This window comes from Megascapheus bottae, chromosome X (genome assembly GCF_031878675.1).
Source record: "Megascapheus bottae isolate mThoBot1 chromosome X, mThoBot2.hap1, whole genome shotgun sequence".
Lineage (NCBI taxonomy): Eukaryota > Metazoa > Chordata > Mammalia > Rodentia > Geomyidae > Megascapheus > Megascapheus bottae.
This window is the reverse complement of record NC_143547.1, coordinates 52,343,737-52,459,043: the sequence shown is the minus strand read 5'-3', so window position 1 is coordinate 52,459,043 and position 115,307 is coordinate 52,343,737. Positions and strand designations below refer to the sequence as shown.

The 115,307-nt window shown below is 35.5% G+C and overlaps 2 protein-coding genes, 1 non-coding gene and 1 pseudogene across 3 annotated transcripts; 2 read left to right on the top strand and 2 right to left on the bottom strand.

The window, feature by feature from the left end:
- Positions 1-3,551: 3,551 nt before the first annotated feature.
- On the top strand, positions 3,552-3,681 carry LOC150041096 (small nucleolar RNA SNORA33). The gene has a single exon (XR_016533948.1). It is a non-coding gene; the product is annotated as a small nucleolar RNA SNORA33 (small nucleolar RNA).
- Positions 3,682-18,900: 15,219 nt separating this feature from the next.
- On the top strand, positions 18,901-19,383 carry LOC150041095 (U1 small nuclear ribonucleoprotein C pseudogene; annotated as a pseudogene).
- Positions 19,384-20,027: 644 nt separating this feature from the next.
- On the bottom strand, positions 20,028-69,032 carry LOC150041094 (sodium/hydrogen exchanger 2-like). The gene is given in 7 exon segments (XM_090327128.1): positions 20,028-20,199; positions 37,939-38,075; positions 44,194-44,390; positions 49,011-49,228; positions 63,386-63,636; positions 64,733-65,196; positions 68,798-69,032. Coding segments are annotated over 7 exon segments (1,674 nt in total).
- A 38,370-nt stretch (positions 69,033-107,402) lies between these two features.
- Positions 107,403-108,341, bottom strand: LOC150041093 (TLR adapter interacting with SLC15A4 on the lysosome-like). The gene has a single exon (XM_090326473.1). The coding sequence runs from the start codon at positions 108,339-108,341 to the stop codon at positions 107,421-107,423; it is 921 nt and encodes a 306-aa protein (XP_090182599.1). The 3' UTR covers positions 107,403-107,420.
- Positions 108,342-115,307: the final 6,966 nt, after the last annotated feature.

Sequence of the window (115,307 nt, the reverse complement as noted above, 5' to 3'; positions counted from 1 at the left end):
TCAGGGACAGTGTGCAGGCCCAGAAAAGCTTGCTTACATTGATGCTGGCAACAGCCTCTTTTACACAAAACCAAAAGCACATGAAAAACATACATAATCAACAGTTTGAAGTATTCATATATGTTCTTTTTTCCTTCAAAAAACCAGGTACTTATATATTTGGGATACAAATCTTCTATTACATAAGAAATGTGCATATTTTTCCCATCCCATCAACTGTTTATTCCACTGTATATCTCTAGCTCCTTTGTTGAATCTAAGTTGGCTAGTTGACTATAAGTATGAGGTTTTATTTCTGGGCCGTCTATTCTGTTCCATTGATCTTCTGGTCTATTTTTGTGCCAATACCATGCTGTTTTCTATAGTAGAGTTTGAAGGATGGTATTATAATACCACCTGCATTGCTCTTTTTGCCTAGAAATTGCTTTGGCTATTCCAGGTCTTCTGTTGTTCCATATGAACCTTTATATTATACCTTCTATTTCAGTAAAGAATATCCTTGGGATTTCAATGGGGCTTACAGTGAAATTGTCTAGCAATTTTGGCAGTATGGCCATTTTCACTACGTTGGTTCTATCTACCCATGAGCTTAGGATGCCTTTCCATTTCCTGGTATGCTCTTTTACTTCTTTCTTTAGGGTTTTATAACTTTCATTAAATAATTCCTTTGTATCTTTGGTTAGGTTAATTCCTAAATATTTTATTCTTTCGGGAAGTATTGCACAGCCATTTTCTTCACTGCACAATTCACAAAGCAAAGCGATGGAAACAACACAGATGTCCCACTACAGATGAATAGATACAAAAAATGTGGCACATATATACAATGGAATTCTACATAGCCAACAGAAAAGATACATACAAACTCTCAGCTTAATTTTAATTATTCTAAAATCTAAGTATCAGTGATCGCCTATAGAGATTACCTTCTTGAATTCTTGTTTGTTAAACATGACATTTGAAATATGATGTAAAAATCAGTATTGATAAAAAAACCGTTCAAAAAACACAAAAAATTTGAAAAAAAAAAGAAAAAGAAAAAGGAGTGTGAGATATTTGGTGACCTCTGAAAGCAGCCAGATTGCTCATCCCAGGCTGAAATATTTTCTTTGGATGCTCTGTAGATGTCAAATATATTAGCATATAGATATTAAAACACATATAGGCTACAGAAAAAAACATGAAAACTGAATACTACCATATTTTACAACAGTTAACATCTGTGTATATATCAAAATAAATATTAGAAATTAGTATCTTGAAAAGAATATTCACCCTTGTGTTCATCATATTGTTAACAATAGCAAAGAAATATTCTTCTGCTTATCAATGAATAAAGAAAATGTACATATACAATGTGATAGTCTAATGATTAATTTTTATGTCAACTTGATGAAATTAATATCTATAAACTTGATTCATAAGAACATTGTTCTTGGGGCCGGGAATTTGGCCTAGTGGTTAAAGTGCTTGTCTAGCATGCACGAAGACCCGGGTTCGATTCCTCGGTACCACATATATAGAAAAAGCCGGAAGTGGTGCTGAGGCTCAAGTGGTAGAGTTCTAGCCTTGAGAAAGTCCAAGGACAGTGCTCAGGCCCTGAGCTCAAGCCCAGGACTGGCAAAAAAAAAGAACATTGTTCTTACCACAATAGAAAAATAAGCATAAGATTTTAAATGCAGAATACATATTGTTTTTAACCAGGTGCTGGTGGATCATGCCTGTGACCCTAACTTCTCAGGAGGCTGAGATCTAGAGAATTATGTTTTGAAGCCAGCTCAGTTAGAAAACTTCATAAGACTTTGTCTATAAAATAATCAGCAAAATTCAGGACTAGATGTGCATCTTAAGTGATAAAGCATCAGGTAAGCAAGCACAGCCAAATGTGAGTCCCTGAATACAAACCATGGTACAAGAAAGAAAGAAAAGAATATATATTATTTTAAAGTCAATGTGTAATATTGCCAAGTATTAACTATATGTTATACCAAAAAAGTAATTCTGAACAAGTATCAAAAGATGGAAATCACAGGACTATGCCCTTTAACTGGATTAGAAGCACAGTGGACATCAAATAAGATTAGAAAAACTTTAAAACATTTGAAAATTAAGTAGATTTTTCAAACTTCCACATCATTCACATAAAATTTCACAAAAATTGTTTTTGAATAATAATGAAGTTATCAAATGTCAAAATTTTATAAACATGGTTAGAATTGTACATAGAGAGAAAATTATAGTGATAAACACATATATTATTAAATAAATTCAAAGATTAATTATCTCAAAAATTTGGGGAAAAAGTAGGTATTAAATATGATAAGAAAAAGAGAGAAAAATAGTGTCAAAGTAGAAGCTAGTGGACAGGTGATACTGCCTCACACCTAAAATCCTAGCTCCTCAGGAGGCTGAGATCTAAGGATGACAGTTCAAAACCAGCAGGGCAGGAAAGTCTGTGAAGATCTTGGATCTGTGATTAACCATCAGAAAACCAGAAGTGAAGCTGGGACTCAAAGCGACTTAAGCAAAAAATCTTAGGGACGAGGCCTTGGTCCTGAGTTCAAGCCCCATAACCAACCAAAACAAAAACAAAAGCAAAAACCCAGTATTGGCTAGTGAAATCAAAACAATAAAAATAAAAGTACTAATACTAAAACTTCCACCAAATTCTGGAAAATACTAATAAATATTGTTGTTCCTTATTGTTTAAAGGTTCAGTATTTATGACTTTTCCTACCAATTAAAATATATTTGCAATCCCCAGACCAATAGTGCTTGATGATTCCTGGTCATTTGTAGACATGCACATTCCAAAGGTAGTGCAAATTTTGAGTTTCTCAGCACATACATTTCCAGCTGTGGGGAAAAGGCAATGCTTTGCCTTTAGCTTTATTCATCATATTGCAAGCATGTACTTTTTCATGCATAATTATTACCAAATGTTCATGCTTATTGTTGGTGAGTTTACAGTTAAAAAGTCTCACAAATGTAGAGCCAAATTGCTGCCTGATGTTCTTAAGTACAAAAAAGTTTCCAAGTGCCTTTAGAGAAAACACGTGCATTAGATAAGCTTTGCTCAGGCTTGAGTTATAATTTCATTTTCCATGGGTCCAATGTTAATGAATCAGTAAAGTATACTAAATAAGGTGCCCTTAAACAGAAACACACTTAATGCAATATTAAACACACAATTCATGATAAAACAATTGTGACAATGTTTGTAGGATACTGGCCCTCAATTTGCTATAGGAGCAATAATTCAGCATTTACTAATTTAGAATCCATAATAAATGTACATTATCACTATGAAAAATAAGAATTAATTATGGGTAAAAAGTCTGTAGGACCTAATCAAACTATATAGAGAAAAGTTAATAACATAAAAACATGACTTTTTGGTACATCACTGCACATTTCATAGATGTTAAATATGAAATATCACATTGACAAAACAGAACAAGACATTGCAACAAAACAAACTTCATAAACCATTCTCTCCTATGAATATACAAGAAATACACAAGAAGAAAATTCTCTAAAAAGTGGATTTAATGCCAGCCAGTGAGTGTGCTTGTCTTAATGTGTATATGTAGGAACTTTAAAAAGCTGGCAGTAATAGTGCCATGAGACAAGCCTTAAGGAAAATCAAAGTCATTAAGCTCCCTGAGAATGGCTACAAGAAATTCAAATATTGAGAAGTATTTTTGTAACACCTCACTGTTATAAATAATATTAAGAACTCTAATGAAACTTCCAAATGTTAATAAATTATATGTGGGAAAAATGGATATAACAAATCAAATAATATCAAAAATAATAGTGTATGAAGAACCTTTTAGATTATTCTATAATAAAATCCTAGCTACTCTGGAGCCTGAAATCTGAGGATCTTGGTTCAAAGCCAGTCCAGGCAGGAAAGTGCATGAAACTCTTATCTCTAATTAATCAGCAAAAAAGGAAGCACATATATCTCAAGTTTTACAGCACTTGCTTTGAGCATAAACACTCAGAGGCAGCATCCAGATCCTGTGGTTAAGCCCTAGGACCAGCACAGGTTTTATCTCAGTGTAATAAAACTAATTTTAAAATATAAAGATTACAGGAGAAATGACACTAATATAAAGATACCATAATTCCATGTATAGTAAATTTAAAAAATGAATTGGTGAAATTATTTACTGAATTTACTAAGTTCGTGAATAGAAATGCAGGTGGAAATGTACTTTTAGATTTTTTTTAACAGAATACCTTTTGCTATATATCCAAACCATTAAATAACTAGAAATAAACAGCTACGTATATAATACTTACGCACAAAGATTTTCAAATCTTGTTGAAATTAAATAAAATACAAGTAAACATGAATATAACACATTTAAAGATAAAATTCAGTTAAAAACAATAAAATTACTAGACTCAAGAGTTTAATTCAAATTCAAGAACTTTTCCATTTACCAATTTATTTTAAATGTTATAAGATGTATGAAAAGTCATAATAACTTTGACAAAAATGAACAAAGTTGAAAGATTGCCAATTCACTAGATTTACTATTAATGTTCAAATAAAGTGGAGAAGTTTACATTAAATAAAGGAGTATAGTTTATATCAAATCTTGGCCTTCTACCTCATGCACCCTGAAATTGGGATTCACTTACTTCCTAAACTTCTTGAATATTGTGTTTGTCCCTTTCTCCCTTCTGGGAATAGAGTAGCTTGTGATTACCCTCTAGACATATCCTGGGTAGGATGTTTAGTGGTCAATTAAGGCTGTGGACAAACAGCATACTTGGGAGGTCGGTAAGGAAGTTCCAATCGTACAACAGAAACCAAAGTGTTTAGAACAGCTTCAGCAAGCTGCTAGCATCCTTCATCCAAGTATGTAGTGTAATGTTGGCTTCAGGCACAGCATAAGTCATGGCCTGTGAAGCCTGTAGACTCCACTGCAGATCCAGGTATATTGCCATCTCCTACTCATTTCAACTCTAGATTAGAAATGAAACCCAAGTTTCCCAGACTAGAATTCTTGTTGCAATGTAATAGCCATCATACAGCTAGCATTTCTCACCCAAATTCATGGATCCGGCTATAAAGTGAGACAGACAGCTTGTATCCTCTTTGGAATTTTATTGGGGATCTCAGGGTGCAGGCCAGCTGTGACTTCTTTGGAGGTTATCAGTAGCCTCCATCCATATCTGGTACCATAGTACTTTGGTTTCAAAGTGGCATCAACATGTGGCTAGCTTTATCCAAGCACAAATACAGACAGTATCTCCAGGCAAGAGAGGACTTAGGGCAAACTGGCAGTATTTCCACTTTCTTTGTTGCACAGGTTGGAGTGAGGGATTGTTCATTCTTCAAGTCCAGGTATATACCTGGAACTGTTTATAGTTTCTAGCCAGGACTGACCAAAAGTGCTCCACTTACAAAGTGGTACTTGCCACTAGCCCTTTCTACCCATATATGTGGAACGATATCTACAAGTGTAGAGTGTATAAAAGCAGGTCCCTGCATAGTACAATGACAGGCTCCTCCCAGACCTTACTTGCCTTTTATTTCTTTTCTAGATGTAGATAGAGTCTAGAGTCTCTAATTGAGCCTTGTCTCTGTTTATTCTCTTTTTTTCCAGTCCTGGGGCTTGAACTCAGGACCTGACCACTGTCCTAGGGCTTTTTCAATGCTAGATCTCTACCACTGGAACCACAGATCCACTTCTGGCTGTTTCTATGTATGTGGTACTGAGGAATCAAACCCAGGTCTTCGTGCATGTTAGGCAAGCCCTCTACCACTAAGCCAAACTGCCAGCCCCTCTTTGTTTATTCTTAATACTAGTGTCATCCTGTACCTTTCTAAGCTGCCCACTTTTCCTTTTAGCCATAAACCTGTGGTTCTCCTTTAGATAAATGGAGATATGATGGGTGTCTCTCATCTGGCATCTTAAAAGTCCCATAAAAACTCTTGATACACATGAGGTTGCAGGCAGAGGTCTCAAAGTAACTTTGCTTATATCAAACTTTGCCTCTAAATGTCTTTTGGAAAGAAAATTTAACCCTGATTTTTTTCATAGAAGCACACACAAAACAAATGTAGGATTTCTACTTTCTATTTTTTAAGTTGTACTTTGCCAATTAGGTATTGAATATGGTGAATGAGGGAATGAATGAAAGGAATGAATGAGTACACTTACAGATGGGAGGGCTCAGCTTAACCATCAATTATATTTGACAACTAACTGTAAAGAACTGTTATTTTCTGTATTTTGCTTGATGTCACACAATCTTATTTCCCATTTATAATTTGGTTCCATTGAAGGAATGTCCCCATTTGTAGTAGACTGTTTTCAAATATACTACCCACCAACATTCCAATCCCACTTCCCAGAGTATTATTGTTACTAGACAAACAATAAACTAGATGTTGGATAGAATTTGACTTCGGATTTTTTGAGATTTTTTTTTGCATCACTCTGTGTATATCTCATGCTTATGGCCTTGGGTGATATGTCATAATTATTATGTAGTTTTAATTGGCTATTCTTATCACATGCTAACTATAGTCTCTCCACTCAGTGCCCTTCCATCTATCCTGAAGTAAGTATATGGTTCTATTTTCTCTTTGTATTCAATATTCCCAGCAGTGTCTTCCATATCTCCAACCCCGCATAGAATACATATTCATTTCTGTGGATATACACTTCCTTTCACCCCCAAAATACCCAATAGAAGCTTAGACTATGGGGCAAAATTTGTTTGATTCAAAAAACAAAAGAGAAAATGGATCGAAGAATAACAAAGATGAGCTGCAACTAAATAAATGCACTAAATACTACAAATTGAAAAAAATATTATACATACATTTGTTGCATTTACTGGATTGCTTCCTAACAATTATGACTCTGAGCTTATAATGGTTTGTAGAATGGCATTAGAAACTCCTGTTAGCTTAATCACAGTGTTTAGCTTTCTCTTAGAAAGTTCCTTATTTACTTAATGACACAATACTAAAGTCATTCCATTCTGCAATGTTCAATAAACAGAAAATAAAACCTGAAAAAAAACTCTTGATGCAGTGCACATTGTCTATTAACGTCGTGTTGAAAATACAAAATGTGGGCCGGGAGTTTGACCTAGTGGTAGAGTGCTTGCCTAGCAGGCACGAAGACCTGGGTTCGATTCCTCGGTACCACATACATAGAAAAAAGCTGGAAGTGGTGCTGCAGCTCAAGTGTAGAGCTCTAGCCTTGAGAAAGTCCAAGGACAGTGCTCAGGCCCTGAGCTCAAGCCCAGGACTACCAAAAGAAAATAAAGATGTGTATTTAGAAAACATAGATTTTCATTTTTGTTTCTTCTTTTGCCAGTCCTGGGGCTTGAACTCAGGGCCTGGCACTGTCCTTTGACATTTTTTGTTCAAGGCTAGAGCTCTGTCACTTGAGCCACAGTGCCACTTCCAGCTTTTTTTTCCTATGTATGTAGTACCAACGAATACAATTGGGTTTCTTGCATGGTAGAGAAGCATTCTACCACTAGGCCATGCTCCAGGCCTAAACACATAGATTTTCTACATAACACATCCTATCATTGGTACGTATTTCTTCTCTATATCTATTAATGATATCAAAATAAAATAATGTGTACCTTGTATCTGTTCTGCAGGTGTTTCTACCTTTCAAAATTGAGATATGTAGATCATATTGAGATATATAGTTTTTATTTTAATAACTTTTTTCTAGATGGTTATATTAGAGGAAATCCTAATTAAAGTTATACCATGCCCACATGACAAGATAATATATCTTTCTCCATGAATAAAGAACACCAAATTTTATATCATACCACTCCTTATTCCTCATTCTGATCACATGCTGTTAATATGAAGAGGCACAATATGACAGTACTCCAAGATCCTCTGGAGAAAGAACACCAGATATCAGCTCATTTATATTTGAATGCGTATAACTAAAAAGAAAATTTATAATGTGAAATAATATTTAAAATCAACTTTTATATGGATGGAATATAAATTGACTTTCTTGCAAACAAAGTGTCCTCTTACTCCATTCATATTAACCTTCCAAAGCATTACATGTGTCATGGCCATAGCCAATAAAAACATTTGTATTAAAATTTTAGATGGGCCTTATAATGCCAAGTGGCAAAATTCATAATTAGTATATGCAAACTCGGCGTTCAAATGTATCAAAATAATACATTTTTGCTTTGGCAATGGCTTCAATACATTTTCTCTAGAGTAGTTACATCCTTTTTTTGGTTTTAATTTATGCAATTTCATTTTTCTACAGTTCAGAAACATTAGATTGAAAACTTTAGAAATAATTCCTATCACAAATTACTTTTTGTTCTGAATAACTTAACTTTAGCTATTTTGTGCTGTTCCACCTGAGACATGGATCATTCATTTGACAAGCATACAGATTCTGTGTTATCTGTGCCTGTTAGTAATTTTGTGTTGCCATTATCAATCAATTGTACTGACCTTTCAGTGTATGTATGGCTTATTATAATCCACAACCTTAAATATTCACTGGAAATATTAAAACATAATCTTTTTGCCAGTCTTGGGCTTGAACTCAGGGCCTGAGCACTGTTCTTGGTCTTTCTCAAGGTTAGTGGTCTGCCACTTGAATCATGGCTTTTTCTGTGTATGTGGAACCGAGGAATCGAACCAGGTCTTTGTGTATGCTAGGCAAGCACTCTTCCACTAGGCCAAACTCCTGGCCCAGAACATAATCTTCATGGTTAAGGGAGAACTACTGTACATTCTCTTTTTCATCGCTTACTTATCGCTTTCCATTCCCCTCCTCCTCTCCTGTTTTCCTTCCCATGTACACCTGAACAACAAAAAAAACTAATGAAGCCGGACACTTTGGCTCACAAATGTAATCCTAGTTACTTTGCAGGCTGAGTTCTGAGAATCACAGTTCAAAGCCAGCCCTGGCACTAAAGACCTCGAGACTTTTATCTCCAATTAACCAATAGACAACCAGATATAGTGCTGTAGCTCCAGGAATACAGTGGTAGCCTTGAGCTGAAGATCTCAAGGACAGTGCCAAGGCCCAGAGTTCAAGTCCCACGATCAACAAAAAACAACACAAAAAACCAACCTAATGATAACGTACAGTAAAGAATTTAAAGAATCAGGACTCAAATAAAGTCATTGTAAATATTCAAAGGTAGAGAATCTTGTGTATACTTCCATCCCCACCCCTTTCCTTTTTTTTCCACTTCCTTGCCCTTGAGTTCCTATCCTGTGAAACAAATGTTATGTCCAGATGAGGTCAGTCTTTTTGCAGCCCCCAAATATACAATTTTCTCCACATCTGTTTCTGTTCCTGCCCATTTCTACTCTATTCTCCCCTAACACGAACAGCAATCTGTCTTCACCATAAATTAAACTCCTATCTTTACAAGACAAAAAGCATTGACAGCTTACAGTTAAGAAGTCTGGCAAGCTACTTTCAATTGTCTAATAAAGCTAAGGATGACATTTGATGAAGACATACAGATCAAATCAAGTACAAACGTATTTTAACAACTTACACTTAAATATTTTTGTTAAGTTAGACAATCCTACTGTCAGTTTTGTCTCAGAAGGAAAATAATGTCAATGAGTGAGATGATAAGGATTAGAAATTGAAAATTGTAGAGTAGAAGTATTTGTTTTTTGTTCCAAACAAAAAATACATAAATATACACATATATAGTTGGGTGCCTACTCAATGTTTGAAATAAAAGATTCACATGGTCATCATATTTTTCATTCTTACATATTGTGAAACAATACTGCTGGTGTTTCAATTTTAGTTATTTATCAACCTGTATTCCATTGTAATAGTAGGAAATGTGCTTTGAATGAGGTAATGAATTCAACAGACATTTCTCAAAAGATGTACTATCAGTTACTAATAAATATAAGAAGAAATATTAACATACTTAGTCATAAAAATCAAAGAAAAACTACATAGAGATTCCATCTCACTCCAGTCAAAATGAAATCAAACAACCAAAAGATGCTGGCAAGGTGGAAATGTAAATGACTTCAGCTACTATGTAAATCAGTATGGAATTACATAAAATTTTGAAAATGGAAATACCATGCCATCTTACTATACCACTTGTGAGTATATACCCAAAGGATAAAAGTCGACATACAAAAGTGAGAAGCAGGTAAAGAGAATGTGGTATATGTACACAATGAATTGTTATTCAATCATAAAGGAAAACAGAATTCTGCTATCCTCAGGAAAATGGATGGAAACATAAAATCATCATGTGAGTACCATAAGTGAAACTAATAAAAATATTGCACATTCTCTCTCATATGCAGACTCTAGACCTAAGATATTAAATAGCAAAAACATAAAACAGGGGCCTGGAGCATGGCCTAGTGGTAGAGTGCTCATCTAGCATGCTCGAAGCCCAGGGTTCAATTCTTTGGTACCAAGTATATAGAAAAAGTCAGAAGTGGTGCTGTGGCTAAAGTGGCAGAGTGCTAGCCTTAAGCGAAAAGTGTCCACGGCCCAGAAACACAACAAATTAAAGAAATTTTAAACAAATGGGACAGCATTAAACTGCAGAGCTTCTGTATGGCAAAGGACATAACTATCAAGTTAAATAGAAAGCCCACAGAGTGGGAGAACATCTTCACTAGCCATACAACAAAGTCCTCATATCTAAAATATACCTATAGCTAAAAAATTAATCTCTCCAAAACAAATCTTCCAAAAAACAAACCATCCTATTAAAAGATGGGACAAAGACTCAAAAAGAGACTTCTCTGAAGAGGAAAAAAGACACATGAAGAAATGCTGGACATCTCTGGCCATAAAAGAAATGCAAATCAAAACAATACTGAGATTTAACCTCACTTTAGTTAGAATGACCATGATCAAGAAATCTAATAACAACAGATGTTGGCTGGGATATGGCCAGGAGGGATCACTACTACGCTGTTGCTGGGAGTATAACTTTGTTCAATCAATACGGAAAGCAGTATGGTGATTCCTCAAAAGACTAAATATAGACCTCCCCTATGATGTAACAATTCCACAACTTGACATTTACCCAATCGTCTAGAAACAAGGACATAATAAAGCCACTAGCACAATGATGGTCATTGCAAAGATATGAAACCAACTCAGATTCCCCTTAATAGATTATTGAATCAAGAACCTGGGGTACTTATACACAATGGAATCCTATGCTGCCATCAGATAGAATGGCATTGCCCCATTTGTAAGGAAATGGAAAGACTTGGAAAAATCATATTAAGCCAGTCCCAAAGATCATAGGTTCCATGGTTTCCCTCATTTGTAATAATTAGTACACATCTAGGACTGTCCTAGCAGAGGGCTACAATAGTGCTAACACTAGATAAATAAGGACACATAGGATGTGGGTAAATGAAAGGATCTCGAAGATATAGAAAAAAAAAGAGCTTATCTTGTGTGATTGCTGTTCTTCATGTACTATGTTATTTCTCTTCTCTTTTTTTGCCCTTTGGTTAATCTTATATTGTTACTGTATCTGAATTTGTTACCTGGTATATTTTATATATGTTTATTTGTTTATTTGAAATAGGAAAGGGAAGGGAGGAAAGCAAGATGATTGGTAGGGTGTTGGGGGAGAGAATTGGGGACAAAGCATAAGAAGGGGTATCAATGTGTAAGAAATAATGCACCTACTATCTAGTGAATGTAACTGTAACCCCTCTATACATTACCCCGACAATAAAAAGAAAAGTCCAAGTACAGTGCTAGGCCCTAAGTTCAAGCCCCAAGACTGGCAAAAATATTACACATATAGCTATATTTATAAATATATTCATAATATTTATATATATGTAATAGGAAAAATGCTTGGGGGAGGAAATCAACCAGATGAGAAGTGTTGAAAGAAGAGGGTAGGGGAGGAATTAGTATTATTGAAGTACTTCATGTCCACACATGAAAACTAATAAAACCTGTCAAACTGTCTTTAAAAAAATCAAATATATAATACATATGTATGAAAAGATCACAATTAAACCTCTGTACTATTAATTATGCCAATTAAAGACAGAGTAAGAAATAAGTGCAACCATAGTCCACTTCATAGAAATTGAAGTGCAGCCTACATGAATCAGACACTGAACACAATTAAAAACTATCTAACTTTTCTACTCATCTCCATTTTCTACAGTCTGAAAATAGTAGATTGGTTTTTACTTATGAAAACAAAGACTTGAATTTCACATCTAATTTGTGCCACTACCATTTTCTGAAAATTCATCAGATTCACTAGTTCTCCTTTATGTCTACCTTCATTCGATATCATAGCAAACTGGTAGGTAATATTTTAAGAAATAAAAGAGTTCAAATAAAAATATCAATAAGTTGTTTACTTGGCCTAGAACCAATGACCTTGATGTATAGTTATGTTTATTTCTAATGCTTTCCATTTTCTCTGGAAACACCTGTTAACTAAAAGGTGATTTTTTGTGGCTGATGTTTTTAATGTACTATGTGAAGTTCTTTCTTTTTTTTGTTTTTCCTCCCTATGGTTTATACTTTGTTGTCACTGGGTCTGATTTTGGTTCCTGGTGTAATGTATGTATGTTTATTTGAATTAGGAAAGGGAATGAAAACAATAAAATGATGAGACAAAGGACAGAGGATGAAGCACTGTAACAGTAATAATCAATAAGACAATATTTTGGAAATGAACTTTACAATTTGAGGGGATGAGAGGAGGGAAAAGAGGAAAAATGAGGGATGGGATAACGATGCTTGACAAGAAATGTACTCACTACTTTATGTATGTAATTGTAGCCCCTCTGTACATCACCCTGACAAGAAAAATAAATTTATAAAGTTAGAAAAAACCACAAAGATCAGGCCTTTAACCAGAATTTTAGCATATGGATGTGATGCTGCCAAATTAGAGGGAATTTCAACAGAATTTGAAAAGGACATAATTTTAACTGAAAGCATATCTCATTGAGAAACTGACTGGAGCCACTTGAGAAAACATTCAGTTGTACACTCCTGTGTCTGTGAATAACAATTTGCTTTGCCTGTTCTTCTGTTCCCATTTCTCCTGGAAGAATGTACCTGCTATATGATGGAGCCTATCTAAAATTCACACCACCAAGATTTCAGCATAAAAGTGCTAGTATGTCAAATAGACCAACTGATGAAATTCTACCTATATATAAATGAATTTTATATAAACCAGTAATACATAAAAGATAAAATACTCTTCAAAGATTATAATAGTTCTCTTTGCATCATATATACATTTATATATATTGGTTACAGAGTTCAAAATATATGACAGAGAAACAAACTGAGTTTTAAATAACCACTTTCTTTATAAGCTAATCATATATTACATGTTTGGTGTGATACTTCTAAAATTATGCACACATCAAAATTTTGATGGCTGAATTTAATTACTGTTAAGTATTATCAGTTGGTTAGCTTATAATATGTAATACATATGAGATGTAAATATAAAATCAAATAGTTAAATAGAAGTGAATTATTGCAATATCTTCTGTTACTTGGAAATGTATGTACAATTTTAGGATTGTGTGAGTAGAGAATTTCCAAAATCCATTTAAAAAGCTTCTAGAAGTAATATCTAAGTAGTCACATTATGATTTGTAAATGATAATGAACACCAGAGGAACTGGAGCCTAGGAGAAATGGCATGTTCCAAGCACATCAGGGATATATCAGATGTCTCTTGGGTATCTTCTTATACCACAGCCAAGAAGATATCTAAGATTTATCAGGTCATGTTTAAAACAATAGATCAGCAGTACACCAGTGTCTCATGCCCGTAATCATAGTTATTTAAGAGGCTGAGATCTGAGGATCATGATTTGAAGCCAGACAAGGTAAGAAAAATCTAAGCGACTCCATCTCCAATTAACCAGCAAAAATAATGGAAGCATGGTTCAAGTGGTAGAGAGCCAGCCATTAATACAAAAGAATAAGTGAGAGCTCAATGCCCTGAGTTCAAGGCCTGGTTCCAAAACAAACAAAAAAATATATAAGTATCACACAAGGCCATATAGGATGATGCTAAATGAAAGGACCTCCAGGATATAGAAACAAAAGCCATATGTATAATGAATGATTGTTGTCCTTAATGCACTATGTTATCTCTCACCTCTTTTGCTGTCCCTTGGTTATCTCATATTGTTACAGTATTTCACCTTGTTATCCAATATAATATATATATATGCTTATTTGGTTATTTGAAATAGGAGAGGGAAGGGGGGAAAACAAGATGAGGGGCAGAAGTGGGGGGGGAGTGAAATGGGGACCAAGACATGAGAAAGGGAATCAATGTTTGTGAAGTAATGCATCTTCTATCTAGTGAATATAATGTGACCTTTCTACTAATTACAATAAAAATGTATGAAAAAAGAATAATAAAAAGAATTGATTTAACCATGTTCTTTAGTAAATACCATCAACTTTCAGAACTTTGGGGCATGGAATAACATACCACATTGGCAGTTAAATAGAAATTAGAAAGCATTTTCTTATGAGTAACAAGTAAGAAGTTTTAGTGTGACTTTTTCATTCAAATTCATGTTTTTTTCATTTACAATATTGCTGTGCCGTATGTAGGGGCTAAGGTTTCATTCGGAAATGTAAGAAAAGAAAATACATTTTATTCCAGTTCTTTAACAAATTAGTATGAGCTAAAGAAAATCCTACCACTCTCCTGATTTTATAAAGGTTTGTACTCAGTATGTCTTGAATATTTTCTGTAAGGGTCTGATTTGGAGGAGCTAGGGATGGGTCTGAGAAGCTTGTTTCATGACAACGGCTAAAGAAAAAAAAATAATGTGGGTTACTTATTCAATAAATACATTCCTAAAAATAAAGGATCAAAAGTAGATACTCTCGGAAGAAACTTTGAAAGGCTAATTCAGGGAAGGGTTGCAGTGTTAGAAACGGCAATATAAGGCAGAGCCATATTGTACATGGTGAGGCAGTCTCGAATCCCTGGCTAGACTTGAGTTACATAGCAAATCTCAAGCTTTAAAAAAAGATAAAACAAAAGCAAAGAGCTGCATTTTGTTTTAAAGGGAAATTTATTTGTTTGTTTTTGTGCTGTTCCTGTGGCTATCTGATCTAAACTATCTCTGAGCCCCAGCTCTGCTTCCAAGAAGGAGTTTTCAAGCGTAAAAAATTCAGATATTGTTTTCATCAAAAAGGTCCTTTACATTCTTAGTTAAGATAATTCCTAGGTACTTTATTTTCTTTGGAGCTATTGCAAAAGGATGTGGCCAGGAGGGATCACTACTACACTGTTGGTGGGAGTGCAAACTCGTTCAACCACTATGGAAAGCATTATGGCCCTTCCTCAAAAGACTAAACATAGAACTCCCTTATGACCCAGCAATACAACTACTTGGCATTTACCCAACCGTCCAGAAAAAAGGGCATACTAAATCCACTAGCACAGTGATATTCATTGCAGCACTATTTACCATAGCAAAGATATGGAACCACCCAGATGTCCCTCAGTTGATGAGTGGATCAACAAGATGTGGTATTCTATGCTACTGTCAGAAAGAATGACATTGCCCTATTTGTAAGGAAATGGAAAAATTTAAAAAAAAATCATATTAAGTGAAGTAAGCCAGACTCAAAGGAACATAGGCTCAATGGTTTCCCTCATTTGTCATAATCAGTAGAAACCTTGGGCTCTCCTAGCAGAGATTTGCAATAGAGCAAAACCTAGATACATAAGGCCATATAGTGTGACGCTAAATGAAAGGACCTCTAGGATATAAAAACAAAAGCCATATAATGAGTGATTGTTGTTCTTAATGTACTATGTTATCGCTCAGCTCTTTTGCTGCCCCTTGGTTATCTCATATTGTTACAGTATCTCACTTTGTTATCTGATATATTGGATAAATGCGTATTTGGTCATTTGAAATTTGATAGGGAAGGGGGGAAAACAAGATGAGGGGAGGGAGTGGGGAGAGGGAAATGGGAACCAAGACATGATAAAGGGTATCAATGTATATGAAGTAATGTACCTTCTATCTGGTGAATATAATGTAACCCTTCTATTAATCACAATAAAAATATATGAAAAAAAAGAAATTCAGATATTGAAAGAATGACCACTTTTCTATCTCAATATTTTATCTTATTTATTTAGTTATTTGTTTATTTGTGTCGATTGTGGAGCTTGAACTCTGGACCTGGTGTGGTCCCTGAGCTCTTTTGCTCAAGGCTAGCACTCTACCACTTTGAGCCACAGCACCACTTCCATATTTTTAATGGTTAATTGTTAATAAGAGTCTCCTGGGGACTCCCCTGCCTCAGCTGGTTTTGAACCATGATCCTCAGCCCCCTGAGTAGCTAGGATTACAATTGTGAACCACTGGTACCTGGAATATTTTAAATGTTATTAATAGGTATAGGTATAAAACTAGATATATTTGCAAATTTTTTTTCATTTCATAAATGTTAAAAGAATTTATAATTCAAACTATGGCATATTCTTTATATAAGCAAATAACTACATAGATATATGTAAATATATTGTTAATAAAACACTACCCAAAATAGCTTTCATAAAGTCAATATGAGGTACCTATTGAAATTAAATTTTAATCATTGTCCAAAGAAACTTTAAAAAGATAACTGATGACTGAGATCAGACATCAGAAAATATGCTGCTTTTACTGGTATTTCAGAGGCCTTGAGTTTTGAACACTATCCTTCCATTCAAATGACAGGTGAATTGATTTTGTATAGGCTACAATAAAACTAATATTTTATGATAAATTTGTAATCAGTGCTTCCACTAAAATTCTGGAAATTTTTCATAAAGGGCTATAAAATCTTAGGGCTTTACTATATGCCTTAATATAATCTGAATGCTACACATATTACTAAATTAAGATGTAATAAACAATTCTATAGTCAACTCAGGTAATGGCAAGATTCGATGTATGTAATTCAGATAAGAGCAAATTCACATTTAAGTATCTAAGTCACTCTTGCACATCTTCCACAGATGCATAAAATTTATATTGAGCCTTCTGTTACGTTTCAACTGTATAGTTCTGGCAAAAATAAATATAAAATATTAATAATGATATACAGGGGCTGGGAGTTTAGCCTAGCGGTAGAGTGCTTACCTAGCATGCATGAAGACCCGGGTTTGATTCCTCAGTCCCACACACATAAAAAAAACAGAACCTTGATGCATAAGGCCATATAGTAGGATGCTAAATGAAAAGACCTCTAGGATATAGAAACAAAAGCTATATAATGAATGATTGTTGTCCTTAAGGTACTATGTTACCTCTCATCTCTTTTGCTGTCCCTTGGTTATCTCATATTGTTACAGTATCTCACTTTGTTACCTGATATATCGGATATATTTATATTTGGTTATTTGAAATTGGATAGGTAAGGGGGGAAAACAAGATGAGGGGTTGGAGTGGGGGGAGGGAAATGGGGATCAAGACATGTGAAGGGGTATCAATATATGTGAATTGGTGATCCTCCTATCTGGCAAATGTCATGTGACCCTTCTATTAATTACAATAAAAAATATATGAAAAAGAAAAACAGAAATGGTGCTGTGGCTCAAGTAGTAGAGCTCTAGCCTTGAGAAAGTCCAAGGACAGTGCCCAGGCGCTGACTTCAAGGCCCAGGCCTGGCAAAAAATAATAATGATACATATTATATTATATACAAAGACAAATATATACCAGATTTATTTCAGACTGTATACAATCACTACCACATACCTTTCATTCTCTGTGACTAGCTGCTACCTATGCGGATGCCCAGAAGGCACCATTCACAGCAAAAAAGAGCTTGGAATTCATCTAATAGTGCTCACATTAACAAAAGGCAACGAAAATCCCAACAAAATATTTCCTCTATCCTAATTTAAAATCTCATAAAGAAAAAAACTATTTTGTGATATATTTTGATATTTTATTCTAGTTTTGCTCTTTCCTAAAAAGGCATCCCTGAACTTCAGTCAATTGTTTAGAATTCCCAAGATTCCCAACTTTATATTTGGTATATTCTTTACTTGTACTTAATGCCCTGCTCAGTTTCAATTCTTATAATTTTGTCTCTTGAATACTTGTACAATTCTTTCTGATTACAAAATGTATTTACACAACCAAAATTACAGGAAAATGTAAAATACTTGTATAAAACTCAGATAAGCTCACTACATAAAGGAAATAAAGCAGTACTTACTTAAGGAAGATGTGTACATTGGAAAATTTAGTTAACTGTTTTATCTTGGAGAAATATAAAAGCACAGTTTCTTCATATTAGTTTAAAATTATGCTTGAAGTATTGAAAATATTCTATAACAATTTAATCAAAAAAATTTTTTCCGAGTGCCAGTACTTCACTCCTGTATTCCTAGCAACTTGGAAAAGCTGAGATTAGGAGGGTCCCAATTCAAGGCCAGGTGGGCAGAAAAGGTGATGAGCTCAAATTTCTCTTAAAACACTGGCTATAGTGAGGGGACAAGAGTGTGGCCTAGTGGTAGAGATCTTGCGTAGCATGCACAAAGCCCGGGTTTGATTCCTTACTACCACATACATAGAAAAAAGCTAGAAGTGATGCTGAGGCTCAAGTGGTAGAGCACTAGCCTTGAGAAAGTTCAAGGATAGTGCCCAGGCCTTGAATTCAAGCCCCAAAACTGGCCAAAAAACCACTGTCTACAGTGGGATAGGAGACTATGAGAGAGGCATGCATAAAAGGGGGCAATGTCCAAAAAGAAATTTATTCATTGCCTTACTTACGTAATTTTAATGTCTCTATACATAACCTTTATAATAAAATTTGTTGCAGACAGAACAAAGGCAACGACCCTCCCAGCAACATGCCCCAATTTTATTGTGACTACTGCAACACATACCTCACCCATGACTCTCCATCTGTGAGAAAGGCACACTGCCATAGTAGGAAACACAAAGAGAATGTGAAAGACTGCTATCAGAAATGGATGCCTGATTGACAAGACAACAGCTGCATTTCAACCAGTGAAGATAACTCCCAATCCATTCTCTGCTCCTCCTCCTCCTGGGGCAGTGATCCCACCTCCTCCCAGTCTTCCGAGTCCTCTTTTCCCTCCCATGTGGGCCTACCTCCTCCTGGGATGATGCCCGTGGGACCTGCTCCTGGAATAAGGCCACCCATGAGAGGCCACAAGCCAATGATGCCTGGGCCTCCAATGATGAGGCTTCCTGCCCATCCCATTGCGGTGCCCACTCTGCCAGGAGTGACCAGACAGATAAGAATAAGAGGGGCCTCTATCACTTTTATATTATTTGTTCAACTTCATCAGGAAGTAATTGTGCCGTAACTCGAGGTATTTTCCAACTGCATGACAAGGAAGGCTTCCTTTCTTTATCAAGAGAATAGATATGGAGGAGACAAGTGGCTCAACAAGCACAGCTTTCAGTTGTATTGTGAAATGGGAAAATAAAACTGTCAGCTCTTTTAATTTAAAAAAATTGTTGCAATATACAGCCAGGTAAATTTTTATATTGTTATCTGCCTTGATTTTCTCCATCAAAAGTAAATGAAGTACATTTAACATTTAATTCCATTTTTAATCAATGAAAGCCAAAACTAATTCTTTTATTGAAAAAAACCATTAAATAAGAACACATACATGTATTTTCCTGGGAAAAACTTTTGAAACTCTGCAACATTAAACATGTCACTGAATGATTTATTTCATTAATCAGTGCTTATATCTACATAATATACAATGCAGACTGAGATGACTCAATCACCCTCCATTTTTAAAGAATTGGCAAAAGGCATAGTTTTTCATATTTTTCCATAAGAAGCATAAGGAAATAAAAACTGTGTTTTAAAAGGAAGATACTTTGAGTATTGTTGCAGCTTTTCAGTAGTTTAATTAAACAAATTGAAACCCATAGTAACACACACACACATGTATACACACACACACACACACACACACACACACACACACTCTTACAGCAGTAAGGATGTGATGATTGGTGTGTGTATTAACTGGCCTGCTTCCACCATCTCAATGGCATGTTTTCTCTCACGTTTTTCATAAAGAAGCACAATGCTTGATTTGGACTGGTCATATTCTCTGATTAAAATCTTCTGCAGGTATCTGCCATTTAAATATTCCAATCTGTTCATGAAGCAAAGAAAAATAAATCCCAGCTATTTAATGGTTTTATTTTCAAGACTTTTACACTCTACTTATAAAATTCCCAGGCCTGATGCATCCAGTGCCTATTCCAAATTGGTTTCATTTAAATGGAATGTAGTATATGCATAAGAAGAAAAAACTCATCAGAAATCGTAATTTAATTTCAAACATACGTTGATGAAAGAAGATATGCTATTGGCTTAACCCAATAGCATCAACTACACCAAAGGAAAGCAGAACTATGAGTTAAAAATACTCTTGCATTTGAAACAAAAATACTGTCCAAGTAGCTTGTACATTTCAAAGACAATCATGAAGGAGCAGAGTCTGATAGAATTTTATTTCAGAACATGGGAAAACTAATAGGGCAGATTTTTGTAATGTTTGCTTAAGAAATTAGTAGTTAAATAAGCACAGGATACTCTCAACACTAAAATTACATTAATTTGAGAATTAACACCTGAGTGAGAATGTTTACTAAAGCTTATAGTCAATAAAGTTATGGTTTTAAAACTGCATGATAATTTGGAAGAATATATTGATATCTACTTCTGTCAAATTTTTCAGTTTAAAAGTCATATGTTGGGCTGGGCATTTGGCCTATTGGTAGAGTGCTTGTCTAATATGTACAAATGCCCGAGTTCAATGCCCACAAAAAAAGTTTTGCTGTTTGACCTAGTAGAAAAGCAAAATCAATTAACATAATTACTCCTATTCACTGTTTCTATTCTTTCTCTGTGATCAAAATAAGTATCCAAAACAGAGAGATAGAAAAGATATATTTTGTTATAGTCATTACATTTATAACAGAGGCAAAGATATTTTTGTCAGAGTTTAAAGTCAAATTGTTGACAGATCTGGGTAGTATCATAATTTCTTATGGTTCTCTTACATAACTTTCCTAGGATGTGACACAAAATGATATTTACAAATCATGAGGCTTGTGCCAAGTGTCACCTGCTAGAACTAAATCTCATTTTTAACACAGTTCCTTCCTGTCAGGAATTTATAGAGAAACAACAGATAGTAAGAGGAATAGATTATAATTTTAAATAATACAAATATTTATCTAACAATTTTTATCCACATAAAAGGCCTCTATGATTCATTGTCAGCCAATTATTCACTCAGAAATATTTACTAATGACCTATGTGTGGAAGAAACTCTAAGTGTTGTAAAACAAAATTTAACAAAAAAGATAGTCTTCACTCTCACACACCTCTTATTTTAATGTCAGAGAAATATATAATAAAAATACTGATATATTTTCTAATAATTATGTCCTCAAAATAACAATAGAAAACATTTTAATAAAATGAAACATTAAAATACCAGAGAATTACAGGCTAGAGAATAAAATTTCATTCTTTGTACAGTTATACTAAAGAATGACTGAGTACTAAGGGAAGAGGACTCTGAGGAGATGAAATTTAAGCTAAGATTTAAATGGCAAGAAAATCCTCGACATCCAAGAATATGGCAGAGGATCATTTCAGGTAGAAAGAACACTATGAACCTGAATTGTAAGGGTTCAAAAAGAAAGCAGAGGAGCCTGGAGCAGTGGCTTATGCCTGTATAATTAGCTACTCAAGAGGCTGAGACCTGAGGATAGCGGTTCAAAGCCAGCCATGACACTAACCAATGTGAGATTCTTTTTTTCATATATTTTTATTGTAATTAATAGAAGAGTTGCATAATATTTGCAAGATAGAAGGTGCATTAATTCACATACATTGATACCCTTTCACATGTCTTGGTCTCCATTTCCCTCCCCCCCACCCCCACCCCTCATCTTGTTTTCCCCCGTTCCCTATCCAATTTCAAATAACCATGTACAAATATATCCGATATATCAGTTAACAAAGTGAGATACTGTAACAATATGAGATAACCAAGGAACAGCAAAAGAGATAAGAGATAACATAGTACCTTAAGAACAACAATCATTCATTATATGGATTATGTTTCTATGTCCTAGAGATCCTTTCATTTAGCCTCCTACTATATGGCCTTTTGTATCAAGGTTTTGCTCTATTGCAAATCTCTGCTAGGAGAGCCCAAGGTTTCTACTGATTATGACAAATGAGGGAAACCATTGAGCCTAAGTTCCTTTGAGTCTGGCTTACTTCACTTAATATGATCTTTTCTAAATCTTTCCATTTCCTAACAAATGGGGCAATGTCATTCTTTCTGACAGCAGCATAGAATTCCATTGTGTACAAATACCACAACTTGTTGATCCACTCATCAACTGAGGGACATCTAGGTTGGTTCCATATCTTTGCTATGGTAAATAGTGCTGCAATGAACATTGTTGTGCTGGTGGATTTAGTATGTCCTTGTTGATGGATGATTGGGTAAATGCCAAGTAGTGGAATTGCTGGGTCATAGGGGAGCTCTACGTTTAGTCTTTTGAGGAATTGCCATACTGCTTTCCATAGTGGTTGAATGAGTTTGCACTCCCACCAACAGTGTAGTAGTGATCCCTCCTGGCCACATCCCCTCCAGCATCTGTTGTTATTAGTTTTCTTGATCCTGGCCATTCTAACCTGAGAGAGGGGAATCTTAGAGTTGTTTTGATTTGCATTTCTTTTATGACCAGAGATGTTGAGCATTTCATTTGTCTATAGGCCTTTTTTGTTTCTTCTTCAGAGAAGACTTTCTTTAAGTCTTTGGCCCATTTTTAATGGGATGGTTGTTACTTTGGAGATTAGTTTGGGATTGATACAATTTTTTGAGCTGTTGATATATTTTAGATATGAGGCCTTTGTCTGTTGTTTGGTTGGTGAAGATCTTCTCCCACTCTGTAGGCTTCCTAATTAATTTACTAGCTATGTCCTTTGCCATACAAAAGCTCTGCAGTTTAATGCAGTCCCACTTATCCAGCCTTTCTCTGATTTGTTGTTCTTAGTCCTTATTAAGAAAGTTTCGACCTGTGCCGAAGAGGTCTAGTGTATCTCCTATTCCTTCTTGTACAGTTTTCAGAGTGTCAGCTTTTACCTCCAGGTCTTTGATCCATTTGGAGTTAATTCTAGTACAGGGTGACAAAGAAAGATCCAACTTTAGTTTTCTGCATGTGCTTTACCAGTTCTGCCAGCACCACTTGTTGAAGAGGCTATCTTTCGTCCATTCTATTTTTTTGGCTCCCTTGTCAAAGATTAGGTGGTCATAGGTCTGTGGTTTAATATCTGGGTCCTCAGTTCTATTCCACTGATCTTCAGGCCTGTTCTTGTGCCAGTACCATTTGGAGTTAATTCTAGTACAGGGTGACAAAGAAACATCCAACTTTAGTTTTCTGCATGTGCTTTACCAGTTCTGCCAGCACCACTTGTTGAAGAGGCTATCTTTCGTCCATTCTATTTTTTTGGCTCCCTTGTCAAAGATTAGGTGGTCATAGGTCTGTGGTTTAATATCTGGGTCCTCAGTTCTATTCCACTGATCTTCAGGCCTGTTCTTGTGCCAGTACCAAGCTGTTTTGATAATTATAGCTCTGTAGTAGAGTCTAAAGTTTGGTATTGAAATTCCTCCTGCGCTGTTCTTTCTGCTAAGAAGTGTTTTTGCTATATGGGGTCTTTTATTATTCCATATGAAATTTTGGATTGCCTCTTCTATTTCTTTAAAGAATGACATTGGGATATTGATGGGTATTGCATTGAATTTGTAGATAGCCCTTGGCAAGATTGTCATTTTCACAATATTGATTCTTCCAATCCAGGAGCATGGGAGGTTTTTCCATTGCCTCAGTTCTGCTTTAATTTCCTTTTTCAGGGTTTTAAAGTTTTCATCAAAAAGGTCCTTTACATTCTTAGTTAAGATAATTCCTAGGTACTTTATTTTCTTTGAGGCTATTGCAAAAGTAGTTGCTTTCCTGATTGTTGCCTCATTCCTCTCACTGTTGGCACAGAGGAAGGAAGTCGATTTTTGAGGGTTAAGTTTATAACCTGCTACCCTTCAAAAGTTTTGAATCAGCTCAACGAGCTTGGGAGAAGAGTCTATAGGATTCTTTAAATACAGGATCATGTCATCGGCAGAGAAAATTTTACTTCCTCTTTCCCTATTTGGATCCACTTTATCCCTGCTTCTTGCCTTCTTGCACCGGCTAGGAATTCTAATACTATGTTACAGAGGAGTGGAGAGAGTGGGCATCCTTGTCTCATTCCTGATTTTAGAGGGAATGGCTTTAGCTTTTCGCCATTAAGTATAATACTAGCTGTGGGTTTGTCATACACAGCCTTTATTATATTGAGGAATGTTCCATGGATTTCTAGTTTCTCCAGAGCTTTTAACATAAAGGGGTGTCGGATCTTGTCAAATGCCTTTTCTGCATCTATTGAGACCATCATGTGATTTTTGTCATTGCTCCTGTTGATGTGTTGAATTATATTAATTGATTTGCGTATGTTGAACCAACTTTGCCTCCCTGTGATGAATCTTGTTTGATCATAGTGTATAATTTTTTGATGAGTTGTTGTAGACTGTTGGCCAGTACTTTGTTAAGGAGTTTTGCATCGATGTTCATCAAAGAAATAGGTCTATAGTTCTCTTTATTTCAGTATGCTCCCTTCTTTTTTTGGTAAGATTTGCTAAGGGTTTGTCAATTTTGTTAATATTTTCAAAGAACCAACTCCTTGTTTTTTTATTCTTTCTATAGTTTTTTTGTTTTCCAAGTCAATTAATTCTGCTTTGATTTTTAATAATTTGCTTCCTTTTACTGGGATTAGGGTTGATTTGTTCCTCTTCTTCCAGGTGTTTAAGGTGACACATTAAATTGTTGGTTTGCAATTTTTCCAATTTGTTATTGTAGGTACTCAGAGCTATAAATTTTCCTCTGAGTACTGCCTTTGACGTGCCCCAAAGGAGCTGGTATTTTGTGAGCTCCTTTTTGTTGAATTTCACGAACTGTTGAATTTCTGTTCTGATCCCTTCGATGACCCATTGGTGATTCAACAATGTGTTGTTCAATCTCCATGAGTTACAGGGTTTTCATTGGTGGAGATGTGTGTTCAGTTCCAATTTGATGCCCTTGTGGTCTGAGAGAGTACAGGGAATAATTTCAGTGTTTCTGAATCTGTCCAGATTTGTTTTATACCCTAAAATGTGGTCTATGTTCCATGTGCTGCTGAAAAAAATGTATATTGTGTTGATGCTGGGTGGAATAATCTGCAGATGTCTGTTAGATCAAGTTGGTCTATATAGTTGTTCAATTATAAGGTTTCTCTGTTGAGTTTTTGCCTTGTTGACCTGTCCAAAGGTGAGAGTGGTGTGTTAAAGTCACCAACAATCACTGTGTTTCGATCTATGTATGGTTTCAGTGAAAGTAAAGTTTGCTTGATGAAGTTCAGAGCTCCGAGATTCGGTGTGTAGATATTTAGGATCGTTATGTCTTCCTGGAGGAAAGATCCATTTAGTAGTATGTAGTAACCTTCTTTGTCTTTTCTCACTAATTTTAGTTTGAAGTCTATTTTATCTGATATGAGGATGGCAACTCCAGCCTGTTTATGGGGGCCATCAGCTTGATAGAGTTTATTCCAACCTCTCACTTTCAAAAGGTGTTTGTTTTGGGGGGGTAGGATGTGTCTCTTGAAGACAGCAGAACGATGGATCTTGTTTTTTGATCCAACTAGATAATCTATGCTGTTTAATTGGAGACTTAAGTCCATTGATACTGAGAGTCAGGATTGAGAAATATTTATTAGTTCCTGCCAGTTTTACAAGCTTTCATTAGGGCTGTGTCTTGCTAGTTTTTGTGGTACTTAGATGTTATGAGTTTTAGGTGCCATGTCTTTCTCTGTATTACATTTGTGTTGGTTTTCCATGTTTAGAACATCTTTGAGAAGTTTTTGTATTGTTGGTTTTGTTGCTACATAATGTTGAAGCTTTTCCTTGGAATGGAATGTTTTTATTGTTCCCTCAGTTATGAATGAGAGCTTAGCTGGGTACAGTATTCTTGGTTGGTAGTTATTTGACTTCAGGGCATGGTATATATCGTTCCAATCTCTTCTTTCTTGCATGGTCTCTGCTGAGAAATCTGGGGTTATTCTGATTGGTTTGCCTTTTTAGGTGATTGTTCTCTTCTCCCTGGCTGCTTTTAGGATCCTATCTTTGTCCTCTATTGATCCAGTTCAGATTATAATGTGGCGGTGGGATGTCCTTTTCTGGTCAGTTCTGTTTGGGCTTCTAAAAGCTTCTTATATCTGGATGGGCCTGCCCTTCTGGATATTTGGGAAGTTCTCTGAGATTATTCCCTGAAGTATATTTCCAGTACCATTGACTTCTTTCTCTAGACCCTCCTCAATAACAATTAGCCTTAAATTAAGCTTCCTAATTGTATCTTGGACCTCCTGTAGTATTTTCTCATATTTCCTAGATTTGAATTGACTCATTTTCTGTTCTTTTTCTATAATAACTAAATTATCTTCAACCCCGGAAATTCTCTCCTCTGCATTGTCTAACCTGCTGTCAAAGCTATCTACTTTATTCTTCGTCTCCCTTGCTTCTAATTGCTCATTTTTGATGCCTTGCATCTCTTCTTTTAGATCATGTATGGATTTCTTTAGCTCCTTGATTACCATTTGAGTGGTTAGCTAAACAGCTTTATTCTCTTTGGACATTTGTTGGAGTTCAGTCACCTTTTTGCTTGTGAATTCTATGAATTCATCCATTTTTCTTTGAAAAACCTTTGTTATGGCCTCCTTTATGGTTTCCCCTTTTTCACATATCACCTTGTTTATGGTTTCCTCTTGTTTATCTGTGGCTTCCTCCCTTATCTCTTTCTTTATGTTTTCACATTTTTCATTAATGATGTTTTTCAATTGCATTTGTATAGCACTTGGAAGTCTCTCCTCTAGATTTTCCACTGACTTCTCCATTGCCTGTTTATGTTGGGTGGGAGATGCTACTCCTTGATTTGACATTTTTCTTGAGTTTCTTGTTCTGCCCATTTAGGGATGGGAGCAAGATTATAATTTTTCAGGTATAACCAATCTAGATCTTTTTGTTATCTGACAATAGATATTAGCTCTTTTAGATTGGTAATAACACTCTCTCTTTTTGTACACTTACATACAAATCTAATACAATCACAGATGACCAATTTATGACCAAAACAATAAGCCCCTCCAATCACTATTGTATTTAAGTCCCTCTGGACGTAGAGTATAATTGAACACCTAGATACACAGCATTGCTCAACAACCATCAAATGTAGATCCATGCATTATAAGAGTTGAAGGATGAACAGAGAACCAGAGATAGAAAAATAATATGAAGGATGACAAGGGAGGTAAGAAAAGAATAATACAGGAGTGTAAGTATATTATAGTAATGAAGAAAGGGTATCATGTAAGGATAACTGACCTAAGGTGATAGACAGGTAGAGTATTTGTGTAGAAAGTTTAGATGAATTTAGATAAAACTTATCTAAATATGAAGAGTAATAAGAAGAATATATAGAGAAAAGAGAGAGGTTGTTATAGGAGATTTCAATGATACCAATTTAAGTAAGAAAAGAAAAAAAGAAAAAAACAAAACAGCAACAAAATAAAAGAATACAGAATACACACACACACACACACACACACACACACACACAAAATGAAAACAAAAACAAAAAAAAAAGAAAAAAGGTGGGGGGAGATTCCTCACTGTTCTGAGTTCTTACCCAAGAGATACTAGGGATAAGAACCCGGAGTTTAAAAAGCAGGTGACTGTATCAATATGGATATCATTTTTATTCAAACTGTTCCCAGAGCTGTCACTGTGTTTCTAGGAATGACCACAGTAACAGCAGGATTGCCAGAAAAGAGAGGTCTGTGCATGGCCGGGTGTCGGCTCTGGGCTCGCGCAGGCTCTGTGTGGCTCTGTCTGCAGCTGGCGGGTTTGTGCTGCTGTGGAGCGCTTTCTATGCTCTGATTCAGAAGAGCCTTTGTCTCCCTGGCCCTCCACAGCGGAGCTCCACGCTCTCTTTTTGCGCTGGTATTCTTCCTTTTTGTCCTCTCTGCCTGAGTTCTCTGTGGTCCTAAAGCTTAGGATCAATTTCTGTTAGAGGACTGTCTCCTGCACTGCCAGTACATGAACCTTGGCAGGAGCTCAGTACGTCTCACCCTGAACCACCGCCATCTTCCGCCGATCTCCAACAACGTGAGATACTTTTTTTTTTTGCCGGTCCTGGGCTTGAGCTCAGGGCCTGAGCACTGTCCTTGGACTTTCTCAAGGCTAGAGCTCTACCACTTGAGCCTCAGCACCCCTTCCGGCTTTTTGCTATGTATGTGGTACCGAGGAATCGAACCCAGGTCTTCATGCATGCTAGGCAAGCACTTTAATCACTAGGCCAAACTTCCAGCCCAATGTGAGATTCTTATCTCCAATTAACCACTAGAAAAGTGGCGCTGTGGCTCAAGTGGTAGGGCGGTAGTCTTGAGCTGAAGAGCTCAGGGACAACACCCAGGCCCAGAGTTCAAGCTCCATGCGTCCACACTCCCCTCACCAAAAAAAAAGAAAAATGAAAAAAAAGAAAGAATAGGGTTAATATGGATGCTGAAGTGAACAGCAGAGGGCTCACCATGACATAATTAGGAAAGTTTTAGCAGTTGTCACTGGAAGGAGTTTTCTGTAAACAAAGGTAAGAAGCCCAGACTTTTATGGGGTAAGATTTTAATTATTAATAATGTCATCTGATGTAAAATTGTTTTCTCTGAGGCTGTACATAAAAGGAAATACCCTGAGAAATTTATGGCAAATTTGAAATATGAATTTGAAGTGAATCATGTCTCTTACCAAAAGGACAATAAAAAGATCTCTGCATACTTGTTTAGCTGCCATGCTTATTTATAACAAAAGGAAGAACAAAGATGCATAAATATTCCACATAAACTTCCAGAAGTAGTTGACTTGTTTCATTCCTTTTTTCCCCACACACAAAAAGATAAACTTTTGTAAATCCTCACTTGTCTTTCCAGTAATATTGTCCCCAGTGTCCAGATATATCTTCTATGCCAGCCAACAAGTGATCAAAGAACTGAAAAACAAAACATCTATATAAATTATACATCATATAGGAGAAACTTGCTTACAACCCAATAAAGGAACCATCAAAAATACCTTCAAAAATATTTCATCTCATTTAGTATTTATCCTACTTCTTTTTTTTTTTTGGTGGTGAGACTTGAACTCTAGGCCTGGGTGTTGTTTTGAGCTCTTCAGCTCAAGGCTACCGCCCTACCCCTTGAGCCCTAGCAACACTACCACTTTTCTTGTGGTTAATTGGAGATGAGAGTCTCATGGACTTTAGTGCCCAGGCTGACTTTGAAACATGATCCTTAGATCTCAGCCTCATGAGTAGCTGGACCGTGCACAGCTTATCCTATTTCTTTTTAGACTAACATAGCAGGAAGTATCTGTATTTGTATGTTTTGATGTTTGTAGAATCCCTAATCAAATATTATTAAACGTCCAATTTGAAGTAGAAAAAGTTCATATTAATCAGTATCATATGGCTGATTCAGTCATCCATCAAAGAACTGGTTTTGGTACTATTGAAGAAATAAATGAAATAAAAGGCATAGTTCCAGCTCTTGGAGGACTTAGAAACAAATGAACAGGCATTTAGAAAAGAAGTATGTAGTTAGAAGTAAAGTGAAACTTGACATGTGTATGGTCAATGCAACAAGAAATGGCAAACATATGGTAAGCAAGTAGTAACCACAGAAGTATGGAAGTTCCATGTATTTGCAAGTATGTACTGTGAGACTGGCCCTAATGAAATGTGGGTACCCATGAAAACAGAAAGACATTTTATTAAATGATAACAGTATATAAGCAAATTATTGGAGAAATAAGTAACATTATAGGAGAATTATAAAAAAAATCTGCATCAGACAATTACTTAATATCCAATACCTACAGAGAACTCAAGAAACTAATACCCCCCCAAACCCAACAAACCAATCACTAAATGAGCAAGGGAACTAAAGAGAGAATTATCAAAAGAAGAGGTTAAAATGGCAGAAAAGCATATGAGAAAATGCTCATCATCCATGGTCATAAAGGAAATGCAAATAAAAACAACCCTAAGATACCACCTTACCCCAACAAGAATGGCCCAGGTTTTGAACTCACAATGAGAGATGCTAGTGGGGTTGTGGAGAAAAAGGAATCCTACTGCACTGCTGTTGGGATTGTAAGCTAGTTCAGCCACTATGGAAAGCAGTGTGGAAGTTTCTTAAAGAACTAAAAATTGACCTTCCCTACGATCCCACCAAACCATTCCTGGGCATCTACCCTGAACATCATATCTCAAGATATGATAAGGACACCTGCTCAGCTATGTTTATCTCTGCACTATTCACAATAGCCAGGCGATGGAAACAACCCAGATGCCCTACTGCAGATGAATGGATATAGAAAATGTGATACACACACACACACACACACACACACACACACACACACACACAATGGAATTCTACATAGCCAACAGACTAGATAGAATAATGGCATTTGCAGGGAAGTGAATGAATCTAGAGCGAGTCATGTTGAGTGAGACAAGACCAAAGAAACAAAAGGTGCATGCTATCCTTAATATGTGGCTATTAGATACAAACAGTGCAAAAGTGAGGACTCAATATTTGTGTACCCAATGCTACGGACAAGTTATTGGAAATATAAACACAACTACGTAGACATAAAAATCTATGACTCTATAGACATAATGTTTTATTACATAGATTAATATGTATATATGAACTACAAACCCTCAGCCTAAGTTTAATTACGTTCTAAAATCTAAGTGCCAGTGATTGTATATAGAGATTCCCTTCTTGAATAATTTTTGTTAAACACGTGATTTGAAATATGATGTACAAATCAATGTTAATAAATCCTTTAATAAAAAAAGAAATCTGGATGTATATAGGCCCAGAATAGGAATGAGAGCAAATTACAAAAAGCTATGAATTGGTATAAAAACACACAAAACCATGTAACTGAATTTCTTTATAAGGCAATAATCAAAACGTCTAATTCAAAGGATAGTCTACAAATACAAATATATTTTAAAATATTGTCATGAAAGACAAAAAAGCTAAAACATAATTTTCTATAAAATGTATTTTAAAATATGATAGACGCAATTTCTGATCTGAATCGGGTAGAAAATTCTGTGAAAGATTTATAGGAAATATGACAAGAAAGAAAGAGAGGGGAGAGGGAGGGAGGGAGGGAAGAAGAAAACAACTTTTATGCAGAGGAATATTTGAAATATTTCATTAGCATATACTAATTGAATAAGGTATTTCATTGTTTTATTTGCACACGTGCACCTAATGTACCCACCAAATTCATCCCCCCTATCATTTTCCCTCTTTCCATCTCCTTCCTTCTTTTAAAAATTTTTTAACAGTTCTGGGGCTTAAACTCAGGCTCTGGGCACTGTCCTTGAGCTTTCTCAAGACTAACATTCTACCATGTGAGCTACAGCACTACTTCCAGCTTTTACTGTGTATGTGGTACCAAACTACTTTAACAGATTTCATCTTTCTACTTTCATACACACACATATATATATGCGTGTGTATATGCATGTGTTTATATACATAGAGCACATCAGCCCCTTTCAATCTCATTCACCTTCTTTTGCAAGTACCCATCCTCCAACCAAGTCAAGTTTCCTTTCTTGTCATTCATGTTTTGGTGTAAACTAACTGTTTCATAGTAAGGTGGAATATATTCTAGTTTACAGCAGCACAGTAATATAAATATAGCCAACAATAATGTGTTATATTGGAAGACCTAGAAATGAGAGGTTTGAATATATTTCAGATAAAGAAATAATTTTAAAATGTTAAGGTAATGGCTATTTAAACCTCCCTGATTCAATCACTACCCAATGTATACATGAATCAAGACATCACATTACATAACATAGAAACGTGCAATTATTATGCATCAATCACAAAAATTAAATAAAATACATATTCCAATTCTACTACTGATATGGATGAGAGAAATTCAAAAGTATTCAAGTCTTATAATTGTCACAACAATTGAATCATAAGTCTAAAGAAACCAAATATCAGCCTTTTCCCTGCCTTCTCATGCTCTTTATTTTAGGTGAAACATCAAAATCATGGATTATGAATGCAACAATTTGAATGAAAAATTAAATAGAAATGAAAGTGCTTTGAACTGTGTCATGCAAATGTGTGGTCTAGTTAGAACTGAAAATTATACTGTATAGAACACTGATTGGCCATTATTTTTTATTAAGATTTATTATTTTTTATTCTAATCTGATATGTAGTTCATACAGCCAGATGTTTCATTGAATTAGACCTGTAAGAGCTAAGAGGAGAGAAATATTCACAAATAACTCCTATCAAAAACATGATTGCATATTCTACCAAACCTGATTCTTCTCTTGGATGGAAACTCTTAACTCAGAACAATGAGAAAGACTGGGATGATAAATACTACTCAACACATCATTTTTACTAAAGACATTTGGCTGACAAATCATTTTGAAAGTTCCAATGTGAACAATTTATTCTGAGTCTTAAATACTTAATTCAGCATCTTTACTGGCTACCTACTCTATATTCACTTAATGGTGCTTTTAAGGTCTTCTCATGGTCTAAAATTGTAGGTGAAACATCAAGTTCATGGACTTTGATGTAATCTTAACAATAAAATTAAATAAATGAACAACCACTAGTTATAGCTGTCCTTGCACACTATACATAGAAACTAAGAGAGAAAAATACAAAGTATAAAATTGTCCAAAGCAGTCTAAGTTTGACTTTCTTAAATCAAATATTATTGAATTAAAAGTAAAAATAGATGACTAATGTCCTATATAACTTATCATAACTTAGTGTTATTTATTTTAGTCATTCAGTATATTTATAAGCACATTGGGGTTACCAAAATTGAGGGAAACCATACAGCCTGTGCTTCTTTGACTCTGGCTTACTTAGCTTAATATGAATTTTTCCAGGTTTGTCTATGTCCTTACATATAGTACAATATCATTCTTTCTGATGGATGAGTAGGATTCTATTGTGTATATACTCCTACACACACACACACACACACACACACACACACACACACACACACACACACACACACATTTTCTTTGATCCCTTTGTCCACTGAAGGACATCTCAGTTGATTAAATATCATGGTTATGGTAAACAATGCTAAAATAGACATGGTTGTGCTCATGGCTTTATTGTAGCCTAGTTTGTCCTCTATTGGAAAAATGCTCAGGGAGGTTATACACAGAAGTGGTGGCCAAAGGCTGAATAGCCACTGGTAGATGATCATATAAAACAATATTCCGTGAAATTAACTCCAAGTAAAGGATGCAAGATTATTTCTTTAGTTGCCATTGTTGCTCTTTTTGTTTTTTGGGGGGGATTATTTTCCTTTTGTCTTGATTGTATTTGGGAGGGCAAGGGATGGCGCATAGGAACATAGGCTCAATGGTTTCCCTCATTTGTCATAATCAGTAGAAACCTAGGGCTCTCCTAGCAGAGATTTACAATAGAACAAAACCTAGATACATAAGGCCATATAGAATGACGCTAAACGAAAGGACCTCCAGGATATAGAAACAAAAGCCATATGAGTTATTGTTGTCCTTAATGTACTATGTTATCTCTCATCTCTTTTGCTGTCTCTTGGTTATTTCATATTGTTACAGTATTTTACCTTGTTATCTGATATATTGTATATCTGTGTATTTGGTTATTTGAAATAGTATAGGGAAGGGGGGAAAAAGATGAGGGGCAGGGGTCGGGAGAGGGAAATGGAAACCAAAACATGAGAAAGGGTATCAATGTTTGTGAAGTAATGCACCTTCTATCTGGTGAATATAATTACAATAAAAATATGAAAAAAGGTGGAACAAGGATTGACAAATACAACAGTGATAATCACTAGACATTATGTGGGAAAATGAACTGGAAATCTTTTTTTGCCAGTCCTGAGGCTTGAACTCAGGGCCTGGGCACTGTCCTTGGACACATTTTGCTCAAAGCTAGCACTCTGTCACTTGAGCCACAGCAACACTTCCTGCTTTTGCTGTGTGTGGTACTGAAGATTCGAACTCAGGGCTCTGTGCATGCTGGGGAGCACTCTACCACTAGGCCATGCTCCTGGCCCTGAGCTGGATATCTTATGTGTGAGGACAGGAGGGAAAGACTGGGAGACAGTAACCGAAGGGGAGATATGGTTCAAAAAGAACTGTACTATTTGTACCTGATTCAGGTAATTGTAACCCCTCTGTATATCCACTACATAAACACAATAAAAAAAGTAAGAGTAGAAGTTGAAACTTGGTTTAGAATTTACATGGAGAGCAAGAACTTTAATGAAAAGAGTTATCAACCATGTTTAACAACCTGACGTAGAATATGGATAAGTAAAGCGGCTGAATGTAGACATTATGCCTATGGCTTTGAAATGTACTCTCACACTACTTAGATATTTTCTAAGCATTTTGGAAAAGCACGGCATAAAGTTACTACTTGAGTCTTATTTCAGAAGCGTGATGAGAAACAGTGAATAATTTCCATTAATGTTAATGTTGAAACTTAAAAGAAAATGAAGGTAGCCCAGTCCTTTATTAGCTCTTCAAGGTACTTTAAATGACAGCAATGCTTTACTGTGCCCCGAGTTTGTTTAACATACTCAAAGAACATGTCACCTCTAGAGCTCCTTTCCAATCTGGAACTATGCAATTTTTTTAAATGCATCTGAATTGCACAAAGTCAGAGTGTCACCCTATTCACATGGTTTCCATAAGTAATTTAGTGTGATTCTGACTTTTTAGGTGACATTTAAGTTGTGAGAATTTACTAAATTCATCTGACATTTTAAAATTGTCATATAATGCTCTCATGGGATACAACCACATCCATTTAATCATACATATCGTAGGTAAAATACTTCCCAATGTAAACAGTTCTGCTTAATGACTTAGTTGTTTAAAAGTCTGACTTCGTAATTGCCTTTTAAAACTTATCCCTGCTACTCTCCATCTTCACTAACTTAAGTCATCCCAGTGTACCAGAGAACAATTTGCACCTCCTAAACAACAAAGGTATCAGAGCAATAAGAATCAGTTGCACTCCATATACAAGAAACTTCACAGATTTGATAGTCATATTCTCTTCCAATGAAGAAGTAAACTGTGGCCAAGAAACAAAATCTCATTTCATACAGTTGAATAACTAGAGTATTGAGAAATCTAATTAAATGGTGGCTTTATGAGATCCAAGATTTCACACACACACACACACACACACACACACACACACACACACACACACTATAACTTTCCCATGATAAACACTAATAGCATATATTAATATTTTAACTAAAAATTTGTTTATTTCACAAATGTTCATTGCACATTTCATGGGATCCATGTACTAAGAAACAATATATGTATACTTTGTATTCCGGGAACTTAATAATAAAGGAGATAGCACAATGTGAAAAGGAGAATAAAACAGATAAAATAGGTAGATAGATACACATACATAATGAAGGTATCAATACAAGACAGATATACAGACAGCAGATAGATATATGTAAATGCATGTACTTTTCATGCTATGTGGAGAAAATAACTCAGAATAAAGTGATCCAGATAAAAGGGATTTGGGGATCCACTTATGCAGAGTGGTCTGGGAACACCTTTATGAGGAGGTTAAGTGTTAGATGAAAATTAAAGGACAATAGGAAGCCACATTTACCAAGAGATGAAAGTAAAGCAGTTTTTCAAAGAGATCGCAGTGGCTTTTACTAGGACAAAAATCAGAATGAAAGATGACATTCAAGGATTAATTCAAAAAGAAACTTCAAGGAAGCACCATTTGGAAGAGCAATAAAGAAGAAAGAAGAAAGAATGCATACTCTAGCTGAAAAGAGAATGGATAAAATGGTATGTGATCATATAACATTAAATTCAGAAGCCAAACAAAGGAAGGAATTATGACTATATTTACAACAACATCAAAAATGATTACATGGCTACATGTAATATGAATACCTAAAAATTTAAAATCAACACACAAATATCAATTTGTAAGTCTATACACTAATAACTACCTATCTAAAATAGAAAATAAATAATTACATTTGCAAGAGTATCAAAAAGAAATGAGATATTAAAGAATAAACTGAACCGTATAGGTGAAATGCTGGCACAGTGAATACTTGGTACCTTTGGTTTAAAGGAACTGAAGAATGCACAAACAAGTGGAAAACAGTTGGTGTTTACAGATTGAAAGATGTAATGCTGTTACTTGTTCATATTGCTCAAAGCAATCTATAGATATTTAATACATTTCCTATCAATATCTCCGTTTTTCTCTATTTTATAGAAATAGAGAAAAACACACAAATCTTAGACAACATGAAAGCGAGAAAAAAATCTTGAACAAGCAAAGCAATCTTAAGAAAATAAGACAATACTAGAAACAGAACATTTTTTTGATTTCTGAGATATATTACATCGCTATAATAAATAAAAGTATATGATGTCCAAATAAATGAAGATGAGGAGCTGGGAATCTGGCTTAGTGGTATAGTGCTTTCCTGGCATTCATGAAACCCTGGGTTTGATGCCTCAGTACCACATAAACAGAAAAAGCCAGAAGTAGCACTGTGGCTCAAGTGATATACAGAGTTAACATGAAGGAAAAGAAACTCAGAGACAGTACTCAAGCCCTGAATTCAAGTACTAGGACTCGCAAAAAAAGAAAAAAATGAAGAAGCAAAAAGAGAGGAGGAAGAGGAAGAAGAGGAGGAAGAGGAGGAGGAGGAGGAGGCGGTGGCAGCAGTGGCAATAGTGGGGGTAGAGGAGGAGGGTCCTTCCAAAAGTAGACAAAGTAGAAAAACTTAGAAGGAAGTATGATAACTGAAACTGGCATGATTTGAATGAGCAAGATGATTTGTTTGCAGTAATGTGATCAAACTTAGCACCATACAGTACAGTCAGAGGTGTCAAGGGCTGGGTGCATAAATTGAAAAAAATCAACATAAATGTTTAAAAGCATCTGGACTACATACACACACACACACACACACACACACACACACACACACACACACACACACACACACACTGTATCATGTCCTCAAACCTTTTTAAGAGGCCAAATGTGTTTTTAACAATTTTTGGTACTGATCTTAAAAAATATTTCTGAGCTTTTGTGCTCAAAGCTAACATTGTACCACCTTGAGCCACAGCTCCACTTCCAGGTTTTCAGTGCTCCATTAGAGATAAGAGACTTTCCTGATGAGACAGGATTTGAACTGGGATCCTCTCAGCCCCCTGAGGACCTAGGACTTAGGTGGGAGCCACTAACACCCAGCAAATGATTTTAAATATAGTAAAATAAACCAAAAAATTATACTATTAAATAAAGATATTCATAAATATACTATTATATAAGTCTGCATAGTTAAAGAAGGTTTTGATTTAAATACATGAATTGAACACATATACACATACACAATCACCCTTTGGTGGAAAACTTTAGGCACAGAGCCTCAATAGGCAGATAATGCTACCAGTTGAGCTAAATTCCTAACCCATTTCTGCTTTACCTGTTACTTATGGTTTTGACAAGGTAGGCCCCAGACAACCTATTCCACCATCATAGCCAGGGCTCCTAGCTTATTTGTTAGGAAGAGATCTCACTAACATTTTGCCAATGGATGATCTCAAACAGCAATCCTCCTGGGGTTTGCCCCCTGATAATGTGGAACTACAGGCATGCACCACAGCCTTCAGTTCTTCAAGTTGATAAATACTGGTGTCAAAAACCACACATCTGGAAAACTAAGAACAAGAAAAGAACCAAAGATTAATCCTACATATGTGGCTCTACTTAGCTGTTGAATGTCAGGGTCCTTCACTGAGAAAGAAGGAGTAGATGAGGATCAGATGTTTCTCTTAATAATATAATAGCTATGCTTTTTTTCCCTACAAGATCCAGTGTTGCAATTGTTGAATATAAATATGTGGATTTCAGAGTAAATGTATGGATCAGAGATAAACATTTGTGAGTCATCCAAATTTATATTGGATTTGAAGCCATGGAAATGAATATGTTCCCCAACAAGAAAGGAGAATCACATGCTCCCAGCCTAATTCTGGAGAATCCTATCATTTCGATCTTCAGTAGAGGAGAATTCATTTACAAAGAAGACTGAAAACTGCTCAGAGAAATAGAAGGTATAATCCAAAGGTTCATATGGAACAAGAGAAGACCTAGATTAGCCAAAGCAATTCTAGGCCAAAACAGCAATGCATGTGGTATTACAATACCAGACTTCAAACTCTAGTATAGAGCCATCATAACAAAAACAGCATGGTATTGGCACAAAAATAGACCAGAAGATAAATAGAACAGAATAGAAAATCTAGAAATAAAACCGCATACCTCTAGTCAACTTGTATTTGACAAAAGAGCCAAAGATGTACGGTGGAACAAACACAGCCTATTCAATTATTGGTGCTGGCAAAAAATGGACTGCCGCATGCAGAAAGCTAAAAATTGATCCCATCTTGTTGCCATGTACAAACATTAACTCCAAATGGATCAAAGATCTCAGTATCAGACCTGAGGCTCTGAAACTTCTACACGACAGAGGAAGAGAGACACTGGAACTCACAGGCACAGGCAAAAACTTCTTGAACAGAGGCCCAGGGTCACAACAGATTGGAGAGGCTGGACAAATGGGACTACCTAAAAATAAATTTTCTGCACAGGCAAAGACATAACTACTAAAGTAGAAAGACAGCCAACCAATTGGGAAAAGATATTTACCAATAATAAATCAGACAAATGCTTAATATCCAATATCTAATATAGTATTATGTTTATTTGCTTATTTGAAATAGGATAGGGAAGGAGGGAAAACAAGATGAGGGGAGGGGGTGGGAGAGAGAAAGGAGGACAAAAACATGAGAAGGGGTAGCAATGATTGTTAAGTAATGCACCTTCTATCTGGCGAATATAATGTAACCCTTCTATTAATTACAATAAAAAACACAGAAGGGTAAATAAATATATCCAATATCTGCAGGGTACTCAAGAAACTAATCCCCCCAAGCACAACAAACCACTCACTAAATGGACAAGCAAACTGAACACAGACCTATCAAAAGAAGAGGTTAAAATGGCAAAGAAACTTATAAGAAAACATTCATTGTCCATGCTCATAAAGGAAATGCAAATTAAAATAACGCTCAGATGACACCTTACCCCAATCAGAATGGTCAATATTCTGACCTCAGACAATGACAAATGTTGGCAAGAATATGAAGAGAAACTCTACTGCACTGCTGGTGGGTCATAAATCTTAAACCAAATGAAACCTATAAATAAATACTTTGCCACTAGATGGCAGTACAATAACGTGAAAAATTCTCTAAAGTAGACTCGAATTAATCTTCTCACCACTAAAACACTCTGATTAGTATTTTAAAATGCATAATAGCATTCTTTGAAGTAATATGGGAATTTAAAATAAAAAATGATAAAAAAAATCTCTGTAGGACAATGGACAAAATTTTAAAAGTATATTAAGTTTCCAAATAAATTACCATCAGAGATATTGAGAATTTCTAGAGCTACAGAAATTGGAATTCTTTATACTACCTTTGCATCTTGAAATTTTAGGCAGTATTTTACTACTAAATACATTAAACTGAAGGTCAGTTAAACTTGCATTAAAAAAATAACTTCATCCTGGGAGTTTGGTCTACTAGTAGAGTGCTTGCCTAGCATTCACGAAGGCCGGGGTTCAATTCCTTAGTACCACATACATAGAAAAAAGCTGAAAGTGGTTCTATGGCTCAAATAGTAGAGCTCAGGCCTTGAGAAAAATTCCAAGGACAGTGCTCAGGCCCTGAGCAAAAATTACAAAGTTTATTCACAATATACCTTTTTCAACAGCTGAGGGATTGGCTCAAGTGACAGAATACTTATCTAGCAAGTATTAAGCCCTGGGCTCAAACTCCAGTACCTAATAAGTAAACAAATATGATAAATTGGAGAGATGGAGCAAGACATATGTTGAGTAAGATCTTATAGCAATTATCTTCAAAGAGACACACCAAGTTGTATAGCAACTCACACATCAAAGTACCTACCCTACAACTAAGGAATCTGGGTGAAAGAACATAGTGCCTACTTGAATTAGACTGAAAAGATCCATGCATTATAGAAACCAAAATGATGGAGTTGGACATATTATCTCTCTGTCTACGTTATGCAATACAGCACAAGAGGAAGAGACACCTACTTTGAGAAGAAAAAATTAGGAATTAAGTTTAGGGCTTACAATTGACATGGTACTAACTCCACTATAGCCAGACTCAGCACAGAGCTGGAACGGAGAGCAGAACTTACAGCTGAGTCTCCACTGTGGCTCCAGCAGCAAGCAGACACCTCTATCCCTAGGACAAATTCATATTTTGTTCCATATAATTCCATAGCATTCTAAGTGTTTGTGTGTGTGTGTGTGTGCATGTGCCCCTCATCGTGGATACTATAAATCCCTGCAACAGTAAGACTAAGGGACAAATCATTTTAGCATAAGCCTTGCTAAGTGAGATACTGCTATGTGGCCTCCAAAGTCTGGCAGTAGAAGTATTAGCAGTCCAGGCTCACAGACTATCCTCCATACCAAACAGGCTCATGTGCCCCCAGGAGATAAGACTCAGGTATTGTTTCTGCCAAACTCAGAAACTATTCAGCTTAATATCATCCTAAGGCAGGGTGCAAGTGGCTCATACCTGTAATGCTATCTACTCAGGAGACTAGATCTGAGGATTGCCCCCTGAAGTCAGTCCTGGAAGGAAGTCCATGAGACTCTTATCTCCAATTAAGCACTAGAAAATAGGAAGAGGAACTGTGGCTCAAGGAGTAGAGCACTAACCTTGAGGAAAACCCAAGGACAGTGCTCAGGCCCAGAGTTCATACTCCAGGACTGGCAGGCAAAAAAAAGAGCTTGGGGGCAGTACCCAGGTCCTTGAGATGAAGACCACAAAAAAAAAGAAAAAAGTTGTTCTAGGAAGCCAGTGGATTGCCTTCACCAAAGCTATCCATACTTAGGCCATGAGTACAAATTGAACTCTGGATCTTATTATTAAGCTTGCCAAACTTAACACTGAACAGACCTTAAAACTTACCTTTTGGCCTGGTTGCAGACAGAGCTTCTGGAGAAACTCCACTGCCAAGGAAAAGACACATGTTCTATCCTAGACTTCTGTTTAGGCAAGCACCATCTCTACCTCATTGCAATGTTTCTGTGTCAGTGTTACCACTTTGACAACTGGCAGTCCATACAAGAGTGGATCTTGAACATAACCCAGCGTTACTTTGGTTTTGCTGGTGTGTGTACTTAGAGTATGACAAAGTTTGATGGGTTCTAAGTGTGGTCTAGGAGTCTAAAGATGACCCACCCTTAGTGACTTGGCAGAGAGCCAGGGAGAGCAGTAAGGTGTCTGAGCACAGGCCAGTAACTGTGGCTTAGGTCTAGATACCACGACCCAAGAGAGACTCTTATGGAACCAGATTGAGCTTTCCAGGTTCTGTGTGGTTTCTTTCTGAACCATACAACAAAAACATATTTGAGACAAACTTGGGCATGGGTTATTCATTAGAGATAAAACAGTGACAAGACATCAACAATCACAGGTAAACCTGTACCAGAATATCATCCAGGGCTGAAATCAAAGTGACTACAGGATCAAAGAAAATCAGTGAAAAGTAGCTTAGGGGGTTCCCTAGTTATAGAGCACTTGCGTAGCAAACATAAAGCCCTGAGTTCAAACTCGAAATACCACCAAAAAACCCTTAAAATCATTTTCAGTAATTTTTCTAACTACAAGAAAAGTTTGGAAATTCTACAAATACATAGAAATTAAACAACATGTACATGAACAACCAATGGATCAAAGAAGTCAATAAATAAAGAAATTTCTTGAAAACAGTGAAATTGAAGGCATATTATACTCAAACCTAGGAGATACTGCAAATGCAGTACCAAAGAAGAAATTTTATAGAAAAAAACTCCAAAAACAAAAAGCATTGACATATCAGATACCACTAATCTTTTCATCTTAAGTATATAGTGATAAACAACAAGAATACAATCAAAACAAATCAAAACAAAAACATAAGATAAAGATGAAAAAGAAAACATCAAACAACATTTTTTTCAAAACATAAATAAAATTAGCAAATTTTTAGACTAAGAAAAGGAGAGTATACTCAAATAAATAAGATATAACTATCACCACAGAAATACAAAATTATTATAAACAAGTGTATGCTACCAAAATTGATAAATTAAAAGAACCAGATAAATTCATGGACACATAGGTCATATCAAGATTGAATCATGAACAAACAGAAATGCTGAACAGAGCAATATCAAGTAGAGAAACTGAATTAACAATAACAAAAAACTTCAGTTATATATGACCATATAAACATGAAAATAGTTGTAAAAGTACTTTCTTCAACAAATTCAGAAATGACAAATCCAACAGCACTGTGGTCAGATAAGATTCATTGCTTCGATTAGAAATGAAAGTCAGGGCCAGGAGTTTGGCCTTGTGGTAGAGTGCTTGCCTAGCATGTATGAAGACCCAGGTTTGATTCCTCGGTACCACACACATAGAAAAAAAGCCAGAAATGGTGTTATGGCTCAAGTGGTAGAGCTCTACCCTTGAGAAAGCCCAAGGAGAGCACTCAGGCTCTGAGTTCAAGTCCCAGGACTGGCAAAAAAATGAAAGTCAATATATACAAATCAACATACACAGTATACAAAAGCAAAATAATTGGAAAAAAACATTATCATCTGAACAAGAAGGCAATTGGTAAAATTCAATATTTTTCAGTATTGTTTTAAAGATCACTACTGAACAAGACAAGTCTGTATTTTTTGTCATTTGTGGGGCTTGATCTCTGGGCCTGGGTGTTGTCCCTGAGCTCTTTACCTCAAGACTACCACTGCACCACTTGAGGCTTAAAAAAAAAAATCAAAGAAATCTGAGGACTGGGGGCTCATGCCTATAATCCTAGCTATTCTGGAGGCTGAGATCTGAGGATTATGGTTTACATCCAGCCCAAGCACAAAAGTCTGTGACACTGTTATCTCCAATTAATCACTAGAAAACCAGAAGTGATGCTGTGGTTCAAGAAGTAGAGCACTAGCCTTTAGCTGAAGAGATCAGTGACAGCACTCAGACCCAGAGTTCAAGCCTCACAAACAACAACAACAACAAAATATCAAGGAAAATCCAGGTCTGTTGTCTCACTCCTATAATCCTAGCTGTTTGGAAGAAGAGAGAGGAATTTCCTTTGAGGTTAGTCAAAGAATAAAAATTCACAATGATCCATCTCAAACAATGGTTGGTGTGGTGATACCCATCTGTCCCAACAGTGCCAAAGGAAAGCACAATAAAGAGAATCACAGTTCAGGCTAACTTTGACAAAAATTAATAAACATATAATATGCCTTCTTTTATATGATTAATATAGATTTTTTGAGAGAAGACAATAATAAAAGGAGGCACTATTGGGAAAGAAGAAAGGCCCAGGAGTAGAGGGTAATAGTAGATGATGGATATGAAAGGTAATAATGGATGGGGGCTGGGAGTTTGGCCTAGTCGTTAAAGTGCTTGCCTAGCATGCATGAAAACCCAGGTTCGATTCCTTGGTACCACATACATAGAAAAAAGCCAGAAATAATGGAGGACAGATAAAAATGGAGTTACCTATCTATTTATCTACCTATGTATATGTGTGTATGATGTCACCATGAAACCTTCATTTTGTATAATTTATATATGTTCCTTGAAAAATAAATACAATGTGGTAAAGGGAAGAAAAGCAGCCCCCAAAATAGACCAAATTGTACTGTTTCCATGATTTGTTTACCTGCACGAAAACAGTTAAGAAAATAACAACTGTGGTTGCAGCAATGAAGAGCTTCTTTCGGCAAAATTCAGGGAGCAAGAAAACAAGAGAAAAGCAAATTGCGCCTCACAGTCCCCCATAGGCTATAATAAACTGGTCTTTTCTAGTGACTGTATTCAAATGGTATTTGTTCACGAAGAAAGTAAGCACAAGAACTCCTCAAAAGTTCCAGTAAAAAGAAGAGTGTAGTCAATTAGTCAACATAAAGGAAACATTACATGTGTTATAATATGCAATCATAACTTAGTAATGAACTAGATGAAAATTGTACAGATTTATGATGACTAATGTAAAATTCCAAACTAATTAAAAATAGAAAACTTATTTCATAAAGTAGTTCTCAGGAAGCTGATTTTGAATAATTGTACTTTTGTAACATGCTGTGAGTTTTTTTTTATTTTGACTGTTCTTCTTTTTAGAATGAAAGAGTACAAGTTCCTTCATTAGATACGTAGATTCTCTAAACTATTCCACAAAAGATAATCTCCACTGGAAAAGAAAAGAAAGGAGCTGTGGTCTTCCGTATCTTATAAATGCTATTGAGTTGATGAAACTAAAACTAGAAAATGTCACCTTTGTAAGAATTCCAGAAATTTGCAGAAAAGTTGCTTTCCTCCAGCACCCTGGGTTCTGAATCTGTCAGCTGGTTCCTTATGACCCACATTTGACTTCAGTTTTAAAATCTAGCCACAACTATAGATATATTTCATAGGTTATAATCTACAGCTTGAAAGGCACTACTCAAATCTTTCTCACAGTGGTGAGTTGTACACTATTCAAGTTACAGGCTACTTTTTCAATTCTTTTCAATGTGCATCTTAAAACATGTTATGATGCAGGTATATGGAATGATGTACTTGAAGATAAGACCAAATAAAAGCTAAATTCTCTCAAAATCCTACAGTTTTGCATTAACTTTTTTAAAATTGTTTTTTAATTTCTCTTTAGTTCTTTAGTTCAATTCTCTGTGTGTGTATGTATGTATGTATGTATGTATGTATGTATGTATGTATATATTGTGAGTCCTGGCTTAATCTCAGGGCCTGAGCACTGTCCTTGGGCTTTCTCGAGGTTAGTGCTCTACCACTTGAGCCACAGCACCACTTCTGGCTTTTTCTGTGTATGTGGTACCAGGGTATGGAACCCAGATCTTTGTGGATGCTAGGCAAGCACTCTATCATTAGGCTAAACTCCCGGGCCTAATTCTCTGTTTTAAAAAGCAGAAGCTCTTCAAGAACACAAACATGAAACAGGTCACAATATCTATATTTCTACCCATCCTGAGAACATTTTTGCTAATACTTTATAATGAAACCATCAAAATGCACATATAATTATATCTATATTGCTATTTTTCTAGTGGTTTGTCTTAATGACTCCTCTATTGTTGAACATTTAAAGTATTCCAATAAATGCTTAAACATATATTACATTCCTATTCATTCTTTTGCAATATTGAAATTGAAATCACCAGAACAAAAAACTACTGATAAGTATATTCATTTGGGGATAAATTAACCTTTTGATTCAATAGATGTTGTATCTAGCAAGCTTCCAGTCATCAGCTTCCTTTCATCAGATTAGCTCAAGTTCTTTTTTTTTCCATATATTTTTATTGTAATTAATAGAAGGGTTACATTATATTCACCAGATAGAAAATGCATCACTGGGCTGGGAGTTGGCCTAGTGGTAGAGTGCCTGCCTACGATGCACGAAGCCCCGGGTTCGATTCCTCAGTATACATACACAGAAAAAAGCTGGAAGTGGTACTGAGGCTCAAGTGGTAGAGCTTTAGCCTTGAGAAATCCCAAGGACAGGGCTCAGGCCCTGAGCTCAAGCCCAGGACTAGCAAAAAAAAAAAAGAGAGAGAAAGAAAGTGCATTACTTGGGGCCAGGAGTTTGGCCTAGTGGTAGAGTGCTTGCCTAGCATGTTCGAGGACCCAGGTTCGACTCCTCGGTACCACATACACAGAAAAAAGCCAGGAGTGGTGCTGAGGCTCAAGTGGCAGAGCTCTAGCCTTGAGAAAGTCCAAGTACAGTGCTCAGGCCATGAGCTCAAGCCCGGGACTGGCAAAAAAAAAGGAAAGAAAAGAAAGTGCATTAATTCACATATATTGATACCCTTTCTCATGTCTTGGTCCCCATTTCTCTCCCCTCACCCACACTCCTCATCTTGTTTTCCCCCTTTCCTGTCTGATTCAAATAACCAAATACACATATATGCAATATATCAGATAACAAGGTGAAATACTGTAACAGTATAAGATAACCAAGGGACAGCAAAAGAGATGAGAGATAACATAGTACATTAAGGACAACAATCACTCATTATATACTGCTGTCAGAAAGAACGACATTGCCCCATTTGTTAGGAAATGGAAAGACTTAGAAAATACCATATTAAGTGAAGTAAGCCAAACTCAAACGAAATTAGGCTCAATGGTTCCCTTCATTTGTCATAATCAGTAGAAACCTTGGGCTCTACTAGCAGAGATCTGCAATATAGCAAAATCTTGATACATAAGGCCATATAGTATAACTCTAAATGAAAGCTCAAGTTCTTTTTGCTAATCAGATACTAGCTGACAAAACCCAGATGTTTTACTTAAAAAAAAAACTGATGTTATGTGAATCCCTATAAGAAGCACAGTGAAAATGCTGTCAAATATCAACTAATGAAAATGTGTAAGAGTCTGAAAAAACCTGACTTACCCTGGCTTGTGCCTGTAATTCTAGCTATTCAAGAGGTTGAGATCTGAGGATTGTGGTTCAAAGCTAGACTAGGAGAAAAGTACATGAGACTCTTAGTTCTAATTAACTATAAGAAAAACAGAAATGGAGCTGTGACTCAAAGTGGTAGAGCACTAGCCTTGAGCAAAAGAGCTCAGTGACAGCCTAAGGGTCCTGAGTTTAAGCCACAAGAAAGACAAAAATAGAGACAATATGGTTAATGTCCGAAAGGAAAACAATATCATATTTTAATCATCCCAAAGTCTTATAATAGGGATTTCTACGCTTCTGTCTTTGTCCTAGAGGCTACTAGATAGATAGATAGATAGATAGATAGATAGATAGATAGATAGATAGACAGATAGATAGATATGCGTGCTTCGAAATAAGATGCTATTGTAAGTTGCCTGTTTCGTCTCCTGATTTTTCACAGAAAATTACATATATATATATATATATATATATGCCCATCTATAGACGTCCCAACATTTAGTGTTTGCTCTCTTAGTAGATGTTAACATCTTGTAGAAAATATCCTCCACCATCCTTGGTATTTTTCTTATCTGTAAGTATTTTTTGGTAGCATAGGAACACAAAGTAGGTTTTATATTCAATTTGATTTTTAAGATATTTAAATGAGAAACAAAATGTTACGACCTAAGCGAGGTTTCTTTTTTTCCTGTAAGCTCAGAATAGCTAGAAATAGCCTTCTATAAGTGTATATGATATTCAGTTGACAATGTCACTGTTAATGTGTAACCTAAACACATTTTAATGGATAATAAAGTATAGCCTAGCCTAAGTATTCATCGCTAAAACCCTAAGCAATTTTCCTAATGTGCCTCTCACTGTTGAGAAAATAAATTTCACAACTTCTACTGAAAACTCTACAGTAAAATCCTTCATTTGTGGTGTAAATATCAAGAAAAGATAATAAACGATCAACCCAATTCCTATGAATATCATAAAATAGAAGAATACAAAGATAGATCATTTTATCAGGCATGTTTGATGCTTTCTGCATGAAGCAAATATATATATAAAATATATATATACATATATTCCCCTTCAGTATGAATGGGATTTTTTTAATGTCATGGTTGGAATGGGAAAAGTTTAGCTGCAGCCAGAATAACCATATAGCAGGTGTGTCGGGGGGGAGACACCAGATGTCACTCAACCTCCTCCAGGATTTGAGGAAAAGGCACAGATGGTATGCATAGTGCTTCTGCAGGAGCCAGAATTCTCCAAGATTCACTCAGTCCCTCAATAACACCAGCGCTGATATTACTAAGCAATAATCATGTGTGTTAAGACAGGAAGTCGATAAAATAGAGTGAAAGGAAGTGGTGAATTTTACTCCTTTGTAAATGAGTAAAAATGTAAAGGGAGAGGCAGGGAGATAAAATCCCTCTATAACAGTAATTTCATGCATTAAATGTATGGAGCTTCTGTAAAGGTATTAGATAATTAGGGAAAAGTAATTGATAGTCTAACTTTCTTTGTTTTAAAAAAGAAAAGGACTACTAGTTCTGCTCAGATCTCATCTTAGAGTAAGCAGTGGTGTTGGGTAGAATTCTTTGTAACTGTAGGAGAATTTATATTTTGTCATATTCATCTATATTATAATAGTAGTAGTAGCAGAAAAAGTAGCAGAAGTGGGAGCAGTGTTTATAATAGTTAAAATATTTACTGAGAACTTACATGAAGCCAGTCACTTTGTCAAGCACCTTCACTGGATTTTCTCATGTAATTCTCACAATCTCTGAGAGATGTCACCAAGATCAACTCCACTTTGACTGTATTGAGGAAGTAAAGTCCTAGAGTGATTATATAACTTTCTCTAGCCAAGATGCAAAGGAAGGACAATAGGATTTGAATCCATCTTATTTCCAGAACCTGTCTCTAAATCTTGTTATTAAGTTCTCCCTGCATAAATGAACATAATACAAAGTATAGCCTATTGGAATTTTAAATTTCTGGACTCCAATACAGCCCCACATTCCACTGGCATAGGTTTATGTATTCAACAACAGCATGTGCCATACCTAATGCTCTCCATATCAGGCAGAAAATGACAGTGAAACAAATGTAGGGCCAATTCCATTCATGACTATTTCCAATGGTAGAAATGCCAAGGAAGAGGAAGATAAGCATGTCACTAACGCTGCTCCACATTTTCATGAAGTACTTGATAGTCATATGGGATTTCTGAGAAATGTTAGCTTCCACATAACGTTTCATGCTCATAGCACAGGTGATAATTCTAAAGAAGGAAAAACAAATGTGTGACAGTAATAACTCATTCATCTTTAAGGGGAAGTAACAAACATGAATATTATTGAAAGATGAATCAGAATTCTTCTTATTGAGGCAAATTATTCTGTTCCAGAATATGAAAACCGTACTACTTTCTTAGAATTTATACAATAATATTTTGAAGAATTTTGTACGCTTAGTTTTCAAAATCAATGACAATGTCTAATTTTTTGTGTGTTAAAAATTGGTTTGCCTGCTTTATCATAATTGGCATTGTCTAATCTGCCCTCCTTTAATAAGGTTATCCTGTTCTAATCATTAGTTGGCAGCAAACGACTAATAGGCAGGTGCTAATATGAGAACTTTATCCTGTAGCGTGTGTTAATAAAAGTAATTCTTAATGCCCAGGTAGCATTAACTACTTTATTCTAACCCCTGTGCTTTCTTTTTCTTCATTATTCTATTTTTTCTCTCTTCAAGTAGTTGAACAAAGGGGTTTTCAGTTCAACATGTGAGTTTGTGACTACAATGCATCTTAATCAATGCCATCCCTTTTATTATTTTACTATGCTTTCAAAACTGTTCCCTTCTTCCTATTTAATAGCAATTCCCTGTATTCCTCAAGAATACTTTATTGCACCTAGCCATCCACCAAAATTATTTCTAGCTTGAAAGATTTTCCTCCTGTGGATCTTCATTATAGAGTCAGATGTTTAAAGAATTGGAGCGGGCAAAAGGTGAACACATGCAGCAGTGTACTCACTAGACACTACGTTCAAAATGAACTATACAACTTGTGGGGAGGGTGAGGAGGGAAAGTGGAGAGAGGGAAGGAAGGACTGACATTGTCCTAAAGGAAATGTAGTTGTTACCTGAATTATATAACTGTAACTCCTCTGTACGGCACCTATTTACTAACAATATAAATAAATAAATAAATAAATAAATAAATAAATAAATAAATACAAACTACCAAAAAAAAAAAAAGAATTGGGGCAAGGCAACCAGAAGCAAAAATGGAGGAAACATTATACATGCAAGAGCAACATGTCAATTCTTCATAGTTAATTTTTTTAATCTTTATTTTTTATTGTCTGGGTAATGTATAGAGGGGTTACAGTTATATTCACAAGGTAGTAGATACATTACTAGTCACACATTGATTCTCCTCATGTTTTTGTCCCAGTTTCCCTCCCCCACTCCCTCCAAGCATCTTGATTTCCCCCTTCCCTTTCCTATTTCAAATAAACAAATAAACCTATATACAATACACCAGGTAACAAAGTCAGATACAGTAACAATATGAGATTAACCAAATGGCAACAAAAGAGAAATAACATAGTACATTAAGAACAACAATCATACAAGATAAAGCTCTTGTTTCCATATCCTAGATACTTAATGATTTCTAAACCATGTGTGGAGAAGACCTATAGCATGCCATTTTTCTGCCCCCATTTTAGACCCTACAATCAAACAGAAGTTTTTCTACTTGGAACAGAACCATTTCAAAATGTAACACACACACACACACACACACACACACACACACACACACACACACACAAATTACCTGAATTAATAGCTGTTATGTTAAGAATGCCAAACTGGTGATATATATATATGTGTGTGTGTGTGTGTGTGTGTGTGTGTGTGTGTGTGTGTGTGTGTGTGTGTGTGTGTGTGTGTGCTAAAAACTGAGGAGTGGTATGGTAAAGAAATTCAGGTATAGATGATCTTATAGACTACAGATTGTCCAAATGTCATTTCTTATCTTAAGGTAATGAATAGAGAGGTATATTTCACCCTCCATTGAGTCCCAGTCATTTGTACCTTCAATTATATTTTCTTCAATGAAAATAAATGCGGTAATTTTTACAAAAAAAAGAATGCCAAACTGGGAATAGGAGGTACTGATTAAAGATATGGGCCAGGAGTTCAATTTTGCCCATAGCTAGTCAAAGCTAAACAACTTTAGATAGAGAAAGCGAGAGGGAAGGGGAAAGAGAAATGATAGATACACATATCCTTGCTAACAGTTAAATTTATCTCCTCCGGAAAGAAATAGTAAGAAAATTGCAAGCCAGGCATGGTGGCTCATGCCTGTAATCCTAGCTACTCAGTAGGTTAAGACCTGAGGATCGCGATTCAAAGCCAGCCCAGGCATTAAAAGCCTGTGAGACTGTTATCTCCAATTAACCTCGAGAAAACCGGAAGTGGCTATGTGGCTCAAGGGTTAGGGCGGTAGCCTTGAGCTGAAAAGCTCAGGGACCAAGCCCAGACCTCTGCAGAGTTCAAGTCCCATGGTTGATTAAAAAAAGAAAGAAAGAAAAGAAAAGAAAATTGCCATATGTAAAACCCCAAAGTAGTAGATAATCTACAAAGAACTGGGTTTATATTTCAAGTCTGGTTAAACCCAAGCTTACAAAAGGCCCCTGGGATGGGAGGAGTGCTTCCTTCTAGAGTTAGTGAGAGATCCTAGGATCATTCCTCAGAATGGAAATGATAAAGATCTCCTTGAGCTTCTTTAATGTCAGAAAGGACTCAAAGATTTCCTGAAAATTCCTTAAAGTACTTGTACGTTCTCAGTGATTGCTGTACTCCAGAAGTCCTGGCTTTTTCTTGTGAAACTTAAAAGGAAACTAATTTAAGACATTTTTAAAGAGCTTAAAATGTCTTTTCCTTTACCTACTTGCATATATTTACATAAAATTATAACCAGCATCTCTTCAATGCTTATTTTGTGTTGAGTAAACCTTCAAAGTGTTTTGACTTATTTCATTTCCATTAATTCTTAACATTTGTCCTTATAATATGGATATTCTTACCATCTCCATGCTATAAATGAATGGGGGAGAAAGATTAAATAACCAGCTCAAGGTCACATGGATAATAAGTAACTTATCTTGGAATTTGTCTCTAGATTAACTGCCACCATATATATTTCAAATCTACTCAAGATAGTTCCTTCATGCGAATGATGGTTTAATACTTTTCAAGTGTGACTTCTTCCACTGATGTATTTGCTTTTCCATTTCTTGGAAATTAGATCTACATTTTCTTACTGATTTGGCTTTCTGTATATACTGTCACTGGTTGAACACTGAAATTTTCTCATAGCATCAGTCCAAAATGAACCTTTTTAAAAGAAATGTTTATGGCTATTCCACCCTGGGAACACGAGACGAAAAAATATTTTTAAAAAACTTCTCTGGCTTTCTCTTGTCTTCAAAACCATTCAAAAGGAGAATTTTTATGGTAATTATTTTCAAAATATTTGCTATGTTTTCAAGCAAGCATTATTACTAATATATGTTTTATCTGCCAAATTACATAATGTTCAATGTTTCAGGACAAAGATGTTTTAATGTTTTAAATTACCCTATTTTCATTTTAGCTTCAATTACTTTAAGTAGATAGGCTTGGTCAACTAGTAAATAACCATTGCTTCCAAATGCAATAACCAACCATCTGCTCTCAATCTGTTATAGATGTTTTTACTTTCAATAATAATTCTGTGTGAATTCCTGGTGTAAGTATGTCTCAGAGATGATGTCTTTTATTAGGGATAGCAAATTTTATTTTTATTTTTTTATTTTGAAATCTTATGGAGTAGTCATAAAAATATCTTTAAATGATCTGAGTATCAAAAGCCTTAAGTAAATTAAATCATTAATCTCAAGAGAATTTATTTCCTTACTTCCACGATGCTCAATAATCTACTAATAATAGAATTTGGTGATTTGATAATTATGATGCATTTCTTGTTTCCCCACCTGTTACCATGCTATGTTTATTCTCATTTCTCATTCTGTGCTTCAATTTAAAAACAACAAGAACAACAGTTCAATAGCCTCAACTGGCCATTGCTTGGTGTTAATCTGTGATCATGTGAGGGAAATAGAATAATGAGATTCTCAACACCTTCACCTTGAACACCTGATGAAATATTTGACCTACTCTATGCTCCCTAATGTCCCAGCTCGGGATAATTCTTTTGTTTTCAGTTTGAAATATCTTGAAGTAACTAAAATATTATCCAGAATATATCAACGTCACCATATATCAGACACCACGATTAAACACTCAAAGCTGTGTTGAGGCATTTTCCAATTGCTTCTTCTAACATTTTCTGAAAGAATTTTGTGATCTCCTTCATGTCAGATTGCTGTTCTTAACTAATTTATAATCTAAGACGACATGACATCACTTTGACAGTATACGCAATGAACCAGAGGTATAATTTGCATACAGGCTGATTGTTGCTAATCATTATGTTCTCTTTTGTAAGCTGTAAACAATTTTGCAAACCCAAAAATATGGTTTGATAACTAGGTTGGGCCACACAAAAACAAAAGCTGATAAAAAAGGAAACAGTTCTGGGTACTGGTGGCTCATATCTTTAATCCTAGATACTCAGTAGGGTGTGATGTGAGGATCACAATTCAAAGCCAGGCTGAGCAAGAAAAACCATGAGACTTTTATCACCAATTAACCATCAAAAAGCCAAAAATGGAGCTGTGGCTCAAGAGGTAGACATGGTCCAGGCCCTACTTTCAAGCCCCAGCACTGACACACAAATAAAGGAAAGATCAAAATAGGAAAGAAACTCAAATAAAATTTAGAAATAAATCAAGATTGAAATTTACTTTTTTATTCACTATTAAAGAGATCACTTTCAATAAGATACTTGGAATTGCTAATATTTGAGTGTATAGTATATTTGAATCACTTTTCATATGTTCTTACATGTAATTGTCACATCAATAACACGAATTGCAAATAGATTAACTGATTAATCAATTAATATTTTACAGACCATTACTCAACTCTGACACCTGTGCTTCTGGGGTTTCCATGTTACAATGCCATTTCATTAAAAGACACAAATGATCCTACATAGATACGCTTGATTTTTCAAGTATTAAAATGTTCTTAGCCTTATTTAATGACCCAGGGTGGGAAAAAGTCAGTTCTTAGCTGGAAATCCAGGCACTTTTGTGGTTCACGCCTGTAATCCTAGCTACTCAAGATGCTGAGATCTGAGGATAACAGTTGGAAACCACCCTGGGTAAGCAAATCCAAGAGATTCTTATCTCCAGTTAACCATCAAAAAGCCAGAAATGAAGACTGGAGTGGTAGAGCTCTAGTCCTGAATGAATAAGCTCTAAAAATATCTTGCCAGGCTGACTTGCACTGGGAAGCACATATAAATGAATTTTTACAGAAATAAAATATAGGGCTGGGAGTTTAGTGGTAGAGTGCTTGCCTAGCACGCATGAAAACCAGGGTTCGAGTCCTCGGTACCATATACATGGAAGAAAAGTCAGAAATGGTGCTGTGGCTCAAGTGGTATAGCTCTAGTCTTGAGAAAGCCCAAGGACAGTGCCCAGGCCCTGAGTTCAAGGCCCAGGACTGGCAAATATACATATATATATGCATATACATATATATATATCTTTGGTAAATATTTATTGAATATCTGTGATATTCTCATTAATGAATAACATAGACAAACTGCATTGTCACTGTGGGACAGGTGTTTCCAGTCCTGGGAATTAGAGATTGCTAAAACTTGTTAATATATGCATAAAGTTTTAAAAAAATTAACTAAATGCCTCATGGCCACCTTCTGGAGGATTTCATTAGTGGGTACTGATGAATTGCCCTCACCACCGAAAGTAGTTAACAAGAACCAGAAGTTATGTAGTGTCTAATGACATCTAACTTTTTTTTCAAAAGAGAAATCAAGAAGACAAAGCTACAACCTCCTGGTCCTCACTATAGAAGAAACCATGAAGTCAACCTCTCCTCTTTTTGATAAAATATAATTTCCTGCCTTTGGCTTGCATTGAGGTTACCATAATCTTTCCTTCTCTATTTGCATTCTGATCCAGACCCTGACATTACAGTTCATCCTATCTCTTAGTTGTTCCATTCCTTGTTTCTTATCTTCATTTCTGTGTGAACCTATCATTTCCAGTGTGGGTTTTTTTTTTGTGCTTGATTGAGATTATAAAAGCACAGAAAAGCAAGGGCCTTGATTTCAAGTTTTCTTGGCTGTCTTATACAATGAGAACAACATAAAGCATACAATAGGAGATCATAAAAACAACCTTGTTGTTTGGATTAGAGTGGCTGGAGATGTAGCTCAGAGAAAGGACACTGGCCATGCATGCCAGAAGTCCTGAGTTCAATCTCCAGAACTATAAACTTTAAAATACAACCCTTAAAACTTCTGCCCAACTCACTATCCAAACTAGAATCCCAAACAGCTTCTTACTGGTGTAAATCAGAAACAAAACAAAACAAAAACAGAGTATATCTTTGAAGAAGTTTGGAAGACTAATTAAAGCAACCATATTTTAATGTTCCTCATTTGCATATTAGCAACCAACAAATACTTGATTATTCTTAGGCTTCTAAATTAAAAGGAAAAAATAGCTCCATGAGGGTTTTTATTTTTTTTGTTTTTGTTTTTTTTGTGTGTGTGGGTCATGGGGCTTGAACTTAGCCTGGGCCCTGAGCTCTTCAGATCAAGGCTACTGCCCTACTCCTAAGCAACAGCCTCATTTTCCATTTTCTAGAGGTTAATTGGAGATAAGAGTCTCAGGTCTTTCTGTGCCTAGGTGGCTTTGAACCTTGATCCTCAGTTCTCAGCCTCCTGAGTAGCTAGGATTACAGGTGTGAGCCACCGCATCCGGCCTCATGATTTTTTAATAAAGTAAACTTTTATTTTTAAAACATAGAAATCATTTTTCAGTGAAAATATTAAAAAATATAATATTATGCCAGGTGCCAAATGCTCACATCTGTGATTTTAACTATATGAGAGGCTGAGACTTGGAGAATTTACGTTTAAAGTTAGCCCAGGCAGAAAAGTCTGTAAGTCTCCATTTCCAATTAACCAGGGAATTTTAATCTATAGATTAAAATATTTGGAAGTACTGGGATTTGAACTCAGGCTCTCAAGACACTACTACTTGTGGTCTGGATTTATGATCTTCCTACCTATAAGTCCAGTGTAACTAGAATTGCTTCATTTTTTGGAGACACCGACTCATAATGTAGCCTAAACTGGGCTCCAGGACACAAATCTATTGTCTAGGTTTACAAGAATAATTAAAGTATTCATTAGTCAGCTCTAGCAGGTTTTTGGATTTGGGTTTTGTTATATTTCTGGGGATCAAACCCAGAGTCTTGTGACTGCTAAGTAAACATTCTTGCACTGAGTTAAAAACCTGGCATTCTGGGGTTTGCAACCAGTTTGTTAATACCTCATGACCTGAAGAGGAAAATGGTTAATCACAAAATGTTCAATCGTGATGTAAATGTATAGGCTTACACTGGTTTTCAATTGATAGTTACTCAAAATAAATTCAATAAAATGAAGCTTAAGAACAATGGCCAAGGGCCAGAAGCATAGCCTAGAGATAGAGTGCTAGGGTCACATGCACAAAGCTCTGGGAAGGATTCCTCCATACCACATTCACAGAAAAAGCAAAAAATGGTGCTGTGGCTCAAGTAGTAAAGTGCTATCCTTGAGAAAACTCAAGGAGAGTACCCAGGCCCTGAGTTCAAGCACCAATACTGGCAAAAAAAATTTCCTTTATTCAACAAGTTAAATAAGCCTGATATTTTTAGCAATAGACAAATATGTTTCCTTGTTTTTGAAGACTGCATCACTCCTAAAAATGTATATCTTGGCATATCTGTCCTAAGTCATAGTTACTCTAATGGCTCTTTTTCCTCCCTAAATAATAACTAATATGCTTTATTCACATCCTCTATAGCAGGCACTAGTATATTGCAAGCATTGGCTTTGAATCCTAAGAGCAACTGCATCAATTACGCATTTTTATTATGCCCATTTTAGGGTTAACTTACAGTACTGTAACATGCCTTAGATTATTCACCTAGAAATAGTCAGAGCAAGGATTCTTACTCCAGATATCAATGTGACTCCAGAATTCAAATTCAAGCACTAAGCTCCAAGTGAGCACCTACTACTCACCCAGTATTCTTGGAGGACTCAGCCCGTTTTACAGTACCGGGGTTAGGACTCACAATTTCATGCTTGCTAGGCAAGCCAATTCCTGCTTGAGTCATGACTCCAGCCCATTTCACTCTGGATGATTTTGAAATAGGGTCTTGCATTTAGCCCTGGGATGGCAGGTACACATGACTTTGCCTAATTCTTGCTTGAGATGGGGTCCTTTGAACTTACTATCCTGCCTGGCTTTGAGCTGCAACACTCTCAGTATCTGAGACCCTATGAGTATAGGTGTGGCCACCCGCACCCAGCATACACTGGGCCTTCTTCAATGACCAACTCCTGATATCGTATCTCGTATATTTGTTGTTGAATGACTCTTTCCACAGATCACTTTGACCTAAAAGACACCTTTATATACTTCTGTACTTAATGATCAGTTTCTTTTAATAAGAATGAATCACTAGAAAAGTAAATCAAAATGAGACCTATAAAATGTAATCTATTTAGTATCCTATTTAGCAGCATACTGAACATAAAAGTTTTTAATTTCTGTGGTACTCACTAGTTTATGGACCAGCACAAGTCTATTGGGCTAACACTTTAAATATCATTGGCCTAGATAACAGTGAAGCATTTCCATCTCTCAAAACACCTTTTATTAGGCTATTATAGTCCTTTTGTACAGACGTTAAGGGAATGCATGAATTCTGTGGATCATTTATGTTTACAAAATCCTATAGGCCAAGAAGATTTCAAAAATAAAAAAAAATAAAAGCCTTAAATATCTTTTTCTCTTAAAAGAATTACCCTTGAATTTTTTGGTGCTATCTTAAATCTTTCATGTTTGTTTATTTTGATGAAAGATTCTCAGAGTCATTACAAGAAGACTCTAGATTTTAATTAAATTTTCCAATATTGATTTGCCATGTGAGTAGAAGTGTTTGTTGGTAATTACATTCTAAAATAAAAGGTCATCCCTGCCATTGACTCATTACAGATCTTTAGAAAATTCACTTTACCTTCTTCCTTAAGTATAGGATATTTAAGAATGTCATTTAATCACGTTCTAGATTTATTTCTCCACAGAGAAGACTGTATATGACTCATAAAGCAAGAGATTAAGACAAGCAATTTCTTTTCTAGAAGTGGCTTCAGGGTGTCATATGTAAAATTCCCCTGCTCACTCATGCACTCACTCATCTTTACATTTATCAAAAAAGTGACAATTAAGCCTACACACTGTGCAAGTCTTATTACAGCTTTCTTCTCATACTATTCTCAGCACAAAGCTGTTGCCGCTTTCATGAGATAATTGTTGGCACTGGATTCTACAGTGGAGCAACATGGCTAAGCCAGAGTAGCTTTGCTGGAAAGCCATCTAATAGAACCTATTTAGGACTTTGACAACATTTGAATTAAAAGGGGAATTGGGGAGCAGGATCAGCTTTGTGATTATTTGTTTTTTTGTTCTAATGTAAGTGGTTTAATGTACATCTAATCCGTTCATCTACGATGAGTGTAAGTAGGTTAGTTTCACCGATTTCAAAAGAAATGAAACAAAATGTAGAGAGATTGTTCGCAGCTCACAACTGCATCCTAGCTCTCGTCTAAGCTGAGAACTCCCCTCTAGGCTGGGCCTGGAAGAGATCAGTTGGAGACCAGACAAGGAAGTCCATGAGAATCTATCTGCAAAATAATCAGAAAATGCTGGATTGGAGTTATGGTTCAAGTAGTACCATGCCAACCAAAGTAAATAAACCACAGGTGCTTGAGTTCAAGCTCTGAAATTAGAAATAAAAAGAAAGAAAAGGGGAAAAAAGAAAAAAAAAGATCAAATAAATAGAATCATTTCTATTCAGTATCTTTAATAAATGTTCCCAAGCTAGCAATGGCCATAATTAAAAGGAAATATGTGTGCTGGATGCTAGTGACTCATTTCTGTAATCCTAGCTATTCAGGAAACTGAGATTTGAGGCTCACAGTTTGAAGCCAGGCTGGGCAGAAAAGTCCCCATGAGACTCATCTCCAATTAACCACTCAGAAACCGAAAGTGGAGCTGTGACTCAAAGCACTAGAGCACTAGCTCAGAGCAAAAGAGCTCAGGGACAGCAGCCACGCCCTGAGTCCAAGCCCTAAAAGTGAAAAAAAAAGGAAGGAAGGAAGGAAGGAAGGAAGGAAGGAAGGAAGGAAGGAAGGAAGGAAGGAAGGAAGGAAGGAAGCCAAAAGGAAAAGCAAAGGAAAAGAAAGATGTGGTGTCATATTTTCTGATTTTATTTTGCACTGGGATGTAGTTTAATTTTAAGTTCAAAATTCTAAGTGAGAATTAGACTTGAGAGCAAATACAAAGTTATTGTGTGGAAACTAGAGATAAAGGAGACCACAGTTGCTAGGTAAAGGCAGGTGTATGTAAATGAGATAGAAGGCAAACTCATCCAAAAGTGGAAGATCCCGTAAGGCACAAAGTATTGTACCACTTGAGCTAACAAAGGGAATGGCTACTAGATTCCTATAGTTCTGATATGCCATCAGAATTATAATACAAGTGTAAAGACTGAATTAGGTGCAACAATGTTATGCTTATTGGTGTCATTTGTTTGGATAAAGTATTGTCATATTTAGAACACATAAATTATAAAATTTATGCATTAGTGCAGTTCAAACTCATCATAAACCCAGAGAATTACGTTAAAGTATTTGTAAAATGTAGATCACTATAAATCCACAGAAATAACCTCACACTCTGTTTCTTATATTAGGAAAACACTGTTAAAAACTGTGTATATCATGCCCGGAGTTTAGCCTAGTGGTAGGGTGCCTGCATAGCAAGCATGAAAATCTGGATTTCATTCCTTGGTACCACAAACATACAAAAGCCAGAAGTGGTACTGTGGCCAAGTGGTAGATAGAACTCTAGTCTTGAGAAAGCCAGGGACAGTGCTCAGGCCCTGAGTTCATTCCCCAGGACTGGCAAAAAAAATGGCCATTCTTATATTTTATCTGACAAAAAATGATGTAAACTTGACATTTAATAACAATGCCTATTTATTAAAAGTCTTAAATATAAGACTAGACAGTAGCAGTTATCTGACCTAATCACAGTTAATGAACAAATGTTCTCCTAATCTATACTGAAAATTAACAGTTTTCTGACCGAATTATAGAGCAATCTGAAATCTGAGGAAACCAATTCATGTTTGCCAAGCATCTAACCGTCAATCCATCTACCTATCATACATGTATGATACAAAAAAGTAATTTTCATTATAATAAAATTGTACTTTTCATATATTTTATGTATACATTTTTATATAGCAGCTAATGGTGAGGATCTGTGGTGATTTTTTTTTACTAGTCCTGGGCTTGAGCTCACTGCCTGAGCCCTGTACTTGGGCTTTCTCAAGGCTAAAGCTCTACCACTTGAGCCTCAGCACTACTTCTGGCTTTTTTTTTTCTATGTATGTGGTACCAAGGAATCGGACCTGAGCCTTGGTGCATGCTTGGCAAGTACTCTACCACTCCAAACTCCCAGCCCCAATACATGGATTTTTAAAAACAAAAATGCCCCCAAACTAGTGAAACTTTGTATAGTTTCAGATTTTAAGTTACAAAGAACATAACAAATGTTCTTAAAAAGGTCAATCTAAATTTTAGTGCATTCAGCAATATTTATTTTTCCCAAAATGTTCCAGGATCATCAGATTTATACTAATTATTTTTATAGAGATAATTAGCTTCATCAGGATAATAAATTTGAGTCTGGGGAATGCAATAAAAAACCAAAATAAGAAATATTTAATATAACCTAACATAGAAATATAAGTGAATGGGGGCTTAGTGGCTTCAAAAAACATGCATTATTGAAAGGGAACAGAATTAGTTCTACAGTTGATGTGATATAGCACTGGAAAAACAGCCATAATTAGCATTGGATGCTTCATGGACTTAAGAGGAAAAAAGTGTTCTCTTAATAGTTTAATTACTTTTTAGACTGAACAGTTGTTTCTAACATCCTCCCACAACTCAAATCAATGATGATATTGACCATTCTGAGAACCTGAGTCCTCTAGGTAGAAACTGTACATATATATATATATATAATTTCTGTAAAAGTGATCAACACTTGAATGTGCGCAGTTTTTCTCTGCTTTGTTTTCCAAGTTACTGGAAAATGCAATAAAATAGAAGGAAATCTTTTCTAAAGTAACAGTCTAACTATAATGATATATCTGCTTCATGCGTAACACATTGAATCAGTCAACAAATAGCTGCATGATTGGTAAAAACTATTTTTCATATTTAAATATCATTTTGTGTGTGCTTTTTCATATATTTTTTATTTAATTAATAGAAGAGTTACATTATATTCACCAGATTAAACTATCATTTTTATTATGGCCATACTGAAAACTTGATATTGCTTCAGGAAAAATGCTATGGATTAAACCAAGAGCTTATAATACTAGGTATTGAGATTCAAAATATGAAAAGGAAGTAAGTTCAGAAAATTTGAAGTTTTGTGTTTCGATTGGGAAAAACTATAAAATAAAAAATGATAAAATGTTCGTTATTAACATTTACTTTTAGCACCTATGAATTCACTGTTACATGAATTATTTTACCCATTTTAATTGTATGTTTAAAACCTTAGTTATCTATCAGTTTTGGTCATTTACATGATGCAAATATCAGTGCTCAATTTCTTAATCCAATATTCAGTCTAATTGATTTTTATATCGATGCAATATCTTACAAAAGGAGTCTCTAAATATTTTAAAATCATCCTTGTGTTCTTTTTTAAACTGTATTCAAAGTACATTCTGCATAACAGAGTTTATCAATGTAGACATTTTATACAGGTGTACATTTTTAAAAAGGATATTAAGGCAGCTTTAAATAACAACAAAAAAAACCCAGAACTAAATCCATTAATCTGAATAAAAACAACCATTTACTGGGTTTGGTTCAACCATCTCCAAAAAAAATAAGGAAAGATCCTTCTTCATTAGGTGTAGCAGGCAAAAGAACTAAGATTACTGGATCATAGCCTCAAAGGACACTTGTAATTTTAACCCAAAATAGAAGATGCTACATGTTAAACCCCAGGAGGTTTTCATAAGCAGCAAATAGTCTTAACAACATTGTTTTCCCTATTTTACATTCTTTCTGGACACAAAACACACCTGCAAACCATCCTCATATTGTCAAGATTTTTGAAATTCCAGGTGCTCAAAAAAAGAAGTTATTTAAAATGTACCATTTTGGAAACTTTGGCAATGCCCTGGATTAGAAGAATTAACATTAAAATGTTACATTTAATTCCATGCATTCCTTAGTTCTTTCTGTTTGTCTCTGGTAATAGATAATACAGACAGTAAAAACCAAAGACAATTTAAAGCTTGAACTACTACAAATTAAGATACAATGACCTAGGCCCAAGATACAATCGTTGCTTTCAATCCACAACATTTTTTATCTAAAAGAAACTCATTCTAGCTACTGCAGCATGCCATTTATTATCCACACTAAATCCTTTTCAGAACTTAAGAGTACACTAAATGCATTAGTTCTTTGAAACTTGAAGCCATTTTTAATTTTTTTCCTTCTAAGCTTCTGGAAAGCTCCAGCATTTGAAGACAGTATTTCTTTTTATTCTAACACACAAAATGAGATGACCTGCCTAAACCCCAATTCGAAGCATTTAATACTCTTTAGAATACTCTTCCAGTGATAGATAGGAGAAAAACAGCATATCCTGTATACTTGACAAAAGAATCAATAAAATTCTTAAAATGTATTTTTAAAAATTATTAAAAGTAATGTGATACCTATTTGGGGACAGATAGCATAGGGCAGACAGGAACTATATTTTGGTAAAACCAATGTATGAGAATTATAAACTTTACAAAGATACAGGATTCTTAGAATTTCCACTATACAAGAATAGAATCCAAATTGTCAAGGTAGTTGGGAATCTAGAACTTTAACTTCTACAGAGAACCTACAAACTTAACTGCGGATATAGCTCTTATGGTAGTATGACCAGCAGACTCTTTAGAGGTAAAAGAGATCTTAGAAAAGCATAAAGGGAAGACTTCCATCTCTTCTCTAGGAGATATGATCAACCCTTAAAAGAAATTATCTAAATTAAAATCTTGTTTCAATACTTACGCCACAATCCCTGAGAGATGGAACATTTCAGCAGTTAAGTAGGAAAGGTAACTATATACAAAGACAAAGAGGGGTTCAATGATGCAGATGGTCTTGGTAAAGCGGGTGGTAAAGGAAGAACATATGCCAAACAGGAACCCAATGAAAGTTCCTCCTATTCAAACTAAAAAGAACTTTCCTATTGCAGCAAGGATATCCTTCAGATTGATAGATAGCATTTCATTGAACGATTTGAACGGCGTATAGAGTACCTGTATAAGGAAGATAGAGCAAATGTATCAGAACATGCCCAAATATACCCTTCTAATTTCTGAGTCACTCAACTTTGAAGACTTCTAACTCCACATTCTTCCCCAACATGTCCTTAGAAGTCTTCTCTCCAGCCAGGTGCCTGTAGTTCACATCTGAAATCCTAGCTACTCAGCAGGCTGAGATCTAAGGATCAAGGTTCGAAGCTATCATCATCGAATGTGATAATATTCTTCACAGATATGATATACTTTTCTGGTGGGAAACTAAAAATACCAAGAAAAATTTTCTCAGCTTTTATTATTTGTGTGTGTGTGTGTGTGTGTGTGTGTGTGTGTGTGTGTGTGTGTGTCTGTCTGTCTGTCTGTCTGTCTGTCTGTCCTGGTATTTGAACTCAAGGCCTCATGTTCTTGCTTGCTCTTCCACTTCAAGCATAGCTTCACTTCCAACTTTTTACTGGTTAATTGGAGATGAGTCTCATGGATTTTTGTGCATAGTCTAGCTTTGGACTGAAATCCTCCCACCTCAAACTCCTCAGCATCTAGGTTTATAGATATGAGCCACCTACACTCAGCTTATCTAGTTTTCAACTAATAAATTTATAGCATTTAATATGGTAGCAAGAAACCATTGCCATTTTCTAAAACACATTAGTGACTGCTAACTAATATTATCCCAATAAATAAACTAATTTCTTTTTTTTGCCAGTTCTGAGGCTTGAACTCAGGGTCTGAGCACACTGTCCTTGAGCTTTCCTCAGGTCTAGTGTTTTACCACTTGAGCCACATCACCACTTCTGGTTTTTCTGTGTATATGATACAGAGGAATTGAACCCAAGTCTTTTTGCATGCTAGGCAAGCACCGTACCATTAGGCCAACATTCTGGCCCTGAATAAACTAATTTTCTTTTTGAATCCCAATTTCCTATGATTTTCAAGAAATCAAAAAGCAGAGAAAGTCTCCTAGTCTTTTCGCTTTGCTATAGTAACACTTGGACAAAGTTAATGGTGACCTAAACATAATTATATTCCTTTTTATATATCTTGAGTGAGCTTAAAGAAATTCATTACCTAGAAAGTCCAGGCCTGGGACACTTACAACAGTAACAGCATCATTAAGAAGGGATTCTCCAAATACCAAAATGTGAAGTTTCTCATTCACATGTATTTCTTCAAATACGGAGAGTACAGCCACAGGACCTACTGCAGCAATCGAACTATCAAACCAAAGGTTAGGGAGTAATGACACATCTTGAAGGTTGAAATATTTCACCTGACATAGGCCATATACAGAAAGACCTATTCTAAATGCATTCCACATGGTTCCAGCTACAGCATACAACAAAATGGTCCCTATGTTCTCAAAAAATGGCCGACTGGGCATAAAATTTCCTGCCTCAAGGACTATGGGTGGAAGTAAGTACAGGAAAAATATGTCACTGTCCATTACTGGTGGAGATTTATCGTTTAAACTGTAAATTAGTCCTCCTATAATGAGACCTACAAAGATCAAGAGGCAGCTTTCAGGTACAACTGTGGACATCTTACTATAGAGGTGAAATACTAGAAAAGAAAAAAAAACCAGAATATTATAACATCTTCATGATCAATCACTGCTATATGTCATCCTTCCTGTCAAGCCTCATGATTTCAGGAAAATAGCTCCTTGTCATTTCATATTTTCCATTTTAATAATAACTTAAAATGCAGAGGCATGCATGGAAGCATTTGTCTCTGTAATGATAAAATATTTACTAATGGAAAGAAGTATTCACAACAAAATTACTCATGTATCCACGAAAATTTCAAATATAGGCTCATATCTCAAAAGGGAAACAATGTATTTATAAGCTAGAAATATTCTTCTATTCTCACGATCACATAACTGAGAACCATAATTCAAGCAACTTCGTTGAGTAATAAGGGCTGAAAAACACTTGTAGTCTTTAAATCAGTTCTTCTTTGTTAAGGAATTCTAATTATAGTTTTGTAATTTTTAAGTAGGTATACAAAGAAGTTAGCATTCAACAAATCAGTTTATAAGTACAATGCTTCTTGATTTATGTCCCCCCTTTCAACATTCTCCAGCATATTGACTCAGGACCTCGGCACAGTCCCTAAGCTCTTGTGTTCAAGGTTCATGCTCTACCACTTCAAACCACAGCTCCATTTTGGCTTTTTCATCGTTAATTGGAATAAGAATCTCACGGACTTTCCTGTCCCAGCTGGCTTTGAACCACAATCCTCATATTGCAACCTCCTGAATACCTAGGATTGTAGATGTGGGCCACAAGCACCCAGCTAGATTATTAAATAAGATATATATATAATACATATATGTATATATATAATGAAAGTTAGCTGACTCTTGAGGGACAATTTTCTTTTCAGTGATCTCAATAAGCACTTTCACATAAATTATCCCATTTGATTCTCTCATTGCACCAATAGAAAAAAATAAACGGTGTTAATTGTCATTTTTAAGTTGTAGGAATGAATAAGAAGGAAGTTTTTAATCACCTGAATACACACTTAACAGCTGTCTAACATGTTCTAGATATTGGTTCCAAATTTTTCAAATATCTTAAATAGCCCCAAACAGTCTGATTTCTCTTCTGATGATGCCAAGCTGCTTTCCTCTTTATCCTTTACATAACCATTTTTTTCCTGAGGCATTGGGTAATTTGAAAGCTACTTTTATTCAAGATGGAATCTTAACTCTATAGTCCATGAATGCATCATAATGCTTCATACGGAAAATGAACTATCTGTGAATGGATAAATGGATGCCAAAAAGAGAATGTTTAAAATTTATATTCTCTTACTAAGGTTATGGCAAAGTTATCCATTAGTGAGCTCAGTACAGTCCTCTTAAATAAATGGGGGATGAATGACTTGTCATTCTAATATTAACAATTAATAAGACTTTTGCCATTAGTATAGCTGGTCCTACAAAATTTGGCTCTTTTGTGCATTAAAATTATAAAGCATGTTTTACATTAATAAAACTGTTATCATACGTGATGGCACATGCCTGTAATTCTAACAATCACAAGGCTTTCAGGGTAGCCTGCCCTACATACAAAGATTTTGCCACTAAATAAGCAAATAAATAAATACCTAAAAAGACAGTTAAATTGTGAACATGACTTATTTTAGAAATGACAAATTTGTCATAAAATGGTATTCTGCCATTGGTTGTGATTCTGAAACAATATATATGGCCACTCACTTTTTTTATGAAGACAGTTTGACTGTTTTAAAGAATAATTGTAATATCACTAAGATTAAAAACAAGTGTTCATCTCTGCACTATTCACAATAGCCAGGCAATGGAAACAATCCAGATGCCCTACTGCAGATGAATGGATACAGAAAATGTGGTATATATAACAGAATGGAATTCTACATAGCCAACAGACAAGATAAAATAATGGCATTCGCAGGGAAGTGGATGAATCTAGAGCAAATCATGTTGAGTGAGACAAGTCAAGACCTAAGGATAAAAAGGTGCATGGTATCCTTAATATGTGGCTAATAAATCCAAAGAATACAAGAGCGAGGACTCAATAACTGCATACCCAAAGCTATGGACATGGTAATGGAAATACAAACATAACTATATAGACATAAAAACCTATGACTCTATAGATAAAATGTTTTATTTCTTAATGTTTCTATGACATACAAACCCTTAGCCTAATTGTGATTAAGTTCTAAATACTAAGTCCCAGTGATTGTAAATAGAGATTCCCTCCTTGAACACTTGTATGTTAAACTTGTCATTTAAAATATGATGTAAAAATCAACGTTAATAAATTCTTAAAAAAAGAAGAAGATAAGAGCTATGATCAAAATGGACATAATCTATGAAAATATTTATATACTCGGGCTCTACTAGCAGAGATCTGCAATAGAGCAAAATCTTGATACATAAGGCCATATAATGTGAAGCTAATTGAAAGGACCTCCAGGATATTGAAACAAAAGCCATATAACGAATGATTGTTGTCCTTAATGTACTATGTTGTCTCTCATCTCCTTTGCTGTGTCCCTTGGTTATCTCATATTGTTATAGTATCTCACTTTGTTATCTGATATATTGAATTTATTTGTATTTGGATATTTGAAATTTGATAGGGAAGGGGGGAAAACCAAGATGGGTGGGCGGTGTGGGGGGGGGGAAATGGGTACCAAGACATGTGAAAGGGTATCAATGTATGTGAATTAATGCACCTTCTATCTGGCAAATATCATGTAACCCTTTTACTAATTACAATAAAAAATGCAAAAAAATATTTATATACTCAAGCCCATACTAAGCCAGGTTGGGGAATTTTACCGAAACACGTTAATCTCTGCTGAGTGTATTGCTTATTTTGTGCAGCTTTTGTCTAATTAAAGATTTATAGTCCCTCCAAAAAAATCTTTTCAATCTAGTAAATGAGCTGAATGGAATACCTTAAAACCACCTTCAGAGGGTTTGAACTCCATAGTATGTGAGAAAGGGGATCTTTCTCTCATTAAAATGTTTTCAAATTTGGAAAATAACAAGTTTTTTTCTTTGTTGTTTTACAGAACTTCAGAGAAAACCTAGTTGTTTTAGTCAAACACCCTATCACTTAGCTTCATCCCAGGCTCCCAGATGCATTGCTACAGAATGGAAGAAAAATAACGGAGAATGAATCCTTTGAGGAGACCTACACCATAACTGTTAAAACATAAGTGTTCTTCTAGTCCACTTGCTGAAATTACTTTAGGAGGTTTTCCACTTAAATTTTGAATGATGGCAAAAACTATTTTTTAAAGGAGAAATAGGTGAAATATCCAGTAAATATAACAAGTTTGTAATTAGGATAGAAGTCTGCCCAACACTCAGTTGATTTTGTATCTACAATGAACTTAATCAAGTATATTTTCTCCCAATTTTACCATGATATCCTCTCCATTCATTTCCTGAATAATAGAGATTCTCAGTAGTCTAAACCATGCTGGACGGATGTCCACCGTCTGCTGAGGGACTACCAGTAATTGAAAATAATCATCAGCAAGTGACTGATCTGTAAATGTTCATAAAGAAAACAAATGTTCCAGATCCCTTCCCCCCTGGTCTCCTAAGCAAAGAATGTCTTTCATAATATATAGCAAACCCCTGATTACTTACTATTAGAAAACTTTACAGGAAAGGTAAGAGAGGCTAATATTATCCAGAGCGTGATCTCAAAAGGGATCAGCACATGATGGTAATCCAGGGAGAAGAGTGTGGGACCAGACACCATGGAGCCATTAGCCTGTGTTGCTTCTGGTTCCCAGCTGCCATTGTCTGTCTGCACATTCTGGTAGTGCTGCATATCATCCCCAGAGGTTCTCAGGAGCAGGTTGCTGAGCTGCCAGAGCATCAGGGCCCACAACCCTATCCTACAGGCCATCACCAGCTCTGCCAGCTGAGTTTGCTAAAGTACTTTAATAGCTTCTTCAGCCACACTTGCCCAAATGCGGTTTGCTGACTGAATCCTTACACCAGCTGGCTAGCACTTTAGTAAAACTGCAGGCACTCAAGCAGCTGCCTAGAGTCATTGCAGAGAAATATTCATTGTTATGCCCTGGAATGAGATTAAAGCCTGGAGCCAGCAAAGCAAGGGAGCTGGAAAAAAATTCATTGATTGACATGCAAAACACTTTTTGTCCTAGTTCTAATTTTCATGCAAGAAAAAAGAACCACTAGATTCTGCCACTTGCCAATCTATTGTTCATTTCTTATTGTGAGGAGTCTTCATTTCCTGTAAAGATGGGGAAAATGTCCAGGAAGACTGCATAACTATCTCAAAGACTATCTCTGCAAAGCAAGAACATTGCTAGTGTATATTTTGCAGGAAACGTATAAAAACACAGCTCCTTGTTTATAAAAAGAAAATGGAGTGAATTTTTTTTGCCTGTACTGGGGCTTGAATTCAGGGCCTGAGCACCTTCCTTGGGCTTTCTCAAGGCTAGAACTCTATTACTTTAGCCAAAATTCCACTTCTGGCTTCTTTCGTACATATGCAGTACCGAGGAATCAAACCCCGGTCTTCGTGCAGGCTAGGTAAGCACTCTATCACTAGGCCAAACTCCCAGCTCTGCAGTGAAATTTTAAAAATCAGCTACTCTTTTTTTTTCTTGCCAGCCCTTTGGCTTGAACTCAGGGCCTGTACACTGTCCCTGAGCTTCTTTTGCTCAAGGTTAGCACTCTACCACTTGAACCACAGTGCCATTTCTGGATTTTTTTTTTATTTATGTGCATGCTAGGAAAGCACTCTACCGCTAAGACACATTGTCAGCCCCTCAGGTACTCTTTAAAATTCTTTATTCTGATCTAGTAAACATAGAGCAACATTATTATTTTACCCTACTTTTTATATCCATGAAATATATTTTGATAGAATTTTCAGAATAGGTGAAGGATCTGTAAATGATAGTACATATAATGGTAAACTAAGGAGAAACTTTGGAAACTGAGACAAGCATATCTAGATTATGAAGACAGACAAGGCTATGCAGCACTACAGTGCAAGGCACATGACAAAAGAAATCATAGCTAATTCCACTTCCACTTGATGACCATCATGTTTAATTTAGTTCATAGTAAATGAGTCATGTTTTACACAGAAAGCACACGCTGGTTTGATGTATGCAAAACTTACTAAAATTTCACCAGAAGAGTTGACATTTAGAACACTTGTAAATGCTTATCTTTTATTTATATTTTGTTTCTTCCAGTTTTGTTGAGATATAATTACAAATGAAAGTTTGTAAATATTGAAGGTACATTATGAGATGTTTTACTATATCTTCACATTGTGAAATGGTTTCCACAATGAAGCTAATTAACATATTTATGCATGTAAATATATATTGGAAATCTTACTGCCTAGTAAATAACATAGTGAATTTTATTGAATATTACTGCCTGTTTAGCCTACATATTTTTATCTATCTTGTATTATAACGTCCTCTATTTGTTAGTATTTTCTCTTCCATAAAAGTATATTATTTTTTCAGTCTAAAATTATACAATATAACAAATCAGCATTTTGTCAAAGTAAAAAAAATAGAAAATAAAGCAATGCTTGCAATAAGTGCTAATGAAAAATTCATAATAGGAATTGTTAATTTTATTTTGAAGATGATCTATGCTAATAACATCCTGGCAAATAAAAATAAATGTGATAACAAGAAAGTTAGTCTTTCTTATTTATCTGTGTAATCAGAATACTTCTAAAATACACAGTAAACTGGGCATATTTTTTCCTGATAACTTCTTGATTTCAAGTAGAGAGAGAGAGATATATTAAATAATAAGGACCAAAATAAGTAAATATTTTACAAAATCGAATGTCTAAGTGTTAATAGCATTGCTGACTATTCAAAGAGAACACAGATAATTAAAATATGAGAGCCTTAGGCTATTACATAAATCAATGACCCATTTTTTTGCAGCTATGTAAACACCATCCAACCTAAAAGTTAATGATAAATCAATGACCCCTTTTCAGCAAAGAGGGAAACTTTTGTAAACATTAACTCCCTACTGCAAGTATTTCTGTTTTGTTTAATTTTATTTAAGCCAGAATCTCACTAAGTACCCAAGGCAGTAAAGAACACACTGTGTATCCTGAGACTGGCCTCAAATACGATACCTTTTTCCCTTTACTTCCTGAGCACTGACATTACACTTGCATACCACCCTTCCCAATCTGTGCATTTGCTCTTGATATATCAACAAGAAATCTTTTCTTTCCAGTTTTTTTTTGTTTTTTAATTTTTTAATTTTTTATTGTGGTTAATAGATGGGTTACATTATATTCACCAGATAGAAAGTGCATAACTTCACAAACACTGATACAATTTCTTATGATGTGGTCCCCATTTCCCTCCCACTCTCCCTCCGCTTATCTTGATTTCCCCCCTTCCCTATCCAATTTCAAACAAGCAATTAAGAACATATAAAATATATCAGATAACAAGGTGAAATATTGTAACAATATGAGATAACCAAGGGATGGCAAAAGAGATGAAAGATAACATAACAGATTAAGGACAACATCACTCATTATATGGCTTTTGTTTCTATATCCTAGAGGTCCTTTCATTTAGCGTCATACTATTTGGCCTAATGTCTCTAGATTTTGTTCTATTGTAAATCTCTGCTAGTAGAGCCCAAGGTTTCTACTGATTATGACAAATGAGGGAGGCTATGTTCCTTTGAGTCTGGCTTACTTCACTTAATATGATTTTTTCTAAGTCTTCCCATTTCCTTACAAATGGGGTAATATCATTCTTTCTGACAGCAGCATAGAATTCCACTGTGTATAAATACCACATCTTGTTGATCCTCTCATCAACTGAGGGACATCTAGGTTGGTTCCATATCTTTGCTATGGTAAATAGTGCTGCAATGAACATTGTTGTGCTAGTGGATTTAGTATGTCCTTGTTTCTGGACGTTTGGGTAAATGCCAAGTATTGGAATTGCTGGGTCATAGGGGAGCTCTATGTTTAGTCATTTGAGGAACTGCCATAATGCTTTCCATAGTGGTTGAATGAGTTTGCACTCCCACCAACAGTGTAGTAGTGATCCCTCCTGGCCACATCCCCTCCAGTATCTGTTGTTATTAGATTTCTTGATCCTGGCCATTCTAACTGGAGTGAGGTGGAATCTTAAAGTTGTTTTGATTTGCATTTCTTTTATGACAAGGAATGTTAAACATTTCTTCATGTGTCTATAGGCCATTTTTATTTTTTCTTCAGAGAAGACTCTCTAAGTCTTTGGCCCATCTTTTAATGGGATGGTTGTTACTTTGGAGATTAGTTGTGGAGTGATTCAATTTTTAAGCTGTTGATATATTTTAGATATGAGGCCTTTGTCCATTGTATGGTTAGTGAAGATCTTCTCCCACTCTGTAGGCTTCCTAATTAATTTACTAGCTATGTCCTTTGCCATATAGAAGCTCTGCAGTTTAATGCAGTCCCACTTATCCAGTAACAAGACATCTTGCTTGGAAAATAAATCTAAAAAATTTAAAAATTTAAAATGAAATTCAACTTTAAGTATTTTATTATATTATACTTATTATAATTTCTTTCTCAGATAGTTGACTGTTACTAGTTATTTTTCTGTATTGTTTTAAAATACCTTGAGTTTCTCATGGAATAATATGAAGTGAGTCCTGAAAAAAGAAAAGAAAAATAACATACTTTGTACAAGGGAAGCATCATTTGAAAATCTGAAAGGATAAAATTTAATGTTCCTATAAGGTATCTTATTATTTGCAATTTCACTTAGCATTGTCTTTACATATCATTTCACTTACTCACCTTACTTTTAGAACACATACTGCTAAGTTGATCCTAACCACTATCTCAGTATTTATTTTCTAAATTTCTGTAAGACCAAATACTGGAACGAACATATCTTATGCATGGAAAACACAGTAGTGCTTTACCCACTTATCTCTATCCAACTTTTATGTCAGAGTTAATCAATATTATAATTTGGGAATCTATAGAAGGCCTTTTCATGAACAAAAAACGTGGTTCGTTCTTTCATTGGTGTTACATCAATTGTAATTTATATGTTACAATTAATAAAACTTAGAGTTGTTGTATTCTGGTTGGTGACCTTTCCTCTGTAACCCCTACCTCAAAGCATCTATAGAATATCTTTTGTATATTCCATTGAAACTGTTTTCTATTGGAGATTGCTTACACTATACATTAGTTAGTAAAAATTCATAAATTTAATTTAAGTTGAATTTGTTCATACATTGTATGCTTGAAGGACATTTGAACTGTTCCTGGTTTTTAGCATTTCCTTTTATTGTGTTTTATTTATTTAAGTAGATACACAAAAAGGGCTTCAATTCAACATGTCAGACAATGTATTAATTCATATCCCACTGCCACTGAAATTTACAATATAAATATGTAAGTAGATAATTATGGGAGTAAATTTATAGTTAGGAATAAATGATTGAAGTCACAAGGACTTGGTAAATTTACAACAGTGGATTACTAATCAAGCTATCTGGAGTCTACTACCAATATTGGATACTACGTTTTGACCTTAGACAGCTAATTCAAACTCAGAGAACAATTTCCTTCTTTTTAAAAATGAGGCTTTTTAAAGTAGTTAAACTTGTTTGAGTGTCTGCTGGGCACTGGCAACAAAACTATAGTTGTAGACACTAGAGATAGTATTTTTCCTTGCAATCAATGCTGATGCTTTAGTGAGAAAAGGGCAAAACATTAAGGACATTAAAATATAATAATCTAGTTCATTCAGTATATAACCACCTAATCAACAGCTATCTATTTGTAAGCCTACCTTGTATTTTGTGTTAAGATACTAATTTAGTTGTGTTTTTCATGGTATAGACAACTATGAGATATTGACAAAGGAAATGAGGAATTCTAATTTAGTGTAATTAGTCAGGGAGGGAGTTCATGTCACAGGGGAATAATTAATAAGGACTGAAAAAAAGAGAGAAGAAAAGTTCTTGGGAAAATATCTATTGATAGGCTGACACCCCAAGGAAGAAAGGCTGGAGACAAAAAGAAACACTCCACCTGCTAAGCAAAATAGCAACACAAATGACCAGAGAGTGTTATTCAAATCCCAAGGATAAAAAAAAAATCTGTGCCTGCATTCTAAATGAGTGGCATGAATAGATTAAGAGACCTATTGAGAGATAATGGCAACTTGACATTGAAAAGGGATAAAAAAAAACCCACAACGTTGAAAAATTAGAAATATTGGCAATAATTGAAGAAATGCAAATGAAAGCTGCATTGGCATTCCTTCTCACATCATCCAGAATGGCCACTGTCAAAATAACAAAAATAAATTTACAAATATTGGCCAGCATATGGGGCAAAATAAACATTTATACAGTACTGGTGGGAATGCAAATTAGTACAACCACTATAAAAATCCAACTGGAGTTTCATCACAGAACCAAAAAAGAAAATGACTGTATGATCCAGTTATACTATTATTACTGAACCTATATCCATAGGAATCATAGTTACCACACATAGTGATACCAGTGTTCCCATCCATGTGACAGTAATACTCATAATAGTCAAGCTATGGATTCAACCTAGATTCCTAGTAGTAAATAAGTGAAAAAATGTTAAATATATATAACAATGGAGTTTTTTTATTTGTTTGGCCAGTCCTGGGGCTTGAACCCAGGGCCTGGGCACTGTCTTTGAAAACGTTTTGCTCAAGGCTGGCGCTCTGCCACTTAAGCCACAGCACCACTTCCTGCCTTTTCTGAGTATATGGTACCAAGGAATCGAACCCATGCTAGGTGAACACTCTACCACTAGGTTAGGCTTCTGGACCCAAACAATGGAGATTTATTTAGCTCCCAAAGAGAAAAAAAATTGCTGGAAGGTAGATGAAATCAGTGATCATCATATTGAGTGAAATAATTCAGTTTCCCAAGGAAAGCTAGTTACGTTTTCTCTTATATATTGACTTTAGAGAGAGAGAAGGACAAGAAAGTAAAAGGGAAACTACTAGGAAAAAGGAAGGGGATAAATTACGTGTATATATACATATATATATGTGTATATATATATCACGAGGAGCCTGGTCCTGGTAGTTCACTCATATAAGCCTAGCTACTCCAGTCCAGGCATTAAAGTCCATGAGACCCTTACCTCCGATTAATGACCAGTAAACCGAAAGTGGAGCAATAGCTCAAATGGTAGAGTGCTAGACTACCAGGGACAGAGCTCAGGGACTGCATCCAGGTCCTGAATTCAAGCCCCAAGACTGACAAAAAATCACAAGGAAATACATTATTTTGTACAAAATATGAATATACACTAATAAAAAGAAAAAAATAAATAATAGTCCCAGAACTTAACAATAATGAATATGAGAGAATGCTCAGAGAATTTAAATAGTTGTTTAAAGAAACAATTAGCTTGAAGTAATCAGAGAAAACTAAAGGATTTTTGACAAAAAATATACTCAGTTATACTACAAATATGAAAATAAGTAGCAATAATAGGATAGGTCAAACTGAAAAAAAGATTTGTGAGCCTGAAAAGAGAGTGTTTGAAAATACTGTGTTAAAGGAGTAAAAAAATCAACAGAAATGAGAACTTAGAAAAATGTAGAGAGTGAAGAGGTGAAGGGCAATCCGGTTATTTAGTTTCAAGAGGGACTTCAAAGCACCAAAGAGGTTGAAAATTTATTCAAACTGTAACAGAAAAGGACACAAATAATACAATACAGGAACACAAAAGATCCAAAGTCCTATTTAACTCAACCAAATCTTCCACAATGTAGATGATAATGAAGCTCTCTAAAATGAATGTGCAAAGGAAGATTCACTAAACTATAAGACAGAAAAAAAAACAAACAAAACACAGATACATATCATTCAGACATAAAATAAAAAGAAGTATAATTCAATTGCACCCTAAAAGAGATGTACCTAGAAGATATCTACAGAACGTTTCATCAAACTGGCACTGAATGCATTTTTCATTAGCACATGGAACATGTTACCGGAGAGATTATATGATTGGCTACAAAACAAGTTTCAACAAATTTTCCTCATGGCATTTTGTAACCCAGCATAGCTAGCTTAGCACCAAGATCTTCGTGCCTCTGCCTCCTGAATGCTTGAATTACAGATGTGTGTTATGCCAAAAATGTTTCAACACATTTTAAATTAAAGTCATATTGAAAATACTTTTCTAGTCACAAGGCAACAGAACAACATATCAATCAACAAAATCTTTTGGCATTGAAAAAAACCATGGAAATTTATGAACATACTCGAGAAACAAGTGAGTAAAGAAAGAAATGTAAACAGAACCAGGGATGGTGGCTCATACCTGTAATCCTAGCTTCTTGAATGGCAGAATCCAGGAGAGTCATAATTTAAAGCAAGGGAAATTAGTATAGTTAAAGAAATGCATCTTAAAAATATGAGGTGTTGGGGCTGGGAGTTTGGCCTACTGTTAGAAAGGCTTGCCTAGCATGCACGAAGACCCGCATTCAATTCCTCGGTGCCATCTACATAGAAAAACTGGAATTGGTGCTGAGGCTCAAGACCCAGGGGTGGCAAAAACAAACAAACAAACAAACAAACAAATAAATAAATAGTTTATGATGGTGTCTACCTGTAATCCCAAATATATAGATGACAGAGGTAATAGAATCAAGATCTAAGTATGGAATTGAGCAAAAATGCAAGACATCAGTTGAAAAATAACTAAAGCAAGAGAAGAATACTAGCTTACATGAAAAACAATACTTAGAGGGAAGTTTAGAGCAACTTGTGCTTCTAACAAGAACGCAGGAAGGTTTCAAATTTTTAAGAATCTATTGCATTATCTTAAAGAACTAAAAACAAGTGTATACTAAATACGACATCAGTAGAAGGAACAAATATCAGAGCTGAAATAAGTGATATAGAAACTAAGTCAACAATATGAAGAAATATCAATGAAATAAAAATCTTTCTCTTCAAAAGAATAATAAAAATATACCATGACCAAGTGAGTTTCCTCTTATGAATATAAAGATGGCTCATCATAATAAATAAATATCAGGCATTACAACAATAAAATAAAAGTCATGTAAATCAGCGTAAGAGGAATACGCCTAGACACCAATGTTTATAAGCAACACAATTTACAATAGCCAATGTGTCGAACAAACCCAGGTAGCCAACAACTAAGAATTGGATAAAGTATAATACATGTATACAATAGAATATTATTCAGCTATAAAGCATAAAATTTATGTGTGGAAAAATGTATGTAACTACAGATCATTGTATTAAACAAGATAAGATAAGCTCAGAAATACATATATCTCATGTTTTACACATATGTAAACAAAAATAGTAATAATTTATTATAATTTTGTTTTTTTGTTTTATTGCTGGGGTAATGAATAGAGGGGTTACAGTTACATTAGCCATGTGGTAGGTACATTACTTCTCACACCTTGATACCCCTTCTCATGGTCTTGTTCCCATAATTTAGTATAATTTTAAAAGGGGACTCTTTCAAGGAAAACCAATTGGTGGAAAAGGTGATAGGAGGTTAGTAATATAAAAGCACATCATATATATAATATATGCATATAATATATAATATATATGATATACAACAGTACATCATATATATCATAGCATAATGAAACCCACCAAAATATCTTTAAAAATAGGGGAAAGGAAGGAGCAGGTTTAAGACAAAGTAAAATAAATGACATCAATTTGATAAAAGTATATTTTAGCCAGGTGCTTGTGGCTCACACCTGTTATCCTAGCTACACAGGAGGCTGAGATCTGAGGATCCTGGTTCAAAGTCAGCCCAGACACAAAAGTTCATGAGACTCTTATCTCCAATAAACCACCAAAAAGCAGAAGTGGCACTGTTTCTCAGTGTGGTAGAGTACTAGCCTTGAGCTGAAGAACTCGGAAAAAGCAACCAGGCCCAGAGTTCAAGCCCCATGACTGACAATAAAAAAGAAAGAAGAAAGTAAGAAAAGAAAGAAAGAGAAATAAAGAAATAAAGGAAAGGAAGGTACATTTTACACCAGTATCTCTCATAATGAAAGCACTTTATATGATAGTTTATGATAATAATTGCTTAACACTACCTGACAAATGTAACTGAAATCCCACTAAATTACCCCAACAAATAAAAAATAATAATAATTGCTTAAAAACTAAAATGTTTTTCAAACCAGCCAGTCAGATGCTGATGGCTCATGACTGTAATCCTACATGCTCAGGAGGCTGGCATCTGAGGATCACAGTTCAAAAATAGCCCAGGCAGAAAAGTCTCCATGAGACTCTGATCTCCAATTAACCAATCGAAACCGAGAAATGGCATTGTGGCTAAAAGTGTTTGAGAGCTATCCTTGAGCACAAAGAAGCTCAGGGACAGTGCCTAGGCCCTGACTTTAAGCCCCACAAAGGAAAAATAAGAAAAGAAAAGTTTGTACAGCAAATGAAATATTTATCAAAATGAAGGGACAACCTACAGAATAATCCATAATATTTGCATTATATGCCTCTGATAAATCATAATAGCTAGAATATATAAGGGTTTCCAAAAAGTTCCTTAATAATCCAAGAATTGCATAACTCTGTTAATAGATGGAAAACATTTCTAAATAAATATTTCTCAGAAGAACATACACACATAGGCAATGGCTATATGAATACATGTGTAAGGTAGAAAAATGCTAATTCAGATGATATCTCTTTGCAACAATAAGACAAAAATTATCAGTGCTGGCAAGGATGTGAAGAACAGAGAATATTTGTACACACATTGGTGGGAAATGATAGTGACACAATATAGAAAACATGTTGGAAATTTCTCAAAAGATTAAAAATTTAACTTATGAGCCAGCAATTCCACTAGTGGATATGTATTCAAAAAGGACTCATTGCTCTGTCTGGTGCCATGCAAGTGTTTTCAGATAATTTTCAGTCATTCTTCTCGTGTATTTCTACTCATCCTACTCAATATATTAAAGCATAGTGATTATGCGGATTATGAAGTTAGACTCTCTGCCACTGAAGTCATCTTCAGAACTTATAAATATGTGATTTTAGGGACAATGTCTCACTTCTTAACCTTGCTGTTCCTCTGTTTTCTCATGTAGAAAGTAAGAATAATAATGCTATCACATATGGTCCCTGAGTTGATTACATGAGATAATAGAGACACTATAGACTTTAAAACATGGAAAATTAAAGAATTAATGTGCTCTCGTTTTCTTTCTCTCTATATATACATGTACATGTATGCATATACATATGCATATTCTACAATATGTGAGTAAATAGACACTAGATATTATTTTATCTTCGACTCTAAAACAATAAATTTGTGATACAAAGCTAACATCATTTATCTTTATAAATATCTTAAAACGTGTGAAAGGGTATCAATGTATGTGAATTAATGCACCTTCTATCTGGCAAATATCATGTAACCCTTTTATTAATTACAATAAAAATATATATAAAAAATATCTTAAATGCTGAGTTTCTACTAATATGGATGCCTGCTTCCACATGGCTTCTGTCTCTCTTTCCTCAACCTAATCCTCTGCTTGACATTTTATTATGTGGTTGGGACTGTAGTAGAAAAGATTTGGGATGTAGCTCAAAAGTAGAGCTCTTTTTTTATACCCTAAGTTCCATCCATTTCACTGAATACATGAAAAAATGAGAAAGGGAGGGAGAGAGATCCTCATCTTGATCTCCCTTTTCCCTTTAGTAGTAGTTCACATGATAGATCATTTATTTCTCCATGAAAAGACTATTCTCACACATTCATTTCTGTGATTATTTATTCTCTCTCATAGTAATATTTTCTTTGAATAATTTACTCTACCTATTCCTTAAATGACATTGCTCCATAAGAGTCTGTTTTCATTTTATAATTGTTTCATATATGTCTGTCATGGACAATCTGGAAACAATAAAAACATTTTCCTTGAGTTCCTACTTTTCACCGCTAGATGGCACTCATGAGTAAAACAGTGCCAATTTTGCAAGTATTTCTCAAATTTTAGCATGCATCAAGATTATTTTTACTTTGCACCAAACTGCAGAAGCAGATAAAGACCGTGAAGGCAAAACAGTACATTCACAGCTGTAAGGTAATGAAGTGAGTGAATATGCAGAACTTGATGCAGCAAAGCAATAAATGCCTGCTTAATACAGAGGAGAATAGCAAAAATATTTTGGGCAGTGTATCTGTGCATTTTATATTGAGCATGAAGCAATAACAATGACTACCCCAAATTTTCTTGAGTACACTTCAAATTTATATTTGCAAACAGATAACAGATGATAAAACATTAATAATCCAATATGTTTATCCTGTCCCTACTAGAATTGTTGAAACATTTTTTTTAAAAAAAGCTATCCCAATTTCCTTTTTCTATACTCTTTATGTTTTCTCTTTTACTTTGTTCCAACATTCCTCTTTTTTATACTTCAAATTCAACTAATTTTAAATTCATATTGCAAGGGCTTGGGATAGAAATTATAGATTGAAGATAATGCATTATAATATTCTTAAAAACAAGAAAGGAATTGTTATATAACATTTGTCAAATTCTACATAACAAAAGGACAAATGCTTTTTCTGAAATTGTTTTGATTTGCACTTACTAAACCTATTTAAATTTTTAAATCAACACTACCCGATGTATAATGTTTTTTAAAAATTTTTATTGCAAAGGTGATGTACAGAGGGTTACATTTACATAATTCAGGTGATGTGTATATTTCTTTTGGAACACCGTCACCTCTTCCCATATTTTCTCCCAGTCCCCTCCATTCTCCCCTACCCCAAGCTGTTTATTTCATTTTCAACATAGTGTCTTGTGAGTATAATCACTGAAATATTGCACCCTTTGTCCCACCATATCTGTGTTCTCCCTTGCCCTCTCCAAAACAAAATTGCATATAAGACAAAATGTAAACAAATCTCAGTGTTTCTGAATTTGCACAGATTTGCTTTATGCCCTAAATTGTAATCTATGTTAGAAAAATGTTCCGTGTGCTGCTGAAAAAATATATGTATATTCTGGTGTTGCTGAGTGGAATAATCTACAGATGTCTATTAGGACTAGTTGTTCTATGCAGTTGTTCAATTCTGAGGTTTCTCTATTTAGTTTTTGCCTGGTTGATCTACCCAGAGGTGACAGTGGTGTGTTAGTCACCAACAATCACTGTGTTTGGATCTATGCATGGTTTTAGTGCAAGTAAAGTTTGTTTGATGAAGTTGGGATTTTGTGTGTAGATATTTAGGATCGTTATATCCTCCTGAAGGAGAGATCCCATTAGTATTATGTAATATCCTTCTTTGTCTCTTCTCATGAGTTTTACTTTGAAGTCTATTTTATCTGATACCAGGATGGCAATTCCAGCCTGTTTATGGGGGCCATTAGCCTGATAGATTTTATTCCACCCTCTCTCTCTCAGTATAGGTTTGTCTTTGGGGGCAAGATGGGTCTCTTGAAGACAGCAGAAAGATGGGTTTGGGGTAATCAGTCTATGTCATTTAATTGGAGAGTTAAGTCCATTGATGTTAAGGGTTAGAGGAGAAAATTGTTTCTTAGTTCCTGCCAATTTCTATTTCATTAGGGCCTGTGACTTGTCAGTTCTTGCTGTAGTTACCTGGTATACTTTTCAGGTGCCATTTCTCTGTCGATATCATGTTTGGGTTGATTTTCAATGTGTAGAACATGTTTGAGAATTTTCTGTAATGCTGATTTGGTCAATATATGCTGTCTCAAATTTTCCTTTCTGTGGAAGGTTTTTATTTTTCTCTTGGCTATGAATGAGAGCTTAGCTGGACACAGTATTCTTGGTTGGTAGTTATTTGCCTTTATGGCATGGCATACATCATTCCAAGCTCTTTTTGCTTGCATGCTCTCTGCTGAGAAATCTGTGGTTATTCTGATTGGTTTTCCTTATAGGTGATTGTTCTCTTTCCCTGGCCAATTTAAGGATTCTTTCCTTAGTCTCTATTGATCCTGTATGGATTCTAAAGTGGCTGTAGGGTGTTGTTTTCTGGTCTGGTTTGTTTGGAATTTTAAAAGCTTCTTGTATCTGGTTAGGCCTGTCCTTCTGGATATTTGGGAAGTTTTCTGAGATAATTCTCTTAATTATATTTCCAATTCCATTAACCTCCTTTTCCAGGCCCCCCTCAATACTGATTAACTAAAGATACTAGCACAATGATGTTCATTGCATCATTTATCATAGCCAAGATACGGAACCAACCCAGATGCTGCTCAGTAGAAGAATGGATCAAGAGGAGGTGGTATTTATATGCAATGTAATTCTATGCTGCCATCAGAAAGAACAACCTTGCACATTCATAAGGAAATGGAAAGACTTGGGAAAAAATCATACTAAGTGAAGTAAGCCAGATGCAAAGGAGCATAGGCTCCATGGTTTCCTCATTTGTAATAATTAGTACACATCTAGGACTCTCATAGCAGAGAATCACAATAGCTCAAAAGTTATGTAGAAATGGTCATACAGGATAGGACTAAACAAAATGAACTCCAGGCTATGGAAACAAGAGGTTTATCTTTGTGATTGTTGTTAATGTACTATGTGAAGTTATTTTCTTTTCTCTTTTTATTCCACTTATACTTAATTCCATGTGGTTACTGTATCTGACTTTGTTATCTCATATGTTGTATATACATTTATTTGTTTATTTGAAATAAAGAAGGAAAGGGAGAAAACAAGATGATTGGGAAGGGGGGGAGGGAGGGAAAGGGGGACAAAAACATGAGAAGGGGTATCAAGGTTCAAGACTTAATGTAGCCTTGCCTGATGAATGTAACTGTAACCCCTCTATACATTATCCTGACAATAAAATAAAATTGAAAAACTGTAAACAAATCAAAAACAATGAGAAAAGGGTAAAACAAAACAATACAAAAACAAAAACAACAAAAAGAATAAAATAAAAAATCTCTTGTTACAGTTCCTTGGAGTTCATTCTGATCAACATAATTTTACATGATCATATACACATAAGTATTGGGCCTTTGTGATCCTCTTCTAAGAATATACTTCTTTAAGCAAAAGCACCAAAACCCACCATAGAAAACTCTCTAATTCATGGAGATTGAGCAATGCATTGCTGAATCACCAGTGGGTCATTTAAAAGATCAGAAGGGAAATTCAGTTATGGTATTTAACAAAAATGAATGCAAAAATACTAGCTCCTCTGAGTGTCTAAATCAGCAAATTGGAGAAATCTCAAACCAACCAATTTAATGATGTGCCTTAAGCTCTTGAAAAAAGGAAAAAACCAAACCCCAAACAAGTAGACAGAAACAAATAATTAAAACTAAATCACAATACATGAATCACAGCCCAACGAACAATAGAAAGAATCAGCAAAACAGAGGTGGTTCACTGAAAAATATAACAAAATTGATAGACCCATAGTAAATCTGGCCAAAATCAGAAGAGAACACATCCAAATAAATAAAACTAGATACAAGAACGGGAACATCCGTACTGAAATAAGAAAGATGGGGGCCGGGAGTTTGGCCTAGTGGTAGAGTGCTTGCCAAGCATGCACGAAGACCCAGGTTTGATTCCACGGTACCACATACTTAGAAAAAGCCAGAAGTGGTGCTGAGGCTCAAGTGGTAGAGTTCTAGCCTTGAGAAAAATCCAAGGACAGTGCTCAGGCCCTGAGCTTAAGCCCAGGACTGGCAACAAAAAAAACAGTAATAAGAAAGATTCAACAAATTATAAAAGAATATTTCGCAAACCTCTGTGCTAACATATCGGAGAACCTGGAAGAATGGAAGAATTCCTGGAAAATGTTGATATACACTAAGTAAACCAAGAGGATTTAAATCATCTAATTAGACTAATAACAAGTAATGAAATAGAAATGGCAATAAAAGACCTCCAATCTAACAAAAGTACAGGACCAGATGAATTCACAACCAAATTCTTCAAGTCCTGAAAAGGAGAACTCACTCCAATATTTTTCAAGCCCTTCAATAAAATTAAAAACAAAAGATTACTACCAAATTCATTCTATGAAGCCAGCATAACCCCCATCCCAACACCAGATAAATACTAATCAAAGACCCATTTTGGATGAACATTGCAGCAAAATTTCTCAATAAAATTGTGACAAGCTGACTTCAACAGCTAATCAAAATAATAATAAAGTATGAGCAAATAGAATTCATTTCTGGGGAGCAAAGCTAGTTTAATATGCACAAGTCATTTAATGTAATTCAACACATCAATGTAAGCAAGGACAAGAACCACATAATCATCTCAAAAGACACAGAAAAGGCATCTGACAAGATCCAACACTCCTTTATGCTAAAAGCTCTGGAGAAGCTAGGAATCAATTCAACATTTCTCAATATAATAATGGCTGTGTATGACAAAACTTTAGCCAACATTGTAATTAACAGTCAAAATTTAAAACCATTATGTCTAAAATCAGGAAAAAGACAAGAATGTCCAGTCTCTCCAGTCCTCTTCAAGAGACAAGCATAAAGGGGATCCAAATAGGGAAAAAAAGAAGTAAGACTCTCCCTATTTACAGATGTCACAATCCTGTACTTAAATAATTCCATATATTCCTCTCCCAAGTTACTGGAGCTGATTTGAAATTTTGGAAACGTAATTAAGCTATTTAGTGTTTTATGAGGACCCGGCCCCCTACCCCATATTGCTTTCCAGAGTGGAGGAACCAGTTTATTTCTCAGCAACAGTGAAGCAGTTTTCCCTTTTGGCCACATCCCCACCAGCCTCTGTTATTTTTAGTTTTCTTGATAATGGCAATACTAACTAGGATGAGATTGAGTTTCAATGTTGTTTTGATTTGCATCTGTTTTATACCCAGAGATGTTTAACATCTCTTCCTGTGCCTACTGGCTATTCTTATTTCTTGTTCAGAAAAGTCTCTAATTTTTTAGCCAATTTGTTAATTGGGTTGTTGATTCTTTGAGAATTTGTTTCTTGGGGGTAGTTTTTTGAACATTATGTATATTTTAGATATGAAGCCCATGTCTGATGCATAGCTAGTAAAGATCTTTTCCAGTTCTGTGGGATTTGTATTAATCTCATTGGCTATGTCCTTTGCCATGCAGAAACACTTCAATGTGATTCCATGCCATTTATCCAGTCATTCTTTGATTTGTTGTGATTCTGGTTCTTAGGTAGTTTCAAACAATGCCAAGGAGCCCTAGTGTTTCCCCTATCCCTTTCTGTATCTTTTTCAGGGTATCTGGTCTTATGTTGTGGTATTTTATCCATTCGGAATTGATTTTGGTGCAGAGTGATATAGAAGCATAAGAATTTAGCTTCGATTTTTTTTTTTTTGCCAGTCCTGGGCTTGAGCTCAGGGCCTGAGCACTGTCCTTGGACTTTGATTTTCTCAAGGCAAGAGCTCTACCACTTGAGCCTCAGCATGACTTCCAGCTTTTTTCTATGTATGTGGTACCGAGGAATCAAACCAGGGTCTTCCTGAGTGCTAGGCAAGCGCTCTACCACTAGCCCAAACTTCCCACCCCTAGCTTCGATTTTTTTGCATGTGGGTAGCCAATTCTGCCAGCACGATTTGTCGAATAGGCTGTCTTTCTTCCACTCTGTGTTTTTGATCCCTTATCAAAGATTAGGTGGCCTTGAATCTGTGGGTTCTTGTTATCTGGTATATTGTATATATGATTATTTGTTTATTTAAAATAGGAATGGGAAGGGGAGAAACAAGTTGAAGGGAGGGGTGGGGAGGGAAATGTGGACAAAAACATGAAAAGGGTTATCAATGTGTGTGAAGTAATCCACCTTCTATCTGGCGAATATAACTTTAACCCTTCTATTAATTACAATTAAAAAAGAGAAAAAATGAATATCAGATGTTCTTGCTGGCTACTAAGAAAAATAATCTGTGGGTTCATTTCTGGATCTTCAGTTTTATTCCATTGGTCCTCAGGCCTGTTCTTGTGCAAGTACCAAGCTGTTCTTATAATGATGGCTCTGTAATAGAGCTTGCATTTTGTTACTGTGTTCCTTCAGTTCTTCTCGCTAAGGATTGTTTTTGCTATTCAGGGTCTTTATTTTTTCATTTGATTTTCTGGATTTCTTCTTCTATATCACTGAAGAATGTGTTGGGGTTTTGATGGGTATTGCATTCAGTTTGTAGATAGGCTTTGAAAATATCGCCATTTTCACGATATTAATCCTCCCAAACCAGGAGCATGGGAGGTTTTTCCATTTCCTTAATTCTACTTTAATTTCCTTTATCAATTTTTAAAATTTTTCTTCATAGAAATTGTTCACATCTTTGGTTAAGTTAATTCCTAGCTTTTTAAATTATTTTTTTTCTGGGCCGGGAGTTTGGCCTAGTGGTTAAAGTGCTTGCCTAGCATGCATGAAGAACCGGGTTCGATTCGTTGGTACCACATACATAGAAAAAAGCCGGAAGTGGTGCTGAGGCTCAAATGGTAGAGCTCTAGCCTTGAGAAAGTCCAAGGACAGTGCTCAGGCCCTGAGCTCAAGCCCAGGACTGGCAAAAAAAAAATAAAAAATTATTTTTTTTCTGAGGCTAGTACAAAAGGAGTGTTTTCCTGTTTTCAGCAATGCTTTTGTCATTGTTGGCATACACAAAAGCTATTGATTTTTGTGGGTTAATTTTAAATCCTGCTACTTTGCTTTTCTCCACGGGGGAATGTCTTTTGTGGGGTACACTGGCTCCAAGGTTGCTTCAAACTGTCCATGATATGGAAAATTGGCTCTGCATTTGCCTGCAGCATGCTTAGCTATAGGGCTCCTGTTCCTGCCTTTTTCCCCATGTAGACTCTTAAAAACCTCTGCAGAGAGTTTGGTGCAAAGCACAGGAGGTCATCATGTGACTGTCACTGCCAAGCAGGGCACCAGTTTCTGGCTATTTTCTTTTCCCAGTCCTGGGACTTGAATGCAGGGCCTGAACATTGTCCTTGGGCTTTCTGAAGGCTAGAGCTCTACTACTGAGCCACAGCACCATTTCCGGCTTTTTCTATGTACTGAGGAATCGAACCAGGGTCTTTGTGCATGCTAGGCAAGCACTCTACCACTAGGCCAAACTCCAAGCCCCTCTTTTTTTTTGACAGCCCTGGGTTTGAACTTGGGGCCTGGGCACTGTCCTTAGACACATTTTGCTCAAGGCTAGGGCTCTGCCACTTGAACCACAGTGCCACTTAGCTGACTTTTTATGTATGTGGTACCCAAGAATCGAACCTAGGGCTTTGTGCATGAAAGGCGAGCACTCTACCACAAGGCCACACTCCTGGTCCAGGTTTCTGTCTTTTGATGTAGGCAGTTTATAATGTTCTTTGGTGTATAATTATATCTTGTTGTGACACTAGATGTTGAGTGCCAGATGGGACCCAAAAACTCTGCTTTTTCTAAGACAGCTTAGATTGTTCCCTGTTCTCTTGCCAATCTCTTTCCTCCAAACCTGAATGGATTACTTTGACACTACATAGATACAAATTTTATTCAAGCCACTGTGTTCATGTATATCATGAACTAGAAAATGGTCATTACTTATTCTTTGTGGAGCAAGTATGGTGTTGAGAAAATTTGCAACTAGGCACACAACACAAAATATAGAAATGCCAATAAAGAAATTTGGAATAAACCTAAGTACATAAGGCCATATAGTATGACATTAAATAAAAGGACCTCTAGGGTATAGAAACAGAAGCCATATAATGAATGATTGTTGTCCTTAATGTACTATGTTATCTCTCATCTCTTTTGCTGTCCCTTGGTTATCTCATATGGTTACAGTATGTTACCTTGTTATCTGATATATTGTATATATATTTCTTTGGTTATTTGAAATAGGATAGGGAAGGGGGTAAACAAGATGGGAGACCGGGGTTGGGGGAGGGAAATGGGGACCAAGACATGAGAAATGGTATCAATGTTTGTGAAGTAATGCACCCTCTATCTGGTGAATATTAATTACAATAAAATATATGAAAAAAAGAAATTTGGTATAACAGGAAGTTTAGAAATATAGTTGCAAAGATGTGCTTCATAAAGTATAAGTAAATAATTTTGTTTTCTTGATAATGGCCATTCTAATGGGGTAGTGGTAGAATCTCAATGTAGTTTTTTTTTATTGTTTTGCCGGTACTGGGGCTTGAATTCAGGGCCTGAGCACTGTCCTTGGACTATCCTCAAGGATAGCACTCTACCACTTGTGCCACAGTACCACTTCTGAATTTTTCTGTGTACTTGATACTGAGGAATCAAACCCAGGGCTTCATGCATGCTAGCAAGCATTCTACCACTAGGACATGCTCTTGGCCCTCAATGTAGTTTTGATTTGCATTTCTTTTATGGCCAGAGATGTTGAATATTTCTTCATGTATCAATTGGCCATTATTATTTCCTCTTCAGCAAAATCATTTTTTAATTCTTTAGCCCACGTTGTGCATGTGCATGTGCGTGTGTGTGTGTGTGTGTGTGTGTGTGTGTGTGTGTGTGACTTGAACTCTGGTCCTAGGTACTGTCCCTGAGTTCTTCAGCTCAAGACTACTGCCCTACCCCTTGAGTTACAGCACCACTTCCAGGTTTCTGGTAGTTAACTGGAGATGAGTCCCACAGACTTTATTGCCTGGGCTGGCTTTGAACCTTGATCCTCAGATCTCAGCCTCCTGAGTAGCTAGGATTACAGGTGTGCCCAGCTTATCCCACTTATTATGATGTGGCAGGCAAATGAAATATGTCCATATTTCCATAAAGCAAACTTTGGGAGTTACATAGGATAAAATATGGAAAATAATCCAGGACAGGTAATGATACACTTTGGATCTTTTATTCAACTTTTAAGGAAATAACCTCAAGAAGGACAAAATTAAGAGAAAACTTAGTAAGAAAAAAATAAGAAAATAGAAAAAGGACTCTAAGAATCAATTAAAAAAACAAATTATTACAAATGTAGACATTGAAAACTAGTTAAAAAGACCAAACTAGTTAAAAGACCAAAGTGATAAATTATTGTTTGGGAGAGCTACTGATTATCAACTCATTATAGTAACTTGTCATAAATAGTAAGTTTGAAAATAATATAAATATGTAGAAATATGGCTGATGATAAGGGCAAAATATTTATTAAGTTATATATCTAGGAAGTAGAGCTGTGACTCAAAGTGTTAGATCACTAGCCTTGAGTAAATGAGCACAGGGACAGCACCTAGTTCCTGAGTTCAAGCCCCATGATTGGCAATAAACATACAAACAAACGATATGTTTATGTTGGCTACTGACACTTGAAAATGCATGCATGTTGTTAAAAGTTGAAAAGAAAGTGTACAAACCTGAAGTAGAAGTTTTCATACAGCAATTATACTTTCTTACCACTACCGTTCTATGCTTGTGGTAATGAAATACTTAAAATCAAAAAGTTTTATTAGCCAAAGCCCAAAGTTGATAGCTTCAAATATTTAAATGTATGCTAAATTATCCAGAAATAGATGATACAAAAAAAATCTTGTGCCATGTGCAGTTCTCCAATGAATTTTAAGGGAAATAAAAAATGGGTGGGGGGTAGTGGAGCCAGAGAAAGGAGCAAAGCTGGACAAATACTGATATTTTACTTTAATATTTCAAAAAACAAAGCACCGAGAACAGAAGGATTGATTTGAACATGTAACCATTGAGTCAACTCATCTGGGGCCTCATTAAAGTTTTAGGGCTCACTTGCCCTCCTTTCCTTTCTCTTCCTGCTTTTGTATTGTCACAGTCCTATCTCTGCTTCAGACAACCTCCTAAATCACATTCCTGTAATCTTGCATCCCCCTGATGTAGTGTGTAGATACTGTGCAATAATTCTCCTTGAGGGTAACAAATCTTGTCATTTTACTTGTTTTTAACAATTTGTATTGTCCTGTGTATCTCTAACAACAAAATTAGGAAATGTATATGACAAATAACACATTAAAATAATCTTTGAATTCTGTCATGATGCTGATATATAGCATGTAGTATGTATAGTTGGTAATATAAAATGATAAAATGAAAAAATAAAGGAAGAAGACAATAGACAAATTGACAAAATAAGGATCTGCTTTAAAAATGCATTTGCATCGACTGGGAGTTTGGCCTAGTGATTAAAGTGGTTGCCTAGCATGCATGGAGACCAGGGTTCGATTCCTCAGTACCACATACATAGAAAAGCTGAAAGTGGTGATGTGGCTCAAGTGGTAGAGCACTAGACCTGAGGGGGGGGGGAAAGCCTAAGGACAGTGCTCAGGCCCCGAGTTCAGTCTCCAGGACAGGCAAAAAAATGAATTTGCATTACAAAGCTGTTTTGAAAATCCAAATAAGAAATTATTTGGATGTTTATGTTACTTCACTCTAACAGCGGTTGAAGAATAATATCTTAAGTACATAGTGCAGCAGATTTTTTTTGTTTTTTTATTGTAATTAGTAGAAGGGTTACATGATATTTGTCAGATAGAAGGTGCATTAATTCACATACATTGATACACTTTCACATGTCTTGGTACTCATTACCCTCCCCCCCACACCCCCCATCCGTCTTGGTTTTCCCCCCTTCCCTATCAAATTTCAAATAACCAAATACAAATAAATTCAATATATCAAATAACAAAGTGAGATACTATAACAATATGAGATAACCAAGGGACAGCAAAGGAGATGAGAGACAACATAGTACATTAAGGACAACAATCATTCATTATATGGCTTTTGTTTCAATATCCTGGAGGTCCTTTCAATTAGCTTCATACTATATGGCCTTATGTATCAAGATTTTGCTCTATTGCAGATCTCTGCTAGTAGAGCCCAAGGTTTCTACTGATTATGACGAATGAGGGAAACCATTGAGCCTAAGTTCCTTTGAGTCTGGCTTACTTCACTTAATATGCTTTTTTCTAAGCCTTTCCATTTCCTAACAAATGGGGCGATGTCATTCTTTCTGACAGCAGCATAGAATTCCATTGTGTACAAATACCACAACTTGTTGATCCACTCATCAACTGAGGGACATCTGGGTTGGTTCCATATCTTTGCTATGGTGAATAGTGCAGTGCAGCAGATTTTGAATCATTGTGCTAAACCATATTTTGAAAGAAATTTTTGTGAATCCCAAAATTCCAAGTATAAACAAGGTTTGACAAGAAATGTACTGACTACCTTACTATGTAACTGTAACCCCTCTGTAAATCATCTTGACAATAAAATTAATTTTTTGTCACTCATGGGTTTTAAACTCTTGGCCTGGGGACTCTCCTTGAACTCTTCATCTCAAGGCTACAGCTCTAGCACTTTGAGCCACAACACCACTTCCAATTTTCTGGTGGTTTACAGGAGATGAGTCTCATGGACTTTCATCCCCTGCTGGCTTTGAACCACGATCCTCAGATCTTACGCCCCTGAGTAGCTAGCATTCCAGGTGTGTACCACTAGCGCCTGGCTGGTCATTTGTTTATAGTAAAAGCAATCAAAATCCTTTCTTCTCCTTTTTTTTGTGCCAGTCCTGGGCCTGAGCTCAGGGCCTGAGCACTGTCCTTGGATTTTCTCAAGGCTAGTGCTCTTCCACTTGAGCCTCAGCACAGCTTACGGCTTTTTTCTATGTATGTGGTACCAAGGAATCGAACCCGGGTCTTCGTGAATGCTAGGGAAACAGTCTACCACTAGGCCAAACTCCAAGGCCCTCTTCTCCATTTTTTGAATGTGCAATATATTACTATTTTATAGTTTCCCCACTGTTCAAAAGTATACCCGAATTTCTAACTACTTTTTAAATATCACATTCCCATTGGTTGTCTTTCTTAACCATCAATCAAAGCAAGATAACATGGCACTTAAAATTCTGTGCTTGGTTTAACTCTATGTAATGATCTAAATTTCATTTATATTGTTTCATGTGGAAGAACTTCATTTTTTTCATACCCTAATAGTATTCCATTGTGTGTATGTACCAAATTTTCTTCCCCTACAGAAAATTAAATAACCTCTGTACATAGAACAAAATACTCAACAGATTGCAAGGGAAACAATATTTGCAATGAATACTCTGAAAACTCAACAGCTAGAAAATATGAAGGCGATACATATGAATATGACCACACTTTCTTTGTGTCATCATCGACAGATAAACATTCAACTTACTTCTTTCTTGACTATTATGAGTAGTGCTACAATGAACATGGGAGCTTTAGATGTCTACTCTAAAACCTGATTTCATTTCCTTTCAATATGTTGGATCATATGGTAGCTTTATTTTAAATTTTTGATGAGTATGCATCTTTAGTTTTCTTTAGTGCTAGCACTGATTTACAACTGTGTACAAAGGCCCTCTTTTCTCCACATTCTTGCTAACATTTATATCATTTCTCTTTTTAAATCATAGCCATTCAGTGATACTCAGCACTTTTTCACATGCCTCTTCCCCTCGTGTGTGGTGCTAGGAAACAAAACTAGGGTGTTGAATGTACTAGGCAATATTATAGCTCACCACTGTATCCCCAGTCTTGTATGTCTTCTCTTGAGATGTGTGTATTGTCCCCAACTTAGTAGGGGTATTTTGTATTTTTGCTACTGAATATTTGAAATTTCTTAGGTATTCTGGTTATCAGCCATTTGTCAACATGTATGCAAATATTTTCCTCCATTCAGTACACTTATTACCTTTGCTGCACACAAATTTTAGAGTTGATATAATACTGTTTGCTTAATTTTGCTGTTTATTTCTTCTGCTTCAAGGTACTATCGCAGAAAGAAAACCTCGCCCATTCCAATGTTCTGAACAATTCTTCCTATATTTTCTTTCAGTAGTTTTGTAGTTTCAGTTCTTGCAGTTCACATCTTTAATTCAATCTTATGTTTTCTTTTTTATTTTTAGTACTTATTATGACAGAGGATGTTAGTCTCATTCTTCGGTACATGGAAATTCAAATTTTTCAATATAATTTATAGAAAAGACTGTCCTTTCTTTAACACATGCATTTTAAACCTTTTCAAAAACTCAGTTGGTTTTAGATGTGGAATTTACTTCTAGGCTCCCTGCTCTGTTCCATTGGTCTTTCTTTCTGTGTTTATGCAAATCCCGTCGGGTTTTGATTTCTGCAGCTCTGCTCTAAGTTTTGAGGTGCTGTAATGTCTTCAGCTGTGTTCTCTTTACTAAATGTGGCTTTTGATTTTGGAGTTTTTTATAAAAAAATTTGTATTTGTTTTCAGGTTCAGTAAAGAATATTAATAGTATTTTGCATTGAGTTTGTAGATAACATTGGTTGTATGAACATTAAATCATATTGATTTTTCTAATTCATGAAAACAGATGCCATACCACCTTTCTGTGTTCTCTCTAATTTATTTATTTAAAGATTATAGAAATCTTTCACTTCTCTGTTTTTAAAAGAAACTTTCACCTCTTTGATTAAATATGCTCCTAGGTATTTTATTATTTGTAGCTATTTCCTGTCATATTGCATGCTTGGTTTCTAGTTCAAATAATTTTCTTTGATCATGTAACAATGCTACAAGTTTAATATGTTTATTTAGTATTCTACAAACATTGCTGCAGGCATTATTTGTTCTGATGGGCTTATTGTGGAGACTGGTGAGTTTTCTATATGGAAGGTCGTATTTTTTTCAAAAAAAGTGATCATTTGAATTCATGTTTTCCTATTATATTGCTCACTATGAAAGTCATAGATCATTTCCAGCACTATGCTGAATAAAAATTTGTGTGTAGGCATTTTTATTTTACCTTAGTTCTTAGAAGCTTTTATTTCAAAATATTTTTGCTCTGCTATAACACATTTCCTCTGTACTTAATATTCTCTTTATAATTATGAAAAAATTTGTTTCCTCAAATGCCTTTTCCACACACACTGACTTGGTCATATGCCTTTTTTCCTTTACTCTGTGAAAGTGGGCCATTACAGGTACATATTTGGTGTATAATCTATGTTCTACTAAATTAAATTAGCTAAATTTTAGCTGAGAATTTTAGCATACGTTCTCATCAAGGGGATTGGCACATGGGTTACTTTTTTATTATTCTGTCCATAATAGTCTGGAATAAAAATATTGCTTGTGTTGAAAAAATGCATTTGAAAGAAGTTCTCCATCTCTGATTTTTTGGAATAATGTATTCATGTTTGTTTATTTTTAATTGTTCAATAGAAGTTAACATGAAAGCCTTCTGGTTTGGTGCTGTTATTTCATGTAAGACTTCTTATTAATGAGTAAACCTCATGTCTTAGTAACAGATATTCAAAATACTTGTTTCCTTAAGATTTAATCTTGGTAGTGTATATGTGTACAGCAATTTGCTCATTTTTTTCTGTTTTCAAACTTGTGTAGAATATTTGTTTTTTCGTCTTTGATTCTAATTTAATCTTCTATCATTTGTAGTTTGGTAAGGATTTATCTCTTTTTTAGCTTTTCAAAGATTCAACTCTTTATTTTATTGATATTTTGTACTGTCTTTTAAATCTTTATCACATTACAGTTCTTTTTTCCTTTTTCCAGACCTGGAGCTTGAACTCTGAACTTGAGCACTGACATTAATATTATAACAATTTTAGGTTAAATGTCTTCTTGTTTCTCTAGTTCTTTAAGATACAGTACAGGTTTTTTTTGTAGAGCTTTTTGGTTTTGATGTAGGTATTTATTGCTATAAACACTATTTTTAGTAATGCTTTTGCTACATCTTATAGGTTTAGGTTATGTGCGTCTTCACTTTCATTTACTTCAAAAAGTTTAAATACCCTTTTTTATTTCTTCCATCATCTACTGATTTTTCAGGAATATGATGTTTAATTTCCATTATTTCATTTTCAATTTTTTCTTATTCTTTTGTTTTTAATTCATTATGGCCAGAAAAGACACTTAATATAATTTTATTTTTACATTTATTATATCTTGTCATGGGATCTGTCACCCAAGTGCTGAAGAAAAATGTGGTATCAGTATATCAGAAGTGTGTTTAGATTCAGGCAGTGGAGGCTCACACATATAATCCTGGCCACTCAAGAGGTTGAGAATTGAGAATGGATGTTCGAAGCCAGGAATGTTCATGAGATTCTTAGTTCAATTAATCTTGAAAAAGCTGGAAATGGAGATGTGGCTCAAAATGTTAGAGAACTAGAATTGAGCAAAATACTCAGGCACTGAGATCGAGCCCCAAAACCACCACAAAGCAACAGCAACTCCAGCAGCAACACATGTGTTTTTACCTAAAAGTTAAAGAATAATTATAGAAGTGTTTGAGTAAGAATTTTTGGAAGCCCGGAAACTTATTGTGAGAAAAATAAGCAAGTTAGAACCATCTTTCACTAATCCTGCAGCTTATGTGAGATATCTATTTCCACAAATTCTGCTTGAATACTTGTACCTACCCAAGACTTACTGTTCAAATTCTAACTCCAATGAGGTGGTGTCCTTATAAAAATGAGACATTATGCTGCTGTCTGTGAGGTTAAAAAAAGGCTCTTGCCAACAAGTTAATCTACTGGAACCATTCCTTTTTGTTAGCCGAGGGGCTTGAACTCAGGGTTTGGGTGCTGTTCCTGAACTGTTCTGTCCATGCCTTGGGCCCTACCACTTGGAGCCAGAGCACTATTTGCAGTTAGCTGGAGATGAGTCTCACTGACTTTCTTTCCTGGGCTGGCTTTGAACTGCTATCCTCAGATCTCAGCCTCCTGAATACCTAGGATTACAGGCGTGAGCCATCAACACATGGCCTACTAGAACCTTTATCATAAACTTTTAGTTTCTAGAACTGGGACAAAATAATTGGCTATTGTTTAAACCACCAGTGTATGGCTTTTAATTATAGCAGATCCAGCAGAGTAATACATGAACCTAAAATCTGTGTTCTGGCATATAGTGAAGAAATATTTCTTTACCATCAAATTAATGAATGCTTTTAAGAAAATAGCAAATATTTCCTGGCACTTATCATGTATTCAATATACACTCTTATTGTTATTATCATTTTTATTATTAGCATTATTATAAATTCAGTATCTGGAAAGAAAAACAAGAACCAACAGAATTTTAGAAATTTGCAGTTGTGAATTTGTTGATGTATGGCAAAAAAAGCTGCATGAACATATTGACATTTATATAGAGCTTACATACCCTGAGCTGTGAATTCCCCTTCCCCCATCGCAGAACTTCATCTTCTTCTTCGTCTCCTTTTTTTTTGTGGGTCATAAGGTTGAACTTGGCCTGGGTGCTGTCCCTGAGCTTGCTCAAGGTTACCACCTAACTCTTGAGCCAAGCCCCACTTCCTTGAGCTTGCATACTTTATATATATATACATCCCATGTATATATAGGATATATTGTATAATATTTCCATGAAGTACAAGTAAGACAAGTCATAATTTACCTCGTTTTATAGTTGAGGAAGTGACTCCCAAAAGTTCTGAAAAACAATGAACTACTGCGTGATCTTGAGTCATCTGATCTTAAGTCTCCTGCTCTTTATTGTCTTCCTCTCTTAATAATAATACAACTGAAAAAGAAACCTTAATAGGAGAACTGAACCAACTCTGTCAGGTTAAAATTGTATGGAAGAAGTATAACACTTATACTCAGAATCTTGTTAAGTCAGAACTTTTCCTGTTAACTTTAATATAATGGCCTTAGGATGATTTTATCCTGGGTTACTTCCTACTTTCTATACCTGTTCCTTGGTGTTGTTTTTCCTGGCATCTTTCACCTGGAGAATCATCCTTTAAATTTTAAATTAGTTGAGGCGCTGTGTGTGTGTGTGTGTGTGTGTGTGTGTGTGTTTTCACACAAGAGCCCAAGAACAGTTTTTTAAAATCATCAACAGCAAATACTTTGCCCTAAGAGATAAAAATTATGCTTTCTTCTCAGGAAAATAACTTGCACATATAAACATCTTCAGCAAATTGGTCAAATCCATTAAAAATTGAGTATGTTTTTCAATCTCATGGTGTTATAAGCATATTAATTTTTGAGCCATCTGAGATTTTTTCTTTTACATTTTAACTAATGAATTATGAAGATGAAGCTAGGAAATAACTTCCCTATTCTAGTTAAAACTATAAAAGACTGTTCAAAGGGGACTTTGAGTCATCATTCTCAGGGTGTGAAATGACAACAGCAGTTAAGTGTATAAAGGAAGAAAATGTTTACTAGTTTTGTAATAAAACACTACAATATACAACTCAATTTTTTTGCCACTCCTGGGGCTTGAACTTGGGCCTGAGCACTGTCCTTGGGCTTTTTCAAGGCTTGACCTCTACTACCTGAGTCACAGCACCACTTCCAGCTTTTTCTATGTATGTGGTACTTAGGAATCGAACCCAGGTCTCTGAGCATGAGAGGCAAGGACTCTGCCACTAGGCCAAACCCCTCGGACACAACTAAATTTTTGCCAAACCTTTAAACATAACAATAGAATAAAATAACTGCTATACTGATCAATCACTTAGACTTTCAGTAGCTTGAGAGTCATATACTGAGACATTTGACTTTCTGCAGTTTTCTTTTTTGATTTAATTACCTCTATGGTTTAGCCCAAATATCAATAACAAGACTAGTGCTCTGTATCTAATATAATATACTGTTTTTTGCCGCATTGGTATAGTCTCAAGGTGAAAGTATGGAAGAATTTTCACAGATGAGAAATTGATCATTAAAGGAGAAAAACAAATGATGCAAGTCAGGAGTATTCAATGTAAAGTGGCCTTAAATTGTGGCCTCTCCGTTGGAATAAATTAAATTTGGCTTTATCATAGGCATGAAAATCAGGACAAAAACTAACAAAAAATTTTAGAAACCACACTTATATTTCAGAATTTTGTATTTCTCATAAATTCTGTGTGATGAATTGTGCGAAGCATAGATCAGAGTGGGTAGGGCGAGGGAAAGTGGGGAAAAAACATGAGAAGGGGTATCAATATTCAAGAAGTAATGTACATACTACCTGACAAACATAACTGTAACCCCTTTATATGTTGCCCCGATGATAAAATACAATTTTTTTCTTCAAAAGCATAAGCCGGGCATGGTGGCTTACACCTGTAATCCTAGCTATTCAGGAGGCTGAGATTTGTGGATCAACGTTCAAAGCCAGCCAGGGCACAGAAGGACCTGGGACTCTTACCTCCAATTAACCTGTAGAAATCGGGCTTGATTCAAGGGTAGGGCAGTAGTCTTGAGCTGAAGAGCTCAGGGACAGCACCCAGTACCAGGGGCAGGGCAGTAGCCTTGAGTTGAAGAGCTCAGGGACAGTGCCCAGTTTAAGCTCAGCCTGGGCGCTGTCCCACAAAAAAAAACCCAACCACATAGATCAGTTATCTGCAATCATTTACATCTTTCAATATGGGGTATCACAAATTTATACACGGGAGTAGATGTGGATGGTTAGTTGTGCAAGAGAAAGAGAAACTAATTGTTTCATGAATTTGTAAAAAAAATCCATTTAGATTATCCCCATGGGATTTTATATCTATGATATTCTAGAACTCTGCAATATCTAACATTATAAAGCAATTATCATGCAAGACCACATGATGACAATCTCCTTTATTTTCTCTCTAGAAAAAAAATAATGTTACCACTGCCATATTCTAGTAAACGTTCTTTACCTTCAAATATCTGAGGCTTAAATCATGAAATGTTGTCTAAGGAAGCAACAACAGCCATCATTTAAAAGAAATCTCTGCTGCCCAAGCAGATTCAGAATTGCCTAGGTAGTCAAATTCCAGGAATCTAGAATGAGAGGCTAAAATCCTTGTTCCATATGACTGCTGGTTGAAGCCTGAAACACTTTTCCCCCCAAAGTATTGCATGCTATACATTTAAACTTATTAGGTAAACTTTTAAGTAGGAATACTGACATATCTGTGCTCTATTAGAAATGACTGATCTAAATGTGAGCGTTTGACCACAGAAAAGCATATTGAATGCTTCAAGTTACAGACAGAAGAAATCTGGTTTTCTCATGGGTAAGAAGAAATGATGATACTGCAATAAAAATTGCAATAATGTAGATCATCTACTGATTACTTAATAAATAGACTCCAAATTATCACCACAACGGGCTTATATCAATTCATTCTATTCTCACAACAGCCTAAGATTGGCCCAATAATAAAGCCATTCTTACTTTATAACATTATCATGAGACTGGGAGTATGGCTTAGTGGTAGAGTGCTTGCCTAGCATGCATGAAGCCCTGGGTTTGATTTCTCAGTACCACATACACAGAAAAAGCCAGAAGTGGTGCTGTAGCTCAAGTGGTAGAGTGCTACCCTTGAGCTAAATAAGCTCAGGGATGATGTGCAGGACCCGAGTTCAAGCCCTGGGGCTAGCAAAGAAAAGATCACCGTGTGTTATTATTATTACCATTATTTAAGAGGTCTTTGAGAAGCTAGAGAAAGAAACTTCATTGATTTCTCTTACTGTCAGACTTCCTTGGAGGTATGGAGTGAGTTATTCCTCTTTTTCAGTAAATATTCTAATATCTACCAATATTGTATTTATGTAAACAAACAATAGGTGTAGATTTTGCTACTACCCGTTCAGTGACTCTTCCCCCAAAATTCTGCTAGCAGTTATGCAACCTAATTGATAAAATAATTAATTTTTTAAAATGATGCTGATGCCCCCTACAAAAGCCTTATATTTGTAGAATTTTTACCACTTAACCAAGTCTTCATCATCTTCATCTTCTTTAAATCCTCATAAAAGTCTCATAATACAGTCAGGACAAATGTTGTCATACTCATTTTTCCAGATAAAGGCATTGAGACTCAAGAGATACAGTGCCTTGTCAGACAGTTATGATTGCTGACTTGGAACTTTTCCAAAGCACAATACTCTCATTCTAAATCCTTTACTCTTTCTGGCTCTCTTCCCACTTGTTTCACTGAATTGTTTCCTTATGTAGCAGGACTGAAACAGAGATGTTTTCATATCCCTACCACAGAAGAAAAGTTCTACTAGTTTACAGTCTCTTGAGAATTAATTTTTGTTTCTGCTCTCCTTTAAGTTAATGATACCATAAATGCTATCGCTGCTTTACAGTCTTCAAAATTCTCAGTCATTTCTCTCTTCATTGGATTTCTCAATTTTCCACTCACTGCCTTCATACTCTGCTCCACTTGTCTCTCTCAACTTTCCGTGTTTTTCCTGCTTTTGAAAAATCACTCTGGAAAAAGATAGTTTGCCAGATGAAAAATATGATACCCAATTTAACTTTAATTTTCAATATATAATGAATTTGTGATGGGTTAGCATTCTAAAATTTCATGGGGCCACACTTTATACTAAAAAAGCAATTCTCTGCTTAAATTCAAATCCATCTTGGTATCCTGAATGTTTTATTTGACACATTTGGTAATCCTGGTTTAATAGCACAGATTCTGTGGTTAAAATGATTTCACCAGGTGAAGATGGCACATGCTTGTAACCCTAGCTACTCAGGAGGCTGAGATCTGAGGAGCGCGGTTCAAAGGCAGCCTGGGCATCAAAATCCGTGAGACTCTGATTTCCAGTTAACCACGAGAAAACAGGAATTGATACTGTGGCTCAAGTGAGAGGGTGTATGCCTTGAGCTGAAGCACTCAGGGACAGCATTCAGTCCCAGAGTTCAAACCCCATGACCAACAAAAAAATGAAAAAAGAATAGATCTTTGTTTATTTAAAAAGGGTAACTGCATAGACATAAAAATTATGAATATACCTTGATACATAAGACCATATAGTATGAAGTTAATTGAAAGGACCTCCAGGATATTGAAACAAAAGCCATATAATGAATGATTGTTGTCCTTAATGTACTATGTTATCTCTCATCTCTTTTGCTGTCCCTTGGGTATCTCATATTGTTACAGTATCTCACTTTGTTTTCTGATATATTGGATTTATTTGTATTTGGTTATTTGAAATTGGATAGGGAAGGGGGGAAAACCAAGTCGGGGGGTGGGGGGTGGGAAGGAGGGTAATGGGGACCAAGACATGTGAAAGTGTATCAATGTATGTGAATTAATGCACCCTCAATCTGGCAAATATGATGTAACCCTTTTATGAATTACAATAAAAAATATTTTTAAAAAGTTATAAAAATAATAAAAATAAATAAATATATATATAAAAATTATACTCCAAATTAAAAAAAGGAGACAAAAAATTATGAATATAGACATAATGTTTTATTACATAGATTAATATGTTTCCACGGCATACAAACCCTTAGCCTAATTTTTATTATGTTCTAAAATCTAAGTGCCAGTGATTGCATATTGAGATTCCCTTCTTGAATACTTGTTAGTTAAACACGTCATTTGAAATATGATATAAACATCAATGTTAATAATTTTTTTTAAAAATGTAAGAAAATTAACTAAATTGGGTAATAATAAATAATAATAATAAGCAAATAGATGATAGATAAATAAATAAATAACAGTTATTTAAATGACCCAGACAGAATGGAGAGAGTGGTCAGTGCAGTTGTAATTAGGACCTAAAAGGCTGGGAGAAGTAGCTTCATGTCAGTAGCTAGCATAGAAATATTTCAACACATTTAATAACCAATAGAGTCACAGTAATGTTTATTAAGAGAACAACAAGATTAAGACTAGATTGTGAACAGACCAAGCAAGAAGAACTACCCACATAAATTAATTAAAGCTGCATCTTACAGCTTCCACCATCTTAAAGTTAGCTTGGGATGATTTCACATTCCTCTCAATTTTATAATAGCTAGGCTGTAAGCTAAGGAAAATGCAGGACTTACATCGAATTTTTGTTCACCATATTATGCCCATGACTTATCATAATGCTCAATAAACATTTGTTTGAAAAAATGAAAAGCAGACAGTTTTTTATAGTAGTTGGATCACTAAGAAGATAAATCTCTCTGAAAGAGACAAAAAGCTTTAAGAACTCATTCTGGCTTTTCGGTTCTTCCAGATTCAAGCTGATCCCATTTTATTAAGACCTTTATATCTCAATTCTGAAGCTTCTCCTAAAGATAAAATTACAAGAACAGAATTGAAAAGTAGAACTGAATTTGTAAAGCAAAGGGGAAAATTATTTTTATTCTTTTATATAAGTTACACAAGGAGGGATTTTATTGCTACAATGAAATTTTTTTTTAACTTTTCTGACCTCGAATTTGTTCTAGTAGTAGATTGCTTCCCTAGCATTCACAAAAACCCAGGTTTGATTCCTCAGTACCACAAACGTACAAAAGCTGGAAGTAGTGCTGTGGATCAAATGGTAGAGTACTAGCCTTAATGAAAGCCCAAAGACAGTGCTCAGGCCCTGAGTTCAAGCCCCAGGACAGGGAAAAAAACAACTTTTCAATTCTACTCAAATTGTACTTAGCAGAAATGTGTCTGGTTTGCAATTTGAAAGCAAACTAAATTTGAGGAAATACATTCTTCCTATGAACCTCAGTACCTATCATATTGACTTTTTTTTCCCATGACAAACTACCTCAATTCATTTGAGGAAGTAAAAACCAGAACTTTATTGCAATTCTCTGAACTACAAGTTTCTCAACTTTAAAAAAAATAGCAGAACATATGAAATGGTTTCTCATAACAATGACTTGGTACTTTTTGAGCTGAACTCAATATACATTGATTCATTTCTCCTCATTTTTACACATAGATTTCAGTATAGCTATTTGGACAATATTTAATGTTGACACCTGATGTGATCTATTTGCAAATACTAAGCCAAAACCAATAATAATATGTGTAGCTCTGTGGAAGAGCTTTCCTAGCATGCAGGAGGCCCTGGGTTCTATTCTCAGTATTTTTTTAACTTTCAAGTAATTATTTCATTTTTCCATAGTTTTCACATATACATAGCCAATTAGCTAGTTTTCCATGCTAATAACAAGTCACAAAACATTAAATTACTTTTTATAATTTGCTCAATTCTTTCCTTCCAATAATACCTAAAAATAATTGTGCCCTTAAATACACAATTACTCGTTTCATTATCTGACTTCTCATCAAACCAGCGCTCCACTTTTCATCCAAGCAAACATTATATTGTATATTAGCTGGATTTACCAATTAAAGAAATATAGTATACAAATGCTTGCCTAGATAGTGATAAGTAGCCATATGGGCATAGTTCTACATAACTAAGCATGAATATATATGTATGTATGTGTGAGTATACATTGTTGAACTTGTACCATTTCAGTGTTAGCTCCACTCTTAAGAACTTCAACGAGGCTGGCTTCTTTTGAAAACTACTCTATGACACTTATCAAGACTGAACATTATAGGATCCAAGACAGACTCTCAAAGATTCATGCCAGGCCATGAGTTCAAGTCTCAAATATATGCTGACCTAAAAAAGCAAGTATTCCCTATTTTTCATTCTAAACTTACTGCTTGCCAAGAGCAATATAGTCCTTTGCATCATCTATGTATGGACAGGCTCAATTTTTATATATTTATACAGACAGAAGTCATACTTTCAACATTTACAACAGTGAAATAAAAAAGTAATTCAATTTTTTTCAGTCCTGGGGCTTGAACTAAGGCCCTGGCACTGTCCTTGAGCTTTTTCAGTGCTCGCACTCTACCACTTGAGCCACAGCACCACTTTTGGCTTTTTCTATGTATGTTTTACTGAGGAATGGAACCCAGAGCTTCATGCATTATAGGCAAGTACTCTACCACTAGGCCATGCTCCCAGCCCAGTAATTCATTTTTCCATACTTAAAAAATACTTTGAAAGGGAAAAATCTATGGTCATATTATAATATCAATGGTGAAAGAAACAATACCAAATGAGTACTTAATTTGTAAAGTTAAATCTTTTAATGTTGTCATGTATAACAACAGGATAAGATAAAAACACCATGCAATGGTGGCACACTCCAGCACACTCCGGTAATCCTAGCTACTCCTATGGATAAGATCTGAGTATCACAATTTGAATCCACTCGGAGCAAGAAAGTCTAGGAGACTCTTATCTCCAATTAACCAGAACAAAGCCAGAAGTACAACTGTGGCTCTAGTAGTAGAGAGCTAGCCTTGAGCAAAACAAACAGACAAACAAACAACTCAGGTACAGTGCCCAGGACTTTTGTTCAAGCACCATGTCCTACACACACACACACACACACACACACACACACACACACACACACACACAATGAATGAAACATCAAATTTATCATCTTTCCTCTTTTAATTACTACATTAAATTTTAGGCCATTTTGATCAGGTAAATTGTTAAATCTGAGAGTTTTGTTAAATATATCTCTAAATTCAGTACTGCCAAACATTGAGAGTTTTTATAAGTACTATGCTATCTCAACCCTGCTTATAAACATACCCACTTAATAAAGCATTAAAACATATTACTGTACTTAAGAAAATGATTAACACCAAAAACTTCAACAACTTCAGAAAAATTTCACTTTTTATTGTTACTCTAAGGGTGATGTACAGAGGGTGTTACATAAGTTAGGTAATGGGTACATTTCTTTTTCAAACAAATAAACTTACAAATAAGGAAAAAGGTACAAAAAAATCAACAGTACCAAAGGAGGAAAAACAATAAGCAAAATAACAAAAACCCCTTGTTTCTATTTCTTGGAGTTCATTTCACTAAATATCATTTTTTATGATCTCATGTATGTAGCTATTGAGACTTTTGTGATCCTCTCATCCTCCTTTGGTCTCCTTCTGTGAATGTCTAGAGTCCTGTATAATTTATCGTGTCCAAGTGCATTTTTTTGTCTTTTATCATCCAGTGTGTTTACTTGTAGATTTACAGGCACATTCAAATTACAACAAATGAGGGAAACCATGCAACCTATATTTCTTTGGGTCTGGTTTACTTCACTTAGTATAATTTTTTTCTAATTTTTTTCATTTCCATCTGAATGGTACAACATCATTTTTTTCTGATGGAAGCACAGAATTCCATTGTGTATAGATGCCACATATTTTAGAAAATGTTTTTAATATCAATAACTTTTTATTTTGATAATTATAGTAAAAACTTACAAACATGTTAGATATCAGTGTTCATGTCTATAATGCTAGCTCAGCTGAGATTTAGAGGACTGAACTTCAATGATAACCCTGGCAAAAATAAGTCTAAGACACTCTGTAGTCAATTGTCCAGCAAAATACGGACTGGAGGTGTTGCTCAGATGATAGAGAGCCAGCTGTGGGAGTGACTCAATTCAAGTGCTGGTACAGTACAAAAAGCAAAAAGTACAAACCTAGCATACAAGACAACAGGCCCATGACTGTTTTTCTGTATTCTGATAATAAATCAGTTTTCCCAAACTTTTATCCTTTGTGTTTTCAATGATGAAAATTGGGAGGATCGTCATAGAAGATGATGAGAAAAATAGTGATAAAGAGAAAAACAAAAGATTTACAAAAAAATATAAAATTTTGAAAATTCTAAAACTGAACTAGAGGACAACAAGGTCAAAAGAACAAGTTATGATAACATTGAGGTGATTCAGCCTATAAAATTTTGTAAAGACCAAAGAGATAATTAGAAAACATGACATTCCCAACTGTAGAAATTAATATATCATACAATGATACAATTCTGTAACATTCATACAATTTTATTATATAAGAAAGATGTCAATTCTTTTACTACTGTAAGAAAATGTAAGTTAAGTATGAAGTCTTTTTTCCTTTTCTACAATAAAGTGCATCGCTCCAAAGAATTTCCTAATATATTTTTATTCCAAAATTACAATAACATATTCTTTTTAATCTGAGCCAGAATCACCATGAGGGTTCTCTCTTGCTTCTATCACTCAGCCTGTATGCCCTCCTTCCTCCAACCATTAAAAATAACTAGGCTTATCCAAGAGAGGTAAAAAGTTGATGTTCACCCAGTCCTGGTGGCTCATGCCTGTAATCCTAGCCACTCAAGAATCGGAAAATGGTAGGGTGCTAGCCTTAAGCAAAAAGAGCTCAGGGACAGTGCCCAGATACAAAAGGCCATATAGTAGGACGCTAAATGAAAGGATCTCTAGGATATAGAAACATAAGCCATATAATGAATGATTGTTGTCCTTAATGTACTATGTTATCTCTCATCTCTTTTGCTGTCCCTTGGTTATCTCATATTGTTACAGTATCTCACTTTGTTACCTGATATATTGGATATATTTGTATTTGGTTATTTGAAATTGGATAGGGAAGGGGGAAAACAAGATGAGGGGTGGGAGGGAAATGGGGACCAAGACATGTGAAAGGGTATCAATGTATGGGAATTAATGCACCATCTATCTGGCAAATATCATGTAACCCTTCTATTAATTACAATAAAAAATATATGAAGAAAAAAAAAAAACTAGTGCTCGGAGCTCAGAGTTTGGCCTAGTGGTAAAGTCCTTGCCGACCATTCACGAAAACTCGGGTTTGATTCTTCGGTACCACATATGTAGAAAAAAGCCAGAAGTTGTGCTGTAGCTCAAGTGGCAGAGCTCTAGCCTTGAGAAAGTCCAAGGACAGTGCTAAGGCACTGAGTTCAAGCCCCAGGACTGGTTAAAAAAAATTGGTGCTCACACTAGGAGAGTTTAAAGCAAAAAAAAAAATTTCATTGTAGCACCACTTGTAAAGTCCCTATTTTACCTCAAGCCTTCCTTTCCATTTTTCTTTCAAATATCTGTTAAATTCTATTGGATTTTAAAGTGTTTTAGGCTACAGGGTTTATATACGCATATACATATATAAATTTCCCCTAGATGATTCTGATTGTCATAATGAATGATCCTACTTGCTGGGCATGTTAGGAAGCACAGCTTAGATGTCTCTCAACATGTTTAATGAGAACTAAATAGCCTTATTGATATACGTTTCGTGGTCTTTTCAATAGTTTAGAGCAATGAGGCACTCCTCAATGCCCTTTTTGTTTAAATGAAGCTGACTGACAGTAAGCTAATTAAGTTAGGGCTCTAGGGGCACTTAGGTAAACACAAACAGAACATTCAAACTTGCAAAGTACAAAAATGAAATGTCAAAAAAGTAAGAGCACACATTCATATTTCCTCATTATGATAAATATAACCCACAAAAACTCAGATGTATCGTAAGTCAACAATTTCTCCAAAAAAAAAGAAAAACCACATTACAAAGGAGACCTAAAGTAACACAGATAATAAGGCAGAGAATGATATTGTTACTAGAGGCTCATAACTTAGCCCCACTAACCTACACTTGATTCATATGTTCCTTATTTGTCTGGTTTGATATTTGCAAGTTAGGAGTGCTGATTTCAGAGCTGTTTGCTTGAGAACTGTCATGGAGATTATAGAGTGCTAAGGAGTGTAGCAGAGCTTCCCGGACTTTCGATGTCTCCATGTTCTGCTCTTGAGAGATCTGAAGGCTAATCAGATTTACATTATTCATCAGCAGATTGGAAGCCATAAAATTGGTTATGGAGGGGCATCTGGTGAGATTTTCTTCCAAAAATTGTTTGTAGAGTTCCTTCACCTTTTTTTCCATGTAACTATTAAGCATAGAATTTGACAGTGGCTGCTTATGTAACAACATACTTTTTTCTCGAATTTCATCCCCATTCACTAACTTTGTAGTGAATGTTTTCTCTGAAAGCTCATTGGTAGGAGAACAGCCCAGTGGTATATCCACTGAAAGCAAAAGAGGGCCATTAAAAACACCATCATGTGTGTGTTCCACAAAGCAGCCTGAATCATACATGTTTCCCACATGGTCACCCCCAATCTGTAGGTCTGGATAATTTTGGCAAATATTTGTACATGACCAGGATCGATATAAATCCAGTTGTCTTTCACCATGTTCTCTCTTTGGAATAGGCAATGCAATAGATACATTTCCTGAAAGAGGTGCACTTTTGTGTTTTGCCACAGAGAGCTCATCCACAGACTGCATTTGAATGGCATCATTACATTGTTCTGTTACACTTCTGTTTATACCTTTTTCTTGGCTTTCCATCTTAAGCGGGAGAAGTGAATTGTCTTCAACCTCTAGAAACTTACTTTCCCAGATTTTTCTTTCATCCCTTGAGGTATTGTTACCTGTTAAGGGTTTGTAAATCTTCCCATATTTCTGTTCTTTGTATAGGAGTTTGATGAGGAAGGCTTCTCCAAGCATTTTATTAGACACTTTTTCTAAAGGATGAGTGTAGAATATTCCTATAATATAAAAGAATTTACTAAAGCAGTGCACATTAAGATGTCAAATAAGAATTTATCTCCTGCATGAAACAAATATGATTCAGGGAAGCAATGCTGCTCAAAGGACAAAAAAGACTAAGAATAGATATACTTTGTTAAGAATAAAGGCATTTTTTTTTAAGTTGCCACAAACTGTCCTTGGAGAATTGATTCAGAGATGCCAATTTTCTTGTTAATTAAATTGCATTAATACTTCTGTCTTTTTCCCAGGTTTACTATGAGGATGATCATATGTAATGCCAATGCAAGTGTTTTATAAAATACAAATTTATAGATATGTATATTTATTATACTCAATTGTCTTGAGAATTTCTTTAGAAACAACTAAAGTGCCAAAGTCTTATCTTATAAGATTCTACCTAAATTGAGAGTTTGTTCTCATGTAAACTTTTATTAAAACAACAACTATAGCTCCTTTTTCAATAATAAAATAGCGTTCTTTACCATTTTTCCACTTCTCTCTTCCTGTTTTTCTTTTTATTACTTTATGTTCCAATACATTCAAATCTTATTTCAGTCTTTTACATGATCATTTAGTGTGTTTTAAGCCTTTCAATTTTCACCAGCAATTCCATAAGAAAGCCAGGCAGAGTGCCATGCATTTGTAATCCCAGCACTCACAACCCTGTGAGGCGGATATCAAGTTGGAGGCCAGACTGGCTTACACAGCAAAACCCTGTCTATAAACAAATAAATAATAACCTTTTTAACAATGTGAAAAGAAAGGCAACAATGTTCATCTTATAGGTCTACAGCATCTATAACCATTTCAAGAAAACCTACTTCTAATTAAGGTTTTCTGGAGAAAAATAAATATGAACAAACATATGTAAGGATTTAGACTTACCTTTTCCCAGTGTCAAGATATCTGAAGATTTGATCTTCTGAGATCCCAGCAGTCCATACACAGGAAAAGTCCTTTTTGTCTTCTTTGTTTCTCAGCTTTAACCACATAAAATGGTTCTGCTTTCCATTCATAGCAAAGGACTGAAAGAAACTAGTAGGAAAATGATGTGGGTTGATCACATGTGCCATGTAGTAATGACACACACCCAAAAGAGGATCTTGAAAGTGTTATGCAAATGACAATGAAGTGAAAAAAAACATTAGTTGAAGTAGCTTTCTTCTTATTAGTGAAGGTAGATTATTTTCATTTTTGTTGTGCCAATCCTAGGGCTTGAATTTAGGGCCCGAACACTGTCCCCAAGCTTTTCTGTTCAATTCCAGCACTCTACCACTTGAGCCTAGTTCCATTCCTGCTTTTGTGGCAGTGAATTGGAAATAAGATTCTCACAGAATTTCCAGCCCATGTTGGCTTGAAACCACAATTCTCAGACCTCCTAGCCTCCTGAGTAGCAAAGATTTGAAAATATGAACCACTGATGCCTGGCTTATTCTTATTTTTATTTTGAGATTAAAAAATATTTAATTTTTATTTTTAAGTATAAGAAAAACATATGGTACTAATCTATTTTGTGAAAATGAAATCCAAAATAAACCAAATGAGCTTCAATAAGTAAATGATTAAATAACTTTGGCTGTGTCTAAGATATAAATTACTTAATTGAATATTATAGTGATACAATAATCACAATTATAAGTTAAGTAGTTGCTACATGTCATTCAAAATGTTCTACATCTCCTCTTCTAAATGCCCTACATAGTATATCAATTGAAGCAGACACATTAATTGAAAGCAGACACTATAGAAACTAAGACAGAGAGGAAAGCTATATACTTTTTGAATGTCACAGAATTAATAGATAATGGAACTAGCATTGCTTGCCTAGCATTCATGAATCTCTGAGTTAGATTCCATGGTACCACATACACAGAAAAGGCTAGAAGAGGTGCTATGGCTCAAGTGGTAGAGCTGTAGCCTTGAGAAAGCCCAAAGACAGTGCCCAGGTCCTGAGTTCAAGTCCCAGGACTGTTAAAAAAGGAACCCTGTATTTTAAATTCTTCACACATATGAACTTGTCTCGTAGCATCTCTATGAAATAGATGAGATTTTATCTACATGAAAACTGAGACACAAAGAAGATACATAACATGCTCAAATTCAGGTCACCTTAAGAGGAAGCCTGGGTTTCAACTTCAGTAGCCTAACAAAAAAGCATCTGTGCTTAATTTCTTCACTTAAATGACTTTCTTCTACTTTCAATAGCTTTAATATATGTAACCATGGTGGTTGAATCAACTATAAATTAAATGGTTGGTAGTAGTTTCCTGTGAAGAGAGAGTGACAGGAAGTTGGTAAGGAGATAAATTCACTATCTTTTACTCCCTGTATTTCTATGTGGTTTGTGTTTTTGAACAATAAGCAACTATTCAGGTATTAATTGAATTTAGAAGTAAATGATTCATATTCATAGGAGAAGAAAAATACTTTACTATGTTCTCTAGAATATATTTTACCAACATTGAAAATATCCTACTCGTTTTTAGAATTATTTTTATTTATTTTATTGCAAAGGTAATATATAGAGGGGTTACAGTTACATAAGGTAATGAGTATGCTTCTTTTCTTTCTTTTTTTTTTGGTAGTGAGACTTGAACTCTGAGCTCTTCAGCTCAAGGCTATGGCCCTACCCCTTGAATCATTGCGCCACTTCGTTTTCTGCTGCTTAACTGGAGATAAGAGTCTCAGGTCCTTTTGTGCCCTGGCTGGCTTTGAACCTCAATCATCAGATCTCAGCCTCCTTAGTAGCTAGGATTATAGGTGTGAGCCACCGCACCCAGCTTTACATTTCTTTTTGAACAGGGTTACCCCTTCCCTCATTTTAGAATGCTTTGTAAGCCCAGACAAACTGTCAAAGAAGATTGAGAGGAAGAAAAAATGACATGGTTAATTTTATTGGCTACAGCTTTTATTTTATAGTATTTTACCACTTAAATAATTACCATATTCATGATAACAGGGTGGTTAATTCTCATTTTGTATGTTATATATCTTGTAAGAAATAATGAATTAATGGAGCTTAGGGAATGGCTCACGGTGAAGTGAGGAAATACGTCAACGTCTCATGTCAGAAAGATAATGAGATTTTCTTTCAATGCTACAACAAAGAATACTAAAAAAATGGAGATCTCAAATCCCTCTTAAAGTAGGCTTCTTTGTTGATTGTATTCTATTTTGCTTTTCTCATTTCTCTATTGTACTGATCCAAGACCTTAAAATCTCTCTGCCTTTTACAACGGTTGTGACATTTATTATTATTGTTATTATTATTATTATTATGTAGTTGTAAAAAGAGGTCACAATTCCCTAAGTCAGGTTATGAGTACAACACATCTTGACAAATATTGGGCCTTCCATCATTCTCTTGCATTGTAACTTTTCATTCATGATTACTACAGCTATTTGCAGTGTTGTTCCCTCTTAAGCCATTACCATGTCAGATTGGTCTACTTTTCACACAAACCTGCTAAAATCTTCAACGCTTTCTGTTCATCCACGAATAATAAGAGTCAATAAGTGCCTTGCCTTGAAAGGTTATGAAAAGAATGCTTTTAGGGAAATTCTGCACTTAACCAGAACAGCAAATCTGAAAATGATAATTACCCACAATTTTACAAAACTGAAAAGAGCCCCAAAGCCAGACACTGGTGACTCACGCCTGTAATTCTAGCTATTCAGGGAACCAAGATCTGAGGACCTTGGTTCAAAGCCATCCAGGGCAGAAAAGTGCAGGCAACTCTTACCTCCAATTTAACCAACAAAAAGCCAGAAATGGGGATAATAGAGTACTACCATTGAATGAAAAAGACAAGCAAGAGTGGGAGGCCCAGAGGTTAAGTCCTAGTATGCACACCCCACACATACACACCTCAGCCTCAAAAAGATTAAAGACCAAATGCCAACTCTTTTGATTTGCCCTGTTTCCTTTTTAGACCTTCATGTTTTCATTCCTCCCTTTGCCCCAGAAGTTCCAATTACCATTTTGTTTCATACCTGGTCTTTTGGACTAATACTTATTCTTTCATTCTCCAGGTTTACTCCAGCTCCCAGTTATTTAGAGATGCCTGCCTTTACCCACCTAGCAGGGTCTGGTTAGAGTTCTCCATAATCTACTTACCTTATCTTATCAGCTATCATTCTGCAAGTGCCTTGAGAATAAATACTTTATCTAATTTGTTGATTTATTTTGTTTCAAATTTTTATTATTATTACAAAGGTTATGTACAAAGGGTTTAGTTATACATGTTAGGTAAATAGTATATTTCTTTTTGGACAATAGTACCACCCCTTCCATCTCTTTCTCCCAGTTTTTCCCTCCTATCTCCATCAACAATTTGTAAAGTTTTCATTTTCAACATACCTCGATACATTTTCAAATGTATGCAATGTTTCACATGTACCAATAATAGATATTATAATGCTCTGAATTACCTACCACATATCAGATCCCTTGCTAAACACTTTTACATATTAAATTCATTTATTCTTCAAAATAGTATGGTCAGTTAACTAATATTCTCATTTTAATAAGAAATAGATGGTTAAAAAAAACAGTGATAAGGAGTGCAGTCATAGAATACACTTTTGCTTTCTTAGAAATTGGGGCTAGGTTCCTTGTACCCTTCCTTAAAGTTTCTTTTTCCTACCTATCTTGGATGCCCCCTTTCCAAACCCTGCTAATGTTACCACTGTTTCAGTACTTGAAAAGAGCGGTGCCTCACGTCTGTAATCCTCACTCCCCAGGAGGCTGCAATCTGAAGATCATGATTCAAAGCCAGCCAGAGAAAGAAAAGTCTCTGAGATTTTTTTCTCTCCCAATACCCACCAAAAAGCCAGAAGTGAAACTCTGGCTAGTTTCCTAGCCTTGGGCAAAAGAAGCTCAGGAACAGTGCACAGGGCCCTGAGACCATCATGTTACAGAAGGGAAAAGAGAGGAAGTGCTAGAAGAGGCTGGGAGTGTTGCAAATACCAAAAAGTTGACTAAAAGAAGGAAAGGACAATTTGCAAGCTTATCCTCACGAAGGGAGGGGAATAGGGAAAAAATAGGAAGCTCTCTGCGCTAAGAGAAAATATAACAAAGGTTGCTGTTATAGTTATATCCCAACCACCATCATTTTTGCTCTGTCACTACCAATGCAGGTAACTTTATTTATTTTCTCATAAATTACATTATAGTTAGGGCATTTTCACCATGTTTTGTGCTTCTCCCTTTCCAAACAGTGTGGAGGGAAAAATGGGTGAAAGTACTGTAGAGTCCAGTTGCTCTTTATGCTCTTTCCCTGTGTCCAGCTTAGAACTCTATTTTTTTGTTTTGGTCATAGTTCTGGGACTTGAACTCCAGACCCCAGTGTTGTCCCTGAAGTTTTTTGCTAAAGGCTACAGCTCTAACACTTTCAGCCTCAGCACACTTCCAGGTTTTGAGTGGTTAATTGGAGATAAGATTCTCTCAGATTTTCCTCCCCCTTCTAGCTTTGAATGGTGCTTCTCAAATCTCAGCCTCCTGATTAGCTCTTTTTACAGGCATGAGCCACAGGCACATGTGAAATTTCAGCTCCCAGAGAGGCTTAAAATAGAGACTTTTAGTTAACAGAGACTGCCAGCAAATAAATAAAATGATAGCCAAGAAGCCACTTTACACTGAGCAATCAGTAAGAAGACATATTCGTATACGAATAACAATAGTCAACGCTATATAAAATTAATTTCCTACCTTAGTGGAAATACATTGTATGTGCAAATTAATGGTATTTTTTCTTGTTTGTATCATATTCTATTAATACTTACATTCATATGAGAAGAGTAAGAACTGTCACTTCAGGTCAAACTCAACGGAACTGTCCATAAAATCATAAAAACAGAAAAAATAAAATTGTACTAATTTTGCAATAATAGTGCTAGTCCTGCGACTTGAATTCAATAAGTGGGCACTGTCCTTCTAGGTTTTTTTTATAGATAATTTTCTGCAATAAATTCGCTGATAGCCATCCACAGAGGAGAGAATTTCCCATAATGAATTGCAAAGTGACCAGTCTACAAACCGTGTGCCCATACCTTAATCCCTGAGCCTTTGATTAGTGCATTATTTGGAGATCTTCGTAGACGAAATTACGAATTTTGATATGAGGCAAACATCTAGGATTTAGGTAAATCCTAAATCTAGTGACAAGTATTTGTCTAAAGGTGTGGTAGAGGAAGACTAGCAAAAAGGAGGACTTAATTGATGTTGGCAAGAACTGTTGAGAAGACAAAATGCATTTTTTCAGTAGAAAAAGGCCTGTAACCTTGCTGACATCTTGATTATAAACTTCTGGTCTTAAGAACTGTTTAAAAAAAATGACATGGGCTGGGTGCAAGTGGCTCACACCTCTAATCCTAGCTTCTGAGGAGCCTGAGATCCGAGGATGACGGTTCAAAGCCAGCCCAGGAATGAAAGTGCATGGGAGACTTATCTGCAATTAAGCACCAGAAACCAAGAAGTGGGTTTGTGGCTTAGGTGACAGCGCCCAAGTCTGGAGGACAAGCCCTACAACCTTCAAAATAGAAGCAGACAGAAAAGAAAATCTGGGCTGCCCAGGTCACGCAGCATGCCCCAACCCTGGCCCACTATAGGCCGCACCTATTCAAGACATTGGTCTTCCTCTACGGTTTCCCACCCAAACGTTCCCCTACCCCACCCTGTAATGACTGTGAGAGGGGTCCGCCACTGACTTTGGAGGGCTGGGAAGACGCAGGCCGCAAATCTCAGAGACTAGCTAGCTCCCAACATATGGAAGCACGGGGACTGGTCTCTCTGAGTCTGCTTTATGTTTATTTGTTTTGTTGGGAAGTCGTGGGAGCTGAGGCACAATGGTCAGGAGAGTGGGAGGCCCATGGTGGCTGAGCTAGCCTGTGCTGGGCCCTCCTCCCAGGGCTGGGCCTAGC

Excerpts from the sequence above, each read along its gene's own strand:
- LOC150041093 (XM_090326473.1), bottom strand. The coding sequence starts at position 108,341 with ATGCTTGGAGAAGCCTTCCTCATCAAACTCCTATACAAAGAACAGAAA.